The sequence below is a fragment of the Salmo trutta genome, chromosome 14, assembly GCF_901001165.1.
Source record: "Salmo trutta chromosome 14, fSalTru1.1, whole genome shotgun sequence".
Classification (NCBI taxonomy): Eukaryota; Metazoa; Chordata; class Actinopteri; order Salmoniformes; family Salmonidae; genus Salmo; species Salmo trutta.
Genome location: NC_042970.1, coordinates 47,983,123 through 48,127,301, shown reverse-complemented (window position 1 = coordinate 48,127,301; position 144,179 = coordinate 47,983,123). Strand labels below are relative to the sequence as shown.

Genomic DNA, 144,179 nt, shown 5'->3' with positions numbered 1-144,179 from the left:
GTACAGCTGACAGCCCTATACAATACTGCAACATCCAACACACACTCCCACACCACAGACCATTGCTGAAATCTCACTCCACATACCCATTGTCTGGAGGAACTGCGTGTGTATGTGTCTGCGTTTCCACTCAAATACACAACTACACACACACCAGGGTTTCCGGTAGGAAAATGTGGGCCAGACATTTCACCGGAAGCATTTTAATTTACTAGACGTTTAAATTTACCGGATCCATATGCATTGGTTGCACAACCTGATTAGGGCGTCCAACCACGGTGCTCAGAATGCCAGAAATCACATTTTGTTTATGGTAATTCATCTTAACAGGACATGCAGGTACGTGCAATGGCGTGCGTCATTCTTACTGAATTCCGATGAGCAATTTGAAGATGTGAGGACACAGGCTGCACGTCCATAAGGCTATGGGAAGCTTTCCCTGAAGTAAATGTAATTAAATTGCCAAAATTATATAGCCTAAATAGCTTACTCCTGTCTATACATAAATACAATTATACAAAAATAAGCTACTACACCAGAAAGCATGATTTGACCAGAGGATCATTAGCTAAATGTGTTTGTTTCCCTCTAGGTTAGATGTAGGTCATATTGTATTTGTCTCCCCTTTTTGTAGGCCCAAAGTAGGTTACCCTGTATTTTTTTATTCTGGTAATGTCTCCAGTCATATAAAATATATTATTAGCCTAAATTATGATTATTCAATCTAATCATCACATTAGAAATAGTTGGGTATTTTACATAAATATGCGAATGGGATAAATGGAATGCTTTATTATGAAGGTGCATTTTTATGGTGTAAATAGCTTCCACAAACTTGAAACCCACACGCACCTATGTTAGAATAACTGTCCACATTTACTTTTCCACAGCCAACAAGACGAGCAACGAACAACAAAATCACTAGCCTATGTCAATCTACAAGGCAGTAGGTTGCGCGCAAATGTTCGTTCCATAATGCAATTAGTGGCAAAACACCGTGATCGGTTTCATGTGACAGAGATTAAAATATCCGTTAGAAATGTAGAAAGATGGGCAGCAGGTAGCCTGGTGGTTAGAGCGTTGGACTAGTAACCAAAAGGTTGCACGATCGAATCCCCGAGCTGACAAGGTGAAAATCTGTTGTTCTGCCCCTGAACAAGGCAGTTAACCCACTGTTCCTAGGCCGTCATTGAAAATAAGAATTTGTTCTTAACGGACTTGCCTAGTTCAATAAATCTAAATATGCAACGTGTGACTAGTATTGTGCCTCTGGCTACTGGACAATGAAAGTTGATTTGAAAACCAATAGAACATGAAAGAAACATTTTACTTTTTTCAATGGCATTTATAAAATAATTGCCTGCAGGTTTGGTTAGATTTTGGCTAGGCTAGTTTGAAACAAGACATTCCTCATAATATGTAGCAAAACGTTTCAAGCTCATGTCTCCAGCTCATTGTAAAGTGGCGTGTGCCAAGTTGCCTGTGCAATTGATTGGCAAATGGGAAGTGCGCTTCAATTTACCAGTTGAGAAGAAACGCAATTAGTTATGTTTAATTGCAATTGCCATTAGAACTGTTGCGCAATGAATGGGCTTATTATAGCGCATGTTTCACTCCAGTAGCAACAAACCGTTTGGTGAGCTGTAGCAGCATCTCTGACGCTAGCTACATCGACTGGTATTTCAATCAATGAATAGGCTAAAATGCATTATTTCGCAATGGGATTTTTTTCCCCCTCCAGGACAATTGACCTGCTACAATTTTATCGGATTTTCTTTTTACAAAAGTCGGTTATTACCGGCTAATGGAAACACTGACACACATTTCACCTCTAGCATGCGTTTGAGTTCAACCCATATAGATGTTTGTTGCTGGAATTAGACTTGTTCTCTCTGCTACTATGTGTGATCCATTCCAGAGCACCAGAACAACAGTACTGCAGACTGGGAGTCAAACGGTAGATCAATAAATCACTCCTCGCAGCTCCTGGTACCAAGTAGCACTGTGATGGACTGTCAATCTCATCTGTGTGTGTGTTGGGTGGTGCGTGTGCATGCAAGCAATTTTCCTCATACACCAGAGACTAGCCTTTTGTACATCACGTGTCGTCTGTATATTACATACATATATATTAAATATATATATTAAATAGGTTACTGGGTTTCCCCCATCTCCTTCTAACTGGCATTTCTCCACAAATACCAGCCTCTCTATAAAATGTCTGAAATTCTCTGTCCTACCCCATTATTCACAACGACCATGATTAAACAGCCCTTTGAATGTTATCTGCCTTATTGCTTTTATTGCTACCCTTCAGTTTTAATTAAGACGGTGGAATTAAGGAAATATCTTGGGTGATTTGACAAGATATTGGATCTGGCATTGCCTACAGTATGGGGAGGATCATGGGTGTGTGCTAGGGAGAGAATGGTACATCATTTTTTGCAATTGGACAAACTAACATAGCAACACTTGAACGTAAACTGACATAGCAACACTTTAACCTTTTAAGTCGTTTTGGGGATAGCGACAACATTGTCAGACAAAGAACCCCCCCCCCAAAAATGTTTTTACACTTCTCATAGAACATCACCATAAAGGTCTTTTCAATGACTTTCTTCCAACGCTCCCTTCAGTCCAATGATCTTCCCTCCTTCCTTCTCTCCCCCATACCCCTGCCTCGCTTACTTTTCCACGTTATTCCTGTCAGACTTTGGAAGAACAGGAAGTGTGTTTCCGTGGAAACCATGCAGCTTGCTTTTGATTCGGCGAGACCCCTGGAAGGTGCGAAGTCTGAAAATGACATGGCACGTTTTGAATTCTATTACACTATTGATTTCCATTCATGCAATTAACTGAGCCGGGTGAGTGAATGCAGAGCAGGGATGTAAACGGAGTAATGCCCATCGGAATACGTTTGGTTTCGCAGTATGCTTTCCATGACCATTCCCAATGATGGTCTCATAGTGATGGCTAAAGATTTCTGAATGGTTTTCTTAGCAGAAAGTTAGCTCCCATTGTTTCCTGTTTTTAGAGTACAGATAACCTGAAAATTAAGCTATATCACAATGGTCTGTGAACATGCATGAAATTATCCTGAAGTTACACTGTCTGTCTGTGTTTCTCTCTCTCTCTCTGAAAGACTTCCCACTTGTCACAGATGTCAATTCAGCGTCTATTCCACGTTGGATCAACGTAATTTCATTGAAATGACGTGGAAACAACATTCATTCAACCAGTGCGCGCCCAGTGGTTTGGCACCACAGGCCTAGTCCAGCCTAGCTGACAATGAGTCGAATTGTGGTGTGTGGCTTTGCAATCGGCGCAGCTTGCTGACATCACTGTGGCTGGGCTAATAGAATAGGCTTTGATTCAATTGTCTTAATGAACAACTGGAACTGGCTACTGGGTAATTGAATTAGAACCCAGCTCATCCTCCAATGGGACGACAGGAGCCACAGCTCCTGGAGGATAGGAGGATGGGAGGGAGAGAGAGAGAGAAGATGGAGAGAGAACCACAACTGGAGAACTCACCAAGCAAAGGTATGTTGAATCAACATTTTATCAACAGCATCTTTCAAAGTTTTTCAGCATGCTGACATTTCTGGGTTGAATTTGCAAAACGTTTGTCAAGCTCGGTCCACTTTTTTCCAGTGTGTAGTTTACTGGGGACTCTTGACCCTCGGCCATTAATTATCTCACTCCCATCCTCACGCACACAGACACACACACACAGATAAAGGTCTTATCCCAGAGGGGCCATGCAGCGTATCTGAAGTGGACCGCCTTATCACTCCCCTCCATCAGCTAGCCTGGGAGAGGGAACAAGAGGACGACTGGGAGTAGAGGGAGAGGAAGACTGGGGAAGAATGCTGTATTACATAGGGACTAGGGGGGAAAAGAAAAAGAGGAGAGAGAAGGGACTATAGAAGGAGGAGGGGAGGATAAGGAATGGTAGGAGGAGGGGAAGGAGAAGGGAGAGTTGAAGGAGAAGAGGGTTGAAGGAGGGGGGTGAAGCAGAAGGGACTGTTGGAGGATAGAAGTAGGAGGGGAAGGAGAACGGAGGGTTTGAAGTTTGAACAAAACAAAAATAGCGTGGAGAGTGGTAAAGTACAGGCAGAAGAGGGGGAAGAAAAGGGAGTGTGAAGTAGCTATCGAGGACAGGTGCTGTACACGGAGTGTGAGGGAGGGGTCTGGGGAAAAGAGAGGCGGTCCAGGAGAAACAACTTGAAGACCGGGCCGGGCTTTATTCTTTAATCACATGACATCCTCTAAAGTCATTACACCCCAATAACAGAGACTCGGGCCAACTGAGCTCCTTAACCCCACTGGTGTGTGTGTCTGCATGTGCACCAATGAAAGTGGCACATCACGTAATCCCACCAGTAACTGGGATAAACCCACAGTCTAATCTCCCTTTGTTTTTCTCTTTCTTTTCTCCCTTGTTCTTTTCCACGGGAAGCATTGTCCTTTACCTTATCCTCACCGCTTTACTTGCTGCGGCCCTCCCTGGGCGCGGCTTATTGCGGCCCTCCCTAGCCCCGGGAATCTTCTCTGCGTCTGCAGAAAGAGCTTGTGGATTCTGTGTAACTTTGACTGATATTATGAGCTCCTGGCTGGATTTGAAGGGAGACTTTCTGGGGAAGGAGCTAGGTTTTGTCGTCTTTACCACTTGCGTTAAAGTGTGATATTGAGAAGTTACGGGAGTGAAAGGCACTGTACGGCTACACTAATTAAAACTTGATTGACAGGTTTAACATTTGTCACAGCTACATCTCTAGGGTTTTAGAAATAGTTAGGAATAGGTAGGGAAGTGTTGTTGGCCATAGCTAGACAGTACACTTCAACGATACACATCACATCCCTCCAGGGCAGCAGCAACAGGCCCAGGTGTTTGAAGTACCAGCAAGGCCTGACAAGTAGCTAACTGCTCACAGGTGTGGGTGATTGACAAGTGATTGCAGAGTGATAGGTGGACTGAGTAGTGTCTAGGCTCGGCTGGGCTTTCCCACGTTTGTTTGCTACCTTGATGTTATCGTATGACTTTTTGCATAGTTTTGTGTATCTTACTTTTTTGCCGCCAGCGTCACTAACTGACAGGGTTAAGGACAGAGATCGCCCTGGACCCTCTTAAGTGCATTGTCTCCTTAGCACATGCATCCAACACCCCATTCTCTTATACTTACTTTCACGTTAACTGCACACATTGACAGATTATGGAACAGCTTGGCAGGCCTAAAACCTCTAGACATAGCGAGAGTAGACTTATTCGTAAACTGGCTAGTTGGTTTTGTAACGATGCTTTGTCTGGAGTGTGGAATACACATACCCATCTAACACAAACTCTGGCCTTTGTGGCCTTCTCCTTCAAGGCTGGAACACACACACACACACAGTCCCGGTGAATGATGACAGCTTCTTGTTTGTGTAATGATCGTATCGGCTCCTGTGGAGAGAGAGGGGGCGGTGTTATCGGCTTTGTCTGAGAGTATACAGAGGATCAGGCACACACACACCTTCATCGTGTCTTCTTCCGATGGACATCCAGTGTAAACGGAGAACAGCTTTGATTGACTGTGGGGGCATTGTCTTTCTCTAGGATTGCATAGGATTTTTTCAATGGTGAAGTGAACCTCCATGGTCACAAAAATGTTATGTAGCTTATGAAAGTTCAGTCGGTAAGGCTGGCGTGAACGGCTCGTCACTTTTAAATGTATCTAGTAAGCGCCATATAATTCACATCGCTTCCTATCTCACAGGCAATAGCGGGCATTCATAATGTAGCGTTTATAATGCTACCTCGTCAGCTTAGCAGGCATTTACATGGTAGCGTTATTAATGTGACCTCGTCAGCATAGCATCACGTCTCTCCTCCTCCTTCACTATTAAGCGAGCGCGCTGAAGGTCAATCACCTATTAACTTCAGCCAATGAGCATGGCACACTAAGGCATTTCCACTACGCTTCCTGAATAACCTTTGGGCTGAGTCGTGCTATAATCACTTTCCGTTCTTTCAACCAATGGGCATAAATCTAGGGGAGTATTTTATACGTCAACTCACCCTTTGTGTGTCTCACTTGCTGTTTTGGAACAACGGTCTTCCCGACGACCTTCCACCTCCCCACTACCACCAGCCAGCCAGCCGCCCAACATAGAGCAACCTGTCATCAGCAGACGAGGCCTAGCCCCAAACGATTTAATAATGTTCCATGTTGCATTCTGTCTCTGTTGTCGTTCAGTTAAGCCTGTACTCGATTGAACTATACTGCACCATAACTTTGATCATCTTTAAATGACACTAATAACCTCTTTCGTTATCCATATTTTTTTCTCTCTTTTTTACCTTTATTTAACCAGGTAGGCCAGTTGTGAACAAGTTCTCATTTACAACTGCGACCTGGGCAAGATAAAGCAAAGCAGTGCGACAAAAACAACAACACAGAGTTACACATGGGATAAACAAACGTACAGTCAATAACACAATAGAAAAATATACAGTGTGTGCAAATGTAGTAAGATTAGGGAGGTAAGGCAATAAATAGGCCATGGAGGTGAAATAATTACAATTTAGCATTAACACTGGAGTGATAGATGTGCAGATGATGATGTGCAAGTAGAGATACTGGGGTGCAAAAGAGCAAAAAGAAATACTGTATATTTATAGATACATTGGGAGAAATACTCTTGGCCATTATGTTTATTTCGGGTGTATTTACACATTTAGTCATGAAAAGAAAATGTCCTCAATCTGTCTAACTGGTTAGGTGATTCTGACTTAATTTCTATTTAGCAGCCATCAGTTCAGCCTAATCATTCTCACTCTCCCTTCCCCTTTCTCCTAATCCATCTCTCCTCCTCTCGCTCGCGCTCCCTGTCCAGCGCTTAACCAGAAATTCCATTTTTTTTTTTAGGCAATGAACAGTTTAAGTGAATCTGTCAATCCATCGAACCTAACGAACCATATGACAGGTATGGGGAAAACTACTAATTGCCATCTTTCTGATTTTGCAGAGATTTTGCCATGTACTTTAACGGAGCTACCTGTAACATTTTCACCCGAAAATAGATTAATGTCAGAAACATATCAGTAGTAGTAACATGTTTATTTTTTTTTATGTAGGACATCTGTTGGTGTGTATATATTCTAATAATTAAAAATTGGTCCTCAATCTTGTTCATTAAAATGTTACATGTAGCTCATTTGCATCCGACTGACAAGCAGTCATTTTGGCTGTGATGCCTTCATTAAGGTTAGGGCGTCAAGTTTTTTTGGGGGGGGGGGGTCACTTTGGATCCAGTTACTGCGATGAGATAATCAGACGGTTAATTTATGAGGGGAGATGAGAAAAGATAATACTGTATATTACAATGATGTAGCATGTGTGCGTCAGGTAGTGAATGTATGCGTGAGACAGAGAGGACATGCTAGTGTGTCAGTGTGTGTGTGTGTGCGTGCGTGGCTATGCGAATGTGTAAAGCAGTGGCGGTCAGTGCTGTTTAAGATGAGGGAGGATGATTATTTTTGTATGAGCATGGCCTTATTTCTATTACAGCATATTAGATGACTGTCATTCATATTCCATTCACCCTGCTCAATGTAACATCAATAGGTGTAGGCTACTACATGATACTCAAATTTTCCCAGTTATCCATCATGAGGTTGCTACAACTTAGCCTATGTGTGAAATTTTACAACGAAGGTGCACAGATCGAGAGAATTTTGAGTAATCAACGCCTGCATCTCGCTGACCTAGGGTGTAATCATTAGTCCAACAGTTACAAATGACAGTTTCTATTGGAGAAATGTTAAGGTATGTTTATTCCCATTTCGTTTAAGAAACGTTTTTAAACAGAATCGGCGGAATGAATACACCCCTCATCACACACAAACACAGTTCACTTTCATAGCAGCAACATATAAAAACAGCATTCGGAAAGTATTCAGACCACTTCACTTTTTCCACATTTTGTTACATTACAGGATTATTCTAAAATGGATTATATATAAAATACTCATCAATCTATACACAATACCCCATAATGACAAAGTGAAAACAGGTTTTTAGAAATTGTAGCAAAAAAAAACTGAAATACCTTATTTACATAAGTATTCAGACCCTTTGCTATGAGACTTGAAATTGAGCTCAGGTGCATCCTGTTTCCATGGATCATCCTTGAGATGTTTCTACAACTTGATTGGAGTCCACCTGTGATAAATTCAATTGATTGGACATGATTTGGAAAGGCACACACCTGTCTATATAAGGTCCCACAGTTGACAGTGCATGTCAGAGCAAAAACCAAGCCATGAGGTTGAAAGAATTGTCAGTAGAGATCTGAGATAGGACTGTGTCGAGGCAAAGATCTGGGGAAGGGTGTCTGCAGCATTGAAGGTCCCCAAGAACACAGTGGCCTCCATCATTCTTAAATGGAAGAAGTTTGGAACCACTAAGACTTTTCCTAGAGCTGGCCGCCCAGCCAAACTGAGCAATCGGGGGAGAATGGCTTTGGTCAGGGAGGTGACCAAAAACCCGATGGCCACTCTGACAGAGCTCCAGAGTTCCTCTTTGGAGATGGGAGAACCTCCCAGATGGACAACCATCTCTGCTGCTCTCCACCAATCAGGCATTTATGGTAGAGTGGCAAGACGGAAGCCACTCCTCAGTAAAAAGCACATAACAGCCCTCTGGGAGTTTGCAAAAAGGCACCGAAAGATGAAACCAAGATTGAACTCTTTGGCCTGAATGCCAAGCGTCACGTTTGGAGGAAACCTGGCACCATTCCTACGGTAAAGCATGGTGGTGGCAGCATCATACTATGGGGATGTACACTGCTCAAAAAAATAAAGGGAACACTTAAACAACACATCCTAGATCTGAATGAAATAAATAATCTTATTAAATACTTTTTTCTTTACATAGTTGAATGTGCTGACAACAAAATCACACAAAAATAATCAATGGAAATCCAATTTATCAACCCATGGAGGTCTGGATTTGGAGTCACACTCAAAATTAAAGTGGAAAACCACACTACAGGCTGATCCAACTTTGATGTAATGTCCTTAAAACAAATCAAAATGAGGCTCAGTAGTGTGTGTGGCCTCCACGTGCCTGTATGACCTCCCTACAATGCCTGGGCATGCTCTTGATGAGGTGGCAGATGGTCTCCTGAGGGATCTCCTCCCAGACCTGGACTAAAGCATCCGCCAACTCCTGGACAGTCTGTGGTGCAACGTGGCATTGGTGGATGGAGCGAGACATGATGTCCCAGATGTGCTCAATTGGATTCAGGTCTGGGGAACGGGCGGGCCAGTCCATAGCATCAATGCCTTCCTCTTGCAGGAACTGCTGACACACTCCAGCCACATGAGGTCTAGCATTGTCTTGCATTAGGAGGAACCCAGGGCCAACCGCACCAGCATATGGTCTCACAAGGGGTCTGAGGATCTCATCTCGGTACCTAATGGCAGTCAGGCTACCTCTGGCGAGCACATGGAGGGCTGTGCGGCCCCCCAAAGAAATGCCACCCTACACCATGACTGACCCACCGCCAAACCGGTCATGCTTGAGGATGTTGCAGGCAGCAGAACGTTCTCCACGGCGTCTCCAGACTGTCACGTCTGTCACATGTGCTCAGTGTGAACCTGCTTTCATCTGTGAAGAGCACAGGGCGCCAGTGGCAAATTTGCCAATCTTGGTGTTCTCTGGCAAATGCCAAACGTCCTGCACGGTATTGGGCTGTAAGCACAACCCCCACCTGTGGACGTCGGGCCCTCATACCACCCTCATGGAGTCTGTTTCTGACCGTTTGAGCAGACACATGCACATTTGTGGCCTGCTGGAGGTCATTTTGCAGGGCTCTGGCAGTGCTCCTCCTGCTCCTCCTTGCACAAAGGCGGAGGTAGCGGTCCTGCTGCTGGGTTGTTGCCCTCCTACGGCCTCCTCCACGTCTCCTGATGTACTGGCCTGTCTCCTGGTAGCGCCTCCATGCTCTGGACACTACGCTGACAGACACAGCAAACCTTCTTGCCACAGCTCGCATTGATGTGCCATCCTGGATGAGCTGCACTACCTGAGCCACTTGTGTGGGTTGTAGACTCCGTCTCATGCTACCACTTGAGTGAAAGCACCGCCAGCATTCAAAAGTGACCAAAACATCAGCCAGGAAGCATAGGAACTGAGAAGTGGTCTGTGGTTACCACCTGCAGAACCACTCCTTTATTGGGGGTGTCTTGCTTATTGCCTATAATTTCCACCTGTTGTCTATTCCATTTGCACAACAGCATGTGAAATTTATTATCAATCAGTGTTGCTTCCTAAGTGGACAGTTTGATTTCACAGAAGTGTGATTGACTTGGAGTTACATTGTGTTGTTTAAGCGTTCCCTTTATTTTTTTGAGCAGTATATTTCCCCACAGCATGACTGGGAAACTATTCAGGAGCGTGGGAAAGATGAATGAAACAAAGTACAGAGAGATCTTTGATGAAAACCTGGTCCAGAGCGCTCAGGACCTCAGACTGGGTCGAAGGTTCACCTTCCAACAGGACAATGACCCTAAGCACACAGCCAAGAAACGCAGGAGTGGTTTCGGGACAAGTGTCTGAATGTCCTTGAGTGGCCCATCCAGAGCCCAGACTTGAACCCGATCTAACTTCTGTGGAGAGACCTGAAAATAGCTGTGCAACGACGCTCCCCATCCAAACTGACAGAACTTGAGAGGATCTGCAGAGAAGAATGGGAGAAGCTCCCCAAATACAGGTGTGCCAAGCTGTAATCACTGCCAAAGGTGCTTCATCAAAGTACTGATTAAAGGGTCTGAATACTTATGTAAATGTGATATTTCATTTTAAATTTATTTTAAATTTGATACAATTTCTAAAAAAACTTTTTGTTTTGTCATTACGAGGTATTATGTGTAGATTGATGAGGAAAAAAACTTTCATCCATTTTAGAATAAGGCTGTAATGTAAATGTGGAAAAAGTCAAGGGGTCTGAATACAGCGTGTATATATAATTCCTTCAAGCAACTATCTATGCGCTCTTCTCTCACCTTTTCCCTTCACTTGTGGACTTCAGTGCACATCACATCAGCTGTCTGTGACCAGGCAAAAAATCCTTTCCAAGCCAAACCTTCAAATCATGACTGCTAACGCTACACACAGCCTACATCATTGTTACCATATTAACTTCAGAGTCAACATAGCTACTATAACTAACATGTTAGTAAACTCACTATAATCATGCAGTACAGTGTACAGTTATAAAGCAGTTACACCGGCGGCAAAAAATTACTAAATCCAAATACTTACCTTGATTAGGAAGAATTCCAGTGTTGGATAGAAATAGCCAGCTAGCTAGCATAGCATCCCTCTCTGTTTGAGCCAGGTGTTTCAGTAGGCTAAACTAGCTAGCTGCATTCAACTAGCTAACTGAAAGTGGAAGTTTAAAAGAATACAACCAAATATTCTCTCTCTCTCTCTCTCTCTCTCTCTCTCTCTCTCTCTCTAAGAATACATTAATTTGTTAACTGTTCAATTATTGTCTTTCTCTCTTTGAGTCAACTACTCACGACAATGTATGCACTGCAGTGCTCACTAGCTGTAGCTTATGCTTTCAGTACTAGATTAATTATCTGATCGTTTTATTGGGTGGACAACATGTCAGTTCATGCTGCAAGAGCTCTGATATGTTGGATAATGTCCTCCGGAAGTTGTCAGAATTACTGTGTAATTCTATGGAAGTGGGTGAGATCCATGAGCCTCCTGGGTTTTGTATTGAAGTCAATGTACCCAGAGGAGGACGGAAGCTAGCTGTCCACCGGCTACACCATGGTGCTACCCTACAGAGTGCTGTTGAGGCTACTGTTGACCTTTATTGCAATACAGTGTGTTTTAATCAATTATTTGGTGAAGTGAATATACTTAGTATAGTTTTATCTAAAAAGGATAACTTTAATGTTTCACTATTTTTATATTTATGAAATTCACTGAGGAGGATGGTCCTCCATTCCTCCTCAGTGAATAGGCATACATAATGGCATAAAGGTGTATGTCCACTGGTGTAAAGGTGTATGTCTGGTTTATGTGTGTCCAGACAGAGACCCTTCACATCATGCCTCATTCTACCCATAGATGGCACTTTCGTATCCAGAGTATATTTTCAACCCACCTCTTAGCCATTCTATAGCAGGCCTTTCCTAATGCCTGTATCACGGACATTTCACCATGTACAGAAACATGTTAGCCAATGGTACAGTATTAACCTACAGCTCTAATGACATCATTCAGTCATCCCAAACCAGTATGCAATTTGTAGAATAGCTAGTTGTGCAATTTCACGACAACGACAAAAAACACTGATTATGCTAAATGAATGTCAAAAGCATGCTCCTACATCCTCTCTCTCCCTCTCTATTTCTCTCTTTCTCTCTCTCTCTCTCTCTCTCTCTCTCTGCATCTTCTTCCTTCCCTTCCATACCTGTCGTTTGTGTGGTGTCAGCGATAGGGCTATTTCACGCTTAATTTGCCACTCGACACGCTTCGTTAATAAGCAAGACCTGCTGTTGCTACGTGCCTAGGCTCTGCTAGGCTAAGCTCTCGCTCTCGTTCCTTAGCATCTATCTTTCAGTCCGCTTTCAGAAGACAGCTCAAGACAGGAGTGCTTAGGCGGGATTAGCTGCACAATGCACTGTGTTTATGCGCATTATGTATGCCTATGTGTGTTTTCTACACTTAAGGAAGCAAAATGTTAACCGTATCAGGCCAATATTTAAAGTAGCTCTCCTCTCCCTCGTTCTCTGTTATCTTTGAAGCACCCTTTAAAGATTTTGTTTTAATGATAAATTAGCACTTTTTGACAGATTTTTACCCTTGTCCTCCAACAGTGGATCACTTTTTTATTTTTCATCCAAGAGTGGCCGAGTGTCTTCTGCCCGTCTAATACATACGTCCATTCAGCTAATAAGACTATCCTATCCATAGCAACGTCACAGTGTGTGTGTGTGTGTGTGTGTGTGTGTGTGTGTGTGTGTCTTTCTGTTTGCTACAGGTGTTGAGAGGTAGAGAAATGTCGACCCAGATACAACACTTCTCTCCAGCCTCTAACACATTCTCACATAGTCCATTTCCTACCTAATATGTGAATGTCACTGTGAGCTGCAAAAATATGACATGCAATTCTTAATAGCTGGGGCACAGAATTAAACACTGATAGCTGTGATGGCGTCGTACTGTATGATTGCCATCTAGCGAGCTCCGACACAACTTTGCTATTTTGTGATTATTTTGGGCGTTTATCTTTACTTTTTTTGTACAGAATGTATCCGCTATAATTTCATATGACCAATAAGCACTTTTCAGCTGTTACTAATCTTAAAGGCCCAGTGCAGTCAAATATGTGATTTTGCTGTGTTTTATGTACAGTACCAGTCAAAAGTTTGGACACACCTACTCATTCAAAGGTTTTTGTTTATTTTTACTATTTTCTACATTGTAGAGTAATGGTGAAGACATCAACACTATGAAATATCACATATGGAATCATGTAGTACCCAAACAAGTGTTAAACAAATCAAAATATATTTTAGATTTGAGATTCTTCAAAGTAGCCACCCTTTGCCTTGATGAGTGTTGCTCAAACGTCATTCTCAACACTGCATTCTCTCAACCTGCTTCATGAGGTAGTCACCTGGAATGCTTTTCCAACAGTCTTTTTTGTGTCATTTTCAGTTTTTGCCTCCCCACTAAGACCACTCCCAGACAGTCCTAACAAAATTCTTGCTTGAGAAATTGCTTTTTGCTTAGAAGCAATACTGGGGTAAAGGTTCACCTTCTAACAGGACAACGACCCTAAGCACACAGCCAAGACAATGCAGAAGTGGCTTCGGGACAAGTCTCTGAATGTCCTTGAGTAGCCCAGCCAGAGCCCGGACTTGAACCTGATCGAACATCTGTTTAGAGACCTGAAAACAGCTGTGCAGCAAAGCTCCCCATCCAACCTGACAGAGCTTGAGAGGATCTGCAGAAAATAATGGGAGAAACTCCCCAAATACAGGTGTGCCAAGCGTGTAGCATCATACCCAAGAAGACTCGAGGCTGTAATTGCTGCCAAAGGTGCTTCAACAAAGTACTGAGTAAGGGTCTGAAAAACCTGTTGTTGCTTGGTCATTATGGGGTATTGTGTATTGATTGATGAGGGGAAAAAACTATTTAATACATTTTAGAATAAGGCTGTAACGTAACAAAATGTGGCAAAATTCAAGGGTTCTGAATACTTTCCGAATGCACTGTATCAGTTTAAAAACAATGTAAAAAATGTGGGGCTCAAAACAGGTGGAGCTCTGTCCAGCACCTGCCCTGAATGACGGGTCGTCACTGGTGGGTAGGTTAGTGTACATGATGAGATTATTATGGATAAGAGCGAGAATATTTGTATTTGTCAAACGGCAGTCATGCATTGATCATCATGTCTCCAGAATATCTGTCAGCATTTATAAAATTGTACCAAAACTTCCTGTTTCCATGACAGCTGTCTTGATTTGTTTTTATACGATATGACTTTACTCGCATTAAAACTATGGACGGAAACATGGTTAGAAAGGTACTTAATTGCTACCCAAAAATGATTTTATATTGAGATAAAAACGGCTGCATTGGACCTTTAATTCCGGCTTTAACCTAGACCTTGACTCATCTGCCCTGGGCTTTTTGTGTACCTCCGACCCAATCTTCGGGCTACCCAAGAGGAAATGCAGGCGAAAAAGAGGCAAGAGAACAGGCGTTCTGGTGAGACTAAGGCGAAGGGAAAACCAGCCCCTCCATTTTATTGGCCACTTGATAAAAAGATGGATGACCTCCAATCACAAATTTTGCTTTTAACGGGACTCTCGTAATTGCAATATTCTCTGCTTTACTGAAACATGGCTCTCTGACATGACACCCCCCACGGCTATCCAACTTTATGGATTGTACATTCACCGAAAGAACAGGACATTGGACTCAGGGAAATCCAAAGTTAAATGGATCAACACTCGCAAGGCTGCAGGGCCAGACGGTATTCCACGGCGCATTCTCAGAGCATGCGCAGACCAGCTGGCAGGGATCATTACAGACATTTTCAAACTCTTCTTGTCCCATTCTGTAATCCCCACATGTCTTAAGCCTTAGGAACACTAAGGCAACCTGCCACAATGACTATTGCCCTGCAGCTCTTACATCTGTAATCATGAAGTGCTTCGAAAGGCTGGTCATGGCACACATCTCCATCATCCCAGACACCGTTGACCCACTCCAATTTACATACAGCAATCTCAATTGCACTCCACACTGCCCTCTCCCACCTAGACCAGGAATAACAATGTGAGAATGATGTTCATCGCCTGCAGCCCAGCGTTCAACACTATTGTGCGCTCCATGCTCGTCACCAAGCTCGGGACCCTGGGACTGAACACTTCCCTCTGCAAAAGTCTTCAAAGGTATTAGAAAGACACTCTATATGGGCTTCCAGAGTGGCGCTGCGGTCTGAGGCACTGCATCGCAGTGTTTGAGGCGTCACTACAGACCCGGGTTCGATGCCAGGCTGTGTCACAACCGGCTGTGACCAGGAGTCCCATAGGACAGCGCATAATTGGCTCAGCGTTTTCCGGGTTAGGTGAGGGTTTGGCCGGGGTGGCTTTTTCGATATCACGAAAAAGGTGGCTAAAATACACAAAAAATATGTTTAAAGAAAGAAATACACTATATATAAAAGAGTATGTTGACACCCCTTCAAATGAGTGGATTCGGCTATTTCATTCATACCTGTTGCTGACTGGTGTATCAAATTGAGCACACAGGCATGCAATCTCCATAGACAAACATTGGCAGTAGAATGGCCTTACTGAAGAGCTCAGTGACTTTCAACATGGCACCGTCATAGTAAAAAAAATTCTGCCCTGCTAGAGCTGCCCCGGTCAACTTTAAATGCTGTTATTGTGAAGTGGAAACATCTAGGAGCAACAACGGCTCAGCCGTGAAGTGGTAGGCGACACAAGCGCGCAGAACGGGACTGCCGAGTGCTGAAACGCACAGCGCGTAAAAATTGTCTGTCCTTGGTTGCAACACTTACTACTGAGTTCCAAACTGCCTCTGGAAGCAACGTCAGCACAAGAACTGTTCGTTAGGAGCTTCATGGATTGCGTCTCCAATGGCCGAGCAGCCGCACACAAGCCTAAGATCACCAAACGCAATGCCAAACGTCGTCTGGAGTGGTGTAAAGCTTGCCGACATTGGAGCAGTGGAAACGTGTTCTCTGGAGTGATGAATCACACCTCACCATCTGGCAGTCCGACGGACAAATCTGGGTTTGGCGGATGCCAGGAGAACGCTACCTGCCTGAATGCATAGTGCCAACTCTAAAGTTTGGTGGAGGAGGAATAATGATCTGGGGCTGTTTTTCATGGTTCGGGCTAGGCCCCTTAGTTCCAGTGAAGGAACGATAACATTCTAGACGATTCTGTGCTTCCAACTTTCAGCATGACAATGCCTTGTGCACAAAGTGAGGGGCACACAGAATTGCTTTGTTGAAATCGGTGTGGAAGAACTTGACTAGCCTGCACAACTCCATCGAAACCCCTTTGGGATGAATTGGAACGCCGACTGCGAGTCAGGCTTAATAACCAAACATCAGTGCCCAACCTCACTAATGCTTATGTGGCTGAATGGAAGTCCCCACAGCAATGTTCCAACATCTAGTGGAAAGCCTTCCCAGGAGGCTGTTATAGCAGCAAATGGGGGACCAACTCCATATTAATGCCCATGATTTTGGACTCAACGAGCAGGTGTCCACATACTTTTGGTCAGTGCATATCAGAACACAATAATATTGAAGTAAAGACCCCTGCCAACTAATATCAACATTTATATTTCGTTTTGGAGAAATGATTTGCCTTCTGTAAGTTTAAGAAACATTGCCTTGTGCCTTGTAATTCCGTTACCAAAAACCCTCATCTTTAAGATATTTTCTAATTTCTCTCTCACATGAGGAGGAAGGATAATGAAAGTTCACAGAAGTAACAGGTAAAGTTAGACTGACCAATACGTTTTAGTGTTTTTACTGAGATCAAGTTTGTTTATGAATCATCAAGTGATTGATAGTAGTAATTATGTTACCAAATCGGTAACAGAATTACCAAAAAATATGTAACAGAATTATTACAATTAAATTGGCTATAATGGGAAATCATAATAGTCACAAACCACAGTTGGGTCACCTGCTGCTGTCCTCCCTTCCACTGGCATACTGTTATGTTCAGCTCATAGCTCTTTTCTTTCTCTTTCTGTCATCTGATGGTCAAAGCAAGACTGTGAAAAGTCAGGACCCATGATGTAAATCCGTTACCGTAATTCCTTTACCGGATGTAAGTCCACTTCACCTTCTGTAGTTCAATAACCAAAATAAATACTTAACCTGTCTGGGCCAATGGGACGCTTGCGTCCCACCCTAATCAACAGCCAGTGGAATCGCGTCGCGCTAAATGCAAAACCTCATAAATGCTATAACTTCAATTTCTCAAACATATGACTATTTTACACCGTTTTATAGATACACCTCTCCTGAATCGAACCACGTTGTCCGATTTCAAAAAGGCTTTACAGCAAAAGCAAAACATTAGATTATGTCAGCAGAGTACCCAGCCAGAAATAATCACACAGCCATTTTCAAAGCAACTAGCATGCATCACAAATACCCAAAACACAGCTAAATGCAGCACTAACCTTTGACAACCTTCATCAGATGACACTCCTAGGACATCATGTTACACAATACATGCATTTTTCGTTCGATAAAGTTCATATTTATATATAAAAACAGCATTTTACATTGGCGCATGACGTTCAGAAAATCTTTTCCCTCAAATGCTTCCGGTGAATTAGCGCTACAATTTACAAAATTACTATTCGAAAACATTGTTAAAATGTAATATTGTCATTCAAAGACTTATAGATTAACATGTCTTGAATGCCATCGCTTTGCCAGATTTAAAAGTAACTTTACTGGGAAATCACACTTTGCAATAAACGACGTGGTATGCCCAGAAAAAAAGTCTAAGTTGGAGCCAACTTGGAACGATCAACCATCAAAAATACTATTGTAAATAATACCTTACCTTTGATTATCTTCATCAGAAGGCACTTCTAGGTATCCCAGGTCCATAACAAATGTAGTTTTGTTCAAAAAAGTTAATAATTTATGTCCCAATAGTGTTAGCGCGCGCCGAAGGCTAGTGAAAATGTACCGTGTGCGTCTGACTTGTCGTCAGGAATGAGCAAAAAATATATATTTAAGTTCGTTCAAACATGTCAAACGATGTATAACTTAAATCTTTAGGGGCTTTTTCAACCAGGGCTTCAATAATATTCCATTGGGACGGTTGCATTGTTTTTCAAAACGTTTCTAAAAGGGAGAGTAGTCATGGGCGCCGACGTCACAATGGTAATGGCCCATCCCCTGTGACCTAGTGCCACAGCCTCTCTTTGGGTCAGTTACTACCATAGGAGACTCAAACCACTTTGTAAAGACTAGGGACATCTAGTGGAAGCCATAGGAAGTGCTAAATGATTCACAAGCCCCTGTGTGTTTCAATGGCAAATGTTTGAAGTGATATCCACACATCAGATTTCAGTTTCCTGTCAGGATTTGTCTCAGGGTTTTGACTGCCATATGAGTTCTGTTATACTCACAGACACCATTCAAACAGTTTTAGAAACTTTAGGGTGTTTTCTATCCAAATCAAACAATTATATGCATATTCTAGTTACTGGGCAGGAGTAGTAACCAGATTAAATCGGGTACGTTTTTTATCCGGCCGTGCAAATACTGCCCCCTATCCCCAACAGGTTTTAAGGTGTCACGTCATAGCTGACACCACATGATTTTTTGGAAAACGATGGTAATTCTATTACCATCTGCACAGTTTTTCCAGTAAATGTGTTTTTATAAAAAAGTATGTGTAAATTGTTCAAAGTAGACTTTGTGCATAGAGTTGTATGGTTTGTTAAAAGCGTAATTCAGTTATCGTGGAATTGCCCTGTGGCAACTGCACCACCCTCGACTGTAAGACCCTACAGAGGGCGTTGCCGACGGTCCAGTGCATCACGGGGGCGAGCGCCCAGCCATCCAGGACATTCGTGCTAGGCAGTGTCTGAGGAAGGTCTGAAAAATTGTCAAAGACTCCAGCTCCCAGAGCCATGGACTGTACTCTCTGCTCCTGTCCGGCAGGCGGTACTGGAACATCGGGTCTCGGACCAACACGCTCTGAGACAGCTTCTACCCCCAGGCCATAAGACTGTTAAATGGCTAACAACTACTGCCCCTCCCACTCCCACGGACTATCCACAAGTCTTTACCGACTCAGGCACACACATGTGCTCACATACAAATGCTTGCATACATCCTCACTCACACACTCATTGCTGACGCTACACACATACACCCACATGCACACACCCACTCACACCTATGCTGCTGCTATAATGATTATATTGATTCGATTTATTATTACCATTATGCTACTGCTCATTGATTATTGTGATTTCCCTTACAACTAGTTTTTATCTATTTATCTCACTGTGTCACTTTTAACCTTGTTTACATGTAGATATTACCATTAGTATTTATTACCATTAGTATTTATAATTTATTCCCACTATCAGACACTTTCGCCCCTATTTACTATTGGGCATAAAATAATCTGAAACACAACCAAAACAAACAGCAAATGCATCCAAGGTTGTAGAGCCACAAGCTTGATGTAATCATTGCGTGCTAGGAATATGGGACCAAATACTAAACTTTAGACTACTTTAATACATGAGAATTTGTCTCAATATTTTTGGTCCCCTAAAATGGAGTGACTATGTTCACAAAGTACTGTAATTTCTAAACGCTTGTACTTTTTCAAATTCGAGGTGCTGGAGTACAGAGACAAAACAACGACAAAAATGTTTTGTCCCAATACTTTGAGCTCACTGTACCTACCTCAACCACTCCAGTACCCCTGCACATTCAGTACAGTACTGGCACAGTACATACACTACCGTTCAAAAGTTTGAGGTCACTTAGAAATGTCCTTGTTTTTTAAGGAAAGCATTTTTTTTGTCCATTAAAATAACATGAAATTGATCAGAAAGTCAGTGTAGACATTTAATGTTGTAAATGACTATTGTAGCTGGAAACGGCAGATTTGTTTTTAATGGAATATCTACATAGGCGTACAGAAGCCCATTATCAGCAACCGTCACTACTGTGTTCCAATGGCACGTTGTGTTAGCTAATCCAAGTTTATCATTTTAAAAGGCTAATTGATCATTAGAAAACCCTTTTGCAAATATGTTAGCACAGCTGAAAACTGTTGTGCTTATTACAGAAGCAATACAACTGGCCTTCTTTAGACTAGTTGAGTATCTGGAGCATCAGCATTTGTGGGTTCGATTACAGGCTCAAAATGGCCAGAAACAAAGAACTTTCTTCTGAAATTCATCAGTCTATTCTTGTTCTGAGAAATAAAGGCTATTCCATGCGAGAAATTGCCAAGAAACTGAAGATCTCGTTCAACGCTGTGTACTACTCCCTTCACAGAACAGCGTAAACTGGCACTAACCAAAATAGAAAGAGGAGTGGGAGGCCCCGGTGCACAACTGAGCAAGAGGGCAAGTACATTTCAAACGGTAGTGTATTTTCATTCTTGTGTTTCTTTATCTCATATCTCGTGTGTTTTTATTTTATTTTGTATTCTCTATATTATTACATTTATTACTGTACTTTGGGACATTTCAGTACTGTTTTACACCTGTTTAATCCGGTGCTTGTGGCAAATAAACATTGAAACTTAGACTTAACACTTTTCTTCCTAACTCCCCTCCCCAAATGACTACATCTCAAATGTTGTGACGAAAATATCTCTGTGAGAGCTTTAGGACCTGATCCCTGACCCCTCTTGCCCCCTCCTGTTTTAGGACCACTGTAGGGCGCAAACCACAAACACCTGTTGTGTCAAATCAGAATGTTGCTAACACTATGTTAACAATAGTGAGGAACTAGTTTAGAAGTAGTGCAGGGTACAAAAGTAAACTGATGCAAGCAAGATAGAATCCTGCAGTTTTGTTGTGCAACGTTTCAACATGGTCTTCCTCAAGCCTGAGGAGATCCACAGTGAATCCCAATATGTAGTTCCTCCCAGTCCCTCCCTTCACTCCAACCGGATAGTGTGACGCATACACAAACATAATCTGACTGACAGCTGTTTGAAGGGGTGTGAACGGAGTGAAGGGAACATTGCTGGGAAGTGGCGGCGGATCGGAGCTAGCCAGAACGGTCCAAATGAGGGGTTGAAAGCGAGGGCAATAAGGGCATGACGTTTCTGACTCCATCCTTCATGTTGTAAATGGGAAAGACCCTGGAGAGATGGAGGGCGTTGACTCAACTCGGTGTAGCCAGAGCCTACCGGCACCTCTATGCGCTACAAGCCATACAATGGTTATGGTGTCCATATTATGACAGCCTCAGCCCAACTCTTTGTGACTTGGAGGCTTTGCTAATACGAACACTGTACTCGGTGGAGGCTCTGCATTCCCTCTGATCTGATGACAACCGACGTGACCTTCACGTCCAACGCAGCGCCATGGAAACACCCTGGGGGCGCTCCCGCCACCGCCGCTCTGGCCTACGTCCACCCGGGCTCAACTGGGATAAACCTCACAGCGAACTCGAATGCGAATGTACCGATGGATGCAGCGAAGCATTACTAATCAGAGACATTTACCCAGAGACTGGACCTGTCGGGATCTGGACCAGTCATCTTGACAATGGTACCTACGGTATGGAAATACAAATGATTCACTGTCATTAATATGCAATATTATATAATAAGGAACTGCATGTTTCAAGCCCAGAGGAAAAATCCACTCAAAAGCCAAAATCTGATTTCTGAGTGGAGTTTTCCTTTAAACGCCACTGTGTCTTGTGGTTTTGGCGTTGATTACCACAACACTGTACAGGGTTAGCCATGATGACATCAATTTACTAGATAAAGTTATCCGCGGACATCAACTAGCAGACACACGGGCTCTTGTGGATTTGAGTCTGGACCCCAATGTTAATAAGGTTGTAATTACATTGCTCAATAGCAGTGTTCTTCAGTCCTAGGCAACAGCTGTGTGTGCAGACTTTTATTCCTTCCCCATTAAAGGAAAGGATGAAAGGCACTTAAGGGAGGATTCCTTTTGAAAATATTGGAATGGGGCCTTGGACTGGCAGCTGACAAGGAGGGGATGATGAAGCATTATATGTTCCTGTCTCTGGCAAAAGTTCAAAAAGTTTGCGGTCACTTCGAAACGTCCTTGTTTTAGAAAGAAAAGCAAATTTTTTGTCCATTAAAATAACATCAAATTCATCAGAAATATAGTGTAGACTTTGTTAATGTTGTAAATGTCTATAGTAGCTGGAAACGGCTTTATGGAATATCTACATAGGCGTACAGAGGCCCATTATCAGCAACCATCACTCCTGTGTTCCAATGGCACATTGTGTTAGCTAATCCAAGTTTATCATTGTAAAAGGCTAATTGATCATTAGAAAACCCTTTTACAATTATGTTAGCACAGCTGAAAACTATTGTGCTGATTAAAGAAGCAATAAAACTGGCCTTCTTTAGACTAGTTGAGCACATCTACTCATTCAAGTGTTTTTCTTTATTTTTACTATTTTCAACAATGTAGAATAATAGTGAAGACATCAAAACTATGAAATAGCACATATGGCATCATGGAGTAACCAAAAAAGTGTTAAACAAATCAAAATATTTTTTCAATTTTAGAATCTTCAAAGTAGCCACCCTTTGCCTTGACAGCTTTGCACACTCTTAGTATTCTGTCAACCAGAGAATCTTGCAAGGTTAAACCTAAATGTGTATTTTCAGTTTCATACTGTTGTGTTTTGTACGAAAATGTATGCACTCACTATTGTAAGTCGCTGTGGATAACATCTGTAGCCATGAAATTCTTTGAAAGCCTGGTCATGGCTCACATCAACACCATAAACCCAGACACCCTGGACCCACTCCAATTCGCAAACCGCCCCAACAGATCCACAGATGACACAATCTCTATTGCACTCCACACTGCCCTCTCCCACCTGGACAAGAGGAACACCAATGTGAGAATCCTGTTAATTGACAATAGCTCAGTGTTCAACACCATAGTGCCCTCTAAACTCATCACTAAGCTAAGGACCCTCGGACTAAACAGCTTCCTCTGCAACTGGATCCTGGACTTCCTGACGGGCCTCTCCAAGGTGGTGAGGGGAGGCAACAGCATCCTCCACACTGACCCTCAACCCTCAGGGGTGCATGCTACCATCCGGTCCTCCCGTTCACCCACGATCGCACACAACTCCAACACCGTCATTAAGTTTGCTGACGACATGACGGTGGTGGACCTGATCACTGACGACGATGAGACAGTTTATAAGGAGGTGGTCAGTGACCAGGCGGTGTGGTGCCAGGACAACAACCCCTCCCTCAACATCAGCAAGACAAAGGCGTTGATCGTGGACTACAGGAAACGGAGGGCTGAGCACCCCGCCATCCACGTCGACAGGGGCTGTAGTGTAGTGAGTCGAGAGCTTCAAGTTCCTTAGTGTCCACATTACTAAGGAATTATCATGGTCCACACCCACCAACACAGTTGTGAAGAAGGCACGACAACACCTCTTCCCCCTCAGGATGTTGAAAAGATTCAGCATGGGCCCTCAGATCCTCAAAGTTTTACAGCTGCACCATTGAGAGCATATTGACTGGCTGCATCACCACTTGGTATGGTAACTGCTTGGCATCAGACCTCAAGGCGCTACAAAGGGGAGTGCATATGGCCCAGTACATCACTGGGGCCGAGCTGCCTGCCATCCATGACCTCTATACCAGGCGGTGTCAGAAGAAGAACCTAAAAATTGTTTAAGACTCCAGCCATAGACTGTTCTCTCTGCTACCAGCATGGCAAGCAATACAAATGCAACATATCTGGAACCAACAGGACCCTGAACAGCTTCTACCCCCAAGCCATACGACTGCTAAGTAGTCCAGGTAGCCATTGGTTAACTATTTAACTATCTGCATTGTGACCCCTTTACACTAACTCCTTTGACTCATCACATCAGCTACAGCTACTGTTCTTTATCTATCCTACATTTTATCCCTACCTACAGTATATGCACAGAGTGCCTTCAGTAAATATCCCCCTGACTTATTCCACATTTTGTTACAGCCTGAATTCAAAATGGATTAAATATATATATTTCTCTCACCCAGGTACACACAATGCCACATTATGAGAGTGAAAACATGTTTTTTTTTTTACTTTTTCAAATCTACTGAAAATTAAACAGAGAAATATCTCATTTACATAAGTATTCACACCCCCGAGTTAATATTTTGTAGACGCACCTTTGGTAGTGATTACAGCGGTCAGTTTTTCTGGGTAAGTCTATAAGAGGTTTCCATTTGCCCATTTATTATTTTCAAAATTCTTCAAGCTCTGTCAAATTGTTTGATTATCGCTAGACAACCATTTTCAGGTCTTGCCATAGATTTTCAAATAGATTTAAGTCAAAACATTAACTCGGCCACTCAGGAACATTCACGATCTTCTTGGTAAGCAACTACAGTGTAGATTTGGCCTTGTGTTTTAGGTTAGGTTGAAATGTGAATTAATCTCCCAGTGTCTGGTGGAAAGCAGGCTGAACCAGGTTTTCCTCTAGGATTTTATCTGTGCTTAGCTCCCTTCCATTAATTATTTTATCCTGTAAAAACTCCCCAGTCCTTAACAATTACAAGCATCCCATAACATGATGCAGCCACCACTATGCTTGAAAATATGGCGAGTTGGACACAGTAACGTATTGGATTTGCACCAAACATAACACTTTGTGTTCAGTACAAAAAGTTAAATGTTTTGCCACATTTTTTGCATTATTACTTTAGTGTCTTGTTACAAACATGATGCATGTTCTGTAATATTTTTGTTCTGTACAGGCTTCCTTCTTTTCACTCTATCAAGTAGGATAGTATTGTGGAGTAACTACAATGTTGTTGATCCTTCCTCCCATCACAGCCATTTAAACTCTCTAATTGTTTTAAAGTCACTATTGGCCTCGTGGTGAAATCCCTGAGCGGTTTCTTTCCTCTCTGGCAACTGAGTTAGGAAGGACGCCTGTAGTGACTGGGTGTATTGGTACAACATCCAAAGTGGAAATAATAACATCACCATGCTCAAAGGGATAGTCAATGTCTGCTTTTGAATTATTACCCATCTACCAATAGGTGCCTTTCTTTACAAGGCATTGGAAAACCTCCATGGTCTTTGTGGTTGAATCTGTGTTTAAAATTCACTGCTCGACTGAGGGACCTTACAGATAATTGTGTGTGTGGAGTACAGAGATGAGGTAGTCATTCAAAAATCATGTTAAACTTATTATGTGACTTGTAAGGCATATTTTTACTCCTGAACGTATACTGAACAAAAATATAAATGCAACATGTAACAATTTCATAGATTTTACTGAGTTACAGTTCAAGTTCATTTGAAATAAATTCATTAGACCCTAATCTATGGATTTCACATGACTGGGAATACAAATATGCATGTTGGTCACAGACACCTTTAAAAAAAGAGAGGGGGCTTGGTTCAGAAAACCAGTCAGTATTTTGTGTGACCACCATTTGCCTTATACAGCGCGACACATCTCCTTTTCATAGAGTTGTTCAGGCTGTTGATTGTGGAATGTTGTCCCACTCCTCTTCCATGGCTGTGTGAAGTTGCTGGATATCGGAGGGAACTGAAACACGCTGTCGTACACGTCGATCCAGAGCATCACAAACGTGCTCAATGGGTGATACGACTGGTGAGTATGCAGGCCATGGAAGAACTGGGACATGTTCAGCTTCCAGGAATTGTGTACAGATCCTTGCGATGTGGGGCCTTGCATTATCGTGCTGAAAAATGAGGTGATGGCGGCGGATAAATGGCACGACAAACAGGCCTCAGGACTTCATCATGGTATCGTTGTGCCCGGTATAGTTGAAACCAGGATTCATCCGTGAAGAGCACGCTTCTCCAGCCTGCCAGCGGCCATCTACATTGAGCATTTGCCCACTGAAGTCGGTTACGCGCCAAACTGCAGTCAGGTCAAGACCCCGGTGAGGATGACAAGCTTCCCTGAGACAGTTTGTGCAGAAATGCTTCGGTTGTGCAAACCCACAGTTTCATCAGCTGTCCGGGTGGCTGGTCGCAGATAATTCGCAGGTGAAGAAGCCGGATGTGGCGGTCCTTGGCTGGCGTGGTTACGCGTGGTCTGTGGTTGTGAGGCCGTTTGGACGTACTGACAAATTCTCTAAAACAATGTTTGAGGCGGCTCAGCATGCCAATTGCAAACTCACTGAACTTGAGACATCTGTGGCATGGTGTTGTGTGACAACACTGCATGTTTTAGAGTGGCCTTTTATTGCCCCCAGCACAAGGTGCACTTGTGTAATGATCATGCTGTTTAATCAGTTTCTTCTTATCTTGGCAAAGGAGAAATGCTCACTAACAGGGATACACAACATTTGAAGACAAATAAGATTTTTATGCATATGGAACATGTCTGGGACCTTTTATTTCAGCTCATGAAATGGGACCAACACTTTACATGTTGCGTGTTATAATTTAGTTCCAGTGTATTTAGGCTTGCCATAACAAAGAGGTTGAACAAATGTGGGTAGCACTAGATCTACTCAGCATAATGCAACTCATATGATTTACAGAGTGATATAATATCTGTCGTTTTGTCAGGGTTTTACCTAGCTCGGTGTGGTGCCTGTATAGCTGCCACAGCGGCACACCACAAATAGTCATCTCTTCTCTGACCTCGTGTGACCCAGCACATTAGGGAGTGTTGACTCATATACACACTAACACACACACACCCTTACTCAAGGGTGTAAATAAGGCCAAATTGTTGCAGACAGTGAGTCCGTGGAGTGTGAGAAGTTGGCAATGGCCTCTGGTGTGTGTGTGCACCCATCTGCTGTGCTTGGCGTTGGGGTACGACTCTGGCATGTACCCTGGCTGCCATATCTGGCTGGGTGACTGTCATTGTGTGTTGCTTTGCGTGAGTGCTTGCATGCCCGTGCACGTGTGCGGATTGTAGGTGTGTGTTTGAGTGTGCCTGCCTGGGTCTGTCTGTTGCTGTGTTTGTCTGTAGTCTGTATTCCTGCCTGTCAGTAGTAGTCTTTTCACACTTTCTCGATAACTGTTGTCTGCTCCCAGATATTTTGCTTTGCGAACTAACATTCAATTTCTGGAACACCAGTGCGACCAGGTTAAAAATCCACAATTTAATAATTGCCGTAATGATAGGCTGCACTCTGCAACTGTTTCCGAGTTCAATTGAGAAAAAAAGCGAGTGCAGATTCGTTCAATCCAAAGCCTACATTTAAAGAATGCATCAGTGATTTCTGGAGACGTAACGGCATAGGAATGCCTGTGTCCACAACTTTGTGTAGCTAGTTAGTGACGCCGAAACAGTCATTTCCAAATGCTCTCCTATAAACATTTCCAAATGAAATGTTAACTGCAAAGTCGGCTTACCTGACAGCATGATATGATATCATGGTTTTGTATCAATCGGTTGGTCTTTTGTTTTGCGAACGCTGATATTGCGAAACACCACCTGTCTCTTGAGGTGCGCAATTGAAATTAAAGTGCTACTATTGGCCTACACTCCAAAATATAGTTTTTATTTTCCTTCCCAGATCTCAAAAGTTTTCTCCTGATGTGGTTTAAGCACATCCCATTTTTGTTGATTTTCTATTTAAAAAAAAGTTTGATTTTGAATGGGAAAAACTGGGGGGAAAACTGTGGGAAACAACCTGGTTACTTAAATAAAAGTTTCTAAACATTTCACTGTAACGCATCTCAATAGGTAATGTTTTTACACAATGTAGAAACCTAATATTCCACAAATGACTTTGCAAATTTCAATGACAGGTTTTTGTATTGACATTTTAGCTTTTTATAATAAACAAATGTCTTTAAAGGGTTAAATATTAGTGTCTAGAGCACAACATGCGCTTCAAAAGTGGCTAGAGTTCGTAGGCTGCGTTTAAACATGCAGCCCAATTCTTTTTCAGAGCTGATCTGATTGGTAAAAAAGACCAATTACTGAATTTTTTTTATCAGAATTGGGCTGCCTATGAATTGGGCTGCCTATGAATTGGGCTGCCAATGAACGCAGCCATTTAGGCCCAATATGCTATATCTCACTGGATCACCAGTGCTACCAATGAAACATTTTCATTTAGAGCCCTGATTGCGGTTCATTCAGGTTGGACTTGTCTCTAGGCAGCCATTGAGACATGACTAGCTGATGCTAACCGCTAACGGTTCTAACCCCTGGGCCTGTGGGGCTGCTGAGTCATCCTGTTGAAAGCCCAACACTAAAAGCCTGCAGAAAGTCCCCCTGACATCTGCCTGTTCCCAGTTAAGTTGAAGTCGCCTTCAGTGACCCTCCGCTGCTCTGCTTCAAAAACTCCCTTGGATCTAGTAGTCACAGGTTCCCTTTAGTGTTGCGACTGGCTGGCTGGTTGGCTACTGGCCAATTCCGCTGATAAACGTGGATAGCAAGCTACCTGCTGAATCGTAATTGCGGATAGTAAGATAGTTGTGGAATGTTGTGCACTCAGACATGTGACTACACACACACACACACACCAGCCTTCACACTGCAGCATCAACACATTGTCACTTACTCCCAGTCCCTCCAACTCACACCCACTCCTTCACTGACCCCCCCCCAAACGCTTGCACACTTCAAGTCAACACTCTAGCACTTGTAGTAGCATTCACTGCTACTCCAAAACGTGCTCCAAATTTAGCCAAACACTCTCACAGGTGTACACAAAACTCTCCAGGACACGCACAAACACACACACTCACTTGACATTGTATGACCAAAAGTTTGAAAACTCCAGACGCACAACACTCACTCCCTCTCAAAACCAACTCAAATCTAACACGTTCATTCATCTCACACACACTTCAGGCTGGCAGAGCAGGGTGTGTTTCACCTGTTCTCTCTCTCTGTTGTTGTTGTTGTACAGCAGTTCTGAACTAGTCATGTTATACTTGGTTTGTATTCATTTGACATTTTAGTCATTTAGCATACACTCTTATCCAGAGCGACTTACAGTTAGTGCATCCATCTTAAGATAGCTAGGTGGGACAACCACATATCACAGTCACGGTAAGTACATTTGTTCCTCAAAGTGGCTATCAGCGAAGTCAGCGCTAGTAAGAAGGTAAAGAGTCAACTGCGAGTGTTTTATTTTGGGCTGTATTCATTCCACAAGTGCCTTAAAAACATCTGTCTTTTCAAATAGACAAGTTTATGAAGACTTTCCTTTATTCTGAGAGATGGAGAGGGGGTGATAGAGTGGAAGAAAGCACACGAGAGAGAGAACACTAGAATGATAGATGAAGCGCACAGTCGAGTCAGCTCTAGTGCCATTGCAAACATTTCCACGACTGGCGAATATTGAGACGGAGACAAACGACCTGGCAATGAGCGAAAATTAGGATTTTATCGCCCATTTCTTTTCACTTCGTCGGCACCCAGATTCCCTGAATCGCTCAAATGTGTGTGTCCCTCCCACTCTCTGACTGCCCAGCTTATGGTACTGCGCTGGCCTAGGGGCGTAGTTAGAGAAATCCCTCACTCACTCAGCGTCTACTGGAAAGGCCTCCAGGCTCAAGGTCTATGGCTGTTAGAGAGTGGTTGGAAAAGGGTAGAAGCACTTTACCTACCTGTGTGGTGTGTGTGTGTGTGTGTGTGTGGCAGTAGATTTGTTGTGTGTCATGTGTGTGTGCTCATGTGCTTGCCCGTGCATTGTGGCCTAATCTCATCCGCAGATATAATTACAATGCCCCAGGTTTAAGGTGAGGTATCCAGCTCTAGCTTGCCTTCTCACACCCCCCTATCCTACCCCATTCAGGAAAGCTGATCCGATGTTACCATCTCGGGAAGTCATTACGGGATTAAAGGGGAAGTTCACCCAAAACCACGTCTGAGCCTTTTATAACACTTGCCTGGCTGTTTGTCAGTGCTCCAGACAGTTTTTAGGTCCATTGTTTGAGTATTTAGATTTCTGTATTTTTATATCAAAACGCAGAATTTCCGAAATTGCTTAAAATGCATTAAAAACGGTGTATTTATTGTTACATAAACAACGATTTTGTCTCGGCATTGAATTGCCAAATAAATGTGTTGTTTATTAATGTAAAAACAAAGATCTACTTTGTGCTATCGTAAAGATCATCCATATAGTCTGTAATCCGTTAGATACTCTTCTTCATGGTTCTAAAATGGATAATTACAGGAGGTGGGCTGAAGGAGCGTCTTACTATTGGTCTTCAAGAAAGGAAATCAGAATGAAAGGAAGTGAACAAAGATGGTAGCTAGCTAGGCTGGCTGTTAGTAATCTCTGAAGTAAAGTAAGTGTCGGCGATTAACGTTGGTAGTCGAGTAGTTGAATGACTTCGGCCAAAATGAAATGCATTGTACCTGGGTGCAATAGTGTTGCGGTCAGATAGAAATACACTACACATTTGCACTCTTTTCCTGACAGCGATGGAGCTTTGTGTCAGGCATGGCTGCAGGCCATCCAAAATCCTGCTTATGGTGTCGATACAACACCTGAAGTCATTCACCAGCTGCGGTTGACCATGTCCAGCAGTGGAGGCTCCTCAGAGAAGGAAGGGGAGGACCATCCTCCTCAGTGAATTTCATAAATATAAAAATAGTGAAACATTAAAGTTATCCTTTTTAGATAAAACTTTACTAAATATATTCATGTCACCAAATAATTGATTATAACACAGTTTTGCAATGAAGTCTACAGTAGCCTCAACAGCACTCTGTAGGGTAGCACCATGGTGTAGCCGGAGGACAGATAGCTTCCGTCCTCCTCTGGGTACATTGACTTCAATACAAAACCTACGAGGCTCACAGTTCTCACCCCCTTCCATAGACTTACACAGCAACTTCTGGAGGACGTGCTCCAACCTATCAGAGCTCTTGCAGCATGAACTGACATGTTGTCCACCCAAGGATCAGAGAATGAATCTAGTACTGAAAGCATAAGTATAGCTACCTAGTACTGCAGTGCATAAAATGTGGTGAGTAGTTGACTCAAAGAGAGAGAAAGACAGTAGTTGAACAGTTTTGAACTAATTAATTTCTTCCAAAATGAAGAAGCAAAAGAGAGATTGTCATTTTTGCTGAACTTTGTTTCACTTAGCTAGCAAATGCAACTAGCCAGTTTAGCCTACTCAAACACCCTGCACAAACAGAGGGATGATATGTTAGCTAACTGGCTATGACTATCCAACACAACACTGGAACTCTTCCAAGTCAAGGTAACTTTTTGTTTTTACAAATGTATTGCCACAGGGCCCGCCGGTGTAAGTGCTAAACTGCTTACTGACTGTACACTGTAACATTATTGTATGACTGTAGTGGGTTTACTAATGCGTTAGTTCTATTAGCTATGTCAACTATGGCGTTACTTTAGCTAATATGGTGACAACGATGTGGGCTGTGTGTAGCGCTTATGATATGGTTTGGCTTGGAAAGGTTTTTTCTCCCGGTCACATACAGCTGATGTGTTGTGCATTGAAGTCCACAAGTGAAGCGAAAAGGTGAGAGGAGGAGAGCGCATAGATGTGAGAAGGAATACAACGTGGCTGCTATGAAAGTGAACTGTGTTTATGAGTGATCGGGTGTATTCATTCTGCCGATTCTGTTGAAAAACGTTCTTAAACGGAACGGGGATAAACATACCTGAATATGTTTGTCCAATAGAAACCCTCGTTTGCAACTGTTGGACTGGATCAGATTACACCCTTGATCAGCTAGATGAAGGCAAGAGTGTGCAAGGCGGCTTTGAATGTGTCACTGTCTTTCCATGTTTCACTGTCACCTCAATGTTCTCTCAACCTGTGTGCACCTACGTTGTAAACTTTCATTCATAGGCTAGGTTGTAGCAACCTCATGATGGGTATAGGGAAAATTGGAGTATCATGTAGTAGCCTAAACCTATCGCTGTTACATTGCACTGGGTGAATGGAATATGAATGACAGTCACCCAATATGTTGTAATAGAAGTAAGGCCATTCTCATGAAAGTAATAAATTGTCCTCCCTCATCTTAATCGGCACTGACCGCCACTGGTGTTCAGTGATCACTTTGTGGCCACTGACTACAATGGGGACCGGTTGAAACTGGGTTCTGTTCTCACCGGGAAAGCGCCAACCATTTAAGGTATGTTGTTTAGCAAACACCTGTAGCTAGTCACCACAAAGTCATTTATAACGTCATTTGTTTGCCATTCCCTGAACTAATTTGTGGTATTTTTAGCAGTAATGTTAACCTGTCCTACTAACTGTTTTGTTTATTTTGCTTTGTGATGCAATTCCCTTTTTCATTATAACGTTACTGATAAGAAATAGTATATTATTTTCTACTAGGCATCACTGTTTTCTGTAGTGCTATTGATTGCATAAAATGAGTTGCCCTTGTTAAGGTCCATGAGAAGGACACAGCCCTAGCCAGAGACATATAGATAAATATATGGCTTTGGCCCTAGCTGATGCATGAGTTGTACTGACAACAAACTAGCTCAACCTTTGAATTATTTAAATGAAAACATTTAGAATAACAGTACATGCCTTGAATTGACATGTACTGTAATGACTGACTCTGTTTTATACCATCAGCAATCAGTCTTTCTGTTTATACCTGCCTGGGAGGGAATGGAATAAGGAGGGGGTGGTGGAACAGACATGTGGATAGGACACTGAACCATGCTGTCTCAGATTTGGTCTCTGTTCAATTTCAACCTTTGTTCAATTTCTTTGTTCAATATTCTATCTTTGTATCCTTTTCACACCCTTTTCCAAGAGGGGACCCGATGTTCCTCCGCTCAGGACGCAAGAAGGATAGACTAATTAGGACTTATTTATATTTTTTTGTGTTGTTATTCCGTTACACATCTTTCAGGAGATCTGAGCAACCGTGTGGAGTATTCCAAACAGGCCAAGGACTGGGCAGAGAAGAGTGTCTGAACAGAAGACATTCAACTTTAGAACCCCCATTGGTCCAGCAGGCTGTTTAGAACCCGATTTGGTCCAGCAGGCTGCCAAGCGGCGGGAATATAAACAGATCGTACACAAAAGACCCAGACTTCAAAGTTGACCTACCTCCCAACATCGACCCAGTTGAAAAACCAACCAAGGAGGAGCTGGTGGTGAAACTTTTCAGCCTAACTTTGCAACTAACTTGTGCTAGCCTAATGATGGCAATTTGACTGATCAACTTATGCGTATACTTGCAATGGCTGCCTGGTGTTGTCATCAAATGAAATGTTATTTGTCACATGCTTAGTAAACAACAAGTGGACACTAACAGTGAAGTGCTTACTTACAGGTCCTTCCCAACAATGCAGAAAGCGGGAAAAAGAAATTATAGATAAGTAATAACACATAATAATAAAAGTAGTAATAAATACACAGTGAGTAATGATAACTTTGCAATATACACGGTGTTCCAGCACGGGCGATGTGTCGGGGTACAAGGTAATAGAGGTAATTACCGTATGCACATATAACTACTGTAGGAATAAAGTGACAAATAATAAACAGTAGCAGCAACGTATGTGATGAGTCAAAAAAGGGTCAATGCCGATAGTCTGGGTAGCTATTTTATGAACTATTTAGCAGTTATGGCTTGGGGGTAGAAGCTGTTCAGGGTCCTGCTGGTTCCAGACTTGGCACATCTGTACTGCTTACCATGCGTGATGCAATCATTTCCATGGTAATGTAGAATTGTTGATTCACATGATGCTAACTGATGTTGCTCGTTCAATGGAATGTATTTTTTGAAATGTCAATTGAGTTGACTCGACAAATCACAGCACAGATTGATGGGTACACTTCCTGCTTTTACTTCCTGCTTTTGCTCCTTTGGGTACTCTCGCAATGGCCGGCAGTCCACCCATTATGCCATCATTGTCTTGAATGGGACACCTGTTCTGTTCAAATCAGATTTTTATTTGTCACATGTGCCGAATACTATAGGTGTAGACCTTACCATGAAATTATTTCTTACAAGCCATTAACTCTTTTCTTAAAACTGCATCATTGGTTAAGACAATATTTACTAAATAAATGAAAGTTCAAAAAAAGAATTAATAATTAAAGTAACAATAAAATAACAATAATGAGGCTATCTACAGTGAATACCGGTACCGCGTCAATGTGCGGTGGTAGTCAAGGTTATTTGTACATGTAGGTAAGGGTAAAGTGACTATGCATACATAATAAACAGCGAGTAGCAGCAGTGTAAAAAACAAAGAGGGAGGGGTGTCAACGCAAATAGTCCGGGTAGCCATTGTTGTTCAGCAGTCTTATTGGCTTGGGGGTAGAAGCTGTTAAGGATCCTTTTGGACTTAGACTTGGAGCTCTGGTACCGCTTGCCGTGCGATAGCAGAGAGAAAATTCTATGACTTGGGTGACTGGAGCCTTTGACAATTATTTGTGCCTTTCAATGACACCACCTAGTATATAGGTCCTGGATGGCAGGTAGCTTGGCACCAGTGAAGTACTGGGCCATACGCACTACCCTCAATGAGGGGATTAGGTTAATCTGGCCCGGGGGCACGGGTTGGCATGAAGGAACCGGGCTGCCTCCCAGGCGTGAGCCAGCACATGGAGTAATGAGTAGGATTCTGTGGGAAGATCTCAATTGCATACACCTCGCGTCCTCTCTCCTCGTCTCCTTCTCAAAACACATTGGATGTTCTCTGGCTTTCTCATCCAATGTGTTTTGAGAAGGAGAGAGGACACACAGAGTATGCAATTGTTTTAAATAACCCCACGGTTCTCAAAACTAGAAAGCTGCCGTCCTATAGGTTTTCAATCCTACCCAACCCTAATCAAGCTCACCTGTTGGAGTGAAAACCCAGGAACATGTTTGTAAATCCCTGGTCTAACTAATGCTAAGTGACAGTGTGAATGGCATAGTAGCTGTGTAATTGTTGTCTTATAATAATATTACATTGTTTATAAAAAATGTTTTAACTACACAGTTGAACTATTTATTGAAAATGTTATTTGTATAAGACGCTATCAGCCTCCTCAACCTCCTGGAATCCAATGTACTGTAGCTGCTGTTGGGGTCAGGGTAGTTGCTGCCACCACAGAGGCTGGCAGTACCAGTTGTTGGCCTCGACCTGAATGTTCGCCCCTCAGCATCCACTCCAGAGTGATCTGATAAGAGACCAGTCTGTATTGTCTAGAGAGACAGAAAATAAATGCATGACCTTGTTATATACAACAATCAAGACAATAAATAGGCCTAGGCCTATACAACATAAGAAATAACAGGCTCAGGGATCATTAAGCATATTCATTTATAAGCCGTATTGATGATGGCACAATACATTTACATTTAGGTCATTTAGCAGATGCGCTTATCCAGAGCGACTAACAGGAGCAGTTAGGATTAAGTGCCTTGCTGATGGGCACATACAGATTTTTCACCTTGTCGGCTCTGGGATTCGAACCAGCAACCTTTCGGTTTCTGGCCCAAAACTGTAACTTTTAGGCTACCTGCCACAATATTATTGATGGCTCTCTTAGTCTTGTATACTTGAAGACTGTATAGCCAAATCATTGTTCAAAGGGTGTTGTTATTGGTCAAGTGTGAGGCTGTTTACCTTCCTCTTGTGTGTGGAATTACAGGCTAATTAGGCTATTATTTGTATAAAAGCTCGACTGGCAAATGCGAGTAACATGTTGTTCTTTATTACCACTATTGACTTTATACTTCTTACACTGTTTTTTAATATCAATTCTTGTTGATGTAAACCCAGACTGTGAAGTGCCCGTCCTATACAATCTATTTCTATGGCGCGCATCCACTCGTTCTAGACACAGTTTACATAGCCACCATGTCATCATTGTCAGACAAACTTGAAGGGGACTACAGTAGCCAGGTATGGGGTGTAGGCGGGATACTCAAAAATACAGTTGGAAGGGTAGTCTTTTTATTTTCATTTTAGAGAGTAGTATAAATATCCTGTGAGTAATGTTAGCCAAAACATTTACGCTTCAGAGAGCTTCCGATTGGGGACCGTCTGGCGACGCACTTCATTTCCAGTCAATCCTGGGCATTCTGAAGAAAGTCTCCAACACGTCAGGATTGATGAGACAAGAACTCACAGTGTTTAGTTACACACACACACACACACACACACACACACACACACACACACACACACACACCATCGTCAGTCTCCTCCATTATCGGAATAAACTGGTTCCATTCCGACAGCCGAGACATTCACTGTCTGTTGGTAGAGGTAGGTAGGCATCTCCCGCAACTGCACCACCAGTCACTGTGCGTTCTGGGAAGTGCATGTGTTTCCTTGACTTCTGCTCGCTCATTTCTCTCAGCCAGCCTGCAAATGGAACTACTCAGCCTCAGTATAATCCGGCTCAAACCGATATGGCACAAGAGTACCATTCTGACAATAAGGCAGGTCTCCAATTTCCTCTTCGTCCTCGATCTGACATTCTTTATTCTAATTCAATTTGATGAGGGCAGCAAATACTGTGTGGGAGTGAGAACAGAAAATTATTGTTTAAATCCTTCAACAACACCCACCTCGGAAGTCCCGACCTAGGTCCTGACTCGCAGCACGCATTCATCTACTTCCTGGGTTTGAATATGAAAATAACAAAATACATTGGTAAAAATGTGCCTACTAAAATAAGTTAACTGAAAAATTGGGCAGAGGAAGTCATTACAAGGACTATTGCGGTCATGGGAGGCCAGAGCAGTGTGTTTGGGTGATATTTATGATGGACTTTGATGTTGTATGGGGTTTCTATGGGGAAGTCGGGGGTAGAATCAGCTTATTACTTATCTAAATACTCAAGCAATGGACCTAAAAACTGTCTGGGGTACTGACAAACGACCAGGCAAGTGTTATAAAGGGCACAGAAGTTTTTTTAAAGTACTTCCCCTTTAACTCATTCCCACAGTCATGAGCTTCGGAGCTCCATGGATAAGCACCAGGTAAGCAGGGTTTCTACACTTAATTTCCCCACACACAGCTCCCCCTGGCTGGGGTAATCAAGCCCAGACACCCCCCTTTCCAGCCTGGAGCTCCACCACAGGGGAAATCACACTCGCTTCTCCTCACTTCATCACAAATTAATCTTCCAACACGGTGGATAGGCTATAATTTAGTCCCTGTGCCCAAGAACACCAAGGTAACCTGCTTAAATGACTACTGTCGTGACTTTACTTTCATTCATCTGATGACTGTTATTTATCTAATCAACAACTATGTTTAATTGTTACACGATTTAAATGAATCATGTAACACTTAACTCAATAGGATTTTGGGCACCACGAGAGCGGTTGTTTAAAGAGTTACCATCTCTAAAGGTCTTTACCTATCACATCCATTAAACAGTCAACGTATTAATCAAAACCCCACATCATATCCTCATTCTGAACAGTCTTAAAACCTCTTACATCTAGATGTTCCGCTAGCGGAACGCCTCGCCAATATCCAATGATAGAGCGTGGCGCTAATTACAAACTCCTCAAAAATCCAAAAACTTCCATTTTTCAAACATATGACTATTTTACACCATTTTAAAGACAAGACTCTCCTTTATCTAACCACATTGTCCGATTTCAAAAAGGCTTTACAAATGAAAGCAAAACATTAGATTATGTCAGGAGAGTACCCAGCCAGAAATAATCACACACCCATTTTTCAAGCTAGCATATAATGTCACAAAAACCAAAACCACAGCTAAATGCAGCACTAACCTTTGATGATCTTCATCAGATGACACTCCTAGGACATTATGTTATATAATACATGCATGTTTTGTTCAATCAAGTTCATATTTATATCAAAAACAAGCTTTTTACATTAGCATGTGACGTTCAGAACTAGCATACCCACCGAAAACTTCCGGTGAATTTACTAAATTACTCACAATAAACGTTCGCAAAAAACATAACAATTATTTTAAGAATTATAGATACAGAACTCTTTTATGCAATCGCGGTGTCAGATTTTAAAATAGCTTTTCGGCGAAAGCACATTTTACAATATTCTGAGTACATAGCTCGGCCATCATGGCTAGCTATTTAGGTCAGATACCTGGCAGTGTGATGCCTGGATAACAACCTCTCCCTCAACGTGATCGAGACAAAGGAGACGATCGTGGACTACAGGAAAAGGAAGGCCAAGCACGCCCCTATTCTCATCGAAGTGGCTGTAGTGGAGACGGTTGAGAGCTTCAAGTGCCTTGGTGTCCACATCACCAACGTACTGTCATCGTCCAAACACACCAAGACAGTCGCGAAGAGGGGATGACAACGCCTATTCCCCCTCAGGAGACTGAAAAGATTTGGCATGGGTACTCAGATTCTCAGAATTCTACAGCTGCACCGTCGAGAGCATCCTGACTGGTTGCATCACCGCCTGGTATGGCAACTGCTCAACCTCCGACTGCAAGGCACTATGGAGGGTAGTGCGTATGGCCCAGTACATCACTGGGGTAAAGCTTCTTACCATCCAGGACCTCTATACCAGGCGGTGTCAGCTAAAAATTGCCAAAGAGTCCAGCCACCCTAGTCATAGACTGTTCTCTCTGCTACCTCACGGCAAGTGGCACCGGAGTGCCAAGTCTTAGATCCAAAAGGCTTCTTAACAGCTTCTACCCGCAAGCCATAAGGCCCCTGAACAGCAAACCAAATGGCTACCCGGACTATTTTATTTATTATTTTTATGCTGCAGCTACTCTGTTTATTATCCATGCATAGTCACTTTCCCTGCACCTGCATATTGACTCTATAGTGGTACACCCTTTATATAGCCTCGTTACTGTTTTATTTGATTTGTATTTGAGGTGGTATAGAGTATTGTAAGAGGGGTGTTTAAATTTCAAACCCAGGTTAGTCATATTCTTTTAATTTACAAGTATTTAATAGTATCTTAATATTTTACCACAGTTAGTAGATGCTAGTGGTGGTACAAGCATTTGTGCTCACTATAAATAATAGGATCCCGCTCCAGGGCTGTCCTGACAAAGAACCGCATCCTCGGGGGAAACTGAATGTGATGGGACTGAAACATCATTACTTACCATTTTTAAAGCATCCTGCAGTCTTCACCAGTAACACCAGCCACAAGGTCTTCCACCTTTTGCCTGAGTTGTGTTCAAGAGGTTGGAATGTTGTTAGTTTTGCAGATAGCAATGCTTTTGTGAAGCTGACATGATTTCCTATTTTACTTGACAAAGAGGCATGCATGTCTGTTATACATTATGTCAACATCTGTAATGTGCCGTAATGCTGCATTCCACTGAAAGCAACTTTGTTTATGACAGTTGGTTAGCCAATCAAAGAGATGTCAAGGAGGTAGAAGTCATCATTGATAAGAATTAAGTAACAAGGCACAAACTGATCCTAGTCATCCTCCAACTTTCCTGTTTTTGAAACCTCTTCAGTTCAGATATCTTTAACGCAGCCCCAAGCTATAGACACAGTATCTGTGCAACTTTACAGTCACAACACTCCTACTTCTAGAGTCACAAGTTTGTATTTTCACAGAGATGTGCTAGCCTGCTACACAGAGCATTCACACATGTTGCGGGCGGCCTCAGTTGGGCATTTATCTACCCTAACGAGATCAAAACGACGTGCCCTCCCTCTCGGTCTTCACGGATTGAGTTAGCGACATCCATTTGGGGTCAGCTCCACCCTCAAGCTCTATTTTTACCCACAATACTGTTGGCCTTTGTTTGTTCAAATGTCGCCCGTCTGCGGAATGCAGGCACGAGGCTAATCATAACGGAAAACTGGGGTTTTTCCTCTCCTTTTCTGTCTCTCCTTCTATTCTCCATATTTCTTTCTTTCTTTCTCTCCATCTATATCTCTCTCTCTCTCTCTCTTTATCTCCTTTGCTGGCTCTCAAGGGGTTACTTTTGCCCATCCCGACTAACTTATAACTTATTTTCTTATTTTCTGCAATGTTATCCCACTGGGCACAGATGTCAATTCAATGTCTATTCCACGTTGGTTCAACGTCATTCCATTGAAATTACGTGGAAACAACGTTGATTCAACCAGTATGTGCCCAGTGGGATGGCCCCTTTCAAAAGCAAATGTCCTTGAGTGACGGCTTGAAAGTGGAGAAAATGCCACCTAGATTGTATTTTCCGATAGTGCAGGGGAGACCGAGAGGCAATTTTGATTGACACAGACTTGGAATTATTCAACTATTTCTTCCCGTAGTGGCCATAACAATAGATTCAGTTCAGTGTGTGTTTCAAGATTATTGCATGTTAGTCAATAATGGAGTCACTCTCTCAAATAGCCTGCCTCCTTTACTCTACCTTTCCTCTTTCTCTCTCGCTCCCCCACCCCATCCTCTCCTCCACCATGCTTCAGTTCTGATCTTGACAAGGCCCCACATCCAGCCCAGCACAGGATGAATAATAGATGTTGAAGTGGGGCTTTTTAGGGTGCTAGTCTGTCAGGGCCTGTTTACGGAAAGGGCAGCTCCGTCAGAGGTCTTTAGAGCCAGACGGTGGCTACATCCCAATAGTTCTCACTTTAGTTTCCTTTCCATGTCTCCTTTACTTCAAGAGGACTTAAGAGTAGGACTATCAGACTCTAGAGTCTAGATTCATGAATGCTATATGCTGTAAACCGATATATTTGCTTCATCATCCAAATCATAACAATGATCATAATGTTTCAGTATATAGGTAATAATTGATAGCGTAATCAGATTCTCATTTCCTCTATCAAATTTCAAAGGATGAGCTTATTCAGATTGAGGAAAGTTGGAAGACATGCATCGGGATAAATTCTATTTACATAATATGTACATCAACTTTTCAATTTACATTAGCAATGGAATGTCCCGTGCCCATTGAGGGCTCTGGGGACGTTCTTGCTTTGCAGTGAACATGTACCGTAAATATCATAGTAGATACTATAAGCATGCAAACTATATTCAATTAACAACTGTATGCAAGCAACTTTTCATGCACAACACACTCTTGATTAATGCAACAAAACAATTAACACTCTTAAACAATGCAACAATTCATAAGCATGTGCAGACATTTAAATGGTTTATTTAATCATTCATACACTCATTAATTTAGCTACAAGATAATAACACAGCCAAAGTGGCACAGTTGCTAGCCAGCTAGTTAACGTTAGCTAACAACATTTGCTTCATCAAGTATATCAAAAATGTAAAATTACAGAAACATTATCATACAGTTTCATTCCTATTATACAAAGCTACTCTAGGTAGCAAGCTAAACAATATGTTTGTATCCTCCTCACAAACTTACTAGTTAAGTTAGCTGAATGCTAAGGTTAGCTGAACGATAATTAGGTTGCCTTTCGGCCTACCTTATATCAAACCACGCTTAATTTCATCAATATCATGAAAATCAGTACATGGGAAAAAAAGCAAATTGCGACTGAAAAAGTTGTTCATTCACTGAGGAGTTGCTGCTTGCGTTCCTGCTCACTTTTGCATTGAAATAAATTACGGTGTTCTGAGATTCGCTTAAAGCTATGGCGTCAATTTCAGAGTACCCAGCTTTTATTGCAATTTCGAGTAAACACTCAATTAAAGTCTCTAATATAAGGAAAATGCCTATACATTTCAGCTGTTACTGTCACGTCCTGACCAGCAGAGGGCGTATTGCTTAGTCTAGGTCAGGATGTGGCAGGTGGTTTGTGTTTGTTTAATTTTGGTGATTGGGACTTCCAATTGAAGGCAGGTGTGTATAGTTGCCTTTGATTGGAAGTCCTATATAGGTGTGTGTGTTTGTCTTTGGGGTTGTGGGGAATTGTTCTTGCACTGCGTTTGCATAGCCTGTGAGACTGTCCATGTTGTGAGTATCATTTATTGTTTTGTTTTCCGGTGGATGCTTTGCCTTTTACCATTAAAAGAAAATGAGTATCCACAATCCCGCTGCGCCTTGGTCCTTCTCTATCCAGTATGACATTTTCAGCAACGAGTACGACATATTCTGTGACAGAATTCCCCACCAAACCAGGACCAAGCAGCGGAAGAAGTCTGGCGAAGACTGGGGAACACGACGGGTAAGGGAGACCGAGAGGCACCCCCAAGATTTTTTTAGGGGGGGGCACAAGGGCTGTTTGATGGGGCAAGACTGGAGTGCCAGTCAACAGTTACCAGAGCTGCCCGCCAGTCAACAGTCACCAGAGCTGCCCGCCAGCCAACAGTCACCAGAGCTGCCCGCCAGCCAACAGTCGCCAGAGCTGCCCGCCAGCCAACAGTCGCCAGAGCTGCCCGCCAGTCAACAGTCGCCAGAGCTGCCCGCCAGTCAACAGTCGCCAGAGCCGCCCGCCAGTCAGTCGCCAGAGCCGCCCGCCAGTCAGTCGCCAGAGCCGCCCGCCAGTCAGTCGCCAGAGCCGCCCGCCAGTCAGTCGCCAGAGCCGCCCGCCAGTCAGTCGCCAGAGCCGCCCGCCAGTCAGTCGCCAGAGCCGCCCGCCAGTCAGTCGCCAGAGCCGCCCGCCAGTCAGTCGCCAGAGCCGCCCGCCAGTCAGTCGCCAGAGCCGCCCGCCAGTCAACAGTCGCCAGAGCCGCCCGCCAGTCGTACGTCGCCAGAGCCGCCCGCCAGTCGTACGTCGCCAGAGCCGCCCGCCAGTCGTACGTCGCCAGAGCCGCCCGCCAGTCGTACGTCGCCAGAGCCGCCCGCCAGTCGTACGTCGCCAGAGCCGCCCGCCAGTCAGGAGCCGCCAGAGCCGCCCGCTAGTCAGGAGCCGCCAGAGCCGCCCGCTAGTCAGGAGCCGCCAGAGCCGCCCGACTGCCAGGAGCCGCCAGAGCGGCCCGACTGCCAGGAGCCGCCAGAGCGGCCCGACTGCCATGAGCCGCCAGAGCGGCCCGACTGCCCGGAGCCGCCAGAGCGGCCCGACTGCCCGGAACTGCCAGAGCGGCCCGACTGCCCGGAACTGCCAGAGAGGCCCGACTGCCCGGAGCTGCCTGAGTGGCCCGACTGCCCGGAGCTGCCAGAGTGGCCCGACTGCCCGGAGCTGCCAGAGTGGCCCGACAGCCCGGAGCTGCCAGAGTGGCCCGACTGCCCGGAGCTGCCAGAGTGGCCCGACTGCCCGGAGCTGCCAGAGTGGCCCGATTGCCCCGAGCTGCCAGAACCGGAGCCACCTCCAGATATAGGTGGGTTGGGGAGGGGGGGTGTAGCACAGTGCCGTCCGGGACGGCAGCCACCCTCCCTTCCCTCCCTTTTTGTTTAGGGGGTATTGTTTGTTGGTTTTGTTGGGGTATTAGGGATTTTCTTGTGTTTTTCTTTTTTAGGTGCATCCCGGAGTCTGCACCTTGAGGGGGGGGTACTGTCACGTCCTGACCAGCAGAGGGCGTATTGCTTAGTCTAGGTCAGGATGTGGCAGGTGGTTTGTGTTTGTTTAATGTTGGTGATTGGGACTTCCAATTGAAGGCAGGTGTGTATAGTTGCCTTTGATTGGAAGTCCTATATAGGTGTGTGTGTTTGTCTTTGGGGTTGTGGGGAATTGTTCTTGCACTGCGTTTGCATAGCCTGTGAGACTGTCCATGTTGTGAATATCATTTATTGTTTTGTTTTCTGGTGGATGCTTTGCCTTTTACCATTAAAAGAAAATGAGTATCCACAATCCCGCTGCGCCTTGGTCCTTCTCTATCCAGTATGACATTTTCAGCAACGAGTACGACATATTCTGTGATAGTTTCAAAAACATTGCTCTGCTATTAGGATTTTTACTGTACGGAGTGTTGGGCTCAACATAACAATTCTGTGTACACTGCCCTGCTTGGTGCCCGAGCGCAAATGTCAAGCCAAGGGTATTTTCTTGGACTCACTAAGCAATCTCTCGTACTGAGAAGAGGCCCCAAATGTCCCGGTGTGATTACTGGTGCTGTTGTAATGACAATGGCCTTGAATCAGTTTGTGCTTTGCAGACATTCACTGGCTTATGTGTTTAAACAGGTCTAAGATCAGAGCTACAGCTTCTAAATCCAGACATGCTATCACTTTTATAGTATAAGGTTTCTGACATTAGCCCCATGATGTACTTCCTTCCTTCATATCCCCATACCTCTGATATGTCATTATAGTGACCTATAAGTAATATGTCACCATATGTGAAATATAACTAATATGTCAGTACAGGTGACATAACTACAATGGTTAAATGTCACTATTTTGACATATTGTAATGAGACAGTCCTGCATAGACAGACAGTCGGGTTTCTCCCTCTTTGAATTGGCTAGTGTTTCAAAGCACCAAGGGAGCACGGACAACAATTCTCTGCAGCTAGTTTGACGCTGTAAAATTGTGTGCGAGGAAGCTTGTTATTTTCGTACTCGCTTTTTATCCCCCCCAGAGACGCACTGAATTTACTGCAAGAGTGGAGTCAAAGGATTCAGAAGGATACAGAGTCAAGCAGTAGAGGCTGGTGAAAAAATGTAGGAGGATAGGAGACCCCCGGTATAGGCGCGTAACGCACGGAGACAACAAAGTGTGTTTCAAAAATCATCAAAGACTAATTATTTTTACCTAAAGCATTTAATAAAGACATTTATAGTACAATATTATGGGGAATGGGAATGAGAGGGCTACTTACACCATGTGGGAAAGGGATCACAGCAGTGATTGAATGAGGGTATGAGGCGTGATTTGACTGGGAAGACAAAAAGCAATAACACACTACACAGTTAGACAAAGAGCTAAGAATTAGTTAGTCCAAGCAAGGAGTAAAATCATTGATGTGTAATAATGTGATTATGTATGTGATTTGACTCTACATACAGGAAAGAAAAAATGTATATGGGTACTCACAGTGCTTGTAGGGGAAACATTCAATGTGCCAGTGGATGAGTGGGCACATGAGACGTGGCTTCAGTTCATGTCAGGAGAAAGTTGACAAAGGTATTGGAGTGGAGTAGTCATCACCTCTTAATCAGGGAACAGGAGGGGACTGTAAATACAAATAGCAGTTCCATTCCATTACAGATGTGCCATCGTATGTTTTGACAACGAGTTTCTCTATGTACTTAAACTCAGACATCTCTAAATTCATGAAGTCAAACACAGACTGCGCATCTCGCCCACTTGACACATCAAAGTATCCCAAGAAACGTTCCTGAATAAATCCGTGGTCATCCACATACTGCAAGCAGACTGGTGCCAGTCTACCCCCTGGGGCCTGGAGTTTTTCCTTATATGTTAACCTAACTAGGAAAACTCTGGACCCTATAAGGTAAGACAGTGATTAATCAGTTGAAAAAAGGTTTTATATGGGCTATGATGGGACCAGTTTTTCCTAATCAGGTCACATGATTTTTTTAAATTCCTGAAAAAAACTCCTGGCCCTGAGGGGGATGAAAACCCTGTCAAACTGCAGCTACTTTAAATTTGTTCATATAAATTATATTTAGACTAGATTAGGAGGTGGATTTACTCTACCCAGACACATAGACAACAAATGATAGACAATATAACTCACAAGGCTGAGCTTGCTTTATGCATGTTTGCATAGTTAAGATGGCGCCGAAGAGGATGGCTGACGGTTTTTTTTGCATTGTTTGTAACTTATTTTGTACATAATGTTGCTGCTACCGTCTCTTATGACCGAAAATAACTTCTGGACATCAGAACTGGGATTACTCACCATGAACTGGAAGAAGCTTTTTCCTTTAACAAGTCCGACGAGAAAGATATACTGCTCTCTCGGGAACAGGCCCAGATCCCCGTCATTTGCGTGAAGAAAAGACGGAGGAAAAGAGGACGCAGATCAGGCTGCCTTTTGAGAATCCGTAGGCGAGCGAGTAAACTCACACTGCCATCAATTCTACTTGCTAACCTGCAATCATTGGAAAATAAAATTGATGACCTACGATTACGATTATCGAACCAATGGGACATTAAGAACTGTAATATCTTATGTTTCACCGCGTCGTGGCTGAACGACGACACGGATAATATAGAGCTGGAGGGATTTTCAATGCACTGGCAGAACAGAGAAGCTACGTCTGGTAAGACAAGGGGTGGGTGTGTGTGTGTGTCTTTTTGTCAATAACAGCTGGTACGCGATGTCTAATATTAAAGAAGTCTCGAGATATTGCTCGCATGAGGTAGAGTACCTTCTAATAAGCTGTAGACCACATTATCTACCAAGAGAGTTCTCATTTATATTATTCGTAGCTGTCTATTTACCACCACAGACCGATGCTGGCACTAAGACCGCACTCAACCAACTCTATAAGGCTTAAGCAAACAAGAAAATGCTCACCCAGAAGCAGCACTCCTAGTGGCCGGGGCCTGATGCAGGCAAACTTACATCAGTTTTACCAAAGTTTAACCAGCATGTCACATGTGCAACCAGAGGAAAACAAATTCTAGACCACCATTACTCCACACACAGAGATGCATACAAAGCTCTACCCTGCCCTCCATTTGGCAAATCTAACCGTACTTCTATCCTGCTGATTCCTGCTTACAAGCAAAAACTAAAGCAGGAAGTACCAGTGACTCGCTCAAAATGGAAGTGGTCAGATGACGCGGATGCTACGCAACAGGACTGTTTTGCTAGCACAGACTGGAATATGTTCCGGGATTGAATGCCTTTTATGCTCGCTTCGAGGCAAGCAACACTGAAGCATGCACGAGAGCACCAGCTGTTCTGGATGACTGTGTGATAACGCTCTCGGTAGCCGAACATTCACAAAGTCACGGGCCAGATGGATTACCAGGACATGTACTCAAAGTATGCACAGAACAACTGGCAAGTGTCTTCACTGACATTTTCAACCTCTCCCTGACTGAGTCTGTAATACCTACATGTTTCAAGCAGACCACCATAGTCCCTGTGCCCAAGAAAGCGAAGGTAACCTGCCTAAATGATTACCGCCCCGTAGCACTCATGTCGGTAGCCATGAAGTGCTTTGAAAGGCTGGTCATGGCTCACATCAACAGCATCCTCCCGGATACACTAGACCCATTCCAATTCGCATACCGCCCCAACAGATCCACAGATGACGCAATCTCAATCACACTCCACACTGCCCGTTCCCATCTGGACAAAAGGAACACCTATGTGAGAATGCTGTTCATTGACTACAGCTCAGCGTTCAACATCATAGTGCCCACGAAGCTCATCACTAAGCTAAGAACCCTGGGACTAAACACCTCCCTCTGCAACTGGATCATGGACTACTGGACGGGCCGCCTCCAGGTGGTAAGGGTAGGCAACAACACATCTGCCACGCTGATCCTCAACACGGGGGACTCTCAGGGGTGCGTGCTTTGTCCCCTCCTGTACTCCCTGTTCACCCATAACTGCAGGGCCAAGCACGACTCCAACACCATCATTAAGTTTTCTGACGACACAACAGTGGTAGGCCTGATCACCGACAATGATGAGACAGCCTATAGGGAGGAGGTCAGAGAACAGGCAGTGTTGTGCCAGGACAACAACCTCTCCCTCAATGTGAGCAAGACCAAGGAGCTGATTGTGGACTACAGGAAAAGGAGGGCTGAACCGGACCCCATTAACATCAACGGGGTTGTATTGGAGCGGGTCGAGAGTTTCAAGTTCCTTGGTGTCCATATCACCAACAATCTATCATGGTCCGAACATACCAAGACAGTCGGGAAGAGGGCACGCCAAAACCTTTTCCCCGTTAGGAGACTGAAAAGATTTGTAATGGGTCCCTAGATCCTCAAAAAGTGCTACAGCTGCACCATTGAGAGCATCCTGACCGGTTGCATCACCGCCTGGTATGGCAACTGCTCGGCATCTGACCGTAAGACGCTACAGAGGGTAGTGTGTACGGCCCAGTACATCACTGGGGCCAAGCTTCCTGCAATCCAGGACCTATATAAGAGGCGGTGTCAGAGGAAAGCCCATAAAATTGTCAGAGACTCCAGTCACCCAAGTCATAGACTGTTTTCTCTGCTACCGCAGAGCAAGCGGTATCGGAGCGCCAAGTCTAGGACCAAAAGGCTCTTTAACAGCTTGTACCCCCAAGCCATAGGACTGCTGAACAATTAATCAATTGGCCACCGGACTATTACATTGACCCCCCTCCCCCCTTCCATTTGTTTGGTACACAGCTGCTACTAGCTATTTATTATCTATGCATAGTCACTTCACCCCAACCTACATGTACAAATTACCTCTAATCTGTACCCCCGCACACTGACTCGGTACCGGTACCCCCTGTATATAGCCTCGTTGTTATGTTATTGTGTTACTTTTTATTATTTTTCACTTTAGTATATTTGGTAAATATTTTCTTAACTCTTCTTGAACTGCACTGTTGGTTAAGGGCTTGTAAGTAAGTATTTCATGGTAAGGTCTACACTTGTTGTATTCGGAGCATGTGACAAAAAGTTTGATTTGATTTGATCATGCAGGCCTATGCAACTGTAGGCCTTACAAAACATTTACTCACATCTGTCATCACTATTATGTTGATTCATTAGTTCCAGTTAATCATTATGGATTAAACATGTATAGGCAGCCTATATAAACTAAATTTGATCGCATTCACTCTCAATAAAGAAAAGTCCCTTTTTCAGGACCCTGTCTTTCAAAGATAATTTGTAAAAATCCAAGTAACTTCACATATCTTCATTGTAAAGTGTTTAAACACTGTTTCCCATGCTTGTTCAATAACCATAAACAATTAATGAACATGCACCTGTGGAACGGTCGTAAAAACACTAACAGCTTACAGACAGTAGGCAATTAAGGTCACAGTTATGAAAACTTAGGACACTAAAGAGGCCTTTCTACTGACTCTGAAAAACACCAAAAGAAAGATGTACATGGTCCCTGCTCATCTGCGTGAACGTGCCTTAGGCATGCTGCAAGGAGGCATGAGGACTGCAGATGTGGCCAGGTGTCACGTCCTGACCAGCAGAGGGAGGTATTGTATCAGTTGTGGTCAGGATGTGGCAGGTGGTTTGTGTTTGTTAAATGTTGTGTGGGTGATTGGACTCCCAATTGAAGGCAGGTGTGTTGAGTTGCCTTTGATTGGGAGTCCTATATAGGAGTGTGTGTTTTTCTTTGGGGTTGTGGGTAGTTGTTCGTGATCACTGCTTGTTTAGCCTGTCACACTGTTGCCGTCGTGAGTATTGTTTTGTTTGGTTTTCCAGTGGATACTTTACTTCATCAATAAACATGAGTATCCACATTCCCGCTGCGCCTTGGTCCATTCCTAACGACGGTTGTTACACCAGGGCAATAAATTGCAATGCCCGTACTGTGAGACGCCTAAGACAGCGCTACAAGGAGACAGAACGGACAGCTGATCATCCTCGCAGTGGCAGACCATGTGGAACAACGCCTGCACAGGATCAGCACATCCGAACATCACCCCTGCGGGACAGGTACAGGATGGCAACAACAACTGCCCGAGTTACACCAGGAACGCCCAATCCCTCCATCAGTACTCAGACTGTCCGCAATAGCCTGAGAGAGGCTGGACTGAGGGCTTGTAGGCCTGTTGTAAGGCAGGTCCTTACCAGACATCACTGGCAACAACTTCGCCTATGGGCACAAACCCACTGTCGCTGGACCAGACAGGACTGGCAGAAAGTGCTCTTCACTGACAAGTCGCAGTTTTGTCTCACCAGGGGTGATGGTTGGATTCGCGTTTATTGTTGAAGGAATGAGCGTTACACCGAGGCTTATACTCTGGAGCGGGATCGATTTGAAGGTGGAGGGTCCGTCATGGTCTTGGGCGGTGTCACAGCATCATCGGACTGAGCTTGTTGTCATTGCAGTCAATCTCAATGCTGTGCATTACAGGGGAGACATCCTCCTCCCTCATGTGGTACCCTTCCTGCCAACAGCCATACTGCTCGTTCTGTGCGTGATTTCCTGCAAGACAGGAATGTCAGTGTTCTGCCATGGCCAGCGAAGAGCCCGGATCTCACTCCCATTGAGCACGTTTGGGACCTGTTGGATCAGAGGGTGAGGGCTAGGGCCATTCCCCCCAGAAATGTAAGGGAACTTGCAGGTGCCTTAGTGGAAGAATGGGGTAACATCTCACACCAAGAACTAGCAAATCTGGTGCCGTTCATGAGGAGGAGATGCACTGCAGTACTTAATGCAGCTGGTGGCCACACCAGATACTGACTGTTACTTTTGATTTTTGACCCCCTCTTTGTTCAGGGACACATTATTCCATTTCTGTTAGTCACATGTCTGTGGAACTTGCTCAGTTTATGTCTCAGTTGTTGAATCTTGTTATGTTCATACAAATATTTACACAGGTTAAGTTTGCTGAAAATAAACACAGTTGACAGTGTGAGGACGTTTCTTTTTTTGCTGAGTTTACATAACGTTACCAATTAGTTTACCCTGATCAGATGGATCAGGTGCAGAGGCTGTATGCTGCTGCTCTTATTAGTAGCCTACAGTTGATCAGACTAAAAAATAGTCTTGTTTTCATCCCATACAGCATGTCAGATTTCTAATGTCTAGGTGTAGCCTAGGTTGCTACAACACTTATGTCATGAGTTTTTGCTTGTGTCTGTCTGGAGTGATTATGTGTTATCATCTTTGCTAAATAAATACCTGAGGAAAGTGGAAAGCCTACAGGAGCGCACGCAAAAAACTGCGCTGCAGTCAAATTCTCTCTTTAATCTTTCAGTGGATGATACGATGGAAGCTATCAAATCATTCGGAATTGTTTGACATCCCAGAAAAGACAGTCGAAAGTTCGATATGTTCAGCAAGTAAAGCATTGTAACGTGCAATTATCTCCGCAAGCTCTTTGCAGTTGCCCTTGTCGGCGGAACTTTCCATCTTGTTGTGTCCTCTAAAAGCAAATTCTTGCATGCCCAAAAACGCAGACAAGGCCAGCAATACAGGCGGCCTCAGCCTGTAATTTTAAAAAACTAATTTGAATTGAATAATATCCCAAAAATGCTCAACTATCACTTTTCACTCTTAATCTCTATCCAACAGTGTCACCAAGCTTCTCAACACATAGAACCCCATAATGCTCTGTGGCACAAGCCCAATACAACTCAATAGGTTTGTTCTCTGATCCTAATTCTATGATTGGATGGACAACATGTCAGATCATACTGCAAAAGCTTTGATTGGTTGGAGGATGTCCTCTGGAAGTGGTCATAATTACCATGTATGTCTATGGAAGTGGGTGAGCCCTACGAGCCTCGTAGGTTTTGTATTGAAGTCATTGAAGCCAGAGGAGGACGGACGCTAGCTGTCCTCCGGCTGCAACATGGTGCTACCCTAGACAGTGCTGTTGAAGTTACTGCAAAAAAGTGTTATTTAATCAATTATTTGGTGACATATGAATATATTTAATATGGTTTTATCTAAAAGGATAACTTTTTTAATGTTTCACTATTTTAATTTCTATGAAATTTAACTGAGGAGGATGGTCCTCCCCCTCCTCTGAGGAGCCTCCACTGGAGTCAAGTGACTCACCTTTTCCTCTGAACTATTTCCAGTTTCATTAGAAAAATATATAAATGCTGTATAACTTTGCTGTATAGCTTTGAGCTGGGTAGAGATTGGTGTGTAGACTGTTGTTGTTTTTCTTACAGCCTACAGGAAGGCAGTGTTTGGGATTTTAGTGTATGTTAATCTCAAATGAACTATGTGTTAGTCTGTTGTACTTGTGTACTGCAGTTTCGCAAGGCTCCACAACTTCCTAGCAAGGGTTACTTTTAGGATTCCCCTTTTTTTGTGTGGGGGGGGGGCTAACTTCCTGCACTTCTAAAACAAAATCCAAAGAGAATCATTTGCAGTTTTATAGCTCATCTCATGCTATTCTACACGTGGCCATGAGGCTGAAAGATCATTTAGCAGTTATAAGGTAACTGTCCAGTGAAAATGTCTCTCACGAACGTCGTTGGAAGCGTACGTTCGTCGTTGGAAGCGTACTCGCACCAAAGCGGACCAAAGCGCAGCGTGATCTGGGTTCCACATGTTTATTAAATGACACTCTCAAAAAAACAAAGTATAAACTAACACGTGAAGCTATGGAGTGCTCACAGGCAACTACACATAAATAAGATCCCACAAAACACAGTGGGGAAATGGTTGCCTAAATATAATCCCCAATCAGAGACAACGCTAAACAGCTGCCTCTGATTGGGAACCATACCAGGCCAACAAAGAAATACACACACTAGATTACCAACCCTAGTCACACCCCGACCTAACCAAAATAGAGAATATAAGGCTCTCTATGGTCAGGGCGTGACAATGTCTCTTTTAAAAGTTCATATTCTGTTAGCTCATTCCCAAATAATGTTGTTGACTCATCCTATAGTCGTATTTGTGGCCGAAGCAAAAATTGGAGAGAAAAAGAACACTTTAAAAAAAAACACTCAAACTTGTATATTATTATTATTATTATCATCTCAAACAAACAATTTCAAAAATGCTTTTGTAATCCCCTGGTTACTTTGTTTTTGATTTTAAGCATGGATTCTATATTTTACTGTGAATATTTAATAAATAACAGACACGAAACAAAACACGGACAGCGTCTCGACAGGGGAAAATAACAACATTAATGCTGACACGGGGAACAAACTGAGGAACAGACCGATATAGAAGGGGCAATCAGCAAAGTGAAGGAGTCCAGGTGAGTCCAAAGAAGCGCTGCTGAGTGTAATGATGGTGACAGGTGTGCGTAATGAAGGGCAGCCTGGCGCCATCAAAGGCCAGAGAGGGGGGAGCGGGAGCAGGCGTGACACCCGGCGTCCCACCTGGGCGAGCCTGACAGGCCGGCCGAGGCATAGGAGCCGGACGAGCCAGCTGAGGTGTGGAAGCCTGAAGAGCCGGCTGGGGCGTGGGAGCCCGATGAGCCGGCTGAGGAGTGGAAGCCCGACGAGCCGGCTGAGGCGTGGGAGCCTGACGAGGCAGCTGAGGTGTGGGAGCCTGACGGGCCGGTTGAGGTGTGGAAGCCTGATGGGCCGGCTGAGGCGTGGGAGCCTGACGAGTCGGTTGAGGTGTGGGAGCCTGACGAGGCAGCTGAGGCGTGGGAGCCTGACGGGCCGGTTGAGGTGTGGAAGCCTGATGGGCCGGCTGAGGCGTGGGAGCCTGACGAGTCGGTTGAGGTGTGGCAGCCTGACGAGCCGGCTGAGACATGACGTGGGGTGGGAGCCTGGTTCCTTCAACAGCAGCACCCGGACCCGACGTCACCAACCAAAACAAAAACAAAATTCCCTGATGCTTCCAATATTGGTGTCAGAATTCTGTGAAGACAGACGCTGGGAGACGAGAAGCAAGTACAGGGAGTGAATATTTAATAAATAACAGACATGAAACACAAAATGGACAGCGCCTGGACAGGGGAAACATAATGACATTAATGCTGACACGTAACATACTGAGGAACAGGAAGATATAGAGGGGGCAATCAATAAAGTGAAGGAGTCCAGGTGAGTCCAAAGAAACGCTGATGCGCATAATGACGGTGACAGATGTGCGTAATGATGGGTAGCCTGGTGCCCTCGAGCAGCAGAGAGGGGGAGCGGGTGCAGGCGTGAGATTAGGGCTGTTACAGTGACCGTATTTCCACCACACCTGCGGTCACGAGTCATGAAGGCAGTCAAATTCCAAGTGACCATTTAGTCATGGTAATTAGGCTTCTCCAAGCTCTGATGCTACTGCTCGTCATTAGTAGCCTCCCTAACTTGCTAACTGCCGGGTACCTCAAAAAATCTAATCAAACACTTCATGAGAGCCCATGAGCTCATATTGCACAACATTTCTATAGGTTATACAATTGCGCGAGAAAACAGAGGGATGGCCTCTATTAAAAAGTGGAGGATCCCATCAGTTTTCTATAGGCATGGCCTACTATATTTATTTTTCAACTTTCCTAATATTAAGCACATTGCTACTCTTTACAACAGGATTATAGCCTACCTGGCTGGCATGAAAATTAACCACAGGAAAAGCGTCCTCCATTCGCTATTTAAGTACATAGATGACATGCATTTTTCCCCCTGCCCCTGTTTCCAGACAGGTGCACGATAATGGTCCATTCTAAATCAAAACAAATTTCAAACATATATTATTTAGTATACGTAAAGGCAAGATTAAATCAAGAATAGTCTGATGGGTGACAATATTAGCCTATCACTTGTGAATTAAATATTATCGCTTGTGAATGATGCGTTGTGGGAGGCAAGAAACAATGCATACCTTTTTTTGCAATGTAGCCTAGCCTATAGGCCTGTATGTTTTGATAAGGTTGTGGCCAAATAAGTTCTTAGACTTAAGCACATTAATCCGCTTTACAAGGGGCGTAGAGCCTAACTGGCATATATAAGCAGCCGTGAGTTTGAAGTTTGGGGAAGATCATTTTGACCATAAAAATGCACCTTTATAATAAAAGCATTACATGCATCATGGCATTTCTGGTCCCTTTTGACAATGGTGTTTTCCTGCTAATGGAACATTCTCGCTTACTGCCGTGTGCGCATTGCTGCGCTTATAATGTGAAGAAATTGCCAAATAGTTTATAAACATTTCAAGCTAAATGTTCTGATCTGTTGCATTAGCCTCATTGCGTGGACAATGTTTTTTGATGCTAGTGGTTGTATTAATTTGGGATCTATCGCATCCCACAACTGTCCTGGACTATGTTTGGAATATTTATTTCTCGCACAGATTAGAATAGGTCAACGTTTGTACTATTGGGGATAGTAGATTGACATAGGCTTGTGCTTTTGCTGTTCATTAGGCCCACTCATCTTGCTGTCGGAAAGTAAATGTGGAAAGTAATTCCAATACCTTCAATGTGCGCCTTGGAATTGGATAAGGAGGCGCGCAGTTGTGTCCCGGATGTGTCAGTTTTCACTTGTAGTGAGAAAGACCAGATCATGTGAGAGAGAGCCATGTGAGTGAGAGGTGCTTCGGAGTGAGCAGCAAGCAGGGAGAAAGGAATTAAAATTATTATATTCAGCCCAAGGGCACAACAGCTGCTAGCCGCAAAAGGCATGGATTTATTTAGGGGGCATTACAGGCCACACAAAGGGGATGCCGCCGGAAAGTTTGAGGCATTATCAAGTGCTTATCAAATTGTGAATGAGAGACTGATGAGTGTACAGCCTGCACCAAAAACAAAGCAGAGCTCATGCCTTTCATGCAACTTTTTTCAAATCATCATTAGAGTCGCGTCATGCAGCCTTAGAATGTATTAAAATCTAAACATATAGCCCAACGTTTGTATCACAACTAAAGTTACATCAATAACTCGAAATTAAGTTTATAGGAGTAGCTGTAGCTTTGTTAACCGCTCAACACAGAATAGCCGCATGTGCGCACTCCCTCAAATCGTTTGGGGAAAATATCCTTTCTATTTTATTCAACTGTATTCTTCATACTATAAAATACAAAAAAATAATGCCATGGAATTCTAAGCAACTCTTGTCTGCTAAATGAACTTGTGTAGCCCACAGTCATATGTCCTAGCCAGATCAGGACAACTCAGCTATTCTGTTCTTCTGAAATAGATTAATTTTCTTCATATCATGTTTCTTTAGACCAGTCTAAAGTAAATAATGGATTTATTGTGAAGGTTTAGGCTATATTACATGGATTTATTAGACTTTTTAAAATGTAGATGTTCCAAAGGTCTGCATCAGTGGCCTGTAGGCTATGCGTGGAAGCCAGGAAATGCTAAATGTGTTTATGTTAATTAACGGTCAATTACCGTGAGACCAGCAGTTACTTGCTTGACAATCATGGGCTGACGAAATTTCGTGACCGCCACAGCCCTAGTTCTGACATTGTTTCTGGTTGGAGGAAGATGGTGGAAACTGAGGTTTTGTTTAAAACTGCCAGTGATTCAGGTGAAGCTAATAGTACAGAAAGTTATGACGAGTGGGTTACAGTGGCAAAGAAAAAGGGAAACAAGATAAGTAAAGCTGTGTTGGAAAATAGGAAACCACTAGACACATTTTTAGTCGGAGTGAGGCTTTTGGATAAATGCTACTTGGTGTCACGCTTGTCGTTGGAAATGGAGGACCAAAACGCAGCAGGTATGTGTACGCTCATCTTGACATTTATTTACTCAAAATGAACATACAAAAATAACAAAACGAAACGAAGGACGAAACAGTCTTGAAAGGCTCACTCAGCAAAACAAGAAACAATCTCCCACAAATGCACAGACAAACACACCCAACTAATATAAGACTTCCAATCAAAGGCAACACCAAACAGCTACCTTCAATTGGAAGTCCACCCCAATTAACCCAACATAGAAACACACTCTCTAGACTACACATAGAAATACATAAACATAGACCACAACTCAAAACCCTGAAATAATAAATCAAACGCCCTCCTAACTAACACACCACCCTGAACCACATAAAACAAATACCCTCTGCCACGTCCTGACCAAACTACAATAACAATTAACCCTTATACTGGCCAGGACGTGACACTTGGGAAATCCGTTTAACATCTCCAGGAAAATCTGGAGGAAAGTGTGGAGTCGGTGAGAGTCACAAGAAGTGGTCTTATTTAGATTTTTTGTGTCTGCGGAGCAGAAGAAGCTTGTTAAGACTCAAAAAGATATCGGAGTGGAATGTTTCCTGTATGGATTTTCGTAACAGGGCGCCTATAAAGGGGGTTATTTCTGGGGTGGCGCAAGAAATAAAGGCAGAATATATAACTGAACACATCGATGGAGTGGTTGTGGTGCACATCGACTGACCTGTATGGTGGATGGAGAAAACAAATTCACTTCATCCATGCTACTGTTCTTCGATGAAGAGTCTCTCCCTTGTCATATCAAGTTAGGATTCATGAGATACCCTGGTAGAGCTTTTGTGCACAAGCCCCTTCAGTGTCATACATGTAAAAGATTTGGTAATGTGTCAAGTGTGTGCAGAAGGGAAGAGTATCAAATGCCATATGAAGGGAAATGCTGCAACTGTGGAGGTGAAAATGCACCTGAATTCCTGGAGTGCCCTGTTAGGGTGAATGAGGTGGCAAGGTTAAGGAGTGTCCAGCGTGTCTCCTATCTGGAGGCGGTGAGAAGATCGGAAGGAACGAGTGGCGAAGAAGAAGCAATGGTAGTAGAGCTACCACGACCGGTGAAGGTTTCTTATCAACCAAGGGATAGTGACAGGCTACATGTTAAAAAGGTGGACTATTATTTATTGCAATGGTCATAAACTGTACAGCATTAGCAGATAAGGAGTCTAAGAAAATTGGAATCATTGTGAATGCCTCTGAACATTTTTTAGGTCTTTGCAATTTCACAGCCGAGGCCGTGAAAGAAGTCCTGTCGGTGAATGTACCGCCATCACAGGCCCCTGAGCCTGTGTAGGGATGTATTTTGGAGTGGACTGTAATTGAAGAAGTGGGATGGGTTTTCTTAGTTGACGTGTTTTATTTTGTATGTCATTTTCCCCCCTTTCCCGTAATGGTTTTTTAGTTTCTTATTCAATACCCCGTACAGCTGGTGGCGGTAATGGACCATTATCATTGGATGCCAACCGCCGTTAAACCCCATCAAAGAAGAAGACGTTTCTGGTGGGACATATTTGGGGGACGGACGAGAGTCTGAGGCGAGAGAGTTGAGGGAAAGAGCCACAACCATTTTGAGCTAGCTGATAACTAACTCATTTATTAAAGGCGCTTACGGATGGGCCGCAGTAAATGGCAATTGAACTTCAACAAAATCCGCCTACCTTGTGTAGAAACCAGCAGTCCCGGATGTTGTCGGCTCGAATGTTGTTAATAAAACATTGTTTGATTGGTTGACAAGATGAACTCCGGTCAACCATGCGCAGCGGATGCTCAAGACTTCAGCTAATCTTCAGCTATATTCATCTTTTGTCACCTCGATCAACTGAGTGGAATGGTACAGCCTCTCAGCTGAGTAATGGCCTACCGAACGTTTTATCTGGATGCCATTTGGGACACTCACTTAGAAAGCCAGGAACAGATCCCTTGTTTGGATTCAGGACCTTGAGTTCTATTTGGGAGTTATTTTGTTTATTTTATTGGGTTAAAAGGGGATCCACGTTTAAATAATGTACGTACATGAGCGCTCTGAGGTACTAAGTCCTTTCTAAATATACTGAACAAAAACGTAAATGCAACATGCAACAATTTCAAAGATTTTACTGAGTTACAGTTCATATAAGGAAATCAGTCAATTCAAATTCATGAATTAGGCCCTAATCTATGGATATCACAGATACAGATCTATGTTGGTCACAGATACAGTACCTTAAAAAAGAAAGATGGATCAGAAAACCAGTCAGTATCTGGTGTGACCACTATTTGTCTAATGCAGTGTGGCACATCTCCTTCACATAGAGTTGATGAGGCTGTTGATTCTGGCCTGTGCAATGCTGTTCCACTCCTCTTCAACAGCTGTGTGAAGTTGCTGGAAAATGGCGGAAACTGGAACACGTTGTCGATCCAGAGCATCCCAAACATGCTCAATTGGTGACATGTCTGGTGAGTATGCAGGCCATGGAAGAACTGGGACATTTTCAACTTCCAGGAATTGTGTACAGATCCTTGCTGGAACATGAGGTGATGGCGATGAATGGCACGACAATGGGCCTCAGGATTTCGTCACAGTATCTCTGTGCATTCAAATTGCCATCGATAAAATGCAATTCTGTTCATTGACCGTAGCTTATGCCTGCCTGCCCATACCATAACCCCACATCACCATGGGGCCCTCTGTTCAAAGGTTGACATCAGCAATCTGCTCACCCACACAACACCATACACGTGGTCTGCGGTTGTGAGGCCAGTTGGACGTACTGAAAAATTGTCGAAAATTATGTTGGAGGCGGCTTATGGTAGAGAAATGAACATTAAATTCTCTGGCAACAGCTCTGGTGGACATTCCTGCAGTCAGCATGCCAATTGCACAATCCCTCAAAAACTTGAGACTTCTGTGGTGTTGTGTGACAGAACTGCACATTTTAGTGGCCTTTTATTGCCCACAGCACAAGGTGCACATGTGTAATGATCATGCTGTTTAATCAACTTCATGATATGCCACACCTGTCAGGTGGATGGATTTCCTTGGCAAAGGAGAAATACTCACTAACAGGGATGAAAGACATGTGTGCACAACATTTGAGCAAAATAAGCTTTTCGTGCATATGGAACATTTCTGTCATCTTTTATTTCAGCTTATGAAACATGGGACCAACACTTGAGTTGATTGAAACTGAATTGACATGTCTTCCTTTGAATAATAATTCACAATTGTACATTGTTTTTTGGTTTATTCCTTGGCTTAGTTCAATGGATATTTAATTGGGGTGTATTTCAATACTGTGTGGGCATCTTATATTTCCTAGTGGGTAAACTTAAATTCTTTAGGGGTATATTACATACTTGGTAGAGGCACTGCACTACTTTATTCACATTTTCACATGCTGCCTGCTTACAGACCACATAGTTTATTATTGTCACAAACTTAGATACTAGTTCCAAACTGATAGGAACTCTGGTCCCTCAGAAGAGAGCGCTACACTTCCTATTTCCTCATGGAGGATGAGCTGGCCAATCAGCGGTCTACTTGCATGAATATTTTTAATGACCAGTATATACCTCCAGGGGGCCCCCAACTCTGCAGGGGTGTGTGCTATGCCAATGTGTGGAGTGCACTGTCTGCAGTTCCTGCAGCTTGTTAGGCTGAGGGATGGGTGTGCTTTCTCAGCATATTTAGTCAGTGTTTAAACATTTATAAACATGCACACACGCACACATGCTGTGACAATAGCACTGCAGAACAATTTCATATCCCTTACTCATGTTTAGCCTTTGGGTGTAAAGGTGAGACATACTGTACATTGAGGGCTCACTTTTAATAAATCTAACACAATGATAAATGTTAGCATTATAGGTTCGGGGGTGTGTCAGAAATATTTTTGCTTTCACAACCGGAATTATGGGTGCAGTAGCTGGTGGTGGCACGAAAGGGCTGGGTTTTGGTGAATAAACAAGTTGTGGGTGTGTTGCAGCTTGGCCCCTCACTGGCCAATCAGAACGTGCTCCATGGCTAAATAGGTGGTTGCTTCAAGTTGTGTATTTACAGTCCTTTATGTATTGCGTTGTCATCAACTCCAATTAGAATGTTAGTCCGTTATAGCCTAGTTTGTTAAATAGCCTGGCCTATGTTTGCTAAATATGTTGAACAAGTTTGCAGTCCACATTGTTTTTAGAGAATGATGGGGCAAAATGTTGTTCTACCTAAAAAGACATACCCAAACATAATTATTTTTCATGAGATGGCCATAAACAATAACTGACAATGTTGTATAGTTTTAGAAAGGTCTGGAACTCACCTTTCTGGTAAAAATTGTTATACATGGCTGAGGTATACTCACTTTTGAGGACACAAGCTCAGGTACATAGTACAAATATTATGAAAATATGAAATTCATCAGATTTTTTCCCCCTATTCAACCAAGGTGGGGCAATGCTTTCTAAATATAGTGACAATCAAATTAGAAATAACTTACTATAAGATTTCACCTTTATTATAACTGCAAAATAAATATGATAATAATAATTGATGACATTTGTAAAGCGCTTTCCATTATACAGAATAATTTCAAAATGCATCAAATACAAAATAAAAAGCAAAGATAAAAGAAAATGGACACAACTAGACAGGGCAACTGACACAAAGACTCTACAAGGGACAAGGACATTAAGGAGCACTGCTATCAACAGAAAGCCTTCATAAAGGGAAATCTCTTTAGGCCCGTTTTTAAAGGAGCCCAGAGTCTGTTGCACAATAACTTCAGGTGGTCCGGGAGGGCATTCCAGAGGCTGTGGGCGGTCGAGCTGAAAACCCGATCCCCCAAGGGCATGTGATGGTGTTTCCGCACTCTCATCAGGATCCTGGCAGCGCTGCTCTGGATATATAGGAGCTTCTGGAGACTCCTGCCAGGGATCCCGATGAAGAGTGCATTGCAGTAGTCCAGAGATAAAGGCATGGACAAGCGTCTCTGCATCAGACTGAATGAGGGTGGGATGGAGTTTGGCAATGTTCTTGAGGTGATAGAATTAAGCTTTACACAGTTTTTTTTGTGTGGCTGTCAAAGGTCAGGGAGGATTCAAGCTTTACACCCAGATTGGAAACTGAGGGGGAGAGAGGGATGTTCTGTCCTGCAACGGTGAGGTGTGTTATTGGTGAGTACTGGACCTGGTAGGGGGTGCCAACCAGCAGGGCCTCGGTTTTGCTGCTGTTCATTTGAAGGAAGTTTTGCTTTAGGCAGGTGTTCAAAACAGGTGTTCAAAACGACACATGCATCAGAGGGACATGGGACAGTTTTTACATACAGCTGGGTGTTATCAGCATAGCAGTAGAATGAGATTCCATGCCGGCTGACGACACTACCAAGGGGGAGCACGTACAGGACTAACAGGATGAGTCCAATAACATATCCTTGTGGGACACCGCAGGGGTGTCTCTCTTTATCTCATACTTAATGACAGTATCATCAGTATCATTGGCATCATTTCATACACCTGAGGACAGATCATTTTCTCCTAAACGTCCACTGAATGGCGTAGAGACACCATTCAAATGTGTGCAGACTCCTTGCAACTTCAGCTTTAAGCACAAGGTGACCAAGAGAAAGTGGTCTTGTTTAAATTCTATGAAATTATTTATCCTTTGTTTCATGTTGAGAGCTCTAAACCTGGCTGAGAATATCACAGCGAGATGCAACTACAACTTTCGGATTCGCTAGACTGTCACCTTCCATACACCATCTCCCAAGCTGGATTCGGTCGCTCAGAGGAAGAGCAAATTGATCATTTGTCTGGATAGTCCAGAAAATGTGACACGTCACATCCTATACAAATGTGGGGTCTGAAACCTGACACTTCAAGTCAGCTCTGCTGAGAGAGTGCCAGCGGGGAGCAGACAGATGGGGTTTTCTGGCATTATAAGGCACGGGACCCTACAGCGTTCACAGAGTGATTTGTACACCGAAATGTCAGTTGGAACCGGTCCAGAGCCGCATACAGAGGACTTAACATCTAAGAGGGTACCAATTGCATTGCTTCAATATGGAAATACATTGTTAAACATTGGCTATAGCATTTACACTGATATAGGGGTACTGTAAATTGCAGTCTGCTAATAGACATGCGAAACGTAGTCAATAAGAAAAATTAAATTCACTAGGCTAGGCTATTGACAAGGCCTAAAAAGACACATTCTAATGAAATTCTAATGAAATCGAAACAACAAGTTGTTTTAAATAGGCTATGTCTAAATACAGTTACAGGCACCGTAATTGCTCCCCTTGGCAACTTAGACTAGGTTTTACCACATCAAAACTTTTCACTTGAGCTGGATAAAGATACAACATAAAGAGAAAGGGGGAATGTCCACTCACCGTTATACTGGTTGCAAATGTCATGTTTTATAAACAACATGGAACCATCTGACAGATCATATTGGCACTTCTTCAGAAATAGAAGACGAAACTGCATTGCATTCGAGCCATGTAGACCTACTGTATGTTCTCACCATAAACCCATGGACGGTGAATATTTCGAATAAGTCTGTTTTTTTGTTTAATTTAATTTAAAAAAACAATCTAAATAGGGTTGGGTCAGAAGAATGTTATCATAAATCGCTTCTATACAAAATACTAGGTTCCTGTCAATTGTACTGTATCATTGCCTATGTGCGAGGCAGATCAAAGATTATAGTAATAATAAATCAGCCGTTGATATTTTGCATTATTGGAGAACTGAAGGTTTGGAGTAGCATGTCGGACGAGGGCCGCTCTTTGAAAATGGGGATGGATAGTGAAGTGAAATGCAGATAGGTGATTTTTTTTATATTGAAAAAGCATCACAGCAAAGCACTCTCAGTAGACCATTTAAAACCCTTATTCTTAGGCTAGTTTTGGCTAATGGCCGGGATAAAAAAAGACTCACCTATGCAATGCTGCTAAACCAGCCTTGAAGGTAGGCTCTGCTTGGTTTTAAAAACAAACTAAAAAGGGGGAAAGACGATATTTTTTATGTTTCTAAACACGAGATTCAAAGTCCATGCCATTATCAACTGCATTACTGAACTGCTTTTTGTGGGTCTTAAAACGTCTCATTAGCGCTGCATGGAAATGTTCACTTTTGCGCTTGTATTTAAGGACACATCTCAAATATTGCCACCCCTCCTACCTCAGAACAAGCGAGCTGATGTTAGAAAGGATAGAGAGGTACAGAACCTGGCGTTAGGGCTGGAAAATGCCAGTGCCTCAGTTTTTACATGATAAAATTGCTCAAACTAAAGGCCTTTGCGGACTGTACGATTTTAGCCGTTTTAATGCCACGATTTTGCCGTCACAGACAAAATTTGCATGTTGTGGGCATATTTTTGGGTCATAAACGATTGTCGGAAGTCTTGGCTCGTTCAGTGTGACAGGATCTAGATTAAATACCGCTAAGTGCGGTCGTAGGCTCCGACAAAGTTTTTTTGTTGCCTTTATCGTGTAGTGTGTGGCCGATCCCGGTGACTGACCAATAGGAACACAGCCGGCACTGAATATGCACACAATAATATGATTATCGTGAATAGCTAGATTAATATAATAGTTCAATTTAAACGTTTACATGATGTGCAAGAACAACTTCCCTAATCTTGTTAACATGCACAAAAATATAAATCAAAATAAATGTTCTACCACAGCAACCATGCTATTTTGGGGAAGCCTATTTGTTCGGACAAATGAAGTTTGTATGTGAAAACTATTTCTAAGATGCATAGCTACTTTCAGTTTTTCGGAACTCACTTCACTCACGCATAAGCATAGCGAGGCTTGCGCTGCTGGCTCATGCGCAGATCAGATACGCCCCTGCAGTTGACGTAGCCTCACAAGACATTTACAGAATGTGACGACAAAACTGAAGCAAATCGTACAATCTGCCCAGGTTGATATCAATATTTGAATTTGGTAACATCGCACAGTGTGACGTGATAATCGTAAAAGACAGAATCCGACGCGCAGTCTGCAAAGGCCTTTAAAGTGCGTCTGACACAAACGCCTCTTTAGAGCTTGCCGAAAATAGAGCCTTGAGTGCCCTTGCTTTGTCATTTAGTGATTCCGAAGGCTTTCTTACCCACACAGACGTACAAGTCAATATACATTTACTGCATTCACATGTAGGCATTTAGTATGGGGCCTTTGTTAGCACAACCTTGCGTTTTCCTGTTGTGTGGTACGCTAGCAACCTACTGTATGAATACGGCACAGTCAACCTGAAAGTATGTGAACATATTTTAAAAAGAGTAATGGGAGGAACATCGAGAAAAGAAGGAAGACAAAAGTGATCAAGCGACATTGAATGAATGTGTCAGGGAGCAAAGGCCTGCGTTTGTTTGTCTCTGCAAGAAAGAGAACGGGAGTTAGAGAGGCGTGGAGATAGGAGAAGTGAATAGAAGAGTGAGAACAGGATAGCTGGCGAGATTGAAAGGTGGTTGGAGAGAGAGAGAGAGACACACACAGGGAGAATAAGGGTAACAAAGATGGCTAGAAGGAGAGAGCGATGGAGGTTAGAGGTTGAAGGACTGCGAGCATGCATGGACAGAGACACACAGGGAGAGGAGGGATATGCCGTATGTCACCCAAAGTGACATATAACTAACATCTCAGCTCGAGTGACATATAACCAATGGTTAAACTGCACTATTTGTTCATTTATTTATGCTATTTATTTATTTGCACTAAGTTCATGGTGTTGAATTGTGCCGGCTCATTGGGAAGCTAATGTCGGATGAGTGTTGATGAGGATTTGCGCGTCTGTCTTTGTCTCGCTCTGTCTCTGTGTGTGACTTTTAGTGTACAGTGTATGATACACTGCACCCTGGGTAGAAGAAAGAGAGAAATTTGTGGGTGACACACTACTCATAGACACAACCAGCTGATGCTTCATTAACAATGACTATAGACTGGGTCTGTGTGTTACTCTTAGAGTGTGTGATGCATTGTAGCCTGGGGAATGGGAGAGCGGGAGAAAGAGGGAGAGTGTTCACAGTCAACAGAGACACAACAGATGAATGCTTCTTCGAGTGTGTGTCGTATCCGAATACAGACCACTGTGTGTGTGTGTGTGTGTGTGTGTGTGTGTGTGTGTGTGTGTGTGTGTGTGTGTGTGTGTGTGTGTGTGTGTGTGTGTGTGACCCTCTGAGTGTGTGATGCATCAAGGCTTGGGTAACTGTTTGTTCTATGGTGGAAAGAGAGTGAGAGGGAGGGAGGGAGGGAGGGATAGAATGAGAGAAGGGAAGATGGTAGACACAGACAAGCTAGGTTTCCATCCAATTGGCAACAGATTTTCATGTGAATATTCTAGAATCGGTGCTTGTTTACTTAGTGCAGGGTTTCCCAAACTCGGTCCTGGGGTCCCCCCCTCTTTCACCGCCCTGTGAAGTTCAGTGTAACTTCCTTCATCTGTAGTCTAATAAACTGCATGTTTTCCCAAGTCGTAGTGGGATGACCACACACCATATTATCGCGTGACTCCAAGTTTACTTCGATACAATGGTTATTATATTAATATTTGTGAATAAAGGCTTTTCCACCTCCATTTCTTGCACAATACATTTTACCGACACAAAACTATTCCACCATGTCGAACTAACAAAATATGTCTGCGTCTATAGAATTGTACCGAAACTTCCTGATTCCATCACAGGTGTCATGATTGTGGCATTTATATAATTGTCGTGATTTTTTTCTTATACGGTAGATGCAAATGTGGTTAAACACACACACACACACACACACACACACACACACACACACACACACATACACAAAACAGGCTTTGGGTTTGTTAACTGTGTATGGGCGACACAGACTGCTGTGTGAGTGACCCTTAAAATGGGTGATGCATCGCAGACCCAGGGAAACGTGTCAATGGAGAGAAAAGAGAGAGCGACAGAAGAAAGTGAGACACTAGCAACTAACCTCATTAGCAGAGTGAAGTTAAAAAAGAACACATGTTACAGCCTGGCAACCCACAGCTCAGCAAATAAACATGTCAACAAAGCATGTGAAGTTTCTCCAATTAAGTTAGAAAAAAAACAGGCTTTGCTGTAAGCTCCCCCTCCCTTTCCACTCTGTCTATCTCACACACCTCTCTCTCTCTCCAGATAGGTTTCTTGCCTCGACTCCATTGCGCACACATCTCTCTCTCTCTCTCCCTCATTCTCTCTAAATAGAGCAAGACATCTATCTTTCTCTCCTTATATCTCGCATTGACAATTGTTCTCTCTCGCTTTCTCTGTCTCTACCTCGTTCTCTCTCTCTGTATCTCATTTAGACTCCATTGAGGATTCCGGGCGAGCCGGCAGACTGGATTAAACAATACAATCTCTGATGGCGAGAAATCAATGGACTGGATGTGATTTCCTAAGCTGAAAACATTGTCTGACATGTTGGCCAATTAGGAGTGTCAAAAGATATCTTTACCTCACACGATGCGCTTTCAGCTAAGAAGGCGAGACGGTCCACAGTAACATCCCAGTCTGTGTGTGCGTGCGTGTCTGCCTGTCTCTGTCTGTCTGTCTGTCTGTCTGTCTGTCTGTCTGTCTCTGTCTGTCTCTGTCTGTCTCTGTCTGTCTGTCTGAGGACACACACACCGAGGAGAAAACAAAGGGAAAAACATGACGGGGTGTTACTTGTTTAAATCCTCCATCATCACTTCTATTTGCCCACCACAGTTTATTGTATGGACTTTTAGATGAGCATTCCAATAAAATGCCGGTAAATCTTACGGAAATGAATTGAGTCAGGTCAAGCATTGTACACACATTGCTCACGTAATCCTTCGAGGACTCTTTATACTGAATCCTCCACTCTTGAGTAGACCCATCATATGATTCGGAGAAAAGCCTTCACATCCTTTCTTAGTGACGACTGCACACATCCATTCAGCAAAACCGTTGTTTTTCAGAACTGCGTTGTCCACTGTCGGTGTCCTTCCTCCTCTTGAAATGCAATGGAGTGAAAACCTACAAACATCACATACAGTACCTCACATTATCAACCCTCTCTTTGAGGGCCTATCTACATTCATTACATACCGAAGATGGTTGATAAATGAAGATGGTTCACTCAGGCTGTTTACCATTTACCAAAAATGGTCAGTTCCAAACTACTTAAAAGGGGGTGGCTCTCCCATAGACACCAATGCGATAGCAGCTGGTTCTGGTCTACTTGAAACAGATTTTTCCATTGAATTTTTCCATTGAAACAGAAAAAAATGTGGGAATGGGATGTCTCGCTTCCTTTTCAATCTCTGTACATACTCTACATCCACAGTCCCCATGCATAACATCCTGCCATCCAAGGCAAACCAGGAAGTTGATCAGATAAGGGGCCATCTCGAGTCGTGGCCGGAGACGGTAGAGGAAGCGTGACATTCCACTCATGACACTCGTGACATTTTTTTTGTTGCAGTGAAAGCATTGAACATTTATTTGTGTTAGAAATTTTTATTTTCCGTTTTCATATTTGCTAAAATGCCCATATCTATTAAGGGTGTAAACATGATCAAAGGACACTGTGGGCTCTATTTTCGGCTGGCGCTATGGCGGCGCAAGTGCATTTTCCACCCCATGCGCCAGGTTCAGCAATTGACCTATCTAATATCAGCTCGCTTGCGCTGAGGTGGGAGGGGAGGCAATATTTGAGGTGTGTCCTTGAAAACAAGTGCAAAAGTGACAATTTCATGCAGCGCATATCGGTCTTAGTGATAATGCAGTTGGTAATGACATGGATTTTGTGAGCAGAAGCGCAACCTATCCAGCCGTGACGCAGTGTCCTTATGCTCATGGAACACGAGAGGAAATGTGCTTTTTGTGGTGGTAACCCTTGTAAAAAAAAACAAATGCATTTTTGATTTGGTTTCATTTTATTCAAGGCTGTTTTTTTGTCCTGCCCCAACGCCAAGTAACCAAGCCTATCAATGAAGGGTTTGGCTCATGAGACTGCTTTGAAATAAATCTTAATCACCGACGCTTTATTAAAAGATCAAGTTTGGGAGCAGCAAAACAGTGAGGGGACATCCCCTTTTTATCTATGCATTATGTAGACCTACAATATTTTAGCCAGCTCCCGTTTTGGACGTGCGGGAAAAACCCCTGCATTTAGGATACATGTATCCATATGCCCAACATGAAACGAGAGATGAGATGATGCTGGTGACCCTTGCATTTAGAACTTATTTTCCTGTAACAATTGCTTGTTTTCCGTTTCATATTATTAAAAACCAAGCCCTCTTTAGGCTACCCATTACCCTAGGCCTATAGGCTATAATGAAGGCTGGTTCAACAGCAATCCGTCGTCTTTTTTATCCTGTCGATTTTATGATATCATGCTTATGACCTCAGATTATTTAGAACTATTGTTGTTGTTTAAAAAAAAATAAAAAAAAACAAAACAAATATATAAATATATATATATATATATATATATATATATATATATATATATATATATATATATATATATATACACTGCTCAAAAAAATAAAGGGAACACTTAAACAACACTTCCTAGATCTGAATGAAAGAAATAATCTTATTAAATACTTTTTTCTTTACATAGTTGAATGTGCTGACAAAAAAAATCACACAAAAATAATCAATGGAAATCCAATTTATCAACCCATGGAGGTCTGGATTTGGAGTCACACTCAAAATTAAAGTGGAAAACCACACTACAGGCTGATCCAACTTTGATGTAATGTCCTTAAAACAAGTCAAAATGAGGCTCAGTAGTGTGTGTGGCCTCCACGTGCCTGTATGACCTCCCTACAACGCCTGGGCATGCTCCTGATGAGGTGGCGGATGGTCTCCTGAGGGATCTCCTCCCAGACCTGGACTAAAGCATCCGCCAACTCCTGGACAGTCTGTGGTGCAACGTGGCATTGGTGGATGGAGCGAGACATGATGTCCCAGATGTGCTCAATTGGATTCAGGTCTGGGGAACGGGCGGGCCAGTCCATAGCATCAATGCCTTCCTCTTGCAGGAACTGCTGACACACTCCAGCCACATGAGGTTTAGCATTGTCTTGCATTAGGAAGAACCCAGGGCCAACCGCACCAGCATATGGTCTCACAAGGGGTCTGAGGATCTCATCTCGGTACCTAATGGCAGTCAGGCTACCTCTGGCGAACACATGGAGGGCTGTGCGGCCCCCCAAAGAAATGCCACCCCACACCATGACTGACCCACCGCCAAACCGGTCATGCTGGAGGATGTTGCAGGCAGCAGAACGTTCTCCACGGCATCTCCAGACTCTGTCACGTCTGTCACGTGCTCAGTGTGAACCTGCTTTCATCTGTGAAGAGCACAGGGCGTCAGTGGCGAATTTGCCAATCTTGGTGTTCTCTGGCAAATGCCAAACGTCCTGCACGGTGTTGGGCTGTAAGCACAACCCCCACCTGTGGACGTCGGGCCCTCATACCATCCTCATGGAGTCTGTTTCTGACCGTTTGAGCAGACACATGCACATTTGTGGCCTGCTGGAGGTCATTTTGCAGGGCTCTGGCAGTGCTTCTCCTGCTCCTCCTTGCACAAAGGCGGAGGTAGCGGTCCTGCTGCTGGATTGTTGCCCTCCTACGGCCTCCTTTTTTTCCATTCAGATCTAGGATGTTTTGTTTAAGTGTTCCCTTTATTTTTTTGAGCAGTATATATATATATATATATATATATATATATATATATATATATATATATATATATATAATTTGATTGTTAGAATGATTTGCCTTCATGGCGAACGTCCAGCTCCCATGCAATGCAATTTAGGAGCCGTCTTCTATTTCTGGAGAAGTGGGAATGCGATCTGTAAGATGGTTCCATTATGTTTATAAAACCTATTTGGGAGCAGTATAACGGTGAGTGGACATTCTCTTTATATTGGATCTTTGTCCAGCTTCTGTGAAAAGTTTGGATGCGCGTAAAAGCCTCCATTGTCTGTGTTGCCTTAATATAATATTAATAATATTAATAATATTATATGCCCAAGGGGAGCAATTATGATGCCTGTTACTGTATTTAGAAAATAAATAAAAAAAAGTTGTTTTGATCAGAATTTGATTTAACATTATTCACTCTTTTTAAGTCTCATCAATAGTGAATTTAATCTTGCTTATTGACTACATTTGGCATCAGACATGGCAGACATAATGCAATTTACAGTAGGCCTAGCCCCTATATCAGTGTGAATGCTATGTTTAACAATATACTGTATTTCCATACCGAAGCCATGCAATTAGGCTTCTTACAATCTGGACTGCAAACATGTTCAACATATTTAGCTAAGATGGAATAGGCCTACATACATTTTGTTATTTCGTTTTCATAGGTTATTTAACAAACTAGGCTATAACGGACTAACATTCTAATTGGAGTTGATGACAACGCAATACATAAAAGACTGTAAATACACAACTTGAAGCAACCACATATTTAGCCATGAGGCACGTTCTGATTGGCCAGTGAAGGATCAAGCCTCAACACACCTACAACTTGTTTATTCATCAAAACCCAACCCTTTTGTGCTACCGGCAGCTAATGCGCCCATAATTCTGGTTGTGAAAAAAAAGCTAAAATATTCCCGAACCTATAGCACTACTGCCAGATTTACCATTTCATTAGGTTTGTTAAAATAGACACAACCAGCTGATGCTTCATTAACAATGACTATAGACTGGGTCTGTGTGTTACTCTCAGAGTGTGTGATGCATTGTAGAAGGTGCTAACGTCACATCCCAGGTCTTAGTGAGGTGGTCATTTTTAAGTGGCCCAGCCCCACATACCCACAGGCTCTCTGTCTGTCTCTACCTGGGATCCTCTGCCTTCTTCAGCTTTTCAATAATTCAGCTGTAAGGGGAGTCATCGACGCCGGTATAATCACTGTGTGTGGGTGACAGGGTCCTCTCCCAAGTACACAATGGGACAAGACTTGCAGGCCTGGAATGGACATGACACCGTCTATGACATGACTGTCATTGGACATCAAGGTTAATTTCAATTGGGATGTCATCGCACAGGGGATACTTGTATTAGTTTACAGTCATCCAGAATTCATTCCCCCAAAAAAATGTTTTTATGAAAATAAATGCTACGTGGTCAGAGGCGATATGACATCCTCCCGTTGCGGATTGCCGACATTCGTTATGGTTGCCCGTGCTTTATGTAGTTGAAAATACTGTAGTCACTACGGTGTCACTGATTTTACTGTTACAGTAGTACCACCAACTGTGCAGTAATTCTGCTTACATAGGAATGTCAATAATTGACTTCATTTTCATCAAGAAAAATCAATATTTGACCCTATTGTTGCTTCGCTAATTAGCTAGTTTTCACTCCAAACGACACGGTGACAGGAAACAGCTTTGTATATCTGCTTACGTTGCTAAATTGAATGGAGAGCGTCGAATCAACATAGGCTGGAGAATATTATGTTCCAGTAATATACATAGTAGTGTTTTCCTAGAGAAATCCCTATAATTCAAGTCCCTAACCTCTACACCATACCTCAACAATGACAATCCTGCGTTTGCATTTTCTTGACATGGGGCAGAAGCAATGGATTAGCCAAAGGGTTAGCCATATTGTCAGCTGCGGTGAGACTGCAACTCCTCATGTTGGCTCATAACAGTATGAGGTAGTTTGCCATAAACTGACATAGTGTGCTTTTAAGTGGTCATGACAGACCTTGACAAATCATTGTAGCATATAGTTGCATTTTGCTTGCTTTACGACTTTTAGTTGAGTCCCCCCCTCTTTCTCTACCAGTGTCCTCCAAAATGAAAGTCCCTGGGAGCTACGTCAAAACGCTAATGTGTCAGAGACGATGGAACACAAGTTCCTGTAATCTTGATCATAATGAATTGTGTGGAGTTCAAACAAAAGCTGCTTCGTCGCACACCTCAAGGCAGAGACATCAGAGTCTGGGGAAGAAAGCGACGCGTTTAATACCAGCTGATTAGTTTCCGTTCGCTTCTCTAGATTGTAAATATGAGTACTTCTGAAGTTCTGAAGTTTGTAGATGGAAAAATTAGGGGTAAGCGGAGCGGCTAACTAGTTTAACATCATTTACCACCTTTAGGAGAGAGTGGTGTTGACTATTTATTTTATATTCAGGATCACTACGTCAAGGGAAATTCATGTAAACATAATTGTTTTGAAAACTTAGTTTGTCCAAAAAAGTGGTATTTCGGCACAACTAGGGGACAGGGTAAGTTGAGCTGCCTACACATTCTTGTACTGAATGAAATATTACCACAACCTTTTTAAAACCATGTCTAACATGGACCTTATTGAAGCTTATAGAGACCCCAACTGATGTATATAACAGTTTTAAACCAGCTACTTTGGTTTAGGTACAAGCATCATGAAACCTATAACACAATAAATTAATTTGAGTTTGTGAGAATCTGTTTTTTTTTGTTGGATGTGGTTTTCATGTGGTTACTTCCTTCACAGGCTCCAAGGAATGATGACCTCTTCCTAAATATTTGGCCACATGATTCAGTTTGTGTACAGTTTCCTAGAAACAAGGGGTTGTTTAACAAGCCCTTTGACTCTACTTACACACACTCTCCCCTACATAGGTAGTGAGCAATTGAATACACAAATACTACCTTGTATAATGTAAACATGTTGGAAGAGCTATGCTCTTTCTCTTGATAAGAGGCAATGAATGTTATCCGGCATGCAAATGTTAAACCTCTTTTTCCTCGGCCATTGCCGTCTGTGTACTAATGTTTTTAAACAGCAGTGGAAAACACTTAGAAACAGCTCATGTCGGACATTTTGTTTCCAGAGAGGAAAACATAACTGATTTGTTTTTGAACGTACGCCTATAACGGATGAGAACGCGGTGGCTACTGCTTAAAAATATTCCCAGTGGTGTTCGTTTACAGTTAATTGATAGTTGAGGTCTATGAAGAGATGCACATTAAATCATAGCAAATAAGCCTGCCTATAGGGCTGCATGCCATTTAAGAAACAAGCCTCGTGAGTCTTTTATAGCTTCCTGCAACTGAAACACACTCTGAAATGAATAATTCAAGTGGAAATATGCTTAACTCATATTACCTTACTTAAGGCATTATTATTTTAAAGGCACTTTAACTTCTACCAGCACTCCCAGTCTTTAGATGTTAAAGCTAGAGTCCTTAATTGAAACAAGAACAAAGCGGCCGCACAGCCTCTGTTTCGGTAAAAAGCTCAGGGATGGGCCTGGAGAAATGTGACTGCACTCAAACTCATAGGCAAAGCCATGGATGCAAGAACTGACCATCCACTATATCAAATTGATAGTTTTATCCATGTTTTGAGGCTATACAGTGTTTGTTTACCTTTACATTGTTTACAAAACATTGGCGTAAAACCAGCTTATATTATGGGTTTCGATGAGGTACAGTCCATTATGCTCCTGAGGCATGTATAAGTTATGACCTTCAAGAATCAATGGGTATATACAGTATGGCATTAATTTATACGTCCAAAAATAGATGTAGCAACTAAGGATTCTAGCTTTAAATACAGTAGTCAATGCTTACTCCTCTAGTTGTTTATTCTTATTTACAATCCCCTTGTGTTACAGTGAGATCCAAAAGTATTGGGACAGTGACACATGCTTTGTTGTTTTGGCTCTGTACTCCAGCACTTTGGATTTGAAATGACACAATGACTATGAGGTTAAAGTGCAGACTGTCCCTTTTTGTACATAAGCCCCCCCCCCCCCCCCCCGATTTTAGCGGACCTAAAGTATTGGGACAAATTCCCTTACAGTATGTGTATTAAAGTAGTACGAAGTTAAATCGGTCCCATATTCATAGCAGGCAATGACTACATCTAGCTTGTGACTACACCTTTTATTTTGTGCCTAATAGAAATGACTGGTTCGTAATGTCACGTGTTGTGTCATGTCGGAGTCACTTTGATTGGGAAAGAAGAACAGAATACGTTTCTAAACACATCTTCTACATTCATGTGGATGCTGACCACGATTACGGATAATCCTGAATGAGAACGTTAGAGGCATAAATATCATATAACCCCTTCCCTCCAAAACGCTAACCTCCCCTATTATTGTAATGGTGAGAAGTTATTATGTATTGGTTATTGTGTCTTTGTTATTATGTCTGTGATATTTGTGCGTCTAACTTTCTCACAAATCATTATTCACAATTCATTCAGGACCATCCATAATCATGGTCAGCATCCACATGAATGTAGAAGTGTTTAGAAACATATTCTATTCTTATTTGCAAATAATAGAAACTCCAAAATGAAACCCATTATTTACCATTCATTTCTATTGGGCACAAAATAATCTGAAACACAACCAAAACAAACAGAAAATGCATCCACAAACGTTTGTACAGTCACAAGCTTAATGTAGTCATTTCGTGCTATGAATATGGGACCAAATACTTTTTACTACTTTACACATAAGGGAATGGGAGGGAATGATGGACAGAAAGTGCTGTAATTTCTAGACGGTTCAGCCGATATGGATGGAAATATCCTCAAATTAAAGCGGACAGTCTGCACTTTAACGTTATAGTCATTTTTATCATTTCAAAGTCAAAGTGCTGAAGTAGGGAGCCAAAACAACAAAACATGTGTCACTGTCCCAATACTTTTGAAGCTCACTGTATGCACCTGAAAAATCACAACCGACAGGTTCATATGTCTGATCAATTGTCTAACCATGCCATGTAATACCTGTCCTAATCGGTCATTGGCAGCTCCTGGACGTCTTTGGAATTTCCTCATCTGGTAAGGATGAATCTTATCATGAGATTTGTAAATGACCTGAACAGCCTTAGGTGGATGTTAGCATGAGCTACAGTGAGGGGGAAAAGTATTTGATCCCCTGCTGATTTTGTACGTTTGCCCACTGACAAAGAAATTATCAGTCTATAATTTTAATGGTAGGTTTATTTGAACAGTGAGAGACAGAATAACAACAAAAAAATCCAGAAAAACGCATGTAAAAAATGTTATAAATTGATTGGCATTTTAATGAGGGAAATAAGTATTTGACCCCCTCTCAATCAGAAAGATTTCTGGCTCCCAGGTGTCTTTCATACAGGTAACGAGCTGAGATTAGGAGCACACTCTTAAAGGGAGTGCTCCTAATCTCAGTTTGTTACCTGTATAAAAGACACCTGTCCACAGAAGCAATCAATCAATCAGATTCCAAACTCTCCACCATGGCCAAGACCAAAGAGCTCTCCAAAGATGTCAGGGACAAGATTGTAGACCTGCACAAGGCTGGAATGGGCTACAAGACCATCGCCAAGCAGCTTGGTGAGAAGGTGACAACAGTTGGTGCGATTATTCGCAAATGGAAGAAGCACAAAATAACTGTCAATCTCCCTCGGCCTGGGGCTTCATGCAAGATCTCACCTCGTGGAGTTACAATGATCATGAGAATGGTGAGGAATCAGCCCAGAACTACACGGGAGGATCTTGTCAATGATCTCAAGGCAGCTGGGACCATAGTCACCAAGAAAACAATTGGTATCACACTACGCCGTGATGGACTGAAATCCTGCAGCACCCGCAAGGTCCCCCTGCTCAAGAAAGCACATATACATGCCCGTCTGAAGTTTGCCAATGAACATCTGAATGATTCAGAGGACAACTGGGTGAAAGTGTTGTGGTCAGATGAGACCAAAATGGAGCTCTTTGGCATCAACTCAACTCGCCGTGTTTGGAGGAGGAGGAATGCTGCCTATGACCCCAAGAACACCATCCCCACCGTCAAACATGGAGGTGGAAACATTATGCTTTGGGGGTGTTTTTCTGCTAAGGGGACAGGACAACTTCACCGCATCAAAGGGACGATGGGCGGGGCCATGTACCGTCAAATCTTGGGTGAGAACCTCCTTCCCTCAGCCAGGGCATTGAAAATGGGTCGTGAATGGGTATTCCAGCATGACAATGACCCAAAACACACGGCCAAGGCAACAAAGGAGTGGCTCAAAAAGAAGCACATTAAGGTCCTGGAGTGGCCTAGCCAGTCTCCAGACCTTAATCCCATAGAAAATCTGTGGAGGGAGCTGAAGGTTTGTGTTGCCAAACGTCAGCCTCGAATCTATAATGACTTGGAGAAGATCTGCAAAAAGGAGTGGGACAAAATCCCTCCTGAGATGTGTGCAAACCTGGTGGCCAACTACAAGAAATGTCTGACCTCTGTGATTGCCAACAAGGGTTTTGCCTCCAAGTACTAAGTCATGTTTTGCAGAGGGGTCAAATACTTATTTCCCTCATTAAAATGCAAATCATTTTATAATATTTTTGACATGCCTTTTTCTGGATTTGTTTGTTGTTATTCTGTCTCTCACTGTTCAAATAAACCTACCATTAAAATTATAGACTGATCATTTCTTTGTCAGTGTTCAAACGTACAAAATCAGCAGGGATCAAATACTTTTTCCCCTCACTGTAACAATAAGCTAATTGCATTGTTATTACCTGCTTAGTCTGACCATGACATGTCAGCTCAGGTAACAGGTGTCCCCTGCAGTCTAGTTTTAATGGGGTTCATGGTACAGTGTTAACATTGTCTGTTTTGTTGGCATAGGTCGGTTGGCATGTTTGTTATCGGGCGTCGTAGTTGAGGATTTTGGATCCACTGAGGTCTCCCCCTTGGCAAGATCGATTGATCTGATTACGATGGAGATCTGCAGCAAGTGTGAACATGCATAAATGCATGTCAGAGCACATGTCTTGTGTAGCCTATGTGTGCTTAGTGTTTGTGAATGCTAGTGTTTTCGCAAGGTGCGCTTGAGTGCATGTACTGTATATGTACAGCATTTGAGTGTGTTTATTCAAGTGTGTGCGATATGTGTATAGTGTGTGTTTGTATAAGATTGCTAATCTGTGTGTGTGCGTGCTTGTGTGTGTGTGCGAGCAGGGTGCATGTAGGATAGCGGAGACTCCTGCCACTAGCAGATCAGTCAGTACATACTGTATTTGCACTGTGTGTATCCAATGTAACTGTTTGTTCTTTTGTTCTGTTCCCAAGCACAAGTGCATTAATAGTGTATGACTCAATACAAAGCAAAACAACAACAAACAAAAAGCGACACTTAAATATTCTCTCTGCCCAAGTCGTATCCTTTGTTGACCACCTCAACAAATCACGACAGCTGACATCCTCTACCACTTCAAAAGAGACAATGCGCATTTTAAAACATGTTTGAGAATTCTTTGAAATGAACAACTAACTCGTGCCATTGATTTGCACATTGGAATTCAAATAATACAATTGAATCAGAAGGGACCATTGAAGAGACAGTCTATTTCAATTCATTTCCTGGTCCAGGAGAATAGAGGTCTTGCTGTTGAAGTTGGAAAATATGGTCCGTTGTGAAAAAAATGTTTTACATCGTCTGTGGGAAACTGTGTTCCATGTTCTGTCTCTTGATATTAGTGTTGGGGGAACCACTGCACAAACCTCAGCCTGCGGTTGAGTGCTGTGAGGACCCTTACACACACACACACACACACACACACACACACACACACACACACAGACAGAAAGGTGGTATGGCGAGTGCCAGACCTGGCTAGCTCCTCTCAAGAGTGCAATCTGTAATGTGAGCTGCCCATTAGAATAACTTGTTTATCTCAAAAGCTTCCTTGCTCGAAGGACACATGAAACTGTGCCCAATACACACTTGGTAAGATGGTGATGTTCCGTGAGACTGTTCATAAATATAAAAATGTCAGGTTTCAAAGTCACTTCTACTGTCAAAAAATAACATTTTCTATAGACAGGTCTGTAACAAACTCTGTTTGTCTGTGAACAACCAAGCCTAACCTATCCTGAACTGAAGCAATAGCCCTCTTGTTGAAGAAGACAAATATAGACTAATAATTTGTAACTCATATTGCCTAACCTTTTATTCATTCCTCAACTCAGGGAAAATTAATCTTCTTATGGAACATGATTAAAGGCCAGAAAGTAAGGTTGTTTTGCCACTTTCAAGCTGTGGCCACCATCTTACTTCTTTTTCTATGGTACTATGGCTGTCCCAAACATTCCTTAGAGGTGCATGCCACCACCTACTCCGAGGGCTGTGTCTGCCCACCGTTCTGGAATGTGAATTCATTACACTTTGTGAAAAACAGGAGGGGAAAAAGGACGAGGAACAGGGAAGAAAAATTGCCCTACCAACTAATCCGACACCCTTCAAAACCTCACCACTATTCCACTAGTTTGCCCTACCTGATCCCTCACGGGACACTATCGTTTCACACACCTTGTAACTCTTCTCCAGTAAAATCTCGTACACCCAAGTACGTCTCTGCAGCTGCCACCGCCACCACCACCACCGCATCTATTTCCTGTGATTTACGTTCCATTATCTGCGGTACAATTGATCACTCTTCTCATCGACGCCCTCTGTGGAATATACAAGGTATTGAGGCAGCCCTCGCTCTCGCCCCGCTCGCTCACATTGCCAGACACATCGAGGCAGGCTTTTCTCTCTTGAAGCCTCGATCTGCATTCCTCTTCATTCACACGAAGGGGAGCCGCAGTGGTGAGCACGCTAGTACACCGTGACAAGAGTGGAAATGTCCTCAAGTTTTGGATTTTAACCACATCGGCTAGGATATCTTACCCAATGATCACTTGAATTTGTAAGTACCCAGAGGAGTTTGGTGCGTTCTTTGAACGAGATAAACGGTTTATTTTGGTTTGAAACATTTGGGTGTTTTCGCTCCCCATGTTGCGAGTTTGGTATCGGATGTTTTTTTTTTGTCTCCTTTCTGGTAGGAGGACCTCTGCGTAGCGTCTGAGGAGTTTATGGAGCTTGTGATTTCAAAACATAGTCCTCGTATGAGGCAAGCAACCAGTCCTTTTTTGTTGTTGTTGTTACCTAAGCGCAATACCATTTATTTACCTGTGATTTGAACTCCTTCACAAACAGTCTTGGAATGCTTGTCCAACAGTTTTTCTATGTAATTCAATCAGTTAAAGAGTTAATCAACACCGAAGTCACCGTGGAAAACTGCGGATATCGGAGCGTTGGCCAGGGTTGTGTGGGTTCAGTGTGTGGATGTATCCCTTCGCTGTTCTACAAGCAGATAGACTACTTGAATTAACTGTGCAGAAGCCGAATTCAAGCTTCCGTCTCAAGACTTATTGTACTCTAGCCTATTTTATTGCTGTTCACGCAGGGTTTTTATTATAGGCTACATCCTATCCTAACATCCTTATGTCAATATTTTTTTCTATTCGGAAAAAAAAAAAAAACATGGGCAAGGACCTATAGTTCAACGGTGAATGGAAAAGCAAACTATTGGTTACCTCATTGCTGTTGCATTGCTTTTTTGAGAAGGAATGCCTCCATAGACTATATAATTATAGCCATTCACTGACAGACACTGTCGCCTGGAAAATTGTCTTGGGCGGTGAGTGGGGACACTGGGGAGGGTGGCATGTGGTTCATGCATGGCTTTACATTGAAAATCGTTGCATGCTCTCACATATTGGGGTTATTTAATAGGGCTATTTCTTGGTAGTTCTACGCTATTAAATGGACAGAAGGGAATGTAAGCATATCTCAAGGGACCTAGTGCAGCTTTGTAAAAAAAAAAAAAATCGATTCCCCTATTGGCTCTAAAATAATTAGAAATGGTGCTCCATGGTGTGTTAAAAGAGCGTTAATCTGCTAAGGAATGAGTGGCAATTTGTAGGCTTTGTTATTCAACAGCAATTGTAATTCCCCATTGAGTGGTAATAGAAGGTTGAGGGTTGTCGGTGGGTGTGTTGGTCTACGCATTGGCTGTCGTCTATTGAATATGCACTCAAATACTATTTGATTTTTCTTTAATAGTTTTTTTTTCAGTATAATTCTGGTGCGCAAATTACACATGACCCACCCTCCTCCTCAACATATAGCATTCACCAATTAAAAAGCCTGACCGAATTTGAATGTATTATTTAAATATGTTGTAGGCTGATTTGTCTTGCCCGTTGGCCTTTGCCCTCAGTTTACAATTTAGGCAACAGACATTGGCTTGGTGGTTAAATCAAATCAAATCAAATCAAATTTATTTATATAGCCCTTCGTACATCAGCTGAAATCTCAAAGTGCTGTACAGAAACCCAGCCTAAAACCCCAAACAGCAAGCAATGCATGTGAAAGAAGCACGGTGGCTGGGAAAAACTCCCTAGGAAAAACTCCTGAGAAAGGCCAAAAACCTAGGAAGAAACCTAGAGAGGAACCAGGCTATGAGGGGTGGCCAGTCCTCTTCTGGCTGTGCCGGGTGGATATTATAACAGAACATGGTCAAGATGTTAAAATGTTCGTAAATGACCAGCATGGTCAAATAATAATAATCATAGTAATTGTCGAGGGTGCAACAAGCACGTCCGGTGAACAGGTCAGGGTTCCGTAGCCGCAGGCAGAACAGTTGAAACTGGAGCAGCAGCATGGCCAGGTGGACTGGGGACAGCAAGGAGTCATCATGCCAGGTAGTCCTAGGGCTCAGGTCCTCCGAGAGAAAGAAAGAAAGAAAGAAAGAGAGAATTAGAGAGAGCATATTTACATTCACACAGGACACCGGATAAGACAAGAGAATACTCCAGATGTAACAGACTGACCCTAGCCCCCCGACACATAAACTACTGCAGCATAAATACTGGAGGCTGAGACAGGAGGGATCAGAAGACACTGTGGCCCCATCCGATGATACCCCCGGACAGGGCCAAACAGGCAGGATATAACCCCACCCACTTTGCCAAAGCACAGCCCCCACACCACTAGAGGGATATCTACAACCACCAACTTACTGTCCGAAGACAAGGCCGAGTATAGCCCACAAAGATGTCCGCCACGGCACAACCCAAGGGGGGGGCGCCAACCCAGACAGGAAGACCACGTCAGTGGCTCAACCTACTCAAGTGACGCACCCCTCCCATGGACGGCATGGAAGAACACCAGTAAGTCAGTGACTCAGCCCCTGTAAAAGGGTTAGAGGCAGAGAATCCCAGTGGGAAGAGGGGAACCGACAAGGCAGAGACAGCAAGGGCGGTTCGTTGCTCCAGCCTTTCCGTTCACCTTCACACTCCTGGGCCAGACTATACTTAATCATAGGACCTACTGAAGAGATAAGTCTTCAGTAAAGACTTAAAGGTTGAGACTGAGTCTGCGTCTCTCACATGGGTAGGCAGACCATTCCATAAAAATGGAGCTCTATAGGAGAAAGCCCTACCTCCAGCCGTTTGCTTAGAAATTCTAGGGACAATTAGGAGGCCTGCGTCTTGTGACCGTAGCGTACGTGTAGGTATGTACGGCAGGACCAAATCGGAAAGATAGGTAGGAGCAAGCCCATGTAATGCTTTGTAGGTTAGCAGTAAAACCTTGAAATCAGCCCTTGCCTTAACAGGAAGCCAGTGTAGGGAAGCTAGCACTGGAGTAATATGATCAAATTTTTTGGTTCTAGTCAGGATTCTAGCAGCCGTATTTAGCACTAACTGAAGTTTGTTTAGTGCTTTATCCGGGTAGCCGGAAAGTAGAGCATTGCAGTAGTCGAGCCTAGAAGTAACAAAAGCATGGATTAATTTTTCTGCGTCATTTTTGGACAGAAAGTTTCTGATTTTTGCAATGTTACGTAGATGGAAAAAAGCTGTCCTTGAAGCAGTCTTGATATGTTCTTCAAAAGAGAGATCAGGGTCCAGAGTAACGCCGAGGTCCTTCACAGTTTTATTTGAGACGACTGTACAACCATCCAGATTAATTGTCAGATTCAACAGAAGATCTCTTTGTTTCTTGGGACCTAGGACAAGCATCTCTGTTTTGTCCGAGTTTAAAAGTAGAAAATTTGCAGCCATCCACTTCCTTATGTCTGAAACACAGGCTTCTAGCGAGAGCAATTTTGGGGCTTCACCATGTTTCATTGAAATGTACAGCTGTGTGTCGTCCGCATAGCAGTGAAATTTAACATTATGTTTTCGAATGACATCCCCAAGAGGTAAAATATATAGTGAAAACAATAGTGGTCCTAGAACGGAACCTTGAGGAACACCGAAATTTACAATTGATTTGTCAGAGGACGAACCATTCACAGAGACAAACTGATATCTTTCCGACAGATAAGATCTAAACCAGGCCAGAACTTGTCCATGTAGACCAATTTGGGTTTCCAATCTCTCCAAAAGAATGTGGTGATCGATGGTATCAAAAGCGGCACTAAGATCTAGGAGCATGAGGACAGATGCAGAGCCTCGGTCTGACGTCATTAAAAGGTCATTTACCACCTTCACAAGTGCAGTCTCAGTGCTATGATGGGGTCTAAAACCAGACTGAAGCGTTTCGTATACATTGTTTGTCTTCAGGAAGGCAGTGAGTTGCTGCGCAACAACTTTTTCTAAAATTTTAAAGGCTACGACTACCCATTCACATGTAAATGTTGAAGGATCTCAAGCGTGACTAATGTTTGTTTAGTAGGAGGTACTAGTTGAATATGACTGTCCCTAAATCATCGGATTGGCCTTTGCTTCTGCTCGTAAATCACTGAATGACAGACCGGTTGGTCTTCTAGCTACTCCTAAAGTGTCTGAATCCACTGGGATATTGGGTCGTAGCCCTAGTCTACATAGATCATTGCGGCTGCAATGTTTAAATTCTGTAGAGTTGTATTCAAAGTAGATACAATGCATCAGTGCGCGACCAGTGGCAACAATGTAGCTGAATGACAAGTTGGTAGGAATGACGTTCGCACGCTGGTGCTTTTCAATCCAATTTCCTCGCCCATCCTTCATCTCCAGCCCTCAAACTCACCTGCATGTCTAGCCTGAAGACTCCGGCATAAATGAGCATTTGGATTGGGAAAGTTTCCTCTCGCCACCTCTACAAGTAGATGACTGACTCGCCCAGTTAAATAAAGGTTAAATAAAAAAAATACAAGCCAGAATGTTGAAGGCAGTTATATTTATACTTAGGCCTACTTTACGGCTGTCCGTGCGGTTTTGCAGGTATGAATGCGAGACCATATATCCACAGGAAAGTAGGATTTAAATCAACTTTTCAAAGAGCCGTAGTGCATTCAGATTTCTATCAACTGAACCATGATTTATATCACCTGGTGATTTATATCACCTGAATCATGCACACAGGATGAATATGCATCCTTGCAGAGCTGGTGCACTTATTTACATTCTTCCTTGCATGGTTCAGTGTTAGAAATCTGAATGCACTACCGGCTCTTTGAAAAGTTGATTCAACTGTACTTTTCTGTGGCTATATTGTTTTGCATTCCTACCTGCAAAAGGACCATGCTCACTGACAACCGGTAAAGTAAGTTAAAAATATACTTTCCGGGGTTTTTTTCGAGCTAGCGAGGACATTTGTTTTCTAACAAATGTATGGGATTAATCTGACTGTGATTAATGCCAAGATGATAGACCATCTTCTGAGGTGAATTGAACCTGAAGTTTTGCTTGATAAAAACCTTACCAGACATTGCTTTTTTTTCTTTCTTCTTAGCGATTACAGAAAACAGTAGCCCATATGGACGTCTCTGTGTGTTGTTGTATTGTGACTCCATGCTCTGTCATCAATGGATTAAGTGTGGGTCCTCACGTTTTGTCGTTAAACTTTTGCGTTTCCAGTATGGCGTTGCAAATAACTCTGCCAGAAAACTACAAGCAATACTCTCCATAGACCGGTAATGAAGTCAAATTATTTTGTAGCTCTCCTACTATCCTGAACTATGCTAGGGCTGGCCATTCACTGATCAAGTGTTGATATCAACTGGAAGGAATATTTATTTTTACCTTTTTTTTAACTAGGCAAGTCGGTTAAGAACAAATTCTTATTTTCAATGATGGCCTAGGAACAGTGGGTTTAACTGCCTTGTTCAGGGGCAGAACGACAGATTTTCACCTTGTCAGCTCGGGGGATTCGATCTTGCAACCTTCCGGTTACTAGTCCAACGCTCTAACCACTAGGTTAATTGCCGCCCCAATTGAGGAATGAGGAAGAACCTACTGTTGACCTACTGTCTAACTTGATTCTGTAGGGCTAACGGGCTTTATGAAGTGACTCGATAGTCAGTACCTCCCTCCGGTGTATGTGCGTAGTGTGTGTGAGTCTTACGTTTGTGTGCGTCTCCTGTGTGTGTGAGTGGACTTGGCAGAAGACCGCCACATTAACAGCCCCCTTGACTGGCAAACATTTTAAACCGGTGTGACAACCTCATCCTGAGGTATTCTCTCGCTCTCTCTCTCCTGCTGTTTCTTTCTCTCTCCTCCTCTCATTCTCCCACTGTCGCTTTCCCTCCTCTCTCTTCCGCTGTCACTCCTCCTTTCTTCTCCCTCTCTCATTTTCTTTCCTCCTGTCAGGGCTGCGTGTGTTTTCTCCCGCCGAGGAGTGCCCCTGCTTCCATCATCGGAGCCATTCCCGAGTTCCGACACCCTGGCACCCTTCCCACATTTCGGAATCTCCGCTTCCCCTCGCTCCGTTCTGACTTCTGTTAATTGTTGGTTTCGGCTCATTAGGACACATCCACCGCTGTTCCGGTCCAATCCGCCGTGGTATCTGCGATATTCCTGGCATGCCAGCCCAGGCTGCTCTGTTTTGGCTCACTCTTGGCTCTCTCAAGGAGGAAGCGTTTAGTGCGAGTGTAAAAGGAGACCTCTTACCAATGTGAGTTTGTCAGAGGGAGGCAGCGGGATGCCATGCGAGTGGTTTAATTTCCCCTTGAAGATGATTGAGGGCTTTCTCAATGGAGCGTAATGGAATATCTTCTTTCCATATACGTACCAGTGGAGATGGGTTGTCATTTTTGTTTCTTCCTCTCATATTTCCCCCCCCTCGCTTTTTCCCTTTCTCTTCCTCCTCTCTCTGTTCCTCCCCTCCTCTCATTCTCCTTTTGCTTCCCTCCCTGGCCTGTCCCCCTGTAGTTACTCTCTCTCTGTCTCTCAACGTTATAACCACCCTTCCTTCCATCTTTCCATCTCTTTCCCTCTCTTTTTGAACATTGTGACTGTCTCTCTGGGGTTCCCTGCTGCCCCTGGGCTAGGGCGCAGCAGTGATATTAAAAAGCACCAAAGAGGCCAGCAGTGAAGGGGCTTGTCTGAGGGCCCTGAAAACACGTGAGAAATAAGCCTTTTTACACGACTAATATAGAAATAGAACTCTGTCCAATACAAAACCTCCCAAGGCCTGTCAGGCATACTGACAGACTGAGTGACTAACTGTTCGATGGGAATGACCTTGAATTTAATCGGCAGTGTGCAGTCATGGTGCCAGTGCACCAGACCGCGTCATTGTATCCGTTCTACCACACAATGCATTTCTATCGGAACGTTCTGTAACGTCGCATCTTCTTGAACAAACCCCAGGATGGATAACCAGCTGACCAAGACCAGTGTTTCACCCACCATTGCAGCTACGGTGTATTGCCCTCCCTGCCTAGAGAAAAGAATTTGGCTTCTGTTGACAGTTGATTTCAATTGACAGTTTTGATGCAACGGGGGCGTTTACTGGGAAATAATCCAAGGGGAAGGCTGACCCAGGCACCTATTGGTCCACCAAGCGCCGAACGACAAACGTTTCCCTTCGTCCTCCGCTGAGGGGACAGTCAATGGAGCCGTCCAGGAAGTGTATCAATCAGAAAGTCGCTGGTCAATGCCACTGTCCAGATGTCAAGCAGTCGCCCAACTGCGGTACACTTGTTTTGAAACCCGAAAACAGAACTGAGCTTTCTTATTGGACAGGTCCAGGTAGGCCCCCCCCCCCCCCCCATTTAATTCCATTTGGTGCCTAATGAACAAGACCCAGGGTTTCGCATAGCATGGTTGTTGGTGACGTTCAAGTTGAATTCAGGAAATTCATTTTTAATGAATGCAAAATAAATTCCTGGATTTCCAAAACTGTGCACGTGGGCCTTCATGAAAATGGAATATTGTTGGTAGAATACTGTTAGTGTTGACAATGGTATTTTCTAAAGGATGCAGGAGCCTAGTGGTTGTTTGTACTGCTCAGTGGAGTCTGTCAGCCTCTTCAGGCTTGTTTAATGAAAACCACAGTGGGAGAGGAAGCGGCACACTGAGCAAAGCAAAATATGTGTCTTTTTGTTGGTGCAGCACACAATTTGCGTGTGTGCATCTATAGGTGTGCACTATGCACATATAGGCAACATACTTAGCTAAAAAGGCCTTTGTGTGTGTGTCCATTCCTAGGTTTAATATAAGCTTACCCTCTCTCCGTTGTGGGGAAGATTTAACTAGGAATAGTTGACAATAAGCACACAGGCTTTTTATTGTTGTGATTCGTGTTAATGGTGTGGTGGGCTCACATTATAATTGTTTGTTTCTTCGCCTTCTGTCTCTATTGCTCCTATCCTCTCCTCTCCCTGCAATGCAGTATCTGCCTTGGCACTGTCCCTCTCATCAGATCTGTTCTGTTTACAGAGGGGAATTTAAATAATTAATTTGCCTGCCTGTAAATAAGAAGAATAGAATGCTCTGCCGGCCCTTTAAGAGAGCCACTTGCCCAGGGAAAGCATGGCCGCCAGCGATACTATAAATCAGGTGTGGTGTGGCGACATAAATGGGAGACCAGCGCTCACCCCTCCCTGTTAGGCGAAGAAAGGCTCATTTAAAGGAGGTCAACAGCGCCGCTTTGCCCTCAGGGTGTGTGTGTGTGTGTGTGTGTGTGTGTGTGTGTGTGTGTGTGTGTGTGTACCTGGCACACATGCATACACACACATGCACGCCACCCACTCTGAAGTCAACACCTGTGTGTTTACCAGATGTAGGTAAGTGTTCATTTATTCATTTTGTTTACTGCCTGTTTTCCCCTGAGTGCTTGGAAGTGGACTGCTTCAGGCTAGTTTGGCCTGTGTGTGTGTGGTGAAATGAAGTGGGCAGTCACGTCAGAGAAATAGCCTAGTTGATACCAACTAGCTGTGTTGACGGTTAGCTAAATTCATTCAAGGGTGTGGAAGTAGGCTAGATTCTCGCTTTGGCCAGTTGAAGACTCCATTTTTTTTTTTACATTTCCATTGGCGTAGTTGGGAATCACTAGTTCACGTTCCAGCCTCTCACTTCCAGAGCTAAACTCCCAGTGACTTTTTGCTCTTAATCTCTCTGTTGTTTCTGTCTCGGCCTGAGGGATAGCTGGAATTCCAGGCACCGACGGCTCCGCGGAGCGAGCTGCAGATAAGCTTTTAGATAAGAGCACGCCGTGAAACTGAAGCGCGGTCAGAGGTTGAGTGGTAAAAGGAGCTATGTGGTAAGAAGCGCCCTCCCCCGCCCCAACTCCACTCCAGAGAAGTGTTTCTCAGCTCCAGTCACGCCAAGGGACCTGCACTTTTTTTGTTTTGTTCTAACTCCGCTCCAACAGATTCAACTTGTCATGAAGCCCATTGAGTGTTGAATCAGACGTGTTGGTGTGAGACGGAAATTAAAATGTGCACACCCTGGGGGGGGGGGGGGGGGACTGATGTTGACACATGCTCTCTAGACTAAAACACGTTGGCCTACAACATCACAAGCCCTCCCCTTCTATCTAGCCCCCTTTGTCAACACTTTCTTTTGTCTGTGTGTGAAAGCGTTAAAGAGACAGATATGATGAGCCCGCCACTCGTCTCAAATCAAATGTTATTTGTCACATACAGGTGCTTAGCATGTTACTGCGAGTGTAGCGAAATGCTAGTGCTTCTAGTTCAGACAGTGCCGCAATATCTAACAAGTAATATCTAGCAAGCAAAGTTTCCTAAGAACTAGAAGCGAAGCAGCCCTCTCTGTCGGCGCCATCTTATCATGTGCGTCGGCGTCGTAGCATAGCATGTCGACCACAGATGTGTTACCTTTTTACCCCTCAAGGCTACTGCTAATTTGCTAGCGCTTGCCTCTCCCTAATGCAAAGTGACGCAAACGTTTCCAAAGGTTAGCGGGCCGGTGACATGCCTCCATCCTGTTGGAAGGAGATCCACACCTGTTGCATATTTGTTCTGTTCCAGCACTAGCACAGCTGATTCATTTGCTAAATGAATCATCAATCCCAGTAGTTGAATCTCAGGTGTACTACAGCTAAAATATAGTAAATGTATGCAGTGGCTCTGGGTCCATGAGGAACGGATTGGGAAACACTTTAACCAACTGATGCCAATGCTACATTAGCCAAAGTTCTCAGGAGTTTTGGAAGCTTCTGTCTTGTTGTTCTCCTTTCAACATTTTACATTTACATTTGAGTAATTTAGCAGATGCTCTTATCCCAAGAGACTTATACTTTTTCGTACTGGTCCCCTGTGGGAATCAAACCCACAACCCTGGCATTGCAAGCACCATGCTCTACTCCCCCCACCTTTCCTTCATCCCTCCCTCCTGCCCTTCTCTTTTACCTTAGCTTGTTAATAAGTGAAAAGCCACTCCAGCCATGTTGTGCAGAACATTGCCTATGCTAATTCCTTTAGCAGACCTGTGCCAGCCGTGTAGCCTAAACGCTAACCCAGCGGGGGATACCACTCCACTCCGCGGCTGGGAGAGGGCTTTTTATTAGTCCCTCCTCAACACCCTTGGGGAGTTGAGTTAGTAGGCAGGGCCTGGGACCAGAACTCTGGGAATAGTTATTGCTGGCGAGACAATGCGGGAATGGGCGGAGAGGAGGAGGACTGAAGAGAGGGCTGTGAGTGAGTGAGTGAGGGGGGGGTCAAAGGTTAGACAGATCCCTCTAAGGTGGGGGGATGGTGGATAGTTTATTGGCAGCGGGACCCTTCCCTCGCTGCTCTCCAAGGCAGGTTTAGCTGCTATGGGAAGGAGGGGAGAGGCTTGGTTAAATGGGCCCCCACATTAGTCATGGTGTCTCCAGTTGTGCTTGGTGACATTTGACAACCCCCCCCCCCCCCCCCCCTCGTTCTGCATACGTGGTTTCATCCATCCCCAAGAGCTGTCATTGAGGTCAGGACTATACCAGCTCACGGGGGAAAAGGGGGGGTGGACGGTGTAGGAAGGGGGATAACATAGCATCCGACTTCTCAGTGTTAGTCATTGCTGGTTCAATGATTCAAAGCTATTTTTGTTCATGCGCTGCACAAGCGCGCTCCACCCTTTCAGATGGCAGTGTTGATTTAGTTAGTGTGACACTTCAGGAATGCAGATGGAGGCCATATGATTCAGTGGAATCAGGCAACGGGTTTCTATTGTCGAGCGCCACATTCCGATTAAACGGAGTGTGTAACTGGTGCGAGGTGCTGACCCGTGAAGGCTGAGAGGAGTTCCTTCCTTTCTCGCTTTTCCCTCCCTCTCTCCTTCCCTCTGTTCCCCAATCCACCATTCCCATGGTGCTTGAGGAATGCGGTTGTTCCAGTTGATCGGCCCATCATCTATTTTTAATTTCTTCTCTGTGTGACCTCTTAGAATGGGCCTGTCATGGCCTTTGGCATGTCATGAGACTCTGACTGACGGCGGTGTTACGGTTTTGTCCGACAGCCAGCGCGGGGGTGGTGGGGGGGGGGGGGTCTTTTTAGTGAGGTGAAACGTCCCGAACGTTGCAGAACCAAACGGAACGTATAGAGTGGATTTCCTGTTCTACATCGCACGCGAGCATATCCGTACGATACATTTCTATCTGGACTTTCTGTAACATTGCACCCTCCTGAACAGGACCCGGTTAACGCAGAAGAACAAGACATGGAAATGGGCTTGAATGCAGTTGTCACATCGGTTTCATTTTAACGCTCCAACCTATGATTAGAGTTTATTTGATCTATGCCTATCGAGTTTGAACAGAACACATTTTTAAAGGAGGTACTCACTCTATTCCAGTGGCACGACACAAGCCGGTTGAGCTCATTCAAGAGGCCCACCTCTTTCTTGCCTTTTTATGAATTGTCCTCGGCACAGACATTTGAAGCCACACAATCCAGGAGACTGAACTAGTTTTAGGACTGTTGTAATTTCAGGCCCCCCCCAAAAAAATGGGGGGGGTTCGTTTTAGGTGGGAAATGTGGAATTTCAACAAAACTACGCCCGTCCACCTCAGCCAGGAAAGAGGGGATCGGAGGAGAGGAAGGGAGGGAACTTGGCAGCGTAGCTGGTTCAGCTCTCTGCACAAAGCTTATCGGGAGCGTTGTTCTAGGGAAGACCGGTTGTTATGTGTGTGTGTGGGCAGGGCAGGGGGAAGGATGACAAAACCGAGGGAGAGAGCTGACTCAAACTTTAATTAAGCCCTCATCCAGCAATCGGGAACAGCTGCTGCCACCCTGGTGGCTAGACAGATGTTAGGGGTGTTTTAACTGGAAAGTTTTGTTATTTCGGGGAAAATTGGATAAGTGTTTTGGGTGGGAATTTTGGTGGCAGCTGTGGGATCATTCTCACTCCTGATCACCAGGGTCACCAGCTCGGTTCCTGGAAAGCAACAGGCCGGTGAGTTAACCGTATCATTTGTAGCCGAATTCTGCCAACTGGATAGACTAGACACCCCCGTTTTTTAAGAATGAGAGAGGGAAACGGGAGAGGCAGAGACAAACATGCACACGCCTAGAAACATGGAGAGACACACCGAGACATGCTTCCACACACTTTATCAGAGATGTTGACACCTTGCCTTTTTCCTATTCTAGCTGAAGTGCTGAGTACCTGTCTGCAGCTCCCACACACTGTATACAGACACCCCCCCCCCCCACACACACACACACACACACACACACCCTCCTTGGAGTCTCCAGACACAGTTACCACCTGAATGTCAATGGATCAATGAGAAATGGGGGGTGGACGTAGTGGGGGGGGGGGGGGGGGGGCGTAGTAGAGGATCCTGGGACAGAGGACAAACTGGCGTTACACCACGCAAGGAGCCGTCTGGGTGTTAGTCCAGCGTACTCACTAGCCAATCCATAGTTTCTCATTGGATTCAGAACTAATTGACATTGGGGGAAAAAGGTTGACTTGGCTCAGCTCAAGCTATTGCTATTTCTGTCTCGCCAAACCCCTGTCTAATCTAATCTTGTCAAATAATAAAACATTGATCATAGAAAGAGTGATGCTGTATGATGTTGCGTGCTTGCTGCCTGTGTTTTTGATCAAGGCGGCGAGTGAGTGAGTGCGTACAGCACGGGGCTCTGCCTCGAGTGAGTGCCTCTTCAGTGAAAAGCTGCGACTCTCTCCCTTGATCTCTTTCTCTCGCGCTGTCATTCACTCACTCCCCCCTCCCGTCGCTCTAACCTTGTGTTGGCGTGTGTTGATGATCGTGGAGTGGAGCGAGCGCGCGTGCGCGCGGGAGAGGGGGAGAGCTCCGTTTGTTGTGTAAATGCAGCACGCCGTCAATTGACTGCCCGCCTCCCTGCCTCTCCTTCAGCGGCTGAACCCTGCCCTCTGCGTGTCTGCCCCCCGGAGTGTTTGTGTGGGGCTACCCTCTTTTCCTCCCTCAGGGGCCGTGATGGCAGCTTGCCAGGGGAAGGATGGGCACCACTCACACCTCCCCCTTACTCTCTCTCGCGATTCATGAAATATGATAAACCGGGTGGTTCGAGCCCTGAATGCTGATTTGGCTGAAAGCCGTGGTATGTCGGACCGTATATCACGGGTATGACAAAACATTTTTGATTTTTACTGCTCTAATTACGTTGGTAACCAGCTTCTAATAGCAATAAGGCACCTCGGGGGTTTGTGGTATATGGTCAATATACCACGGCTAAGGGCTGTATCCAGGCACTCCGTGTTGCGTCGGGCCTAAGAACATCCCTTATCCTTTGTATATTAGCCATACACCACACCCCCTCGTGCCTTATTGCTTAAATATAGCCCTAGATACTGTAGTGAACATGCTGCTATTGGAACTGGTTTCTAGCACTAATACCATGTCTAGCCATGTTTCAGGCTGTGCAATGTCCCCATCTGTCCCTAAACTGCGTCACTGGCGTCACACTCCAATGGTAATGCAAGCTAATGCTACCCTCAGCCGTTTGGCCTACTGGTTCTGATTCTAGCATCGAGAGCTGTTGGCGCGCTAGATCAGACCCACATGTCGTTTTATGTCAAAGACTGATAGCCCGACATAAGGATGTGACCATTTTCAACCCTCCCCAATCCCTCTCTCCCTGGCTGACTCAGCCCTGGTGGAGCAACAGATGTGCACACGCGAGTGAAGCAGACGTTGTCGTTCCAGATCTAGTTTGCTGTCTGTGTTGCTGTTGGGTAAAGGGAAAAGTGTGACGCAACTGGATCTTCTAATTCTGCGAGGTTGTTTTTTGTTGTTGTTGTCTGTAGGCCTTGCTTGAGGACAGCTAGATGTTACATAGTGCTATATTAAGAAAAGACTGGGAATGGAGCCATCCGTTTACCTTCTGTAGCAGACACACACACACAAACACTGTACTCTCCCGACCTCTTGTTTCCCACCGACACCCATTGTATTCCTGAAGTAAACAGTCCCGCGGCACTCGGGAGCGGAAAAGCCAAACAATAACCTGCTACTCAGGATTGCTACAGTGGGTTTAACACTAGACACATGCACACAAAGGACTCGCCTACCGTTTGTGTCTGGCGAACCGCAAAGGAAAACGATACAATTGCGCGAGAGAGAGAAAGTGAAGCAAGCCGTCACAATAGCAGTTACTGTATTACGGGCGTCATTAAAGGGACAGTTCACTAGGGCTGACCCCATTTAGTCGACTGGTCGATTGTTTGATCGATAGGCTGTTGGTCAATCGAGATTTCTTTAGTCGAGCAGTTGCAAATTGAAGACGGAGACACCTGTCTGATTCGCGCTCTACAGTGGACTAATCCATTGCGGAAACTGTAAATGGTTATATTTGGTAAGAATAATGGTGCAACACTAATAAATATAATCTTATTTTAGAACAATTACGCTTTCGCCCACGATGGATAGCAGTCGTTGAATTGGCATCTTTCCCTATGTTACTATGTGAATAATAGCAAAGTTAACCCGCATATTGGTTTTTAGAACAATGAGGAGGCAGCAGAGTGATGAGGTGAGTGAGGGAGGGGGGGGACCTTGCCTTAATTGTCTAAGAAAATTGAGAAAGGAAACCCCAACTTTAATTAGGTCTATAATCAATAGCCTAACTGTTAAACATGCCCGGCTTTGAAAATCATCCAAATACTGTATATCGACAGAAATAAGGCATCCTGCTTCTGTTGCCAGTTTGAGTGTTTGTTTAATAGTCTACTGATTATGTGAGCGCCAAGCCTCATGCAACCCCGCAAGATGTCAGATAATGCAATTACACAAATTACGCTGTTAAATGTTTGCTATGCTGTAATAAAGGCTTTAAAAAAAAAACTAATTTATTCAGTGTTTACACTGTTCCAAACAGGCAGAAAAAATGATATTGTAATCTAACGGCACCTGTTTGTCACACATAATATGCAGTTCTCCTGTTTCTTGATCTCGTTGTTGTTATTACAATTGTTAGTGTGATCATCGTTATAGTAAGCAATGTCATTATTGTTAGGCTCCTTGTGTAACCACCATCGAGCTGCAGGCCTAAGAGCGCGTCCTTGTTTAGCCTGAATACTATATAGGCTACAGTATCGATCCATCATTCATTCGTTCATGTCATCCCACAGCATCCAAGTCGTTCATGCTTTGAAATGCAATCGAGCATTTTGGGTTTAAAATGTAATAACAAAGGAAGCTGTGGATAATTAGCCTGAACAATAAATAAACCGCAATTCACACATGCACGCAACTGTTTTTAGTCTTTGGTTTAATAAAGGCTTTCATGTAAACATTTTTTAGTTAGTGCACTCTCTGGTACATTTATCATTCATTTAGTGTTTACACTGTTCTAAATGGTCGGAAAAAATGATAATATTGTAATCTAACAGCACCTGTTTAGCACACAATACTCACGCTGCGCTTGCTCCTATACCCTCCTTTTTTCTTAATCTCCAATAGTTTCCACAACTAAGTCAAATGTCTTCCACACATTTGACTTCCCCTTTCCCTCCTGAGCAACCAATAAAAATTCCCCCATTTTTGAGTTACATTTTTTACGTCGTCCACATCCATTTTGCTATCGTGTGTTACGGTGTTCGGAGTTTGTTATAACATACATGCGTCACGTAAAGAGCGCAAGGGTCGAGGAAATAGGGAATGTTTTTCCCTAAACAAATTAGGGATTTCGGTAACAGAACTTTTCAGTCAGAGAAACAAGTAAGAAATGAAATGGCGGTAGTTATGTTGCAGCTTCAGCACGGACAGCGCGATAAACACGTGCTGTGCTGTGGTGCCTGTTCGCTGGCGCAAAGAGTGCGCCAGTCACACAGGGACTCGCTGTCATTTCTTTTAACACAGCGTGGCCATCGGGCTCCTTCTTGAGTCATTTGTTTGTCTTCATTGTTTTATCAAACCGTGCGCTTAAAGCATCAGACAAGCTCAGTGCATATAGTTGATTTTATTCAAACACAGGGTGTGCCTATCAATGGAAAAATACACGTTTAAACATTTCAACCAATTGGTTGGTCGAAAGAACAGACCACTCTTGGTCGACCAATATTTTTGGGGGGAATCGGGGACTGCCCTACAGTTCACCCTAAAATCAAAGTTTGCCTAGAGTGGGACAGGAACTTACTGTATGTTATCTCGACACTTGACCACGCTTGGGTCTGAACGTCATAGAGGTCTTAATGGTAACCTCATCAACCGTGCACACTGCCTGTAATCAACACCATGTGCTTGCTTGGGACTAAGTAAGAGATTAGCGATTTAATAACTTGAGTAAAGCCTCTTATTTCCCAGCCAAGCCTCTTTTTTTTTTTATATATGGCTAGCCTAGCACTTACGTTGCGATCTTAATATGGCTAGCAGTTACATTTGCCGGAGATCGTGGAGAGTAAAACGGGATTCCCCCAGGGTTGAACCGTAACGCCCTGACAACAACAGATCAGAACAATGGCCACAGGAGAAGAATGTCTGGCAGCCCTCAACTGACAACCACAACAATAACAATCAGGGGAGAGGGGGAGGTAGGAGAGGCTGATTGGGAGACAGAGAGAGACATGGCGAGGTAAAGACGGACTGTTCAGTCGAGCAAAGCCTCTTCCTTTCTTAACAACAACCGCAGCAGTGCTCCCCCTTCCTTTGGCAATAACAGTAGTGTAGAGTCTTGCATGGTCCTAGTAGTCTTGCCCCAGGGCCATCATAGTGACTGCTGCAGTCAGACCTGTCGCCCCTATCATATCCCAGGCATGAGCTGTTCACCCAACCACATCTAATTAGTGGTTAGCTGTTCTGCTGGCCCGGCCTTGGCGCCGCTGCCTCATCCGCCGTGTAAAGCGGAGGTTGCGTGTGTGTGTGTGTGTCATCATTGTTGAGGTTTGTGTGGGAGGGAAGTTGAGGTTTCTGTGTAGACACCGTGGTGCTGGTGGAAGGGGAAAGGTGGATCTTGGAAACTGGCAGGGGTACTGTTAGCATGTCTGCTCTGTGGCCGAATGCACGGGCGTTGTTTTGACTTTTGCTCTCCTCCTTTCTCTCTCTCTCTCTCTCTCTCTCTCTGTCTCTCTCTGTCTCTCTCTCTCTCTGTTTCTCTCTCTGTCTCGCTCTCCCTCCTGTATCTCTGTCTCTCTCGTCTCTCACTCCTGTATCTCTGCCTCTCTCTCGCTCGTCTCTCTCCTGTCTCTGTGTGGGTGTAACTGTCCTGTTTCCCTTGAGAGATGGGAAGGAGTTAATGCGTTCTCTGCTGCCACTGCCAAGTACAAAATGTGTTTTCTCATAATTTTATGATCAAATTAAGAGAAATGTTATCCCACAGCTATGACTCACAGATTTCTTGTCCGGAAAGTATTTTTTTTGGGGGGGGGGGGGGTAGGAGAGGAAAGCAACTGTGACTTCAAACGTTCATTTAAAAAATGTCCAGATTTGAGTTTCACTGGGTTACTCGTAAGGTAGGGTGTTTTTTTTCCCCCTTTTTCTTTTTATTCCCCGTGAGCGTTCCCGAGAACCGTTGGGTCAGGGTGTGTGTTTTGCGAGTGACGTAAAGGGTGTGTCTGCAGCCTTGGCACCTGGCACAGCTTCATATATCACAGAGAACAATGGTATGCACCCCCCCCCAAACATCACACACGCTTTCCTCCTTTCTCCTTCTCTCTCTTCCTTTCCTTCTGTCTAGCCTTCTTTTCCATGCGGGATACAAGTTTAAAAGTTTATCCCCAGTCGTGAAGACCTCGGCTGGGGGCTTACTTTTTGTGAGCGTAGCGGTAGTCTTGGGAGATGGCGCGGTATACGGTATAAACAATATCTTTTTGAAATCCCGGCGGTGTGGTTTTCACTACCTTTAAAAAAAAGACACTGGGGGAGGGGGGTGTTACTACAATGCTAATTACTGTAAGTTAAGTGTAACTATAAGAAATCTAAGATGGCAAATACATTTCATCTTATCTTGGATCTAGCTATTGCATGTGGCTTGCTAGCTAAGTGGCTAGATGCCAAGATCGGGCTTATTGTTTACAGCAGAGAGATTCAATCCCCTCCTAGATAAAGATCCCTGTTGTCTGAATTGTTTTATGTATAAAAAAAAAAAATATATATAGATATAGATATAGATATAGATATAGATATAGATATAGATATAGATATAGATATATAGATAGATAGATATATAGATAGATATATAGATAGATATATATATATATATAGATATATATAGATAGATAGATAGATAGATAGATAGTAACAGTCAAAAGTTGAGACACCTACTCATTCCAGGGTTTTTCTTTATTTGTACTATTTTCTGCATTGTAGAATAATAGTGAAGACATCAAACTATGAAATAACACACATGGAATCAATTGGTAACCAAAAAAGTTGTATATATTTGAGATTCTTAAAAGTAGTCATCCTTTGCTTTGATGACAGATTTGCACACTTTTGGCATTCTCTCAACCAGCTTCATGAGGTAGTCACAGCCAATCAGTTGTGTTGTAACAAGGTAGAGGTGGTATACAGAAGATAGCCCTATTTGGTAAAATACCAAGTCCATATTAAGGCAAGAACAGCTCAAATAAGCAGAGAAATGACAGTCCATCATTACTTTAAGACATGTAGGTCAGTCAATCCAAAAAATGTCAACTTTGAAAGTTTCTTCCAAGTGCTGTCGCAGAAACCATCAAGTTTTACGATGAAACTGGCTCTCATGAGGACCGCCACAGGAAAGAAAGACCCAGAGTTACCTCTGCTGCAGAGGATAAGTTCATTGGAGTTACCAGCCTCAGAAATTGCATCCCAAATAAATGCTTCAGAGTTCAAGTAACAGACACATCTCAACATCAACTGTTCAGAAGAGACTGTGTGAATGAGGCTTTCATGGTCGAATTGCTGCAAAGAAACCACTACTAAAGGACACCAATGAGAAGAAGAGACTTGCTTGGGCCAAGAAACACGAGGAATGGACATTATACCTGTGGAAATCTGTCCTTTGGTCGAATGAGTCCAAACACTGCATTCTGCAGCGATAAGCCATCCCATCTGGTTTGTGCTTAGTGGGACTACCATTTTGTTTTTCAACAGGACAATGACCCAAAACGCCTCCAGGCTGTGTAAGGGCTATTTGACCAAGAGGGAGTGTGATGGAGTGCTGCATCAGATGAGCTGGCCTCCACGATCACCCGACCTCAACCCAATTGAGATGGTTTGAGATGTTGGACCGCAGAATGAAGGATAAGCAGCATATGAAGTGCTCAGCATATGTGGGAACTCCTTCAAGACTGTTGGAAAAGCATTCCAGGTCAAGGTGGTTGAGAGAATGACAAGTGTGCAAAGCTTTCATCAAAGCAAAGGTTGGCTACTTTAAAGAATCTAAAATATATTTTGATTTAACACTTTTTTTGTTGGTTACTGCATGATTCCATGTGTTCATAGTTTTGATGTCTACACTATTCTTCAATGTAGAAAATAGTAAAAATAAAGGAAAAACCCTTGAATGAGCAGGTGTGTACAAATTTTTGACTGGTACTATATCATTATTTCAAATTGTGCCCCTTGTGTGCAATTTTGGTTATTCCGTATACCCCGGTATGGTACAGAAATGGTATGAAACTCGGGATACTGCCTAACCCTACGTGGCGTTGGTAGTACTGGTGGTGAGAAGCTTGTACATGGGGTGGTTAGGCTGACAATCTCTCCAGAGGCCCAGTAAAAGCACATAGCTGGAATAGTTCATTTTAGCTCTGGCTGCCCGGTTAATCACAACCACATTTTACTCAGCCGCTCCACTCTCCAGCCAGACCGACGGAGAGAGCGAGCGAGATAGATGGAGGGAGAGAGTGAAGGAAAAGCAGCATATGACGTAGTGGTCGACCGATTAGTCAGCATGGCTGATTTATTTAGGTCTGATTTCATGTTTTCATAACAATCGGTAATCGTCATTTTTGACGCCGATTATGGCCGATTACATTGCACTCCACGAGGTGACTGCGTGGCAGGCTGACTACCTGTTATGCGAGTGCAGCAAGGAGCCAGGGTAAGGTGCTAGCTAGCATTAAATGTATCTTATACAAAACAATCAATCTTAACATAATCACTAGTTAACTACACATGGTTGATGATATTACTAGTTTATCTAGCTTGTCCTGCGTTGCAAATAATCAATGCGGTGCCAGTTAAATAATCAATGAATCACAGCCTACTTCGCCAAACGGGTGATGATTTAGCAAGTGCATTTGCGAAAAAAGCACTGTTGCACCAATGTACCTAACCATAAACATCAATGCCTTTCTTAAAATCAATACACAAGTATATGTTTTTTAAACCTGCATATTTAGTTAAGAGATTCATGTTAGCAGGCAATATTAACTAGGGAAATTGTCACTTCTCTTGCATTCTGTGCAAGCAGAGTCAGGGTTTTGGCAGCAGTTGGGCCGCCTGGCTCGTTGCGAACTGTGTGAAGACCATTTCTTCCTAACAAAGACCGTAATTAATTTTCCATAATTTTCCATAATTATGACATAATATTGAAGGTTGTGCAATATAACAGCAATATTTAGACTTAGGGATGCCACCGGTTCGATAAAATACTGAACTGTTCCGTATTTCACTGAAAGAATAAACGTTTTGTTTTCAAAATGATAGTTTCTGGATTTGACCATATTAATGACCTAAGGCTTATATTTCTGTGTGTTTATTATAATTAAGTCTATGATTTGATATTTGATAGAGCAGTCTGACTGAGCGGTGGTAGGCAGCAGCAGGCTCGTAAGCATTCATTCAAACAGCACTTTCCTCCGTTTGCCAGCAGCTTTTCGCAATGCTTGAAGCACAGCGCTGTTTATGACTTAAAGCCTTTCAACTCCCAAGATTAGGCAGGCAATACTATAGTGCCTATAAGAACATCCAATAGTCAAAGGTATATGAAATACAAATGGTATAGAGAGAAATAGTCCCAGGGAGAGAGAGAGGGGAGGGAGAGTGATAGAGGGAGGGAGAGGGGTAGAGAGAGGGGGAGGGAGAGATTGAGGGAGGGGTAGGGAGGGAGAGAACGATTGAGGGAGGGAGAAGGGGTCGAGAGAGAGAGGGGGTAGAGAGGGAGAGGGGGGATGGAGAGAAGGGGTCGAGAGTGATTTTGTCTTTGGTATCTGGAAGTGTGACCTATCGGATTCAATGAAACTCATGTTCTATTAGCGGGTGAAATTTCTTTGAATTGCACTGAATTAAATTCTATCTCCTGTCACTCAAATTCATATTCTACATCCTGTGGGGGTGTGGCCAACTCATGAGTTGAATGGGAGTTGATTCCAACCCTGGCACACACACACACTGCTAATGCAGACACTGGCCAACCAAACAACACAGTAACCCCCGATTTTCTATGTGCATGACCACATTCTTATGTGTATGAGCTGTTGTTGAGTTTAACTTAACACACATGAGACCGTTGGCACCACAAAGCTACAACATAAGACTATAATTGGCCTTGTGGCTTGAGCTTTCAATGATTTGATGTGAATCACGTTGGTCTGGATCTTGCTATTTCTTTTCTCCCTCAGTACTACCGCTTCTAGTTCCTTGGCGAATGATTTCATACCCCAAGGCATTTTAGCAATCAACAACTGTAGTTTTTTTTTAGAAGAAGTGCAAATGAATTCTCACTCACTTTCACGCTGGGGGTGGGGGGGGAGAAAATAAGAATACTCGTCTCGTATGCCGCCAGACGACGGCAAATATCAGCAGTTGAATTAACACTAGCGTTTGCGTTCGAAAATGCTAATGCAGCCTTTTGGGCAAACCTTTGGGGAATGTGCCATCACTTTGTCTAGTCCTGGTTATTCATTAGCTCTTCGTAATTGCTGGTGAACATACACGTAGCCGGGAGTAATGGAATTATCCCATCTCTAAAGGACAAACGAGCGTCGTCTTGACAGCGCTATGTGTGGAGGGTGCCCCATCGGTTAGAAAAATGCACATTCTACTGGACCATTGAACTGTACATCTCCCCTCTTTTTTTTGTTCAGAATGCCGTTGAAATTCAAATGTGAACTTGAGCTCAAGACTGTCATGAGAGAAGCTTCTGATTTAAGAATGAGAGGCAGTGAGTGGAGAGACCTATGTCGGTGGACTTCCTGTCCCAAAAGCACTGTGGGCAGAGCTCAAACGCTTGCCACGTATCACAGATTTTGTCATAGCATGAGCTCACCCCGGTCAGCCCTGTCAAATCCACATTAGCGTTTATAAAAGGGACCTGATCATACAAGTGGAGAAACCCCACAGCACACCAAGTGTTTCCTTACCAGGCAAACACAGTTCTGACTTGGGCCTCAGTCCCCTTTTTAAAACAGTGTTTTACCAGATAGTGGATCAAGAAGTACAGGTGATTCCTACAGCCTTGCATCTGAAGATTTGAGTCTCTGTCCTGAAACAATGCCTTTATTCTTGACTTGAAATCCAGAATATCTGAGGTCAGGGTTGGGTAGGTTACTTTCTAAATGTAATCCGTTAGTTACTACTTACCTGTCCAAAATTGTACTCAGTCATGTAACTTTTGGATTACCCAAAATCAGTAACGTAATCTGATTACATTCAGTTCATTTTAGATTACTTTCCCCTTAAGGCATTAGAATAATACAAAAATGTATGTGATCAATTGAACAACATCTATTGCAGGATAAATCATTGTTAAAGTTTACATAGCTGGCCATATATGGATGTAAAATTTTACTTTACGGGTTGGTTATGTAGGCTTCTTCTAACACATTGCTTTCCACTACATACAGTTGAAGTCGGAAGTTTACATACACCTTAGCCAAATACATTTAAACTCAGTTAATCACAATTCCTGACATTTAATCCTAGTAAAAATGGCATGTCTTAGGTCAGTTAGGATCACTACTTTTATTTTAAGAATGTGAAATGTCAGAATAATAGTACAGAGAATGATTTATTTCAGCTTTTATTTCTTTCATCACATTCCCAGTGGGTCAGAAGTTTACATGCTACCAAATACTAATTGAGTGTATTGCCTTTAAATTGTTTAACTTGGGTCAAATGTTTCGGGTAGCTTCCCACAATAAGTTGGGTGAATTTTGGCCCATTCCTCCTGACAGAGCTGATGTAACTGAGTCAGGTTTGTTGGCCTTCTTGCTCGCATACGCTTTTTCAGTTCTGCCCACACATTTTCCATAGGATAGAGGTCAGGGCTTTTTGATGGCCACTCCAATACCTTGACTTTGTTTTCCTTAGCCATTTTGCAACACATTTGGAAGTATTTTGTAAGTCGCTCTGGATAAGAGCGTCTGCTAAATGACTTAAATGTAAATGTAAATGATGTCATTGTCCATTTGGAAGACCCATCTGAGACCAAGCTTTAACTTCCTGACTGATGTCTTGAGATGTTGCTTCAATATATCCCCATAATTGTCCATCCTCATGAAGCCATCTATTTTGTGAAGTGCACCAGTCCCTCCTGCAGCAAAGCACCCCCACAACATGATGCTGCCACCGCCGCGCTTCACGGTTGGGATGGTGTTCTTCGGCTTGCAAGCCTCCCCCTTTTTCCTCCAAACATAACGATGTTCATTATTGCCAAACAGTTCTATTTTTGTTTCATCAGACCAGAGGATATTTCTCCAAGAAGTACGATCTTTGTCCCCATGTGCAGTTGCAAACCATAGTTTGGCCTTTTCATGGCGGTTTTGGAGCAGTGGCTTCTTCCTTGCTGAGCGGCCTTTCAGGTTATGTCGATATAGGACTCATTTTACTGTGGATATAGATACTTTTATACCTGTTTCCTCCAGCATCTTCACAAGGTCTTTTGCTGTTGTTCTGTGATTGATTTGCACTTTTTTCAACAAAGTACGTTCATCTCTAGGAGACGGAACGCGTCTCCTTCCTGAGCGGTATGACGGCTGCATTGTCCCATGGTGTTTGTACTTGCATACTATTGTTTGTACAGATGAATGTTTTACCTTCAGGCATTTGGAAATTGCTCCCAAGGATGAACCAGACTTGTGGAGGTCGACAGTTGTTTTTCTGATTTCTTTTGATTTTCCCATGATGTCAAGCAAAGAGTCACTGAGTTTGAAGGTATGCTTTGAAATACATCCACAGGTACACCTCCAATTGACTCAAATGATGTCAATTAGCCTATCAGAATTTTCTAAAGCCATGATGTAATTTTCTGGACTTTTACATGCTGTTTAAAGGCACAGTCAATTTAGTGTATGTAAACTTCTGACCCACTGGAATTGTGATAAGTATCAGATTTCCAGTCATTCCAATAACTGTTATACCCCTTGATCTTCAAGAATAGGACTTGGAAGTATAGATTAGCCAAATTGTTTTACCTGAGCATGACCCCAAAACTAAGGACTTATTAGCCAGCCCTACTCTGTTATGATTTTGTTGTCATGGAGGACTGATTGGGCTCATTGATTCCAGTTGAAAAATAAATGCTGCACTCATGGAATGGCATGCTTTGAGCACTACTGAAAAGTGCAATTTATATGTGAAAAATGTATTCCATCTGCTGCATTTGCTATAGGCCTATTGTTTACCTTTTTGTTGGTGACACTTTGATATCTTGATAATATGCAGCTGTTTAAAGGGCAAATCCACAGATGAAACAATAACAAAACGGTCGCCCCGCCTCTGTTTTTGTAAAAAGCTGAGGAATGGGCCAGGAGAAATGTAACCACTTTCCGATTAACAGACAGAGCTATCGATGCAAGGACTGACCATCCATGATATAAAAAGTATTGTTTTAACCATGCTATGCGGCTATACAGTGTTTGTTTACATTTCCATTGTTTACAAACATTAGAGAAAAACAAGCTGATATTTTGGATTCTCATGGAGTGTGACAGTAGAACTAAGCTCGAGGCATTTATAAGTTATATTGTTCAAGAATCAATTGACATACAGTACCAGTGAGAAGTTTGAACACACATACTCATTCAAAGGATTTTCTTTATTTTTACTATTTTCTACAAATCAAAATATATGTTATATTTGAGATTCTTCAAAGTAGCCACCCTTTGCCTTGATGGTAGCTTTGCACACCCTTGGCATTCCGTCAGCCAGCTTCACCTGGAATGCTTTTCCAACCATCTTGAAGGCGTTCCCACATATGCTGAGCACTTGTTGACTGCTTATCCTTCACTCTGCGGTCCAACTCATCCCAAACCATCTCAATTGGGTTGAGATCGGGTGATTGTGGAGACCAGGTCATCTGATGCAGCACTCCATAACTCTCCTTGGTCAAATAGCCCTTATACAGCCTGGAGGTGTGTTGGGTCATTGTCCTGTTGAAAAACAAATGATAGTCCCACTAAACACAAACCAAATGGGATGGCGTATCGCTTCAGAATGCTGTGGTAGCCATGCTTGTTAACGTCTTACGGCTAAAATCCCGTTAACGGGATCGATATGACAACAGCCAGTGAAAGTGCAGAGCGCCAAATTCAAAACAGCAAAAATCTCATAATTAAAATTCCTCAAACATACAAGTATTATACACCATTTTAAAGATTCTCATTAATCCAACCACAGTGTCCGATTTCAAAAAGGCTTTACAGCGAAAGTACACTAAACGATTATGTTAGGTCAGCACCTAGTCACAAAAAAACATACAGCCATTTTCCAGCCAAAGAGAGGAGTCACAAAAAGCAGAAAGAGATAAAATGAATCACTAACCTTTGATCTTCATCAGATGACACTCAGGACTTCATGTTGCACAATACATGTATGTTTTGTTTGATAAAGTTCACATTTATATACAAAAATCTTAACATTGGCGCGTTATGTTCAGTAATGTTTTGCCTCCAAAACCTCCGATGATTTTGCAGAGAGTCACATCAATTTACAGAAATACTCATCATTAATGTTGATGAAAATAGTGTTATGCATGGAACTTTAGATAAACTTCTCCTTAATGCAACCGCTGTGTCAGATTTCAAAAAAGCTTTACGGCGAAATCAAACTTTGCAATAATCTGAGTACAGCGCTCAGACATCAAAAAATGCGCTCAGACATCAAAACCAGACATCAAAACCTGCCATTGGAGTCAACAGAAGTCACAAATACCATTATAAATATTCACTTACCTTTGATGGTCATCATCAGAATGCACTCCCAGGGATCCCAGTTCCACAATTAAATGTTTGTTTGGTTTGCTAAAGTCCATCCTTTATGTCCAAATACCTCCTTTTTGTTTGCGCGTTCAGTCGAGTAATCCAAATGCACTGTGCTTGCGCAGTAAGTTCAGACGAAAAGTCAAAGTTCTATTCCAGTTCGTAGAAACATGTCAAACGATGTATAGAATCAATCTTTAGGAGGTTTTTTATCATAAATCTTCCATAATATTCCAACCGGACGATTCCTTTGTCTTCAGAAATGAAAAGGAACACACCTAACTCTCACGGGAGTGCGCGTGATTGAGCTCAGTCATCTGACTCCATATGCTCTTATTCTCTCCCCATTCACAGTAGAAGCATGAAACAATGTTCTAAAGGCTGTTGACATCTAGTGGAAGCCTTAGGAAGTGCAAAATGACCCCACAGACACTGTATACTGGATAGGCAATCACTTGAAAAACTACAAACCTCAGATTTCCACACTTCCTGGTTAGAAGTTTTTGCCTGCCATATGAGTTCTTTTATACTCACATACATCATTCAAACAGTTTTAGAAACTTCAGTGTTTTCTATCCAAATCTACTAATAATATGCATATTTTAGCTTCTGGACCTGGGTAGCAGGCAGTTTACTCTGGGCACCTTCTTCATCCAAGCTACTCAATACTGCCACCCATCCATAAGAAGTTAAGTGTGCCTTGAATTTGAAATAAATCACTGAAAGCACCCCCACACCATCACATCTCCTCCATGCTTCACGGTGGGAACCACACATGTGAAGATCATCTGTTCACCTACTCTGCGTCTCACAAAGACACGTCAGTTGGTCTGACTCATCAGACCAAAGGACAGATTTCCACCGGTCTAATGGCCATTGCTCATGTTTCTTGGCTCAAGCAAGGCTCTTCTTCTTGTTGGTGTTCTTTCGTAGTGGTTTCTTTGCAGCAATTTGACCATGAAGGCCTGATTTCATGCAGTCTCCTCTGAACAGTTGATGTTGAGATGTGTCTGTTACTTGAACTCTGAAGCATTTATTTGGGCTGCAATCTGAGGTGCAGTTAACACTAATGAATGTATCCTCTGCAGCAGAGGTATCTCTGGGTCTTCCTTTCCTATGGAGGTCCTCATGAGAGCCAGTTTCATCATAGCGCTTGATGGTTTTTGCAACTGCACTTGAAGAAACTTTCAAAGTTATAATTCTCAGGATTGACTGACTTTTGTGTCTTAAAGTAATGGACTGAGTTGTTCTTGCCATAATATGGACTTAGCCCTATTTGGTATAACACCTTCTGTATTCTACCCTACCTTGTCACGTCACAACATAACTGATTGGCTCAAACGCATTAAGAAGGAATGAAATTCCGCAAATTAACCTCTCTAGGGCAGGTGGCACCAAATCGTCCCACCATTGTAACAGCCAGTTGAATCCTGTGGCGCGATATTCAAATACCTTAGAAATGCTATTACTTCAATTTCTCAAACATATGACTATTTTACAGCATTTTAAAGACAAGACTCTCGTTAATCTAACCACACTGTCCGATTTCAAAAAGGCTTTACAACGAAAGCAAAACATTAGATTATGTCAGCAGAGTACCCAGCCAGAAATAATCAGACACCCATTTTTCAAGCTAGCATATAATGTCACAAAAACCCAGAAGACAGCTAAATGCAGCACTAACCTTTTGATGATCTTCATCAGATGACACTTCTAGGACATTATGTTATACAATACATGCATGTTTTGTTCAATCAAGTTCATATTTATATCAAAAACCAGCTTTTTACATTAGCATGTGACGTTCAGAACTAGCATACCCCCCGCAAACTTCCGGGGAATTTACTAACAATTTACTAAATTACTCACGATAAACGTTCACAAAAAGCATAACAATTATTTTAAGAATTATAGATACAGAACTCCTCTGCACTCGATATGTCCGATTTTAAAATAGCTTTTCGGTGAAAGCACATTTTGCAATATTCTAAGTAGATAGCCCGGCATCACAGGGCTAGCTATTTAGACACCCAGCAAGTTTAGCATTCACCAAACTCCGATTTACTATTAGAAAAGTTTGATTACCTTTCCTGTTCTTCGTCAGAATGCACTCCCAGGACTTCTACTTCAATAACAAATGTTGGTTTGGTACCAAATAATCCATAGTTATCTTCCAACAGCGGCGTTTTGTTCGTGCGTTCAAGACACTATCCGAATGGTAAATAAGGGTCACGCCACGGCGCATTTTGTGACAAAAGATTTCTAAATATTTCATTACCGTACTTCGAAGCATGTCAACCGCTGTTTAAAATCCATTTTTATGCCATTTTTCTCGTAAAAAAGCGATAATATTCCGACCGGAAATCTGCAATTAGGTAAACAGACGAAAGAAAATACAGCATGGTGTCGCCTAAGCCCTTTGTCCTCTGATCGGCCACTTGGCAAAGGCGATAATGTGTTTCAGCCAGAGGCTGCCTCAACATCGTTCAGCTTTTTCCCGGGCTCTGAGAGCCTATGGGAGCCGTAGGAAGTGCCACGTTACAGCTAAGATTCTCAGTCTTCAATAAACAGAGGCAAGAACAACAACACCTTGTCAGACAGGCCGCTTCCTGCATGAAATCTTCTCAGGTTTTTGCCTGCCATTTGAGTTCTGTTATACTCACAGACACCATTCAAAAGTTTTAGAAACTTTAGGGTGTTTTCTATCCAAAGCCAGCATATTCTAGTTACTGGGCAGGAGTAGTAACCAGATTAAATCGGGTACGTTTTTTATCCGGCCGTGTAAATACTGCCCCCTAGCCCTAACAGGTTAAAGGCATAAGGCACACTTGTTAATTGAAATGCATTCCAGGTGACTGCCTCATGAAGCTGGTTGAGAGAATGTCAAGAATGTGCAAAGCTGTCAGAGGCAAAGGGTGGCTACCTTGAAGAATCTAAAAAAATTAAATATATTTTGATTTGTTTAACACTTATTTGGTTACTACTTGATTCCATATGTTATGTCATAGTTTTGATGTCTTCACTATTATTCTACAATGTAGAAAATTGTAAAAATAAAGAAACCCTGGAATGAGTAGTGCTGTGTGTATGTATAAGTTATAAGTCCAATAATGGATGTAGCAACTACAGATTTCCCCTTTAAGTCTATCAAGTGTGCAGGTTTGAGCGTGTGTTCATTAGGCCTACAGATTTATATTTTTTTTATCAGAATGAATTAGATTGAGCAATAAAAGTCTCACTTTTATTCCATAGGCTGGGACCCACACAATGCAGCTATTTCAAGAGTGCATTTTTCACTGGCTGTCCATTAGTTTCAAATACAATGATTGTCAGCTTAAACATCTTGAATTCAACCATTTATTGGGTTCAAATACACATTTAGATTTGAGAACAGCCATCCACAGCAACCACAATCTGTAAGGTGCAAATAGCTAGATGAGAGAGCAGCAGTGTGATTCACATCAATGCGCGATGTAAACTCAGCAAAAAAAGAAATGTCCTCTCACTGTCAACTGCGTTTATTTTCAGCAAACTTAACATGTGTAAATATTAGTATGAACATAAGATTCAGCAACTGAGACATAAACTGAACAAGTTCCACAGACATGTGACTAACAGAAATGGAATAATGTGTCCCTGAACAAAGGGGGAGGGTCAAAATCAAAAGTAACAGTCAGTATCTGGTGTGGCCACCAGCTGCATTAAGTACTGCAGTGCATCTCCTCCTCATGGACTGCACCAGATTTGCCAGTTATTGCTGTGAGATGTTACCCCACTCTTCCACCAAGGCACCTGCAAGTTCCCGGACAGTTCTGGGGGGAATGGCCCTAGCCCTCACCCTCCGATCCAACAGGTCCCAAACGTGCTCAATAGGATTGAGATACGGGCTCTTGCTGGCCATGGCAGAACACTGACATTTCTGTCTTGCAGGAAATCAAGCACAGAACGAGCAGTGTAGCTGGTGTAATTGTCATGCTGCAGGGTCATGTCAGGATGAGTCTGCAGGAAGGTTACCACATGAGGCAGGAGGATGTCTTCCCTGTAACGCACAGCATTGAGATTGCCTGCTATGACAACAAGCTCAGTCCAATGATGCTGTGACCCTCCACCTCCAAATCGATCCCGCTCCAGAGTACAGGCCTCGGTGTATCGGTCATTCCTTCAATGATAAACACAAATCCGACCATCACCCCTGGTGAGACAACCACGACTTGTCAGTGAAACACACTTTTTGCCAGTCCTGTCTGGTCCAGCGACAGTGGGTTTGTGATGGCTGGTGAGGACCTGCCTTACAACAGGTCTACAAGTCCTCAGTCCAGCCTCTCTCAGCCTATTGCGGACAGTCTGAGCACTGATTGAGGGATTGTGGGTTCCTGGTGTAACTTGGGCAGTTGTTGTTGCCATCCTATACCTGTCCCGTAGGTCTGATGTTTGGATGTACCGATCCTGTGCCGGTTATGTTCTTGCACGTGGTCTCCCGCTGCGAGGATGATCAGCTGTCCATCCTGTCTCTCTTTAGCGCGGTCTTAAAGAGAGACAGGATGTACGGACATTGCAATTTATTGCCCTGGCCACATCTGCAGTCCACATGCATCCTTGCAGCATGCCTAAGGCACGTTCATGCAGATGAGCAGGGACCCTGTGCATCTTTCTATTGGTGTTTTTCAGAGTCAGTAGAAAGGCCTTTTCAGTGTCCTAAGTTTTCGTAACTGTGACCTAAATTGCCTACCATCTGTTAGTGTCTTATCGACCGTTCCACAGGTATATGTTCATTAATTGTTTGTTTCATTGAACAAGCATGGGAAACAGTGTTTAAACCCTTTACAATGAAGATCTGTGAAGTTATTTGGATTTTTACGAATTTTCTTTGAAAGACAGGGTCCTGAAAAAGGGGCTTTTCTTTTTTTTGCCGAGTTTAGATATGAATAATAAATGATATCCGTATCGCCGTAGACGACACCACTGCTGTCGTCCTTACCGCCAAGCGTTCATTAAAGTTGGATAATCTTTGGATGTCGACAGCAGTCGCACCATTGGAAGACACAGCTTGGACTGTAGCCTGCAAAAGCCTATTCCTGCTTTTTTCCCCCGCGATCATCAAACACATTTGGGGTGTCATCATAGTTTTCTCTGACTTGTGTTAAAAGTTAAACGTGCATCTTTTTTCAATGCTGATTTGAATGTCATTGAGGGAACAGGGAAGTGTTCCTCATTTTGTTCCCCTGCAAACATCCTTTCTGAATTTAAAAGTAATCCTTCAAGTAATCATCTCGTTTTTCAAAAGTATCTATAATCGGATTACATGTAATCCGTTGCTCCCCAACCCTGTCTGAGGTACAGTATCAAGTCAGCTCAAGTCAAATGCTGCCTCATAACATTTATAACCCGGTCTTAAACGTCATCAATCGCTGTCAACAGCCTATGAAAGCAGCGATACGGTAAAAGGCAACAAATGGATGCATATATAGCCTTTCATCCTTGTTCTGTTCTCCATCATCGTTGCATCAGGCGTTTCCCTTGTTGCTACTAACGCCATCTACTTTAGCACTTAGAGCTGAGAGGCATTTGAAGCAACATTAACGGCTATCGGCAGCTGTTAACTGCACCGAAACGCAGGCACAAATAATGCTGTCATATTTTCCAATCTCTTCATAAGTGCTGCGAAATATGGGAAGGTATAGTGGAAATGATTGGCGGCTGCCGGGTGGGCTAGTCCCTTGGGCTATTGGGGGAAACATGGCAGGTCATTTGCCTTGGCTGTTTGGGTGATAAATGTGCCCTCCACTGCTGCTCTGGGCTGGATATGCAAAGTGTAAGAAGCTTATTCACTGTAGTGTTGAGAAAGTAGCAGATAGAAATGTAATGACTAGAGCTGACCTAATTTCCCTTTCCTATATGGCAGAGAATCGTGTCTGGTTCTAGATAAAGGGTATGCATTTGGATGTCCCGGAATATTTTAATTGTAAGCCCCTGGTTTCTCTGTACCAGCTCTCCCTCTTCTATAGAGGTACATAGATGGGATCCCTCTTCTCTCCTTTTTACTCCTCCTCCTCTTCCTCCTTACCTTCTGCATTCCTGTCACTCACCGTTCCTCCTCTCATCCCCCCACCTCTCCTTATCTGTTTTCCTCATTTGTGGGCACGTTTCTTTCTTTCAAATGTGTGTCTCGCTCTTCTTTTGTCTTGTTTCTCTCTCTGTCGCCATTCTCCAATGAAACACACACTGACACTTGTTTACACTAGGCTCAACATTATTAATTACCCAGTGTTTGGCGTTGAAAGAATGGCTGAAAGCAATACTAATGAATTTGTCTCTCTTTGTGTCCTTTTCTTTTGTCAACTGCTCAACCCTCCCTCCCTCCCCTCCTTTTCCCGCCGTCTGACTCACAATGGCCGTTGTTACTCATTCTGCGGTCTGGCCTGCCTGCCACTTGGGACAGCTCAAACCAGTGGAGCGGTGTGGCCCAAACTAGTGCCAATGCATCTGTAGCATCACAGCTGGTTCAGAGAAACTTTGCCTGTTAGCTCCCAGAGCTAATGCCTAGACTTTAGCTCAGCAGTATTGTAAAATGTAGACGGCCAGGGTTCAAACCGAGTTGATCGAACATGCACATCATTTGTCCGGTTCAAGTTTTTTATTGGACGTTGGAAAGATGAAGCGCTCTTACAAACAAGTATTGTTTGAAAGTTTCATAAACCTTGTCTGCCCACTAGCTCATAAAGTCAGTTGGCCCTCTGATGCACAAACTGCTCTCCTCTTATCACAATCTTACACTTTCTGCCTCACTGGTTACCTCTAAAAGGTATGTCTAGCTTGTCTCACCTCCCTTCTGTCTCGTTCACTCTCTTTCCCGCCCATGTTCTGTCTCGCTCTTTAAAACAAATGTTCCTCTACCCCCCTCCTCCCTCAGTTTAGGCTACCTCCCCCACCCTCTCTCTCTCTCTCTCTCTCTCTCTCTCTCTCTCTCTCTCTCTCTCTCTCTCATCCCCTCTATAGCAGGGCATTGGAGCGTGCAGCGCTGTGCGACGCGCTTGACTGGGAATATGTGCTGATGAGTAGTGGAAAGGCAGGAAACTGCCTGAGCTCATAGGCCTCCGTCTGTTTCTCCTCCCACTGAGCTCCATTTCTCTCCCTCCATCCCTATCTCCATCTGAATATTCAGTTGCTCCAAACAGAGCCCCAAAGCTACATGCCTAACTAGCTTGGTGAAAGTTTATATTCAGATGAGCATTCGCTCATAGTAGACTGCACACACCCTCAGTCATATGGCATACACAGTCTTCATGGAGAGAGAGGGCTGTCTGTGGTCGTGGCACCTAACTACAACGACATTAAAATTACACAACACGTCGAGTCATAGCGTAAGGAGAAAGGCTGCATTTACTCAGGCAGCCCAATTGTGTTTATTGCCACTTATTGGTTCATGTGACCAATCAGATCCAGGTTTTTCCCCAATAATTGGGTGAAAGATCAAAATAGGGCTGCCTGTGTAAATGCGTCCATAAAAACACGGTAATGCGAACCCGTTGTGAATGCAGCCTGATAATGCGTGCTGTCAGTGCTGGGCAGGGTCGTTTTGCTGTTCTAATCAGAGTGTGTGATCTTAGCTCACTGTGATCTGGTGGATGAGCTAATGGGGAGGAGACTATGGTTTGGCAATATTAAGATTTTCTCTCTCTCAATGTCGGATGATCTGGGCCTCCGGTGTGTAAACAAAGACGACCGTTGTATAATTTCTCTCCGTTCTGATATGAATATGACTTGCATTTTTGTGCACGCTGGCTGGCTTCCTCCCGCCGCGCTACTTCATGATCAAACTATTCATTTTAAATTCCGTTGTTTTTGAATAACCTAAAAACATGATAGGCTTAAGGTAATAAGGAGGGGTAGAACAAACCGTAGCAAGGTAGAACATCTAGTAGTAGTTTGAACACACCTTAGAGTTGAGCAAAGCTTCGTCAAAAACAGATGGATGCGTCCCTCCTTGCCGTTGTGAACGGCTAAAAGCAAAATCCTACTAATTACAATAGCCTATCAAAAGCGTTAAGACAAATGACAGTTATGAGGAGTATTTCCAAAATAGGCTATTCTAAAAAAAAAAAAAAAAAAATAGCGCTTAATATCAGGAAGTTGCCGCTTTCACATGTCAAAGTCTGACTATGGGCGATCCTCTATCACAGATTTATTTTGAATGGCATATTACAGGCAACGGGAAGTCAAATGGAGCAAACAATATCTAGATGTAATAATCGAATGAGAAGTCAAAGTAACTCACAGCTGCGCAAAGTTTATGAAATAAACGATGTGTAGAGTAGTTCTATTTCCTTAGTCTATTATTAGCCATGTATAGAACCTACCTACATAGCAGGTTTTACGGTAGGAAAATGAACATTCTTACTGGCAGCATTTACCAGACATTTAGGAAATGTACGGGTGTTGTGCTGAAAATCTATCCTCGGTGTCAGAATCCCTCCACCCTTCGCGGGAACGTGTACGCACACAATTCTTCATTGCTGCGACTTGCTTGCTAGTTGAGATTTCTGATCACGTTAGGCTGCGTTTCATTTTATTTTTTATGGTGGTTTGATCGCGGGGTAGGCACTAGTAATGTCTGCAGTTTTCGGTTTGGCTTTTTGTTTCAAGTGTATTGGTCTATAAATAAATCTCTTTGCCAAAATTGGTCATCTCTCCCACGTCTTATTTGACTTGTAGTTGTTCTGAATTGTTTATTGCTTGCTTACATTTTACTCCCTCCTCTGTTTAATATAACACGCATACATTAATTATTCATTTCGGTTGCCTATCCTGACGTGAAGTTGGTTCTGTAGAAAATATTTGACTCTGTGTGCCACAGAAAGTATTTGACTCTAGCCACAAATGAAGGAAATTAGAAGGGGGGGGGGGGGGGGTTCGGCAGGTAAGAAAATGTCCTTTTTTTTCGCCACAACACCGGATCCATAAGCATTGGTACCGTAGGCCGATTAGGACATCCACCCACATTTCTCAGAATGCCAGAAATCACGTTTTAGTGTGTGGTAATTCATCTTAACAGAACATGAAACTCGAATGCAACACCGTGCGTCAGTCTTACCGAATTCCCATGAGCAATTTGAAGATGTTACTATTGATAGGCTGCGCGTTCCTAAGTCTAAGGGAAGGTTTCCCTGATGTGAATTGAATTGCCAAAATGATATAATCTAATTAGCTTACTCCCATCTATACAGGAAAAAATTATAATAATAATAATAATAGGGTACTACACAAAAAGGGCATGATTTGGCCACAGAGGATCATTAGCCTTTAAAAAGTAAACTGTGGATTGTTTTAAATCGTGTAGTTTACAGTCGGAAGGGCCTGCAATTTGGACAGAGGGTGCAGCAAATGCCAAATAGATGATTGTTGAGTTGTGACTGTCAGTGAAAAGCAGAGGCCAGGCATATGGCAATATTTTAAAAACACAGTTGCGAAAAAACACTTTGGAAAACAAGTGACTATTGCCATCTGAGAAGAAATTTAGGCTGATCCAAATCAGCCTAGGTCTACACTAAGCCACTACGCGCTGCATTGAGGTATTTTTGCAAAAAGTGATTGAGATATTGTTAGACAAAATTATTTGTTATCAACATAATCACATTAGGAATAGTATCAAATAAAATGTATTTGTCACATACACATGGTTAGCAGGTGTTAATGCAAGTGTAGCGAAATGCTTGTTCTTGTAGTTCCGACCATGCAGTAGTATATCTAACAAATATCTAATAGTAGGCTATCTTACCTAAGTCTACAAATGTGAGGATGCATGGAATGCTTTATTATAAAGGTGACATTTTATGGGAAAGATTTGCTTCCCTGAACTTCAAACCCACATGCTAGAATAACTGCCTACGTGCACTTTTCCTCAGCCGACAGGACTAGTAACGAAAAGCAAAACCACTAGCCTATGTTTTCTACTATCCCCCATTAGTAGAAAAGTTCACCTGTTCTATTGGTCAACTTGTCGTTCTATGCGAGAAATAAATAGCCTATCCCAAACAGACTCTGGGACAGTTGTGGGACGTTCATACAACGCACATTCATACAACCAGTAGGCCTAAGGTACATCCCAAAAAACTTTATCGGCTTAATTGTTTTTCACTGGTTAACTGAAACCCTGCTACATAGAAGCCTGGGCCTGAGAGAGGAAGATTTAATCATTGAATAATTAACCAGTTCTGGGGACAGCCCATCACATGACGCACAGCCGTGATTGTCTGTCTTGCACATCGGCGCACGCACCTCGTTCATGGCACAAATCCAACAGAGAGAAATAGGCTACTAAAAAAAGATTGGACTGAAATCTATTTTGTCACGATTCCTCACATCCCACCCGTAGCATTTTTATATATATTTTATATATATTTTTTCAAACTTGGGGGGGGGGGGGGCGAAACCATCATATATCACAATGTTTTATGGGTACTTATTCACGATAGTACAAAGGTTGACATCGCCCAACGCTAAACTAGGCAAACTGTTTTGTTCAGTCAATGAATAGAGTCATTTAGGACTATTTGCTTTTCTCGCATGGACTAGCCTGGTTATACTTTTTATTCATTTCTTATGACGATCGTCTCCATGTTTGTGTGCACATGTTTCAAGTATCATTCCTGATGCTGGAGATATGAAGTCTGGACCAAACTATTGGTTTGTGAACAACAATATTATTATTATTATTATTATTATTATTAAAAAAAATAAATGTAAACCCCCCAGTCCTCAGCTCTTCCTCAGTTCTAGACCAACTTCAACACGTTGTCTAGACGTTCTCTATCTCTACTGGTGATATCAGGCTTTCCCTCATTTGCTGAAATATTTGTCAATAGCCTGTTATTGTTTTAAAAAAAAATGCAGACCTATTCCAATACAAGCCAGCCATTAATCTCACCCCTCGATGCAGTAACCATTTGGCCAGTGGAAAACGCAGCTATCAACGCAGGCGGTGCTCTTAAAAAATATGAAGTCAAAGGAAGGAAACATTTACGACCGAATAAAAGACAGCAAATGATTCCTTTTAATGTCGTTCCCCCTTGGAGCGACTATTTTCCTCCTGTCCTAGCGGGATTTAAAATGGCTACGGCCGCCTTTACGACAGTCCGTGTTTGGGAGCAGTCGGGAGCGACGGCGTGTCTCGTGGAGCGCGAGCCTTCGCGTTGAGAGCCCTGGGTGTCGAAGTCAGTGGAGCTCATATATGGACATGGAGAGAGAAAGAGATGAGAAAACATAATAGGAGGGTGAATCAAGACACTGGTATTTTCTCACGGCACTTCATGAGTGGAAGGCTGCGTTCCATTACAATCGACTCTGTGGGCCGAACAACTAATGTTATGGAGGAATTCGATGGAGTTCACGTCAGGGGAAGCACCATGTGAGGTCCAAACTGGTATGTTTAGTTTGTGACTAATGTAATAACTCGCTGACTTGCGTGCAGTGTTGTTGTTCCCGTAAGATAAACGCTAACCAACACAAACATACAAAAGACTGGCACATTCAAACGGTGGCAACAAGTTCCACAGTTCATGCTGAGGCGTCAGGAACCCAGAGCTGGCGCTCACTGCAGCTGTTGAGGCGTAAATACTGCTGAATGAGTGGTCGCATAAAACCTGCTCACATGTAAAATACCCATGCATAGATCACACACACAAGTACGATGAGATGAAATAAACCCTCGTAGTTTGTTCAGAATATCTGACTGCGCCCGGGTCATTCCTTCCTTCCTTGACAAATCCTTGGTGAAGGTGGGGTGGAGAGAATCAGTGGGGGAGAGGGAAATGAGCTGCGGAAGAGCGATACAGACAGAGGGGGGAAAGCGGGAGGAAGACAGGAGGTAGAAGAGAATGTATGAGTGAGATGGACATAGAGGTAGAGGGTGAGAGGGAAATGAACAGAGCAGGTAAGGGGTGAGATAAGTGAACCGAGGGAAGGCTTAATGATGCTTCACACTAGGGCTGTGTTCAATCATTCAGTGTCCAGTCACTGGAAAAAAAACTTAGTTGGCCTTCTTCACAGGTTAATAATCTTTGAGTGGTATTCATTTGTCCAGTTGGGTGACATCATCGGAAACATTCCAAAGTTGAATTTGGTGTCCCACAAGGTTCTGTGCTTGGACCCATATTATTTCCTTTACCCATATTATTTGTGCCTCCCTTGTGGCGCAGCGGTTTAAGGTACTGCATCGCATTGCTAGAGGCGTCATTACAGACCCGAGTTTGATCCCAGGCTGTGTCGCAGCTTGCCGCGACCAGTAGGCCCATGAAGGGGCGCACAATTGGCCCAGGGTCGTCCGGGTTTGGGGAGGGTTTGGCCGGTCGGGATGTCCTTGTCCCATCGCGCTCTAGCGACTCCTTGTGGCGGGCCGGGCAAGTGCATGCTGACTTCGGTCGCCAGCTGTCCGGTGTTTCCTCCGACACATTGGTGCGGCTGGCTACCGGGTTAAGCGAGCAGTGTGTCAAGAAGCAGCGCTGCTTGGTGTGGTCGTGTTTTGGAGGATGCATGGTAGTTACAGCGATGGGACAAGACTGTAACTAACAATTTGGATATCACGAAATTGGGAAGAAAAAGGGGTAAAAAGTAACCCCCCCAACAACAAAAACATGTGTGGCCAGAGCCGTGTTCCAGAGGATTCAATTTTCAGAACATTTGAAGGTGGAAATGTCTTGTAGAGAACTGAGACAGTACCCGATTCTACATGTTGACAGACAAGCATGCATGTTCCATATGTATATTGTTATGTGAATATTCTGTAAGGTTACACCGCACTGAATGTGACCTAGGGTGAGGCTGTTAGGGGCGGGGCGAGTGCAACACCTGTCGTGCACTGCTTGCATTCCTATCGGCAACGCCTCATAACGTTTCAACGCTCTGAATGTAACCCCAGCCTATCTCTAACTCTGTCCCCAATTTTAAGAGGTTGCAGTAGGGTAGCGGCGTTGGGGTGGGGCAGTGTACACTACCTCCCGTTCACCCCCCCCTTCCTCTGTCCCAGAGGCAGGACAGCGACAACTGGAGCCTTTGATGCTGAGAGAGCCAGCCTTTATACATATGCACGTACACACACACACACACACACACACACACACACCGGTGTGCTCAAAGTCCCGTCTGTCACAACATAATCCTGTTTACCTCTTAAACACAAGTGTGCATTTCAAGGTGTGTGTGTGTGGAGGATGTAAAGGAGGCCCCTGTGTGTCAGCTGTCACCCACTTGTAGAACCAACACTCGTCCCCCAATCAAGCACACACAACACTTACCTTCATGCAACACTGCCCCTCGGGGAATAACACCTCGGTTTGTAATAATGTAGTTCCTATCGTCATCCTCTAGTCTAGGTATATTCTAAATCATGTTCTGGTTTAGCTCTGGGAGACCAGCTGAGTAGACTGGAATTGCACAAAATCGAGTCGGTTTTGCAAGTTGCACTTCCATCCCCTGATCTGGGTTCAGCGTCTTGACGGTTAACGTCTTCAAAAAAAAACTTGCTCTAGACCTTTCTTTGGCAGAGCATCTGCGGAGGGAATGGCACAACGCTTGCCCTCAACTACAGAGATTTACATTGGCATTAAAATCACTCCCGAGTTCCTTTTTATCACCCTCAGCCTTGCCAGTCAGCTCTTCTCCTTGCAAAGTTTGCCCTACAAAACATATCCTCCACCGTTAATATTAAATCACAGATCTGATATACTGACACCGAGTAGGCATTCACTGCCGTTCAATGACTTGAATTGTAAAACCTTTTTTTTTTTTTTTTTTTTTTTACGATGCATTTTTGATTAAAAGACGTTACGACGATTCACTGGCGGGAATCTCGTCTGTGACTTAATTACCTCAAGTACCTGAAATACAACCCCCTTTCCTCAACTCATCACCCAACTCTAAGTAGTCACTCGATGGAGGTGTGTTTTCTCCTTATTGCCCAGGGGAGTAGTATATTTCATGTGCGTACGTCCATATGCCGATTGTGCTTCCGGCCGTGGTTGAGATTTAACCCACGGAAGGGGAGATTAAGTAGGGGGTTGGGGTTTGTTCTCCTTCCCCCTCTACCCACTCAGAGAACCCCGAAGGCAAATCCCTTAGCGTGTTGTCTTAAGGCTCAGATACGCTAATAGAGTTTGCTGGCCGAGAGAACTTGGCACCTCTGAGCGTAATTTGCGCACCGGTTTTACATGTAGAACCGCTTGGGGGAAGAGAAAAAAAAATGGCGTCAGTCAGACTGCAGCGGGTGGTCCCTAAAACCTAGATACATATGTGCAAGCCTTTAGAGTGCCTGGTAAAGATAAGAGCTTGAGAGACTTGCCCACTCAATCTATATGAGTGTCTTTGTGTGCTAGGCTAGTGTTGTGTGTGTGTGTATATGAGTGTGAGGGGCATATGCATGTTATACCTGTGGTTATATAGCCTAGTATTCAGGCTACGGCTATTAGTGGGGTGCGAGCAGGTACGTGCGTGTGTGTCGTGAACCATTACTTCTCCACCTCCCTGTGTCGGTCTGTGTCTCTGTGTCGGTCTGTGTCTCTGTGTCGGTCTGTGTCTCTGTGTCGGTCTGTGTCTCTGTGTCGGTCTGTGTCGGTCTGTGTCGGTCTGTGTCGGTCTTGGTCTGTGTCGGTCTTGGTCTGTGTCTGTCTTGGTCTGTGTCTGTCTTGGTCTGTGTCTGTCTTGGTCTGTCTCTGTCTTGGTCTGTCTCTGTCTTGGTCTGTCTCTGTCTCTATGTCTCGGTCTGTGTCTGTCTGTCTCTGTCTCTATGTCTCGGTCTGTGTCTGTCTGTCTCTGTCTCTATGTCTCGGTCTGTGTCTGTCTCGGTCTGTGTCTGTCTCGGTCTGTGTCTGTCTCTGTCTGTGTCTGTCTCTGTCTCGGTCTGTCTCTGTCTCGGTCTGTCTCTGTCTCGGTCTGTCTCTGTCTCGGTCTGTGTCTGTCTCTGTCTCGGTCTGTCTCTGTCTGTGTCTGTGTCTGTCTCTGTGTCGGTCTCTGTCTGTCGTCCCCCTACCCCCACTCCAATCTTCCTGCTGCAGCATCCGTCCGGCGACGCTTGGTTTTTTCTACAATCAAATGAATGATTTAAAAAAATTTTTTTTTTAACATCAGCAGTTGTCACAAAGTGCTTATGCAGATACTCAGCCTAAAACCCCCAGAGAGCAAGCAATGCAGTTACAGAAGCACCGCCGGCCCACGTGACCCACGTAGCAAAATGCAGCGAGGAGAGAATTTGCTTGAGCTTTACGTGTGGAGTCAGATGCGTGGGCTTTTTCTGCTCTCCCCCGCTAGCGGCGAGTGCTATAATTGATATGCCACCGGCAATAAATCAGCCGGCCGCTGGTGCCAAGCTGGGGGCCATTATCTGAACGCACAGGTATAGCGTCGAGGAGCTGTATGCGACTGGCTGCCTGGCTACTTTGCATAGGCGCGAGAGCATGTAGAGCTAAGAGAGCGAGAGTGGATTTATGAATTCTGTTTGTTTTAGTCCCCTGCCCCCCTCTTCAAATTCTTCTGGGGGTCACACACACACAGACATATATATACACACACACACACACACCAGTCTGTATCATTTCCTCAGATCCCCCTCCGCCGCTAAGCCCAAACACTGTTAACCCAAATAAACAAATTGAAAACCAATCAATCACTGTACTGTTTTTGCCTTTTCTATATTACTTGATTGTGATAACAGTGCAGGCCTAGATGTCACTCTAGGTTCTCAACCAACGGGTTAAAAAAAGCGAGTCTCGCAAAAGTCCCAAATGATTGACACGTTTCCCTGATCTTCCCCGCCAAATATGGTGCTCAGCCTTGTTCTACAGCCTTTTCATTTCGACATGGCAGAGGAAATTGAAACTGAAGAGGTGAGAAAGGAAGAGGGGGAAAATTGAAAAACGACAGAGGAAATCTGTACGAACCTGGAAGTGCTGGCAGATTCTTTATCGGGGAGAGATTGTGACAATTTCCTCATCTGTCAAGCCATTCCATCAAGACCCAGGGGAGTTGAGTGTAATACATTTGTTTTGTCCATTATCAACTTGCTCGCTCCTCTCCCATCTCACGCTAACTCAGGGATGGGGCCATAGGCTTCAGCCAGGCATGCTTTTTTTTTCTGCCAACTCCTAGAATTAGCTCTTATAGAATTAGCCTTTTAGTGAGCTGCCATTTAAAAAAATATATAATTTTTTGCAATAGCATGAGTTGGACACGGACGGTCTACCGTGATAGCGTTTCCCTTATTACTCGGGTAGATTACGACCAGCTAGGGACCCAGGCACGTGCAATTTGTTGCGCCACTCACGCTCTGTTACGTCAAGTCGTGTCGGCTGAAGATGAAGAGGACTTACTGTAGAGACGACCTTTTTACAGGTCTCCTCTTTTTTTTTCTCTCCCTCTCGTTCGTTCACGGGAATGACAAACGAAAATGAGCTCGCCGCCACGCTTTAAATTTGACATCTGCTCTCGGTGGAAGAAATTATATATTTTTTTCTAGGATGACTTCTCACTTTATTGCGCCTGCTTATGTTGGAGAGGCTTCGACACAGGCAGAGGAGTTTTATTAGTAGATGCACAACCGTATGGCGGTGTGTGCATTTATTGAACCTAGGTTTTCTGTTGGCGGAAGCTACATTAGGATTTCCCACGTCCTTTATTTAAATGCAGGTGGCGCCGCGATTTGAAATGCCAGCGCGTTTCTCATCTGTGTTGTGGCCTCTCCTCCAGATGTTCTCCTTTTTAAAAAATTTTCTCGCTTTTTCTTTCTATCTCCTTTATCTCTCTCTCTCTCTCTCGCGCCCCCTCTCTCTCTCTCTCTCGCGCCCCCCTCTCTCTCTCTCTCGCGCCCCCTCTCTCTCTCTCTCGCGCCCCCTCTCTCTCTCTCGCGCCCCCTCTCTCTCTCTCTCTCGCGCCCCCCTCTCTCTCTCTCTCTCGCGCCCCCCTCTCTCTCTCTCTCTCTCGCGCCCCCCTCTCTCTCTCGCGCCCCCTCTCTCTCTCTCTCGCGCCCCCTCTCTCTCTCTCTCGCGCCCCCTCTCTCTCTCTCTCGCGCCCCCTCTTTCTCTCTCGCCCCCTTTCTCTCTTGCGCTCTCTCTCGCCCCTCCCTCTCTTTCCCCCTTTCTCTCGCTCTTTTTCTCGCTCTCCCTCCCTCCACAGCATATTCATCTTGTCCAGGCTTTCATTTGTGGAAATTGGATGACACAAACTCCCCTGAACCTCGCTGCTACCAGAGCTATGGTTTGCAATTCCACCGGCTAGCTTTTAGGGTTGTCTGATTGTGTGCATTTTTCCGAACCGAAACACTTCCCCCTAAATCTCCCTCCAATGTACACGCATGGACACACACATACACACAGTCATTTGTTAACTGACCGTACTACCTCCATGCGTTCTTGGGGACTAATTGACACACAGGCCAACCCCTCAAATCACTCCCCGGAGGAAAACCGAAGATAAGGGAAGGAAGAATTGACTTATTATTCCTTCCCTCTTTCTCTTCCATTTTAGATTTTCTCTATATCTCATGTTTTTGTTCCTACCTCCCATCTCTTCCTCCCTCCCTCACGGCTCTTCGTCCCTCCCGCCATCGTCTCTCTCGTCTTTCCCGGTTCGGTCATAAAATAACCCTCTGCCGACACTTTCATAGTCTAGGTGAAATTAAGCCGGGCCTCTGAGAGTTGCCGCACACATTTTGCGTAATCAGCATTTACAGGAAAACTAATGTCCCGGTATCGCCGGAACATGATTGGTCTGTCAAGCAGCGCTGAGATGGGCCAACTCAAACTCTCTATCATTGGCACTAGAAGTCACCCACAAGGGGAAAAAAAGTCTATCCATTACTTCTACCTCCCCGTCAATCAATCCCCCCCATCCCTCCTCTCCCATCAATCCCACCCATCCCTCCTCTCCCATCAATCCCCCCATCCCTTCTCTCCCATCAATCCCACCCATCCCTCCTCTCCCATCAATCCCACCCATCCCTCCTCTCCCATCAATCCTCTTCTCCCATCATGGGCCCGGGAACGTTGGCTCAGACAATTAGAGGTTCCTTTGGTTTGGATGGGAAGCAGATCTTTAGGGGCTCCTGAGTGGCGCAGCGGTCTAAGGCACTGGTTTGATTCCAGGCTGTATCACAACTGGCCCGTGATTGGGAGTCCCATAGGGCTGCGCACAACTTGCCCAGCATCATCCAGGTTTGGCCGGGGTAGGACTACATTGTAAATAACAATTTGTTCAACCTCTTACATCTACACGTTCCGCTAGCGGAACGTCTGCTCCACTATCCAATGATGGGCGGGGCGCGAAATTCAAACTCCTCTAAATCCGAAAACTTACACTTTTCAAACATATGACTATTTTACAGCTATTTAAAGACAAGACTCTCCTTTATCTAACCAAACTGTCCGATTTCAAAAGGGCTTTACAGCGAAAGCAAAACATTAGAATATGTCAGCAGAGTACCCAGCCAGAAATATTCAGACACCCATTTTTCAAGCTAGCATATCATGTCACATAAACCCAAACCATAGCTAAATGCAGCACTAACCTTTTATGATCTTCATCAGATGACACACCTAGGACATTATGTTATACAATACATGCATGTCTGTTCAATCAAGTTCATATTTATATCAAAAACCAGCTTTTTACATTAGCATGTGACGTTCAGAACTAGCATTCCCACCGAACACTTCCGGTGATTTTACTAAATTACTCACGATAAACGTTCACAAAAAGCATAACAATTATTTTAAGAATTATAGATACAGAACTCCTCTATGCACTCGATATGTCCGATTTTAAAATAGCTTTTCGGATGAAGCACATTTTGCAATAATCTAAGTACATAGCCCGGCATTACAGGGCTAGCTATTTAGACACCCTGCAAGTTTAGCCTTCACCAAAATCACATTTCCTATAAGAAAAATGTTCTTACCTTGCTTGTTCTTCGTCAGAATACACTGCCAGGACTTCTACTTCAATAACAAATGTAGGTTTGGTCCCAAATAATCCATCGTTATGTTCCATCAAGACGTTTTGTTCGTGCGTTCTAGACACTATCCCAGCGCTAAATCTCGGCCACGAGCATGACGCAAAATATGACAAAAAAATTCTAAATATTCCATTACCGTACTTCGAAGCATGTCAACCGCTGTTTAAAACCAATTTTTATGCAATTTATCTCGTAGAGAAGCGATAATATTCCGACCGGGAATCTGCCTGTCTGTAAACTGAGGGAAAAACCGAAAGCCGGGGCGGGTCGCGAGCGGAAGGCTTAGTCCATTGAGTGACCACTCAGCTTTTGCTCTCGTGTGCTTCAGCCAGGGCTTTGAATTACGTCATTCCTGTTTTTCCCGGGCTCTGAGACTCCATTGTTGACGTGCGAAGTGTCACGTAAGAGCAGAGATCCTTTGTAAACGATAGAGATAATAAAGAAGGGCAAGAAATGTTCAGACAGGGTACTTCCTGAACAGAAGCATCTCAGGTTTTTGCCTGCCATAGGAGTTCTGTTATACTCACAGACACCATTCAAACAGTTTCAGAAACTTTGGAGTGTTTTCTCTCCAAAGCTAATAATTATATGCATATTGTAGTTTCTGGGCAGGACTAATAATCAGATTAAATCGGGTACGTTTTTTATCCAGCCGTGAAAATACTGCCCCCTAGCCATAAGAGGTTAACTGACTTGCCTAGTTAAATGAAGGTTAAATAAATAAAAATATATATTTTTGCATTTAACTGCTAGGTGTGGATGACTGGGTTGGGTGGGCGAGATAGCGAGAGAAGCTTTGGCTGGAGTGGAAATGGGAATTGTATTGTTGGAACCGCAACAACAATGACAACAACAACAGCAATTAATCTCTCTGAGACGTGTGCAGTATACTTTTGTCTCGTCTCGATCCATCTCATTCTTTAATTTCCCTTTTTTTTCTAGCTTGCATTGTTCTCTACATTCCCGATGGAGCATAATGACCATGAATCATAATTTTTAGTCAACCTCCCTCAGGGTAGCAAACATCTTTTGGCCATCAGAGAGCTGCGGATCTGCCACAGAGTAACTGAGAACCATACCTTGGTGCTATTGACAGAGTAAGGGCCTAATTAGGAGAAGAGGGGGATGCTGGGTAGTTTGCTGATACTGCATGCAACGGGGAGGCCTGGGAGGGAGCAGACCTGGATACAAATTGTGTGGCGTCAATAGAAGTGTGCCACCTCTGGGGATTTTCTCAGCAGAACTTCTCCAAACCCCTGACTATACTGTTGAACATGTGAAATATTAACATGCTCGATGTTGTGTGTCTCTTAATTCATCGCAGTGTGACTCGCGTTATTGTACTGTGCGTTGTGTAATACCCCTGAAGCTCTCGCTAGCTATCACCCTTCATAATTGAATCTAGTCACGGATATGCCCTACAGGCCTGAGTTTGTGTCATTTATTCATCTGGTGTGGTTGAATGTCGTCTTGACTTTTGTCTAAACTTGGCAGTGTATCTCGTGTGCTTTCAGGTTCCCCGGCTGATGCATAATCAATAGGTAATGTTCCATCGCCTCTCATAATGTGTTTTTTTTGTTGCCTTGCAGGGCTCCTACCAATGCCGCTGTGGATGATGCTCTGGATGACAGCTCCGAACGCAGAGAAAAGGACACCGGATCAATAGGAGCTTTTCCCCCCTTCCCTCGGCCAATCCATTCTCCTTCCAGGGGAATATAGCTAAACACAAACAGAGCCGGACTAGGTGCTGGAGTGAACCCACCTCCCCCATCCCTTCCCCCAGCCTTGCCTCCCGCAAGTCCCAGATATGTGGCCCATACAGAGGTCACTCGCTGCCCCTCGTCTGGGGAACCTGCTCCTTCTTGGGGTACTAGTCCTCTTGGTAGGCCCATCCCAAACAGGAGGCCAACCCCAGGCCTTCAAAACCTTCTACCCGCCCGATTGGGGACTGACACACCTGGCCATCCACAACAAGACGGGCGAGGTCTACGTCGGCTCGGTCAACTGGATCTTCAAGCTCTCCAGCAACCTCACCAAGCTGCGGAGCCACATGACGGGACCCGTGGTGGACAATGAGAAGTGCTACCCCCCGCCCAGCGTCCAGTCCTGCCCCCACGACCTGGCCCAGACCAGCAATGTCAACAAGCTGCTGCTCATTGACTACGCCCAGAACCGGCTCATTGCCTGCGGCAGCACCTCCCAGGGTATCTGCCAGTTTTTAAGGCTGGACGACCTGTTCAAGCTGGGCGAGCCGCACCACCGCAAGGAGCACTACCTGTCCAGCGTGGCCGAGTCCGGCACCATGTCCGGGGTCATCATCACCTCCCCGCATGGCCCCGCCAGCAAGCTCTTCATCGGCACGCCCATCGACGGCAAGTCTGAGTACTTCCCCACGCTCTCCAGCCGCAAGCTGATGGCCAATGAGGAGAACGCCGACATGTTCAGCTTCGTCTACCAGGACGAGTTTGTCTCCTCGCAGCTAAAGATCCCTTCGGACACTCTCAGCAAATTCCCCGCCTTCGACATCTATTACATCTACAGCTTCAGCAGCGAGCAGTTTGTCTACTACCTGACCATGCAGCTGGACACTCAGCTCACCTCGCCAGATGCCTCTGGCGAACAGTTCTTCACCTCCAAGATCGTCCGTCTCTGCGTGGATGACCCTAAGTTCTACTCGTACGTAGAGTTCCCCATTGGCTGCACCAAGGATGGTGTGGAGTACCGCCTCATCCAGGACGCTTACCTCAGCCGGCCCGGGAAGCAGTTGGCCGACTCTTTAAGCATTTCCGAAGATGAGGACATCCTGTTCACGGTCTTCTCCCAAGGCCAGAAAAACCGGGCCAAACCACCCAAGGAGTCGGCCCTGTGCCTGTTCACGCTGCGCCGCATCAAGGAGAAGATCAAGGAGCGCATCCAGTCCTGCTACAGGGGAGAGGGAAGGCTGTCGCTGCCCTGGTTGCTCAACAAGGAGCTGGCCTGCATCAACTCGGTGAGTCCTGCGACCCTCATAACGCCACTCATCTCGATCTGATTCTCTGATTCAATTCACTGCCCTTCAATTCTGATATGTCAGATATGTCACTCACATTAAATTCACTTTGATTCTTATTATTCACCATGCTCTTTTCAGAGAGCATTGAACAAAAGGCCTAAGCTCTGTAATGGCTGACCTTGTGGTCTCACTGGAGATCTGTCAAACTTGAGGAGACCGTAGTTACAACCACCCTGCAATTATCAGGGTTTTGCTTCAGACAGTGGTGATGAATACATGGGTCTTCCTCAACACGCCTCTGCCATGATGCTGGCATTTAGCTTTATTCCCCTTCCACCACTTCTCCCTGGGGCCATCTGTAGACCAGTCGTAATTAGAGAGGAAGTGCTGAAGCATCGTGACTCTGAGCCTGGTTCTCACTCTCTTCCTGGAACCACTGAGTGCTTTGATTTAGTCCAACAGAGATATCATTAGCCCAGTCCCCAGGATTTGTGAAATGTCACTCAAATGACACATACACACACAAATTCATTGAGAGAGGGTTGATCGCATGATGTCTGCAGTACTAGGCCCCTCGGGGAAGACAGAGGCTTGGCTGGGTTTCTCCTACTGATCTACGGCGCATGGCCGCACATGCTTTAGAGGGCACACACCCCGCACCAGGCTGAGATAAACGAAATACACAGGCCTCAGTCCACATCTGTCGCTCTCCGTCGCCCTCTTTTGCCTCCCTTCTCTCTCTCCTCATCTCACTTCTTCTCTTATCCCTTCTCCTTCTCTTCCTTCTTGTCTCTTCCCAACAGTCATCCCGCTTTCTCTCCCTCGCCATGTTCTTTCTCTCCCTCTCCCCATTCTTTCTCGCTTGGACTCCCCCTCCATTTATCCATCTGCAGTCGACTTCTACTTATTTCCTTTGTCGCTCACTCACTTACTCAGCCTGTTAGCTGGCGTTCTCAACCTCTCTCTCTCTCTCTCTCTCTCTCTCTCTCTCTCTCTCTCTCTCTCTCTCTCTCCTTCCTCTTTCATTCATTCTTTCCCTCTTTTTTTGTGCTCTCTTCCCCCCCTTTTCTTAGTCTCTACCACTCTAATGATTAGTTCTTTGATATAGCGTTCTTATTAAACAGCGGCACGGCCCAGCTTAGTGACAGGTGCTACATGCTAATGAAGGCCCTTCTACAGCTGTACGTCGTACACATAATGGACTACGAATGAGTACAGCAGGAGCAACAGCAGGTTACTCTCTCTTACAGTTCATTACCAAGAGTGCACAGGTGCTTGAAAGAAAGGGATGTAGAGATTGGGAAAGGAGGCTGCCGAAAAGCCTGGTCGAGTCGCTCCGTCTGTCGTTTCTAAACATTGAGAGCGGAGAGAAAAAAAAAGAGAGAGGGATTTGTGAATGGCCCAGTTGAGGCACTCAGGGGGGGGTCACCTCGCTCCTCCTCAGCTACAGTTGATTTCCTGTCGTCGTGTTGGGCCTTTCTTTCTCAACTCTTCTCCCCGTGAGTGTTAATTTGTTTACTGACATATTCAATCAATCCTTATCCCAGTCTGCTGTCCCCACATGCTTCAAGAGGGCCACCGTTGTTCCTGTTCCCAAGAAAGCACTCAATTCCGTCATCATGAAGTGCTTTGAGAGACTAGTCAAGGACCATATCACCTCTACCCTACCTGACACCCTAGACCCACTCCAATTTGCTTACCGCCACTATAGGTCCACAGACGACGCAATCGCCATCACACTGCCCTAACCCATCTGGACAAGAGGAATACCTATGTAAGAATGCTCTTCATCGATTACAGCTCAGCATTTAACACCATTGTACCCTGCAAACTCGTCATTAAGCTCGAGACCCTGGGTCTCGACCCCGCCCTATGCAACTGGGTCCTGGACTTCCTGACGGGACGCCCCCAGGTGGTGAGGGTAGGTAACAACATCTCCACCCCGCTGATCCTCAACACTGGGTCCCCACAAAGGTGCGTTCTCAGCCCTCTCCTGTACTCCCTGTTCACCCACGACTGCGTGGCCATGCACGCCTCCAACTCAATCATCAAGTTTGCAGACGACACCACAGTGGTAGGCTTGATTACCAACAACGACGAGACGGCCTACAGGGAGGAGGTGAGGGCCCTCGGAGTGTGGTGTCAGGAAAACAACCTCTCACGCAACGTCAACAAAACAAAGGAGATGATCGTGGACTTCAGGAAACAGCAGAGGGAGCAGCCCCCTATCTACATTGACGGGACAGTAGTGGAGAGTTTTAAGTTCCTCGGTGTACACATCACGGACAAACTGAAATGGTCCACCCACACAGACAGCGTAGTGAAGAAGGCGCAGCAGCGCCTCTTCAACCTCAGGAGGCTGAAGAAATTCGGTTTGTCACCAAAAACACTCACAAACTTTTACAGATGCACAATCGAGAGCAATCCTGTCGGGCTGTATCACCGCCTGGTACAACAGCTGCTCCGCCCATAACCGGAAGGCTCTCCAGAGGGTAGTGAGGTCTGCACAACGCATCCCCGGGGGCAAACTACCTGCCCTCCAGGACACCTACACCACCCGATGTCACAGGAAGGCCAAAAAGATCATCAAGGACAACAACCACCTGAGCCACTGCCTGTTCACCCCGCTATCATCCAGAAGGCGAGGTCAGTACAGGTGCATCAAAGGTGGGACCAAGAGACTGAAAAACAGCTTCTATCTCAAGGCCATCAGATTGTTGAACAGCCATCACTAGCATTGAGTGGCTGCTGCCAACATACAGACTCAACTCCACCCACTTTAATAATTGGTAAAATTGATGTAATCAATTTATCACTAGCCACTTTATATTATATAATGTTTACTTACCCTACATTACTCATCTCATATGTATATACTGTACGCTATACCATCTACTGCATCTTGAAAACTGATGTAATTAAATGTATCACTAGCCACTTTAAACAATGCCACTTTATATAATGTTGTCATACCCTACAATACTCATCTCATATGTATAGACTGTACTCCATACCATCTATTACATCTTGCCTACGCCGTTCGGCCATCACCCATTTATATATTTTATGTACATATTCGTATTCATTCCTTTACACTTGTGTGTATAAGGTAGTTGTTGTGAAATTGTTAGGTTATATTACTTGTTAGATATTACTTCATGGTCGGAACTAGAAGAACAAGCATTTCGCTACACTTGCGTTAACACCTGCTAACCATGTGTATGTGACAAATGAATTTGATTTGATTTGACCGTTTTGGCCTCACAAATAGCATTTACACAGGAGAACTATTATCCAAAGCCAGTTTCCATGTGATCTTCTCTCAAGTAACACCCCACAATCTGCTTAGTCAGCCAGTCGGTCACAAACCATTCCACACTGACTCACTCTGGATTCCCGCTTTTGAAGCCCACTCGTTGCCACAGCTCCCCGGCCCTGGTGGGAACGGTGATGTAAGGGCTGCTGTGTTCAGCCGATTGGATGGCCCTTGATCCCGTGGCGACGCCAGGTCAGGCTTGAGGACTCATTGAGTATAAGTAATCGTGTAAGCACAGGTCTTGGAACAGCGTTCCCCTCCCCCACTCGCTTAACCTTAGCCTTTGAAAACTGACCTTAGGTCAGTGTCTGGGGATGATTTCGGCCCGTTGCTCCGTGAGGGTGTAGATGAGGTCAGCAGTTGACCCTGGTGTAGAGCGGCTGGGAGGCGAGGCGGATGGAGGCAGGCCATTGGCCAGCTGAAGGGTGCAACCTATCATGATGAATGGTCTTCCGTACTGTCAGCTCCCCTCATTACCCCTGTAAATGGACTGTGACGTGTATGTGTGTGTGTGTGTGTGTGTGTGTGTGTGTGGAAAGCTCACATAGGTTCACTGTTGTAGATATTTATTATGTAATTTTGTTCTGTATATTGTACACACACACACACACACACACACACACACACACACACACACACACACACACACACACACACACACACACACACACACACACACACACACACACACAACTAGCTGAAGCGACCTCTGGCAGTGGCGGTGTTCTCGGGCCCTCATCTCATCTGTCTGAGGTTTATTAGTGATGCTATGACCTTCATCTCATCTGTCTGAGGTTTATTAGTGATGCTATGTCCCTCATCTCATCTGTCTGGTTTATTAGTGATGCTATGGCCCTCATCTGATCTGTCTGAGGTTTATTAGTGATGCTATGGCCCTCATCTCATCTGTCTGGTTTATTAGTGATGCTATGGCCCTCATCTGATCTGTCTGGTTTATTAGTGATGCTATGACCCTCATCTGAGGTTTATTAGTGATGCTATGACCCTCATTTCATCTGTCTGAGGTTTATTAGTGATGCTATGTCCATCCACTGGGAGTAGATCCATAGAAACCATTTCTCCACAGAGAGGGAGGGAGCGAGACAGAGGTGGGTAGAGTGGGAGAGAGAAATAGAGGGGGAGCGCAAGTGGGTGGAGGATTGGGAAAGTGAGAGTGAGGGGGGGGGTTGAGAGGTGAAAAAAGTACCCTGTTGTCACACCTGAGTAAAAGTAAAGATCCCTTAATAGAGAACGACTCAAGTAAAAGTGAGTCACCCAGCAAAATTCTACTAGAGTAAAAGTCTAAACGTTTTTGGTTTAAAATATTCCAAAGTAAATGGAATCGCTAAAATATGCTAAAGTATTGAAAGTAAAAGTGTAAAGAATTTAAAATTCCTTGTATTAAGCAACCCAGACGGCACGATTTTCTTGTTTTCAAAATTTTACGGATGGCCAGGGGCACACAACAGTCAGACATGATTTACAAACGAAGCATGTGTGTTTAGTGAGTCCGCCCGATCAGAGGCTGTAGGGGTGACCAGGGATGTTGTCTTGATTATTGTGTGAATTAGACAATTTTCCTGTCCTGCTAAGCATTCAAAATGTAACGCACTTTTGGGTGTCAGGGAAAATGTAGGGGGGGCTAGTACACTATTTTCATTAGGAAGGCAGTGGAGTAAAATAAAAAGTTGTCCAAAAATATAAATAGTAAAGTACAGATACCCCAAAAACACTACTTAAAGTAGTACTTTAAAGTATTTTTTACTGAAGTACTTTACACCATTGAGAAATAGTGAGTTGGCGAGAACGAGAGAGCGACAGATAGCTACAGGAAGAGAAAGGAGACATGCCTTTTCAGGCTATATCTGCTGAGAAAAGGGGGACGAGGAGAAGTGGATATTGCAGATGGAGAGAAAGGAAATGCGAAAGCTTGAGAAGCTAGCTACAGAAAGCCTGTGCTGCCCATGTGTCTGCTAGTACCATCAGCCACAGAGCAGGAGGAGATGATTTGAACAGAATGCTCCAGCACCAATAATATCAGTGTCAGTCACCCTGGCGCTGGGCTGTCACCGTCACTGCTGAGCCTTTCCGTCATCCGCTGGCTTTTCACAGGGAGGCGCTTTCTACCGCTGCTCCTGACCCTCCGCGCCAGCTGGTGGCTGGCAGTATGCCAGATAACGCTCACCGTCTTCAGGTGACATGTTGACATTCACGCCGTCAGGAAGTGAATAGGAGGAGAATAGAACAGTGGAGGATGTCCGTTAGTATTGACGCCGTAGTGATTTGTGGGTGGTGTATGTAGTGTTTGTGGGTGGTGTGTGTGGGTGGTGTGTGTAGTGTTTTGGGGGTGGTGTGTGTAGTGTTTTGGGGGTGGTGTGTGTAGTGTTTTGGGGGTGGTGTGTGTAGTGTTTTGGGGGTGGTGTGTGTAGTGTTTTGGGGGTGGTGTTTGGGGATGGTTGTGTGTGTCGTCTTAGTGAGATTGAGATGCTGAGTGACCCGTACTAAGCAGGACACGTGCTATACTATGCAGGATGCCTACTCACAGCACTATTGAACTCAACTGGTATCTTTTCAAAGTAAGAGCGGCTGTGAATCTCCAACTCCCCCCATGCATCTAGCCTCGGGAGTTTGATAGTGTTGCAGGCTAGCCTTTTTATCTGTTAAACTACTTCCGTCCTGCCGCTGCTTCTTAGAGCCCATACAAAAGACGAGTTGGCCTGTGTCCCAAATGGCACCCTATTCCTGATGTGGAGCACTACTCTTGACAAGAGCTGGTTCAAAAGTCGCACACTACGTGGGGAATAGGGTTGCGTTTGGGCCGCACTTAGGAGCCGCCGCCGCTACACTGATCTACATGAAGATATGCCTAGATACTGAAGGCTTTGTTGGGCCTATCAGCTAATAACATTATTCCATTTCATGTAACTTCGCTTATTCCATACAGGGGGGGGGGAAATACAATTGAGTTTAGTCAAGTCGACTCTGCGATATCAGATTGAGAATCAACTGTGTGCTCAAATACTACATTTCCAACACTTAATCTGTGCTTGATTGAGATTGCCTCGCGCAATAGATATCCCCCCCAAAAAATGGGGAGGCAGGCAGGCTCCAGGCAGGCAGGCTCAAGCGAATGCTGAAAGATTCAAAATAGTATTTGATCCCAGGTCTGGAGGGCTGTGTTCTTCCAAAAATGATATTTTCAACTCAAGCAAGGCCAACTAATAACCTCGTTAAATATATTTGCCGTCGCGATTCTGAGCGGTAATTACGATAAATGTAAAACACAGGACTATTCCCTTTTCCTTAATCGGAATGTGACGGTGAACGCACATAGCTCATTAAACGTGACTAATTGGGACGACGGCGGTGACGACCACCGGATGGATGGTTCTTAGTTAATTGGGCGACGTAATGAGCTGAGGGGTGAGAATTACTGGGTTGAACCTATGTCATTATATACCATACTAATGTACTAATATTAGACATTCTGATGTATTGGGTTAGATTGACGGCCAAACCAAGCAATCCAGTGTGCGCGGGTGTCTACCTGTGTGTGTGTGTGTGTGTTTGCTTATCAGTGTTTCCTCTAAGATTGTTTTCAGCAGCGGAGGCGAATGTGGTGGGGGGGATGCTGGGTTATAAGAACGACTGAGAAGTTCACTTCTGGCGACTAAAAAAAAAGAAATAAAAATATTTAATAATAATTAAATATAATAATAATAATTAATGGGAACCGCTGCACTGTAGGGAGATGAAGAGGAGCAAGCTGTGGCTGCGTGCTCGTGGCTCTCATTCGTGCTACTGCTTACTCTGTTTGCTTAAAAGACAAGTTGTAATTGTCAATCTGAGCTTAAAAGGGATATAGTGCGAGATTTTGGCAATTAAGGATACCATTTTTATGTCAATGCGTGCAGTTTTTAACGATGGTTTCGGGAGATTCGCCACAAAGTTTCGCCAAAAATTGTATTTATTGGAGTGGCGGCAATGATATAAAACCTCTTTCTCGCTCTGTCTCTCTGTCCCCACCCCATGCTCACAAATCTCCGACCCCATGCTAATGATACTAATTGCCCGTGTAATTATTTATTGATCCCTGTGTGTCTTTCTCTCTGTGTGTGTCTGTCTCTCTGTGTGTGTCTGTTTTGTGTTTTCAAAGTGTACTTGTCACGTGCACAGGATACAGCAAGTGTAAAACAGTGCGGTGACGTGCGTACCGCCAAACTCTTTCCCAATGAGGCAGTAATACAAGTAACAATATAGATAAGAAAACACAAGAAACACAAGACTCGTATACAGGTTAGTGCCAGATTGATTGAGGTAGGTGTGTACATGTAAACAGGGGTAAGAAGTGACTGGTAGCAGGATAAATATGAATAGTAATATTAATCATAATAATCAACAGCAAAAGTATAAACGCAACATGTGAAGTGTTGGTCCCATGTTTCATGAACTGAGATAAAATATCCCAGAAATGTTCCATATGCAAAAGAAGCTTATTTCTCTCCAATGTTGTGCGCAAATTTGTTTACATCCCTGTTAGTGAGCATTTCTCCTCTGCCAAGATAATCCATCCTCCTGACAGGTGTGGCATATCAGAAATCTGAATAAACAGCATGATCATTACACAGGTGCATCTTGTTGCTGGGGACAATAAAAGGCCACTCTCAAATGGGCAGTTTTGGCACACAGCACAATGCCACAGATGTCTCACCTTTTGAGGGAGCGTGCAATTGGCATGCTGACTGCAGGAATGTCCATCAGAGCTGTTGCCAGATAATTTAATTTTAGTTTGAAGAATTTCTGCACACTGTCAGAAAACGTCTCGGGGAATCTCATCTGCGTGCTCGTCGTCCTCACCAGGGTCTTGACCTGACTGCAGTTTGGTGTCATAACAGACTTCAGTGGGACAATGCTCATCTTCGATTGGCCACTGGCTGGAGAAGTGTGCTCTTCACGGATGAATCCCGGTTTCAACTGTACCGGAGCAGATTGCAGACTTCTGTATGGCGTCGTGTGGGCGAGCGGTTTACTGATGTCAACGTTGTGAACAGAGTGGCCCGTGGTGGGGTTATGGTATGGGCAGGTATAAGTTACGGACAACGATCACAATTGCATTGATCCTGAGGCCCATTGCCGTGCTGTTCATCCGCTGCCATCACATCATGTTTCAACATGATAATGTACATAATTCCTGAAGCTGAAAATATCCCAGTTCTTCCATGGCCTGTATACTCACCGGACATGTCACCCGTTGAGCATGTTTGGGATGCTCTGGATCGACGTGTACGACAGTGTGTTCCAGTTCCCGCCAATATCCAGCAACTTCGCACAGCCATTGAAGAGGACCGCCTGCCGGATGGGAGCAGAGAACAGTCAAATGCTGGGGTGACTGGAGTCTTGGGCCATTTTTGGGGGTCTTTCTCAGACACATGTTGGAAGTGTTTTGACACTTTTGGGAAGCTGATAGCAGAAATGTTGCCAGTGACTATAGTGTCACTGCTTGCTACCGTCACACTGGAACATAAAATAATAATAAACCGGCTTTCTTACAAGACGCAAACGCACGCACACAATACCCAGCTGTGCGTGTCCAAGAGCCACTCGTTACACGTAGGAGCAACCAATCACACACTCCCATCTCCACATTGCTCCGTTGCCATGGCGTTCTAGGCCTATCTGACGTGAGAGAGATTGATCCTCAGAGATTCTATAGTTGGCTTGGAATTCTAAAACAACTGTATGTGTTTTGTTGTTAGTCGTTCTAGGCACTGTGTTTGTGTGTTTAAACGTGCACATGCGTGTGGCACTAGGTGCACCTGCATCGTGTGTATATATATGTGTTTCTGTGTGCGCTTGCCCCATGTCCCCCCCGCCCCATGTCCCCCCGCCCCATGTCCCCCCCTATGCCTAAGCAGTGACGTAACAGTGCTTGACTGTGGGCTGTAGGTCAGGAGTTCCCAGTGGGAATTCCCCCGGCCTGTCTGTCACCGGCGATGAGTCAGCACATGACACACACACTCTACGCTGTACTTTTTGTTATCGGAAGAACAGCTCACGAGTGGGACACGTTGTTCCATGACGCTTCGGACGTTGGTGGTCGGTTCCTAATCCAAGTGCTTTAAATTTGCGTTTGGAAAAGCGCTGTATGAAATCCAATTAATTCAAAAAAGACACATTTGGGTAAATAGACATGTGGAGGGACAGACAGACAAACCGAGACGTGCGCACACACAACATTTTTTTAATTTACTTTGAGAGGAGTCTCGTTCTCTTTAAGAGACTCCAGCGACGTCTCCTTAAGCTCAGCTGGGATTCTGGGTAATTTATGAGCGAAAGATGGAGAGGGGCAGAGCGCGAGAGAGAGAGAATGAGTGAGGCAGGCAGGCATACAAGCAGGTAGCGCGCACACACACACACACACACACACACACACACACACACACACACACAGACAGAGAAAGAGAGAAGCCTAGTGGAATGTGTGAATAGTTTGTGCTGTGATATGCCAGGCTGTTTTGGCGTATGTGTGGAATGTGGCAGCGTGTGTTTAGTTACGCCCTCTCTGGTGTGTTTTATTTATAGAGCAGGACCTCTGTCTATGTGTGTGTGGACATGACCACTCAGAATCAGACCGTTGTGTATCCGTGCATGATGCATGATGAATAAGTGGGGCAGGGGCAGATATTTGTATTTTGTTTATATTTCTATTCGTTTTGAAAATTTTCTTTTGAAGTTTAGTTTCAAGTAGTTTCCAGACCTAATTTACTCGTTTTTATTTAGTTGTAGTTTTATAAAAATACTTCTATTTAGTTTGGTTTTATATTATTTAGTGTTGGGGATAAAAATAGCTGGTGCCTGGGAGGCTTGGAAACATTGATGTGTTGAATAGGGATGTCACTTCTTGCAGCTGGGGGGGGGGGGCAGGCAGTAATGCATAAGGTGATGGGTCAGCCCATAGGTTAGGTTAACGTTGTAAAGTCAATCTCGATGTGATTTGGATTTAATAGGGTTAGTGCCTAGACTGGCGAAATAAATATGGTGGAAGGAAACTCTCTTCACAGACCACTGTTGGTTTTCATCTGATTGTCAAACAAATCACTTCAAAAAGTAGGTTCTGTAGCCAGACAGCATCAGATAAATAGGCTACACTTACATGTCCTCTGCCTTGACGACGATGGCAGTATTATCAGCAGCACCTGTATTTTTACTAAATAAATGTGTTAACTTTGGTAATTTTTCTGTTTTAAATTTTTATATTTTTATTTTCGCTGCCCTGCTCTGAAAGTGCCTCATTGCTTAAGCGGAGAAATTCTATTTAAAATAAATATTACTAGTATTTTTTATTTTTTTTTACGTTTATGCCCAGCTCACAAGGCCCCTTAATGTGAGACCTGAGGCAATTGCCTCTTCTGCCTAGTGCTAACTCTGTCACTGATCCCTCTCAGGTCTGTTTAACGGGGTGTCTCTCCTATAGACACCAATGTATTATCAGCTGAGTCTGGTCTGCTTAGTTCATTGACTGTATATGAACCAGAAAAAAATGAGGGAGTGGGATGTCTCGCTTCCTCTTCCGTCTCTGGTTTAGCTTGCCCTTTGGCTAGGCTAACTTCCCTGTTAGCAAGTGATAGCTAGTGATAGTGATGCGCAAACTTAAACTCCATTAGAAGAAGAAGAAATCTTGAAAACCCGTTAGATTTTTGCTCAAAGTTTAGGAGGAAAAAACGAATTCTGAACATAATTCATGATGGTTTTTATTTTAGTTCGTTTTGGAGTCAAAGATAATAGTATCAGTATAGTTTTAGTTTTTCAAACAGGTTTGTTAATTATTTTATTTTCCAAAATAGTTTTTTCATGATTAGTTTTAGTTTACTATAATTGACTTGTGTGCGCGCACACATGTGCATAATTAATCTTTATAAACTGGGTGGTTCGAGCCCTGAATGCTGATTGGCTGACAACGCAGTGGAGTGCCTGGATAGAGCCGTAGTATGTGAACCCTTTGGAATTTCCTGGATTTCTGCATAAATTGGTCATCAAATTTGATCTGAAGTCACAACAATATACAAAAATAGTGTGATTAAACTAATAACAAACAAATTATTGTAATTTTCTTGTCTATTGAATATATCATTTAAACATTCACAGTGTAGGTTGGAAAGAGTACGTGAACCTCTGGGCTAATGACCTCTCCAAAGGCTAATTGGAGTCAGGAGTCAGCTAACCTAGAGTCCAATCAATGAGACGAGATTGGAGATGTTGGTTAGAGCTGCCCTGCATATAAAAAACACTCTCAAAATTTGAGTTTGCTATTCACAAGAAGCATTGCCTGATGTGAACCGTGCCTCAAACAAAAGAGATCTCAGAAGACTTAAGATTAAGAATTGTTGACTTGCGTAAAGCTGGAAATGGTGACAAAAGTATCTCTAAAATATCTTCAGCACTGCTGCTACTCTCCCTAGGAGTGGCAGTCCTGCAAAGATGACCGCAAGAGCATAGCGCAGAATGATCAATGAGGTTAAGAAGAATCCTAGAGTGTCAGCTAAAGGCTTACAGAAATCTCTGGAACATGCTAACATCTCTGTTGATGAGTCTACGATACGTAAAACACTAAACAAGAATGGTGTTCATGGGAGGACACCACAGAAGAAGCCACTGCTGTCCAAAAAAACCCATTGCTGCACGTCTGAAGTCTGCAAAAGTACACCTGGATATTCCACAGCGCTACTGGAAAAATATTCTGTGGTCAGATTAAACTAAAGTTGAGTTGTTTGGAAGGAACACACTACACTATGTGTGGAGAGAAAAAGGCACAGCACAGCACACCAACATCAAAACCTCATCCCAACTGTAAAGTATGGTGTAGGGAGCATCATACCAGACACCCCAAGAATATTGCTGAACTGAAACAGTTTTGTAAAGAGGAATGGTCCAAAATTCCTCCTGACCGTTGTGCAGGTCTGATCCGCAACTACAGAAAACGTTTGGTGGAAGTTATTGCTGCCAGTTATTAAATCCAAGGGTTCACTCACTTTTCCCACCCTGCACTGTGAATGTTTACATGGTGTGTTCAATAAAGACATGAAAACGTGTAATTGTTTGTGTATTATTAGTTTAAGTGGACCGTGTCTGTTGTTGTGGCCTAGATGAAGCTCCGATCAAATTTGATGACCAATTTATGCAGAAATCCAGGTATTTCCAGAAGGTTCACGTATACTTTTTCTGGTATATGGTCTGATATACCACGGCTGTCAGCCAGTCAGCATTCAGGACCCGAACCACCCAGTTTATTATTGACAATATATTGTCCAGTGCAGGTTAGCCAGCGCAGTAAGTGTCTTCTTCTTGTGGACTGTAGGTTAACTTTCAAACCCAGAAGAATACCATTACTCTTCACTACCCAGTAGAACTCTGGGTGTGCATCCCAAATGGTACCCTATTCCCTATGTAGTAGTGCACTACTTTTGACCAGGGACCAACAGGCTCTGGTCAAAGTAGTGAGTTATGTAAGGAATAGGGTTCCATTTGGGACCCAGCTGCTGTCTCTGTGTACTAATGTACTGTATCTTAACCCCTTCAAATCCCCCCCCCCCCCAATGATGGATTAACCCTTCAAGGTCCTTCCCTCCAGGCTCTGGTGGGGTGGGGCTACCGTGTGTCTGACTAAGTGCCCGACTCAAATTCAGATTGATGGAGACGAGCTTGCACTTCTCTCATGATTGGGTTGAATATGGCCCTGTGGGCTTCTGGGGAAGTGTAGGTAGGATTGTAGTTGAGTGAAGTGTGTCTAGTCTGTTTTGTCCAGATGGGAGACTGGCCAAGGCCATTAGTGAATAAGAAGACTGTTGTTTCAAGTAAGAGAGAAAGACGTAGAGTGAAAGAGGTGGAGGGGGAGGAATGGAGGGAGGGAGAGAAAAGGGGATATTAACGCGTAGAGTTACTGTACTCGTCCGCTGTAGTTCTCGGCTAAGGGATGGTTTGAGAGTTGGAGAGCGAGGCAGCGAGAGTGAAATAAAGTAGGAAAGGAAGACCGGAGGGATATCGACGAGAGTCGTGTTGAAATCAATTTTCGGCAGATGGTGAGACACGTGAGGGAGAGGGGAAGAGTTAACTGTTCTCTTCTGTGGATCAATCAGATGATGTAGTGATAAGTCTTTTGGATTACACCACCATTTACACACTCGCCTGTGTTAAACACACACTGACGCCACTTCAATTCTAACCTTCCTCTGCTAGCAACCTCTTAGGCCTCCATAGGGTGCAGGGTTACACACACACACGGTGTCGTTGGTGTGTCATTCCTCTCACGACAGGCCGATTTGACTTGCGTAGTAAGGTTGGTGACCTCTGCCCTCTAGGCTGAATGCTTTGTGTCAGCGGTTCAGCCTATCTACCTTAGCAACCCAGGTGGCAGGTTGGAATTCGTCAGGGGGTCACTATTGTGCCCCTTAATGAAATTAGAGCTCTGAATGAGGGGATTATCATTTCAATCGGTTGAAGAGAATCCGTTGGAAGAGAGAGACACACACACACACACACACACACACACACACTACTTAAACATACGCACACAACACTCGTCAATAGACGATAGTTCACGTTAGCGAACTGCGAATCTGTTGCGTGTATGTGACTCTTTCCTTTGTCTTTCTGTAAATGCAACTGCGCTCTGATATTGTACCGTATTAAACAAGGCTATTACAAGGCCAGACACACTGTTATACCAGTCTCCTAACACTTCTCTCCTCTCTCGTTCAGCCTCTTCAGATCGACGACAACTTCTGCGGCCAGGACTTCAACCAGCCGCTGGGCGGGACCAGCACCATCGAAGGGATACCGCTCTTCATCGACAAGGACGACGGCCTGACCTCGGTGGCCGCCTACGATTACCGCGGCAACACCGTGGCCTTCGCCGGCACGCGCAACGGCAGGATAAAGAAGGTAAGGAGCAAAAGGATGGAGGGAGAAAGGACTCTTTCGGCCGCGAAGGAGTAGGACGTTTTAGCGTTTTTTTGCGGGGCGTCGTTAGTACGTTGTATTCATGGTCTTTGTTGATCAGTCTTGTCACGGCAGATTGGAATTTGGGTGTTTTTTTATTTCTGGCAGCAGGAAGTTGCTCCATGTATAATCATGTCGACGTTGTTTAGTCCTCATGACCTTTTTTATTAAGGGGATATCATAGGCTGTGTCAGGAATGGCAACCTATAGATTACTATATGGCTCCGGCAAATAGCGGTGCGCTACGTAGGAAAGGAGACCGGGTGGCGTTTACATGTCCGTCCTCATAGGTGCTGGGATCTGATTTTAGCCATCGGGGTTTGTTTAGTTCATAAAACCTTACGGCGACGCGTCACATCCATTTCACTCTGACTTGTCTTTTAACATCCAGGAGAACCCTGCAGGCCGCCGATCAAAATCTCCATCCGTTTTTTATTTCTTTTAAATGGCCGCTCAGACGACAGGCGGCGAAATGTCAATCGACTGCGGTCATCTAGTTTTAGTAGATGCAGTATATAGGCCTAGCCTGTGGTGTCAAATGGATAGAGTGGTCTATTGAAAGTCGTGGGGTTTGGTTCCTGTGGTGGTCATAAACGGGATATTAGGCGGATATGTGTTAACTCTTAGTGGCTTTGAATGAGAGCTGAATGTTGCCTGGATCTTAGCCCCCCCCAGAATCTCTGGTGAACATTCCAAGCGGGCTGCTGCTGTTTGTTTGTTGTGAGTTTGTGTGTTCTTATTGTGTTCTTATTGTGTTGTTATTGATATCTCAGTTACTAGTATGTACACAGTGTGCATGTTGACTGTGTGTTTGGTGAGTGTTCGTTATGGCTTGTCATACGCATTTGCGCGCGCGTGCGTGTGTGTGCGTGTGTAAGCCTACTGTGTAGTCTATTGAAGACAGGGCTCTCGGGGTAGATAGGAGCTCAATTGTATTTCGCCCGGTTTACCTTCTGTTCCGCTCAAGACATTGAGTCACCGTTATGAATATGCATTATCTGTGGGTTTGCTCACACGTGTGGATTTCTTTGTCTGAATGTGTAGTGTGTGTGTGTGTGACAGCACAATGCAATGTTGACTTAGATTCAGCACTGTGCATTTGTCAAAGTGACACCGACCCATTCAGTTATTTTGTGAACAGCGTTATTTGTTGTCGTGTGTTGGTGTGTAGAAGGAGAGAACAAGGTTGTTGTTACATGCAGGTAATTGCCAAAATAAAGGAAACACCAACATAAAATGTCTTAATAGGTTATTGGGCCACCGCGAACCGCCAGAACAGCTTCAATGCTCCTTGGCAGATGTTCTACAAATGTCTGGAACTCTGTTGGAGGGACGTGACACCATTCTTCCTTGAGAAATTACATCATTTGGTGTTTTGTTGATGGTGGTGGAAAACGCCATCACTCCAGAATCTCCCATAAGTGTTCATTTGTGTTGAGATCTGGTGACTGAGACACACACACACCCTTTAAACCCCCTATGCTAATTTGAGACCCCTCTTTCAAAGTCACTGAGATCTCAAACACTCGAGAGCATACATACATCGTCACGCAACAGACGTCATCAGAGCGCACAGCAGATCAGTGTGCTGTCTACACTCGGTCTGTTGATTTGATGAAATAGTTTAGTCATGTCAGCAACGTTTTTAACCATTTGGAAGTTCTGATGGCTAAGGATTCCGCGACGCTGTTCGTTTTTTTTTTGGCTGGGACCGCAAGTTTGTGTCCTGGATTCCTGAAGAAAAAAAAATACACAAAGGTTAGCGGTTATCGTGCTAACAGAGCAAGATAACGCTAGCGGTGCTAGAGTCAAAACGGCAGTGGTATTTGTGTCTACATCTGGGCTCAAATGCGCTGGGTGCGAGATGACATCTACACAAGAGGAGGAAAATAAGGTGGAACTGATAAATGAGCATTCATTCTTTGTCTGTTCCAAATGTGTCATCATCAAGCAGCTTAGGGAAGTGATTCTCCGGCTGCTAGTTCAGTTTGGGGAAAAACAAGATGTGCTTTTCAGTTTCAGTTCTGAATGCCTCCTACAGCTAAGGACTCGATGAGTCGTGCGGTACTGACCTGCTCCAATCCACTGGACAGATGGTAAGCTCAACTCCCCGGCCAGTGGGAGACTGGACACTGGCAAGGCGAAGGAGGCGAAACGTAAATGTCACTGATGTCTACCTCGGATCAGCCGCTCAGAATAGCACTAAAAACAAGCAAGCAACACAGAAAAGGACAAAAAAATAGCCCATATTAACACGCCTGAGAAATAAGGTTTGTGAAATTGACCACTTATTGACATCAGAAAACTGCTAAGAGTCAGTGTTTGGACTATATATTGGATAATGTAAGTGATATCAAGATACCCACTCACATAGAAGCTCCAAGCTGTAACCAGTGTCTGCTATCTGGTTCAAGTCATCAGTCCAACCTACCAGGGTATTTACAAACAGAACATGAACTAAATCATCTATGTATTTTGATCACATCTTGACTAATGTTGCAGAAATCAGCATCCACGGCCATCAGATGTATCATAATATAATAGCGATATCTAGAAAAACCAAAGTTCCGAAGACTGGACTTAAAATTGTGTAAAAGCGATTATACAAGAGGTTTTAACAATGATTCCTTTGTGAAGATGTGAAACAATATTTGTTGGTCTGATGTAATGAGGAACATCCGGACGCTGCACTGGAAGCATTTGTGAAACTGCTTCTTTCCGGTTACTGATAGACATGCGCCCATCAAGAAACTGACTGTTAGAACTGCCAGAAGAAACTATACTATGGAACAAAGGTAAAGAATGATGGTTAAAAGCTCTGGAGCTCTGCTCCATCCTTCATTGAAGTAGATGGCTTGTTCATAACAAAACCCTTTGATATTGCCAACCACTTTAATAACTTTTTTGTTGACAAAATTAGCAAACTTGGGTATGACATGCAAACAACAAATGCTGAGCCTTCATATTCATGCATAATGAACCAAATAATGAAAAACAAGCGCTGTAGTTCTGAGTTCCACAAAGTGGGTGTGGAAGAGGTGAAAACAATTGTTGCCGTCTATAAATAAGG

The 144,179-nt window shown here is 43.9% G+C and overlaps 2 protein-coding genes across 2 annotated transcripts; one reads left to right on the top strand and one right to left on the bottom strand.

Moving 5' to 3' along the window:
• Positions 1-52,239: 52,239 nt before the first annotated feature.
• LOC115147827 (sericin-1-like) lies at positions 52,240-78,636 on the bottom strand. Its single transcript, XM_029690107.1, has 3 exons — positions 78,534-78,636; positions 52,966-53,338; positions 52,240-52,249 (listed from the first exon to the last, which is right to left on the bottom strand). The coding sequence occupies exons 1-3, from the start codon at positions 78,634-78,636 to the stop codon at positions 52,240-52,242; spliced, it is 486 nt and encodes a 161-aa protein (XP_029545967.1).
• A 59-nt stretch (positions 78,637-78,695) lies between these two features.
• LOC115147826 (plexin-A1-like) lies at positions 78,696-141,106 on the top strand. Its single transcript, XM_029690106.1, has 3 exons — positions 78,696-78,915; positions 125,396-126,795; positions 140,870-141,106. The coding sequence occupies exons 2-3, from the start codon at positions 125,614-125,616 to the stop codon at positions 141,104-141,106; spliced, it is 1,419 nt and encodes a 472-aa protein (XP_029545966.1). The 5' UTR covers positions 78,696-78,915; positions 125,396-125,613.
• The last annotated feature ends 3,073 nt before the right edge of the window (positions 141,107-144,179 follow it).

Coding starts and splice junctions, on each gene's coding strand:
- LOC115147827 (XM_029690107.1), bottom strand. CDS start 78,636: ATGGAACGTAAATCACAGGAAATAGATGCGGTGGTGGTGGTGGCGGTG. Junction 53,339..78,533: donor TACTGGAGAAGAGTTACAAG/GTGTGTGAAACG, acceptor GTCATGTCTCAG/CCGGCTCGTCAGGCTGCCAC.
- LOC115147826 (XM_029690106.1), top strand. CDS start 125,614: ATGTGGCCCATACAGAGGTCACTCGCTGCCCCTCGTCTGGGGAACCTG. Junction 126,796..140,869: donor AGCTGGCCTGCATCAACTCG/GTGAGTCCTGCG, acceptor TCTCTCGTTCAG/CCTCTTCAGATCGACGACAA.